This window comes from Eschrichtius robustus, chromosome 1, assembly GCF_028021215.1.
Source record: "Eschrichtius robustus isolate mEscRob2 chromosome 1, mEscRob2.pri, whole genome shotgun sequence".
Taxonomy (NCBI): Eukaryota; Metazoa; Chordata; class Mammalia; order Artiodactyla; family Eschrichtiidae; genus Eschrichtius; species Eschrichtius robustus.
Window position 1 is genome coordinate 137,909,933 of NC_090824.1, and position 140,067 is coordinate 138,049,999.

At 42.6% G+C, this 140,067-nt stretch overlaps 4 protein-coding genes, 1 non-coding gene and 1 pseudogene across 8 annotated transcripts; 3 read left to right on the forward strand and 3 right to left on the reverse strand.

Moving 5' to 3' along the window:
• The first annotated feature begins 18,042 nt into the window (after window positions 1–18,042).
• CHRNB4 (cholinergic receptor nicotinic beta 4 subunit) lies at window positions 18,043–35,635 on the forward strand. Its single transcript, XM_068537344.1, has 6 exons — window positions 18,043–18,126; window positions 22,418–22,566; window positions 30,083–30,127; window positions 30,231–30,340; window positions 31,106–32,093; window positions 35,495–35,635. Exons 1-6 carry the CDS (start codon window positions 18,072–18,074, stop codon window positions 35,633–35,635), a joined length of 1,488 nt encoding a protein of 495 aa, XP_068393445.1. The 5' UTR covers window positions 18,043–18,071.
• On the reverse strand, window positions 25,207–25,863 carry LOC137766412 (putative transmembrane protein ENSP00000320207; annotated as a pseudogene).
• Window positions 35,636–39,845: 4,210 nt separating the features above from the next.
• On the forward strand, window positions 39,846–57,676 carry CHRNA3 (cholinergic receptor nicotinic alpha 3 subunit). Its single transcript, XM_068556308.1, has 6 exons — window positions 39,846–39,991; window positions 41,668–41,807; window positions 41,921–41,965; window positions 43,147–43,256; window positions 49,863–50,874; window positions 57,548–57,676. Exons 1-6 carry the CDS (start codon window positions 39,904–39,906, stop codon window positions 57,674–57,676), a joined length of 1,524 nt encoding a protein of 507 aa, XP_068412409.1. The 5' UTR covers window positions 39,846–39,903.
• A 2,313-nt stretch (window positions 57,677–59,989) lies between these two features.
• CHRNA5 (cholinergic receptor nicotinic alpha 5 subunit) lies at window positions 59,990–113,938 on the reverse strand. 3 transcript variants are annotated; one of them, XM_068556328.1, is made up of 7 exons: window positions 113,632–113,938; window positions 73,400–73,551; window positions 68,626–68,670; window positions 67,170–67,279; window positions 64,659–65,490; window positions 62,072–62,101; window positions 59,990–61,636 (listed from the first exon to the last, which is right to left on the reverse strand). In XM_068556328.1, exons 1-7 carry the CDS (start codon window positions 113,756–113,758, stop codon window positions 61,571–61,573), a joined length of 1,362 nt encoding a protein of 453 aa, XP_068412429.1. In that variant the 5' UTR covers window positions 113,759–113,938; the 3' UTR covers window positions 59,990–61,570. The 3 variants fall into 3 exon arrangements, with proteins under 3 accessions (XP_068412429.1, XP_068412422.1, XP_068412436.1); XM_068556321.1 differs by lacking the exon at window positions 59,990–61,636 and having other exon boundaries at window positions 61,662–62,101; XM_068556335.1 differs by lacking the exons at window positions 59,990–61,636; window positions 73,400–73,551 and having other exon boundaries at window positions 61,662–62,101; window positions 113,632–113,880.
• On the forward strand, window positions 91,003–91,095 carry LOC137776927 (small nucleolar RNA SNORD116). The gene has a single exon (XR_011076358.1). It is a non-coding gene; the product is annotated as a small nucleolar RNA SNORD116 (small nucleolar RNA).
• Window positions 113,939–129,107: 15,169 nt separating the features above from the next.
• PSMA4 (proteasome 20S subunit alpha 4) lies at window positions 129,108–135,861 on the reverse strand. Of its 2 annotated transcripts, none has more exons than XM_068556347.1 (9): window positions 135,765–135,861; window positions 134,315–134,341; window positions 134,047–134,089; window positions 133,600–133,762; window positions 132,246–132,323; window positions 131,833–131,921; window positions 131,239–131,369; window positions 130,628–130,751; window positions 129,108–129,519 (listed from the first exon to the last, which is right to left on the reverse strand). In XM_068556347.1, the coding sequence occupies exons 2-9, from the start codon at window positions 134,315–134,317 to the stop codon at window positions 129,365–129,367; spliced, it is 786 nt and encodes a 261-aa protein (XP_068412448.1). In that variant the 5' UTR covers window positions 134,318–134,341; window positions 135,765–135,861; the 3' UTR covers window positions 129,108–129,364. The 2 variants fall into 2 exon arrangements, with proteins under 2 accessions (XP_068412448.1, XP_068412455.1); XM_068556354.1 differs by lacking the exon at window positions 135,765–135,861 and adding an exon at window positions 135,559–135,721.
• Between the last annotated feature and the right edge of the window lie 4,206 nt (window positions 135,862–140,067).

The window sequence follows — 140,067 nt, forward strand, 5'->3', positions numbered from 1 at the left end:
TGTTACTCATTTCTTAGTCATCGTCCTCCTGGGCCTACTCACCAAAGGCACTCTGTTTTATAAAAAAATTTTTTTAAATTAGGAAATATCTCAAACATACATAAATCTATAGGAAATCATATTATGTACAGCTGTGTACCCCTATCCAGCTTTCTCAGACTTAATAACACTTAGTCATATTTGTTTCAGATCTCCTTTTCTTGTTTTAAGAAATAAAAGCATTTTTGATACAAGTGAAACCCCCAGAACCTCTCCCCAAGCTTAATCCTCTTCCTGTCCTCAGAGGTAACCACTTTTCTGAACTTAGAGTTTATCACTCCTGTAATTTTTATACTTCTGCTACTTATGTGGGTATCTTTAAACATATTTTTAAATGTTAGTGAATATGTATATATCCATATATAATATATGTGATTTGTAAAGATGGTTCAAGATTTACTTTTTTGCTTAACGCTACTTTTTAAAAAAAATTTATTTATTTTATTTTTGACTGCATTGGGTCTTCGTTGCTGCACGCGGGCTTTCTCCAGTTGTGGCAAGCAGGGGTTACTCTTTGTTGCGGTGCGCGGGCTTCTCATTGCGGTGGCTTCTCTTGTTGTGGAACATGGGCTCTAGGCGTGCAGGCTTCAGTAGTTGTGGCTCGCGGGCTCAGTAGTTGTGGCACACGGGCTTAGTTGCTCCGCGGCACGTGGGATCTTCCCCACCCAGGGCTCGAACCTATGCCCCCTGCACTGGCAGGTAGATTCTTAACCACTGTGACACCAGAGAAGCCCTATCCCTACTTTTTAAAGATTTATTTAATGTTAATTAACATGACTCTAGGTCAGGGGTCAGCAAACTTCTTTTGTAAAAAGCCAGATAGTAAATATTTTAGCTTTGCAGGCCACATGTGGTCTCTGTTGCACGTTCTTTGTTCTGCTTGTGTTGCTGTTGTTTTGTTTCTTACAGCACTTTAATAATGTAAAAACCATTCTTCTTAGCTCCCCGGCTGTACACAAACAGGTCATGGGCCAGATTTGGTTCTAGGTCATATTCTATTGTATGACTATCCCACAGTTCATTTCTCCATGTTCCTATTACTGGACATTTCAGTGGTTTCCAAATTTTCACTGTTACACATAGGGCAACTATGAACATCATTGTGTAAATGTGTGAGTATGCAACAAGACGTGGAAGGGCTGGGCTTCAGGCATAAGCATCTTTGACTTCATGACACAGCACCAATTTCTATCTGTAATCAGTGTCAGTTTTCATTCCCAGCAGCAGCATATGAGCATTCCAGTTGTTCTGTATCCTTACTACCACTTGCTATTATAGGGCTTTCAAAATCATATGAAATAGTATCTCATTGTTATTTCTATTTGCATCCTCCCACTCCTATTGAGGATAAACATTTTTTCCTATTTTTTTTCCCACAGAACTAGAACAAATAATCCTAAAATTTATATGGAACCAGAAAAGACCCAGAATTGCTAAAGCAATTCTGAGGAAAAAGAACAAAGCTGAAGGCATAACAATCCCAGACTTCAGACAATACTACAAAGCTACAGTAATCAAAACAGCATGGTATTGGCACAAAAACAGACATATGGATGAATGGACCAGAATAGAGAGCCCAGGAATAAACCCACACACCTACAGTCAATCAATCTTCAACAAAGGAGGCAAGAATATACAATGGAGAAAAGACAGTCTCTTCAGCAAGTGGTGTTGGGAAAGCTGGACAGCTGCATGTAAATCAATGAAGTTAGAACACTCCCTCACACCATACACACAATAAACTCAAAATGGCTTAAAGACTTAAATACAAGACAAGACACCATAAAACTCCTAGAAGAGACCATAGGCAAAACATTCTGTGACATCAATGTTTTTTGAGTTCAGTCTCCCAAGGCAGTAGAAATAAAAGCAAAAATAAACAAATCAAATGTTTAAGCTTTTGCACAGCAAAGGAAACCGTACACAAAACGAAAGCACAGCCAACAGATTGGTAGAAAATATTTGTAAGCGATGCAACTGACAAGGGCTTAATTTCCAAAATATACAAACAGCTCATATAACTCGATACAAAAAATGAACAACCCAATCCAAAAATGAGCAAAGACCTAAATAGACATTTCTCCAAAGAAGACATACAGATGGCCAATAGGCACATGAAAAGATGCTCAACATCTCTAATTATTAGAGAAATGCAAATCAAAACTACAATGCAGTATCACCTCACACCAGTCAGAATGGCCATCATCAAAAAGTCTTCAAATAATAAATGCTGGAGAGGGTTTGGAAAAAAGGGAACCCTCCTACACTGTTGGTGGAAATGTAAACTGATGCAGCCACTATGGAGAACAGTATGGAGGTTCCTTCAAAAACTAAAATTAGAGTTACTATATGATCCTGCAATCCCACTCCTGGGCATATATCCAGAGAAAACTAATTCAAAAAGATACATGTACTCCAATGTTCATAGCTGCATTATTTACAATAGTCAAGACATGGAATAGATCATGAGATGAATAGATAAAGAAGATGTGGTATATATATATATACAGTGGAATGTTATTCAGCCATAGAAAAGAATGAAATAATGACACTTGCAGCAACACGGATGGACCTAGAGATTAACATACTAAGTGAAGTATGTCAGACAGAGAAGGACAAATATCATATGATATCACTTATATGTGAAATCTAAAAAATGAAGCAAATGAACTTACAAAACAGAAACAGGAGACCTTCAAGATGGCGGAAGAGTAAGACATGGATATCACCTTCCTCCCCACAAATACATCAGAAATACATCTGCATGTTGAACAACTCCTACAGAACACCTACTGAATGCTGGCAGAAGACCTCAGACCTCCCAAAAGGCAAGAAACTCCCACGTACCTGGGTAGGGCAAAAGAAAAAAGAAAAAACAGAGACAAAAGAATAGGGATGGGACCGGCACCTCTGGGAGGGAGCTGTGAAGGAGGAAAAGTCTCCACACACTACGAAGCCCCTTCACTGGGGGAGACGGGGGGTGGGCAGGGGGGAAGCTTCAGAGTCACGGAGGAGAGCGCAGCAACAGGGGTGCAGAGGGCAAAGCGGAGAGATTCCCACACAGAGGATTGGTGCTGACCAGCACTCACCAGCCCAAGAGGCTTGTCTGCTCACCCGCCAGGGTGGGCAGGGGCTGGGAGCTGAGGCTCGGGCTTCGGTCGGATCGCAGGGAGAGGACTGGGGTTGGCGGGGTGAACACAGCCTGAAGGGGGCTAGTGCGCCACAGCTAGCCAGGAGGGAGTCCGGGAAAAAGTCTGGAATTGCCTAAGAGGCAAGAGACCATTGTTTCGGGGTGTGCGAGTGGGCGAGGAGAGGGCATTCAGAGCACCGCCTAAACGAGCTCCAGAGATGGGCGGAAGCCGCGGCTATCAGCGCGGACACCATAATTGGGCATAAAACGCAAAGGCTGCTGCTGCTGCAGCCACCAAGAAACGTGTGAGCAAGCACAGGTCACTATCCACACCTCCCCTCCCAGGAGCCTGTGCAGCCCACCACTGCCAGGGTCCCGTGATCCAGGGACAACTTCCCTGGGAGAACACACGGCGTGCCTCAGGCTGTTGCAATGTCACACCAGCCTCTGCCGCCACAGGCACACCTCGCATTCCGTACCCCTCCCTCCCCCTCGCCTGAGTGAGCCAGAGCCCCCTAATGAGCAGCTGCTTTAACTCCGTCCTGTCTGAGCAAAGAACAGAGGTCCTCAGGTGACCTACACACAGAGGCGGGGCCAAATCCAAAGCTGAACCCCAGGAGCTGTGAGAACAAGAAGAGAAAGGGAAACTCTCCCTGCAGTCTCAGGAGAAGAGGATTAAATCTCTACAATCAACTTGATGTACCCTGCATCTGTGGAATACCTGAATAGACAACGAATCATCCCAAAATTGAGGCAGTGGACTTTGGGAGCAACGATATATATTTATTTTTTTCCTTTTTCTCTTTTTATGAGTGTGTATGTGTATGCTTCTGTGTGTGACATTTTCTGTATAGCTTTGCTTTTACCATTTGTCCTAGGGTTCTGTCTGTCTGGTTTTTTTTTTTTTTTAGTATAGTTTTTTGCGCTTGTTATCATTGGTGGAATTGTTTTTTGGTTTGTTGCTCTCTTCTTTCTTTTCTTTTTTTTTCTTTTTTAATTACTTTTTAATTGTTAATCATTGTTTTTATTTTTTATTTCAATAACTTTATTTTATTTTATTTCTTTTTTTTTCTCTTTCTTTCTTTCTTTTTTTCTCCCTTTTCTTCTGAGCCATGTGGCTGACAGGGTCTTGGTGCTCTGGCCGGGTGTCAGGCCTGTGCCTCTGAGGTGGGAGAGCCGAGTTCAGGACATTGGTCCACCAGAGACCTCCCAGTTCCATGTAATATCAAACGGCAAAACCTCTCCCAGAGATCTCCATCTCAACGCTAAGACCCAGCTCCACTCAACGACCAGCAAGTTACAGTGCTGGCCACCCTATGCCAAACAACCAGCAAGACAGGAACACAACCCCACCCATTAGCAGAGAGGCTGCCTAAAATCACAATAAGGGCACAGACACCCCAAAACATGCCACCAGACGCAGACCTGCCCACCAGAAAGACAAGATCCAGCCTCATCCACCAGAACACAGGCACTAGTCCCCTCCACCAGGAATCCTACACAACCCACTGAACCAAACTTAGCCCCTGGGGGCAGACACCAAAAACAACAGGAATTATGAACCTGCAGCCTGTGAAAAGGAGACCCCAAACACAGTAAATTAAGCAAAATGAGAAGACAGAGAAACACACAGCAGACGAAGGAGCAAGGTAAAAGCCCACCAGACCTAACAAATGAAGAGGAAATAGGCGGTCTACCTGAAAAAGAATTGAGAGTAATGATAGTAAAGATGATCCAAAATCTTGGAAAAAGAATGGACAAAATACAAGGAACGTTTAACAAGGACCTAAAAGAACTAAAGAGCAAACAAACAATGATGAACAACACAATAAATGAAATTAAAAATTCTCTAGAAGGAATCAATAGCAGAATAACTGAGGCAGAAGAACGGAAAAGTGACCTGGAAGATAAAATAGTGTAAATAAGTACCACAGAGCAGAATAAAGAAAAAAGAATGAAAATAATTGAGGACAGTCTCAGAGACCTCTGGGACAACATTAAACACACCAACATTCAAATTATAGGGGTCCCAGAAGAAGAAGAGAAAAAGAAAGGGACTGAGAAAATATTGAAAGAGATTATAGTTGAAAACTTCCCTAATATGGGAAAGGAAATAGTTAATCAAGTCCAGGAAGCAGAGAGAGTCCCATACAGGATAAATCCAAGGAGAAACATGCCAAGACACATATTAATCAAACTATCAAAAATTAAATAAAAAGAAAAAATATTAAAAGCAGCAAGGGAAAAGCAACAAATAACATATAAGGGAATCCCCATAAGGTTAACAGCTGATCTTTCAGCAGAAACTCAGCAAGCCAGAAGGGAGTGGCAGGACACATTTAAAGTGATGAAAGAGAAAAACCTACAACCAAGATTACTCTACCCAGCAAGGATCTCATTCAGATTTGATGGAGGAACTAAAACCTTTACAGACAAGAAAAAGCTAAGAGAATTCAGCGACACCAAACCAGCTTTACAACAAATGCTAAAGGAACTTCTCTAGGCAGGAAACACAAGAGAAGGAAAAGACCTACAATAACAAACCCAAAATTAAGAAAATGGTAATAGGAACATACATACAGATAATTACCTTAAATGTAAATGGATTAAATGCTCCAACCAAAAGATATAGACTGGCTGAATGGATACAAAAACAAACCCCAGGGCTTCCCTGGTGGCGCAGTGGTTGAGAATCTGCCTGCCAATGCAGGGGACACCGGTTCGAGCCCTGGTCTGAGAAGATCCCACATGCCGCGGAGCAACGGGGCCTGTGAGCCACAACTACTGAGCCTGAGCGTCTGGAGCCTGTGCTCCGCAACAAGAGAGGCCGCGATAGTGAGAGGCCCGTGCACCGTGATGAAGAGTGGCCCCCACTCGCCGCAACTGGAGAAAGCCCTCACACAGAAACAAAGACCCAATACAGCCAAAAATAAAAATAATAAATAAATAATAAATTAAAAAATTTAAAAAAAAAACCCATATATATGCTGTCTACAAGAGACCCACTTTAGACCTAAGGACACATACAAACCGAAAGTGAGGGGACGGACAAAGATATTCCATGCAAATGGAAATGAAAAGAAAGCTGGAGTAGCAATTCTCATATCAGACAAAATAGACTTTAAAATAAAGACTATTACAAGAGACAAAGAAGGACACTACATAATGATCAAGGGATCAATCCAAGAAGAAGATATAACAATTGTAAATATTTATGCACCCAACATAGGAGCACCACAATACATATGGCAAATACTAACAGCCATAAAAGGGGAAATCGACAGTAACACAATCATAGTAGGGGACTTTAACACCCCACTTTCACCAATGGACAGATTATCCAAAATGAAAATAAATAAGGAAACACAAGCTTTAAATGATACATTAAACAAGATGGACTTAATTGATATTTATAGGACATTCCATCCAAAAACAACAGAATACACTTTCTTCTCAAGTGCTCATGGAACATTCTCCAGGATAGATCATATCTTGGGTCACAAATCAAGCCTTGATAAATTTAAGAAAATTGAAATCATATCAAGTATCTTTTCCGACCACATCGCTATGAGACTAGATATCAATTACAGGAAAAAAATCTGTAAAAAATACAAACACATGGAGGCTAAACAATACACTACTAAATAACCAAGAGATCACTGTAGAAATCAAAGAGGAAATCAAAAACTACCTAGAAACAAATGACAATGAAGACACGATGACCCAAAACCTAGGGGATGCAGCAAAAGCAGTTCTAAGAAGGAAGTTTATAGCAATACAATCCTACCTCAAGAAACAAGAAACATCTCAAATAAACAACCTAACCTTATACCTAAAGCAATCAGAGAAAGAAGAACAAAAAAAACCCCAATGTTAGCAGAAGGAAAGAAATCATAAAGGTCAGATCAGAAATAAATGAAAAAGAAATGAAGGAAACAATACCAAAGATCAATAAACTAAAAGCTGGTTCTTTGAGAAGATAAACAAAATTGATAAACCATTATCCAGACTCATCAAGAAAAAAACGGGAGAAGACTCAAATCAATAGAATTAGAAATGAAAAAGGAGAAGTAACAACTGTCACTGCAGAAATACACAGGATCATGAGAGATTACTACAAGCAACTCTATGTCAATAAAATGGACAACCTGGAAGAAATGGACAAACTCTTAGAAAAGCACAACCTTCCGAGACTGAACCAGGAAGAAATACAAAATATAAACAGACCAATCACGAGCACTGAAATTGAGACTGTGATTAAAAATCTTCCAACAAACAAAAGCCCAGGACCAGATGGCTTCACAGGCAAATTCTGTTAAACATTTAGAGAATAGCTAACACCTCTCCTTCTCAAACTCTTCCAGAATATAGCAGAGGGAGGAACACTCCCAATCTCATTCTAGGAGGCCACCATCACCCTGATACCAAAACCAGACAAAGATGTCACAAAGAAAGAAAACTACAGGCCAATATCACTGATGAACATAGATGCAAAAATCCTCAACAAAATACTAGCAAACAGAATCCAACAGCACATTAAAAGGATCATACACCATGATCAAGTGGGGTTTATCCCAGGAATGCAAGGATTCTTCAATATATGCAAATCAGTCAATGTGATACACCATTATTAACAAATTGAAGAATAAAAACCATATGATAATCTCAACAGATGCAGAAAAAGCTTTCGACAACATCAACACCCATTTGTGATAAAAACTCTCCAGAAAGTAGGCATAGAGGGAACTTATCTCAACATAATAAAGGCCATATATGACAAACCCACAGCCAACATCGTTCTCAAGGGTGAAAAACTGAAACCATTTCCACTAAGATCAGGAACAAGACAAGGTTGCCCACTCTCACCACTATTATTCAACATAGTTTTGGAAGTTTTAGCCACAGCAATCAGAGAAGAAAAAGAAATAAAAGGAATCTAAATCAGAAAAGAAGAAGTAAAACTGTCACTGTTTGCAGATGACATGATACTATGCATAGAGAATCCTAAAGATGCTACCAGAAATCTACTAGAGCTAATCAATAAATTTGGTAAAGTAGCAGGATACAAAATTAATGCACAGAAATCTCTTGCATTCCTATACACTAATGATGAAAAATCTGAAAGAGAAATTAAGGACACACTCCCATTTACCACTGCAACAAAAAGAATAAAATACCTAGGAATAAACTTACCTAGGGAAACAAAAGACCTGTATGCAGAAAACTATAAGACACTGATGAAAGAAATTAAAGATGATACCAACAGATGGAGAGATATACCATGTTCTTGGATTGGAAGAATCAATATTGTGAAAATGTCTATACTACCCAAAGCAATCTACAGATTCATTGCAATCCCTATCAATCTACCGCTGGCATTTTTCATAGAACAAGAACAAAAAATTTCACAATTTGTATGGAAACACAAAAGACCTCGAATAGCCAAAGCAATCTTGAGAAAGAAAAATGGAGCTGGAGGAATCAGGCTCCCTGACTTCAGACTATACTACAAAGCTACAGTAATCAAGACAGTATGGTACTGGCACAAAAACAGAAATATAGATCAATGGAACAGGATAGAAAGCCCAGAGATAAACCCACGCACCTATGGCCACCTTATTTTTGATAAAGGAGGCAAGAATATACAGTGGAGAAAAGACAGCCTCTTCAATAAGTGGTGCTGGGAAAACTGGACAGCTACATGTAAAAGAATGAAATAGAACACTCCCTAACACCATACACAAAAATAAACTCAAAATGGATTACAGATCTAAAGTTAAGGCCAGACACTATAAAACTCTTAGAGGAAAACATAAGCAGAACACTCTAAGACATAAATCACAGGAAGATCCTTTTTGACCCACCTCCTAGAGAAATGGAAATAAAAACAAAAATAAACAAATGGACCTAATGAAACTTAAAAGCTTTTGCACAGCAAAGGAAACCATAAACACGATGAAAAGACAACCCTCAGAATGGGATAAAATATTTGAAAATGAAGCAATGGACAAAGGATTAATCTCCAAAATTTACAAGCAGCTCATGCAGCTCAATATCAAAAAAACACACAACCCAAACCATAAATGGGCAGAAGACCTAAATAGACATTTCTCCAGAGAAGACATATAGATGGCCAATAGGCACATGAAAAGATGCTCAACATCTCTAATTGTTAGAGAAATGCAAATCAAAACTACAATGAGGGGCTTCCCCGGTGGCGCAGTGGTTAAGAATCCACCTGCCAATGCAGGGGACACGGGTTTGAGCCCTGGTCCCGGAAGATCCCACATGCCGCGGAGCAGCTGGGCCCGTGAGCCACAAGTACTGAGCCTGTGCGTTTGGAGCCTGTGCTCCGCAACAAGAGAGGCCGCGATAGTGAGAGGCCCATGCACTGCGATGAAGAGTGGCCCCCACTTGCCACAACTAGAGAAAGCCCTCGCACAGAAATGAAGACCCAACACAGCCATAAATAAATAAATAAATAAAATTTAAAAGAGATAAGCAAAAACATTCTCTCTATAAATTAAAAAAAAAAAAAAACTACAATGAGGTATCACCTCACACCAGTCAGAATGGCCATCATCAAAAAGTCTACAAACAATAAATGCTGGAGAGGGTGTGGAGAAAAGGGAACCCTCTTGCACTGTTGGTGGGAATGTAAATTGATTCAGCCACTATGGAGAACAGTATGCAGGTTCCTTAAAAAACTAAAAAGTAGCACTACCATACGACCCAGCAATCCCGCTACTGGGCATATACCCTGAGAAAACCATAATTCAAAAAGAGTCATGTACCACAATGTTCACTGAAGCTCTGTTTACAATAGCCAGGACATGGAAGCAACCTAAGTGTCCATCAACGGATGAATGGATAAAGAAGATGTGGCACATATATACAATGGAATATTACTCAGCCATAAAAAGAAACGAAATTGAGTTATTTGTAGTGAGGTGGATGGACCTAGAGTCTGTCATACAGAGTGAAGTAAGTCAGAAAGAGAAAAACAAATACCGTATGCTAACACATATATATGGAATCTAAAAAAAAAAAAAAAAGGTTCTGAAAAACCTAGAGGCAGGACAGGAATAAAGACGCAGAGAATGGACTTGAGGACACAGGGAGGGGGAAGGGTAAGCTGGCACAAAGTGAGAGAGTGGCATGGACTTATATATACTACCAAATGTAAAATAGATAGCTAGTGGGAAGCAACTGCATAGCACAGGGAAATCAGCTCGGTGCTTTGTGACCACCTAGGGGGTGGGATAGGGAGGGTGGGAGGGAGATGCAAGAGGGAAGAGATATGGGGATATATGTATATGTATAGCTGATTCACTTTGTTATAAAGCAGAAACTAACACACCATTGTAGAGCAATTATACTCCAATAAAGATGTTTTAAAAAAACCCAAAAAACAGAAGCAGACTCACAGACATAGAATTCAAACTTATGGTTACCAAAGAGGAAAGGGTGGGGAGGGATAAATTAAGAGTTTGGGATTAACAGGTATACACTACTATGTATAAAATAGATAAACAACAAGGACACAGAGAACTATACTCAATATCTTGTAATAAACTATAATGGGAAAGAATCTAAAAATATATATATATATTTATATATGTAGAGCTGAATCACTTTTCTGTACACCAGAAAGTAACACAACATTGTACATCAACTATACTTCAATTAGAAAACAACAACAAAAATCCCCACATCTTTTCCTATGTCTGTGGGCCATTTAAGTTTCCTCTCCTGTGAATTATGTGTTTGTGACATTTGCCTATTTTTCTCTTTGGTTGGTTAACTTTTTAAAATATTAGTGTTTATAGGAATTCCTTAAATATTCTGGAATGTATCCTTTGTTGATTATATGAATTGCAAGGATCTTCTCTCACTCTGTGGTTTCTCTTGAAACCTAATTTGAGGTATGTTTGGTTGGAGAGAAGTTCAAATAGTTTAGTCAAGTCAGACCTAACAACATTTTTCTTTGGGAATTATGTTTTTAATATTTTGTTTAAGAAGTTACTTTTTATGTGTTATGCACTGAATGTTTGTGCCAACCCCCAAATTCTTGTGTTGAGATCCTAACCCCTAATGTGATGGTTAGGAGGTGGGGCCTTTGGGAGGTGATTAGGTCATGAGGGTTGAGCCCTCATGAATGGGATTAGTGTCTTTATAAGAAGATACATGAGAGAGCTTGCTTCCTCTCTTTTTCTGCTCCCTGCCATGTGAGGATACAAGGAGAAGGTGGCTGTCTGTGAACCAGGAAAAGGACCCTCACCAAGAACTCAACCATGTGGCAGATCTGATCTCAGATTTCCAGCCTCCAGAGCTGTGAGAAATAAATGTTTATTATTTAAGCCACCCAGTCTATAGTTTTCTGTTATAGCAGTCCAAACTGACTAAGACATTTACCCTAGTCATCATGATATCTTCCTATATTTCCTTCTGAAAGTTTTTAAAGTTTTTCATTTCACAACTAGATCATTAATCAACCTGGTATTTATTTTTCATATGATGGGAGCTAGGGATCTAACTGTATTTACTTTCCATGTGGATAATCCATTGTCCCAACACCATTTATAGAACATTCCATCCTTTTCCTCATTGATCTACACGGCAACATCTGTCTCATTTTGCATTTCCATGTGTCACGGGTCTCTTGATGGGTTCTTGTTCTCTTCCAGTGGTCTATTTGTTCACCCACTTGACAACACTTCACTGTCTTAATTTCTGTGGCACTATCATATGTCTAAATATCTTAATAAGTTCCATTACCACCACGCCATATACCATTCTTATTCTTTAAAAATGTATTCATTTGGGTTGCCCTAGAAGCAGAGCCTGAGACAAGGATTTGGGTGTAAGAATTTTCTTTAGAAAGCAGTCCCAGGAAGAACAGGTAAGACAGTGGGGAAGTGAGATAGGGAAAGGAAGAAAGTCAATGGAGGTGCATTAATAAGCAAGATGGAAGGTCACCTGAGTGCAGTCTCACTGGGCACTTCAGAGTTACTCCAACTGAGGGGCAAAGAAACTAGAGTATTTATCTACTCACTCTCATTCCTCATTGGCTATTTTTAAAATGTACCCAGGCTTTGTTTTAATCTGGTAAGGTAAGACATACAGACATAGAAATGACTGTCATAAAGGAAGAAGTTTTCCATACCCACAGATCTTTAGAAACAGGAGGCATGGCATGTCATGTAGGGCCACAGGGGGAAGCACCAAGTTCAGTCAGGAGGCAGAGGGAGTGAGAGGAAACGCACCATGAGTCTTTATTGTGATTTCTACTGGAGAGGCAAGGCAAGGTAAGCAGGTTTAGTATTGATTAGTTTGAATAATTTCAGTGGCTTCTAGGGCATATCAGCTATCTGTAGTTGTCTAGTACTTGGCCCTAGGATGATTAGGGCAGATGGATAGTGGCCTGGAGTATAAGAGCCTGATAAGGAGGTGGTTGAGGGCTATGGGCTTTGGACAGTTGGTTTGCATATGAAAGTTGCACTTCCAGGTGAGTCCTTTATTATCTCTAGAAATTGGCTAACCCCTGGGAGGGGGAGTCTCTCCAGGATCAGCAAAGCCTCTGATGTCAAAACATCAGAAAATAAAAAGGCATGATTGGGGCTTCCCTGGTGGCGCAGTGGTTGAGAGTCTGCCTGCTAATGCAGGGGACGTGGGTTCGAGTCCTGGTCTGGGAAGATCCCACATGCCACGGAGCAACTGGGCCCGTGAGCCACAACTACTGAGCCTGCGCGTCTGGAGCCTGTGCTCCGCAACAAGAGAGGCCACGATAGTGAGAGGCCCGCGCACCGTGATGAAGAGTGGCCCCCGCTTGCTGCAACTAGAGAAAGCCCTAGCACAGGAACAAAGACCCAACATAGCAATCAATCAATCAATCAATAAATCTTTGAAAAAAAAAAAAAGGCATGATTAATACACTAAGGCTGCTCTTGGAGGCATCAACTCCCTGGCATGTATGGGGTTGGTGATGCTGAGGGACAGGGGCAGGGCACCATTGGTTTCTGCTACACTATTCTTGGCCCCTTGATTTCTACATGGACTTTGCAATCCACGCATTAAGTTCCATGAAAAATTCTATTGGGATTTGTGTGGGAATCACATCAAATTTATAGATTAATTTGGTAATAAGTGATATAATTGCAATATAGGTCCTCCTGTTCATAAATATAAGTATTTCCATTTTATAATTTGAGTCCTTACATTCATAAATTTGTTATATATTTCCATTTAGTCAGTTCTTCCTTTAAGTCCTGGAGTAATTTTTATAATACTCTACATGAAAGGTCTTGTGTATCTTTTGCTTGATGCATTCTCAGATTTTTGTTGCTGTTGTAAATAGAATCTCTTTTTCTATTACATGTTATAATTTGGTATTACTCATGTATAAAATGCTAATAATTTTTTAGAAGTTGATCTTGAATTCAGCAACCTACTCTCTTACTAGTCTTAATTATTTATCTGTATATTCTCTTGGATTTTCTACATAGACAATCATATTGTCTTCACATACAGGTAGTCTTCCTTTCCAATTCTTAAATTTCTTTCTTTCTTTTATAGGTTGAATCATATAAATTGCTGCTGTTGGGCAACCTGTGACCTAAAATAATGGCAATTTCATATAACTTAAGCTAGCATATGAAGGCCCAGGACCTCCAGGGTAGTGCTGAATAGAAACCATGATAGAAGGCATCCTTATCTAATTCCTGACTTTGATGGAAATTGCTTTTAAAATTTTACCATTAAGTCTGATCATTGCTACATGTTTATTAGGTTAAGGAAGCTAGTTTGCTAACAGTTTGCATTGCATGAGTAATCTGTTAAGGTACATTAGTGATTTATCTAATGTTGACTCACTCTTGTATTCTTGGAATAAACCCTACTTTACCATGATGCATTATTTTTGTGTGTACACTGCTGTTTTCAACTTTGGTATTATTTTATTTAGAATTTTTGAATCTACATTCATGAAAACTAATAATAGCTAACATTTATTAGGTGCTATGTTTCAGGCACCATTAAGGCATTTTCCATGAATTATTTCATTTCATCCTAGAAGGCCTATTGTTTTGAAGGTTATTTCCTCCTCTGAAATATGAGAGAACTGAGGCACAGAGAAGTCAAGTCACCTCCCCAAGGTCACAGAGAATATTAGCAGTGACACCAGAATACAAATCCAGACTGCCTTGCTCCAGGGGCCACGTACTAACCACTAATCCATGCCATCTCCCTGTGACAAATACCCATAAATCATATTGGTCTATAATTCTCTTGTATGTCCTTGTCTGGTTTAGTACAACAATTATACTATCCTCAACAAATAAGTTTGGGTAGCTTTTCCTCTTTTTCTTTTCTTTCTAAAAATTATTTGTCATACTTCTATAAAAATGTATTTCATCTGGAGTGAATTCGCCGATTTCTTTATTTCGTTTGCTACCTTTCTTCGCCTTTGATTGCTTACGTTTTCAAATCTTGGTTTGTAGGCTCACTTTGCTTTTTTTAAAACAAATCTCAAATTTACAGAAAAGTTGCAAGTACCATACACAGAACTTTTCCCCCTTGCATCATTTTGAATACATTTACCACACAAGCTTCTGAACACTTTCATGTGCATTATCTACAAAGATATCTTTTATATAGCCAAAATATAGCCATCAATATCAAGAAGTTAACATTGACATAGTACTACCATCTGATCCCCAGACCTCATTCAAATTTTGCCAGTTGTCCCCTTAAAGTCCTATATAGCAAAAGGATCTGTTTCAGAATCAAGCGTATTTAGTTGTGGTATCACTTGAGTCTCCTATCTGAAACAGTTCTTCAGTCTCTCCTTGACTTTCACAACCTTGACACTTTTGATGATAACAGATCAGTTATTTTATAGAATGTCCCATAATCTGGGTTTGTCTGATGTATCCTCATGATTAGATTCAGTCATACATCTTTGGCAGGAATATCACAGAAGGAATTCTGTGTACTGCATCCTATCAGGTAATGTACAATTTTGATTTGCCCCATTATTCATGATACTAATTTTGATCACTTGGTTGAGGTAGTATATTGGTTTCCTAATGATGCTGTAAGAAATTACCACAAATGTAGTGGCTTGAAACAACATAAATTTTTTTCTCTTACAGGTCTGAAGGTGAGAAGTCCAAAATCAGTCTTATGGGGTTAAAATCAACATACTGGCATGACTGGTTCCTTCTGAAGGTTCCAAAGGTGAATCTCTTCCTTGCCTCTTCCAGTTCTGGAGGCTGCCTTGGCATTCCTTAGCTCATATATAGATCACTTCAATCTCTGCTTCCATCTTCACATACATTCTCTCACTCTGATCCCCTGTCTCCCTTTAGAAGGACCTCTGTGACTACATCGGTCCCACCAGGAAAATCTCCCCATCCCAAGACCTTTAATTTAATCTCATCGGCAAAGTTCCTTTCACCATATAAAGTGACACCACAGGTTCCAAGATTAGGATGTGGACATCTTTGGGGATCATTATTCAGCCTACCACAGGTGGTATCTGCAAAGCTTCTCCTCTGTCAACTCTTTTCCCCCTTATAATTAATAAGTATTTTGTGGAGAGGTACTTTGAAACTATGTAAGTTCCTCATTTCTCATCAAACTTTCATCATTTATTTACTTCAATATAGTCTTAAAGTTTCTAATTTTATTCAATGAGTATTCATCATCACCATTATTTATTTTAATGCTAAAATTGTCCCAGATCTGGTCAGTGGAATCCTTTCCCCATCATTCTCTGAGCACTTCACTTATGTTCCAGCACAAGTTAGGCTGTTTTGAATGGACATCATACCCTCTCCCTCTCTCTCTCCCTTCCTACCCTCCCACCTCTGCTTACCTAACTTAAGGTTTTGCAGATGCCTCCAAGTTTTATGGCATTTTCAAGCTCCCATACTGTGGTATATGAGGGATAATACACATCCTATGAAGTTAGGGCCTCAGACAACAGATCAGCAGCAGCGTCCCTACCCTAGCATCCTTTCAGAGACTGGTGTACATCCAAGCCCCCAGCTTCTAGCCAGGAGTCTTTTAGTCCCTTTTTATCCCTAAGGACCTGCCACTGCCTTTGACTTCCAGAGCCCAGCAGGCTCCAGGCTTCAGCCCCCCCATCACTTTGCATTTCTTTTTTGATTTTAGTTCATGGAGATCTTATTTTTTCAGCCTGGCTATGTCTTTTTTGGTTTGCTTTATATATTTCACCTATTTATTGCTGCAGTTTGGAGAAGAGAGGATGCACTCAAACCTTAATTCTCCAAGCCATCTTAAAGGGAAAGTCAGCTCCATTTCAACAGTGTTCTTTTTAAAAGAATATGTCAACATGTCAGATTATAGCAAAAAAGACATTGGGGGAAGCAATATGATAGCAAGACTGAGAGTCCTGGAGAGAAGGTGGCAAAGCGCCGTTTGTAGGCGATCACTCTCCCAGACCCTGCCCTTCCCACCCTCCCTCCAGTTGTTAGTTTTTTTTTTGTTTTTGTTTTTTGGTTGTGTTGGGTCTTCACTGCTGTGCCTGGCTTTTCTCTAGTTGCCGCAAGTAGGGGTTACTCTTCATTGCGGTGCGCGGGCTTCTTATTGTGGTGGCTTCTCTTGTTGTGGAGCACGGGCTCTAGGCCCGTGGGCATCAGTAGTTGCAGCACGCGGGCTCAGTAGTTGCAGTGTGTGGGCTCTAGGGTACGCAGGCTTCAGTAATTGTGGCTCATGGGCTCTACAGCGCAGGCTCAGCAGTTGTGGCACACGGGTTTGTTACTCCGCAGCATGTGGGATCTTCCAAGACCAGGGCTCGAACCCATGTCCCCTGCATTGGCAGGCGGATTCTTAACCACTGCGCCACCAGGGAAGTCCCAGCTGTTAGATTTGCCTGTTGGGACCCAGACAGGGGAGGGGGTGGGTGGGGAGCTGGAGTGAGAGGGAGAAGTGCCATGGGCTAGAGGAATATGCCAAAGGCGCTTTTGGATCCTGGATTGAGGCACCACTACTGGCCAGGTCCAAAAGTAGGGCTGCCCTGGCGCTGATGCCTATCCTGTGAGGTCCCCCAGCTCCCAAGGGAATGATACTGATTCCAACACTTACCCAGGACCACCTGGCTGGAGGAGGGGGTGCTTGCTCCCTTGAGTCACCAGAGCTGCCTGTGGTCAGCACAGGGTGTAAGGCTCAAGGGCGAGGACACAGCCAGCCCACTCCGGCTCCATCCTGTCCCTTCCCCAGTCACCCAATCTAGGTAAGGGGACCCTGAGCTATTTCACCCTCCCAAATTCCACACGCTTTTCCTAAGCGCCCTTTCCCCAATGTCTGCAGATAGCTGCGCCCCACTCCAGCTGGCTTACTCCCCACTCCCTGCAGTGCTCCTTTTTTTCAGCAAAGCCCATGAGCATAGACTTGAGATCTTTTTCTGAAAGACCTCCTGAGTCCTGAAGGCAGGCAAAGCCCAGGGACCTCCCGGCTGGAGTACAACCACTTTCCCCAACAGTAGAGGATCCAGAGCCAGCGTCTGCCTCAGTCTCCCCAACTGTACAAAGGGTGCATGCACTGTCCCGCCGGACTCCCTTCAAGGAAAGTTGGAGGCCGGACGAGGTCAGGAAGCGCAGAGGACAGCCCCTGGGAGACGACCCTAGGCGGTTGGCCGAAAAGAGCCGGTCCAGCCCGGATGGTGCCGGCCCCGCCCCATCCCCTTGTGGGCGTAGCTCACAGCTGCTGCCCCCCAGCGGGGTTTGGCTGGGCTCTCCGCGGGGTCTTAGTGCTCGCCGTCCACTTCAAACCTCCGAGGCCGTGGGCACCGGCTCTCATTCGCCTGCCCGCGGCCGCCGGTGCCCCGGTGGTCCGACCGCTGAACTCGCCTAGGTTGCCTCTCCAGCCCCCGCCCGTCATGAGAAGCGCGCTCCCCTTGCTCCTTTTCTCCCTGGTTGCCCTTTGCGGGCGAGGTGAGTTATCTTCGGGGAAGGAGGGAGGGACGCCTGGGTCGGCCAGAGCCCGGCTGGACTTGCCACAGGTGGGAGGGAAGGGAGGGTGTCCAGCACCCAGGGGAGTGGCCCGAGATTGTCCGGGACGAATGGGGGCGTGGGCGGGGCTAAGCCCACTCACGGCAGGAGGGGCGGGTCAGGATGAGTGTGTCTGCGACGTTTGGGGTGGGGACCGCCTGTCCTCTGCGCGGCCGCCAGGGCCACCCTCCATATGGAGCGCCTTTGGGCTGGGTAGCGGGGTTGAGTGGTACCCGCTCGACAGGCAGCTCTGCTCAATCCCAGCGCTACTGTAGATAGGGAAACTTAGCCTGGGGAGGGGGGGGCTACCCAACTCGCCAGCCCAAGTGTGTTTGGGGGTGGATCTCTTAGAAAACACACTTTTATGGCACCTCTGCCTCTGGTCACCCACTCCTAGGGGTTGGCCGGCCAGGACAACCAGCTTGGCTGAGTGCGGGGCTGGTGAAGTGCAGCCTGCCCCTCAGGAACCTGCAGACACCCGGAAGGGAAATCCAGTCAGCCCTTCCCAGGCAGAGTCCAGATACGGTGAGGATTGTCTGCTCCCGGCCTCAGTCTCCCCAGCTGAGTTCCAAGGACTCTTTCAGCTCCTACCCTCCAGCCCAAGCTTGTCCTCCAAGCCCTAGTCAGCCTAGAGGACCAGGGCTATATCTTCCTTGGACAGAGACACACCACCAGGGGTGTTGGAGGTAAGGGGTAGGGGGACATATGAAGTTCCTATAGGGAAGCGGAGATCTCACCAAAGATGGTGTCTGCACTCCATGTGTGCATCCTGGATCTGTCACCACTCGCTCAGTGACCCTCTCTGGGCCTCAGTTTCTCTATCTGTTCTATGGGGATGATATGCCTTGACTACATACTTAGGGACTCAGATGTGAGTCAGTTGCAGTGTTTCTTAAGTATGGTTCTGGGGCCACCTGCATCAGAAACACCCACTACACATCCCCGGGGCCCTATCCTAGGCTCACAGGACCAGAATCTCAGGAAATGGAGCCTGGGGATCTGCATTTATACAAGCATCCAAGTGATTCTTGCACATGATTGGAGAAGCTACTGATAATATATTGTGAGCTTTCTGTAAAACGTAAAAACCTCAACTTTTTGAAAAAAATCCATAGCTGCCTTTTAATAAATACAAATCTCTTGTTCCCTTCCTCAGTTAAGGACAAACATCCCCAACTGAAAATCACTCTGCCTTTCAGATGCCCACTTGCCAAGATTCCACTGACCCTTTACTTTCTGTGGTTTGTATTCCAAACCAATAGGTATTGCCTTTCCATCTTACCAATATAGATTTTTACCATTAGCTCTGCTTTTTCAGACTGTACACACACTCACACGTTTTAGAATTCCAGCCATGGCTTCCTCTCAGATTGTTAACCCCTTACTGGTGGGGAGCAGTTTTTCCAGAGAAGGCCAAGGAAGGCAAGGCCCTGGACAGAGGCAGGGCGGGCCCACTCCTTCTCAGAATCACTGGGTCATGACTGACCCCTAGTGGTGGCCTCTTTGTGTAACTGTGCCGGCCCCAGGGCTGGGAGGTGACCGCCAACTGTGCCCCAGAAGATTCCACCTATTCTGGGCCACCCCTGTCATCTGGGGGTGAGAGGCCTGTTCCTTGTCTTTTGAACCCGGCAGGCCTCATAGGCATAAAGCAGCAGATTGAAAAGCCTAAACAAATATAGTTTGGAAACCCCTCTGCCCCCCATGCACGTATACAAGTACAAACACAGGCACAGGCATGAGTACACACTTGGCTCTGGACACCAACATGGCTTCTGCAGGGACAGGCTCCTTACGGGGAAGTTAGCAAGGGCGCGAAAGAAGGCACAGGGGTTAGGGGAGGGCCTCTAACTGGCTCTGCCTCTGACTTGCTGGGACTCCTTGAGTAAGTTCCTCACCCTCTTTGGTCTCAGTTTCCCCAGATAAGAAATAGAGAGTGGGCTAAATGGTCTAAGGTTTTCGGAACCTCTTTCTCTGGATCCCACAGCTGGTCCTCAAGATGGGCGAGGGTCCCTCGGGGCCAGCTGAACGACTGAGAGGCAGGACAGGCCCAAAGGTGAGCAACCTGAGCATCCCAGGTGGGCTTGGAGCTGGAACACAAGCCCCCACAGCCTGCAGAGCAGTCCATGCCTCTCAGGTACCTAAGTACACCAGCCTCCTGGGGCTGCAGAGATGTGGGATCCAGCCTCCCCCAGCACTGCAGGGCTGGGGGCCAGGAGCCTCAGATTCTGACCCGAGCTGTCCCAGACATGCCTGATGGACTTGGGCAAGTCATACCCTACTGACATGATGGGTCAACTCAAATATATATAATAAAGAGGGTCTATGGGAGAGACCCAGCTATAACCTGGGGCTACAGACTGGCTTCCACGGTATTCAAGCAGCTGGCCTCTGGGAGGGGGTCCAGGGTATGAGAGGCAGGGCTCAGAATGTAGGCCAAGCATCCACAGGACCCCCTCTGGACAGCCTGGGGCAGGTTGGGGGAGGGACAGTGGGCAGCAGGTGCCCTGGGAGCATCTTTCACAGGCACTAAATACTGCATTTGCTCCAGATGGGCAATGAGTTGGAAAGTGCAGGGAGCAGGCAGGGCGGTGGCTGCCCCCCGTGGCCTCGTGTCCAGCCCAGCACCCACCCAGGAGTCCACCTCAGACTTGCTCTGTCAGGCAGTTCACACTCTGGGTCCTGTGGCCGCATCCAGAGGGTGGGATTTGGTAAGACAGAGTGAACTGGCCCCTCAGCGGAGGATGTAACCCCAGTCCTGGGCCTGGTGAGCCGGCAGACCCAACCCCACCTCCTCAGCCTCCCTTATTCCCTTATCCTTTTCCCACTTTCTTGCCTGCCCCGACACTGTTTACTCTGCACACCCGCATCTCTTCCCCTGTTCCTGGGGTCTCCTGCTCAGGTGTCCTTGACCTTCCTCTGAGGCTCCCTCTTTCCCAGGCCCCTCCCCAAACTGCCCTTACCTGAAGTCACCAGAGTGAACGAGATGGAGTTCCTGAATCTCACCTTCACTCCCAGACGTGTGAGGGAGATGGGACAAAGACCCAAACACCACATGGCAAGAGATCTGGGCTGTGAAAAGGGGCAGATCTGGGGCTGTGGGAGCTCAGTGGGGCTCCCGGCCAGGTCAGGCTCCCTGCAGGAGGCTGCGTTTGCTGGCTCGCAAGTATGGTTCTGAGCCCAGACCTCTCCTTTAAGCTCCAGACCAGGAGCCAACTGCCAGCTGGACCCCTCCATTTGGTGTCTCAAGGTGCACCCTGCACCCTGTAGGGCCGAGACTGAACCCAGGAAACTCCCCCTAGCCCAGGCCTTTTCTCTTTTAGTGAAAGCATCTCCCCAGCTCTGCACACAAACCCACGTTTGAAGAATATCTCTCCTCCACTACACGGGAAGCTCTCTGAGGGCAGGAGCCAGGGTTTTTGCTGGCTGTTACCCCCAGCGCATAACACAGTGCCTGGCACAAGAAAGACTCTCAGATATTTGATGGCTGGTCGCCTGGGGGCCGTCCTGGCAGAAGAAGGAGTGTGCTTGAAGATTTAGAAGTGAGACAATGAAGGCCACATGGGGAAAGGAAAGCAGTATATATGGCCAAAATATACAGTACCTCGGCGTAGAGGTGGAGAGGTAAGAAGAGATCAGGTTGAGGAAGAAATGCTGGTGCCAGGGGCTTTGGATGCCAAGCCGAAACGTTTGGATTTGAACTCTGCCTACAGCTCTGAGAGGTTACGGGCAGGGATGGGCTCTGGCTCAGTAGCTGTAGGAAGACCACTCTGGCACTGAATGGGACATGATGGCAAGGGCAGAGTGGGGGTGGGGAGACCAGCAAGGAGGCTACTGGAAGAGCCTGGGGCAGGGTGGTGAGCCAGGACCAGGAGGGATGGAGAGGGGAGGACAGACTGAGAGATTTGGAAAGTAGAATAGAACTGGGTGGCCACTTGGATGAACCAAAGGAGGGGTCAAAATATATGCCCAGGTTTTGGACTAGATGTCTAGAGCGTGGGGTGCCATTCATTGCTAGAGGGAACAGGAGGAGGAAGATGTAGGGCGTGGGAGGAGAGAGCTGAGCTCTGTCTTGGATAGACCTAATTTGAAGTCTCCAAGGAGAGGCAGGCCTGCCAGCACCTTAGCTGCTCCAGCTGGCCCTGAGGGCACCTGTGCTCTCTGGCCCTCGCAGCTCTCCCTTTCACTGCCATCACCTGGATGAGGACCCAGCAGATATGACTATGTGTTTTCCCAGGGGACTGCCGCGTGGCCAACGCGGAAGAGAAGCTCATAGATGACCTCCTGAACAAAACCCGCTACAACAACCTGATCCGCCCAGCCACCAGTTCCTCAGAGCTCATCTCCATCCAGCTGCAGCTCTCCCTGGCCCAGCTCATCAGTGTGGTAGGTACAGGGGGCAGCTGTGCCTTCCCCACAGCTGGACACAGTATGCTACATGCTCCTCATATGAATGCTCCCCTCAGAGCTGCTTCCAGGGGCGGGGTTCCAAACCTGTGCGTGGGGATGTGGAAAGGGCCACAGAGAAGATTAACAATGAGCCATGGTTCCCTCAGGCACTCCCAACTCAGAGATAGCAGAGGGGAGAAGGGGAGCTCCCTAGTGCCTCAGCCTTCCTCAGCACTCCCTACCAGGCCTCACATCCACACATCAAGCCCTGACAACCCTACTTTTGCACTCTGTAATCCATTCTTCATTTCCATACCTGCAGTGACCACCCTCATTTATCCAGACCCTCAGTTGGCTAGACCAATGCAGCAGCTGCCTCTGGTCTTGTCCCTACACCTGGGCCTCTGTACCCATTGGTTTCTGTACCCTAGTTCCTATCTCCCCGCAGTAGGTAGGGGGTATGTGAGGTCATCTGTTGAGCAGACTGGGGGAGATGATAGGGTAGAAGGAGGAGAAGCTTATGGCCATGTTGGAGGCCCACCTTGTCTATGGCAGGCCCATTGGCTGCCTACCCAGTGGACATTCCTGCCTCACAACTTCTTTGTTAATAAAACTATGACTTGATATTGAATACTCATGAACTTCATGGGCCCTTCTCCGGCCTCCTTGCCACGTATTGTTAAGTCGTAGCTAACCATGGTAATTCTATTCCTCCAGCCAATAATTAGTTAAGGCTTAGGCAAGAGCTGTAGCCCTGGCATTGGGATGTAGGGGCGGGGGTCTCTGGGAAAGTTTTCCTCACACTCAAAAAGGGACCCAAGAAAAGATTTGCCATTTCCTGCCATAGACATTGTCATGTGAAGGTTTTATATTTGGAACCATGGCGTCCATCTTATGATTGTGGGGGAAAAACAAGAGACTCACAGAGTCCTAACATCACTGTCAGCAACCTAGAATCCTGACATCATTGAATTATTGCATTAACCAACACTGAAATGATTGGCCTGCTCTCTTGTTATGTGATATAACAGATGTCCTTATTGTTTTAGCCACTTGTAGTTGGATGTTTTGTTGTGTTCCAGCTATGCTTGAAGCCAAAGCATTTAAACTGGTCCTGGGATATGGATTGGCAGGTGACTCCAAACTGGGAAACTAGAGTGTACAAAGTGGGCAGGACATCCCTAGCAAAGAGAAGAGCACGTGCAAAGGGACAGACAGCATTTTTGGAATGAAAGAATCATGACTTAGAGGTCGAGTCAGGGGTCTCAAAGTTTAGGCAAATTCCTTAATTTATGCATATGGAAAAAGATCAGATGAACAACCTAGGACCTTGTCCAGAAGTTCTGGCGATGCCAGAAGTAGATCCCAAATTGCCTGACTCCCAGCTCTGCACACTGACTGGCCACTCCTTTTCCCAAGACCTTGCCAGGGCACTGGAAATCCACCGTGCCTCTCCTCCTGAGCCTTGGGGAGCCAACCAATGCGGCTGAACCTCCTCTGGTCTGGTGGCTGCGTTCTTACTGCCACCCTCTCTCTCTAGCACACTCAGCCCTCACAAACCCAGCCCCTCCAACCTATAGCCCTCACGAAGGCTTTGGCCAGATTAATGGCTGGCTTCCTCCCCTGGGACGAAGCACAGCCCAAGAATGGGGGAGGGGTGAAAAGCCTGTGCTCTCTGTCCCTCTCCCCTCCGCAGGCCAACTGGAAGGAATAAGTGCTTCCGGCCAGGCTGCTCCCAGGCTGGTGTCTGAGTGTTACTGTCCAGCCAAAGGCTTTTTGCTTAATGGAGTGAGCCCAGCTGCGGCCTTGTAGCTGCTGCCTTGCAGCTGCTGCCCTGGTGAGGGGGAACAGGAAGGCAGCTCTAGCCACACTTCCAGGCTAAGGCTGCCCCTGCCAGATCTGCTCTGTGGTCCCTGTGGGATAACAGAAGTTACCAGAAGGAGGAGGGCACACAGCCTCCAGCCCCATGCCTATGAGTGTAGCACTGTGAGCTGTCATAATCCTGAAAGCTGTGTACAGAACAAATATGAGGTTTGGGGGGTTATTTTTCCTTTTGTACTTCAGGGTTTGGTTTTTAAGGAGGGAGGGTTATGGGCATAACCAGTTTAAAGATGGAAGTTTCTAGGGAGCAGGCAGGGAGTCTGTGCTGTGTAAGGCCAGCAAGCCTTCAGAAGCAGCTCTTCGGGAAGGCCAGGACTGCCTTTGGGAAGGCAGCTGCTGGGGGAGTAAAGGGGACTGAGGCACCGGACTAAAGAAGGAGAGAACTTTCTGGGTGGTAGAAATGTTCTATACCATGAAAGGAGGTAGGTTACCTGGATAATGCATTGTTAAAACTGATCAAACTGTACCCTTAAGATCTGTGCATTTCACTGTATATAAATTGTACCTCACCTTCACTGTATGTAAATTGTACCTCAACTTTAAAAAAATTATTTTTTAAGACAGCTGAAGGTTTTCAACTTTCTGTAATGACAGAGTATCTTGTTGCAGATTAACTTTTCCACAAGAACAATTAGAAAAGGTGGACAAAAATGCCTGTCCTCCCCCAAATCTGTTTGAAGGTCTTAGAGAGCTTAGCCAGGACTTGAAGGACCAGGATCCAGGAGGTGACTCTGATAGCTTCTGGTGCTTTTCCTGTCATTTGATGATTGGTAAACAGTATAAAGCCAAGGGAGCTGAGTACAGAGTGGTGGCTAAGAGTCTGGGAAGCCTAGCTGAATGCTTGGCACTCTTACAGGGCTAGGATGACACAAATTGGAATTGGAGCCCCACTAAGGAGACGGGGCCTCGGTGAGGACCTTGCAAGGAGCATCGCTGAGAGTCAAAATGAATGAAGAACAGACCAGGGGCTTCCCTGGTGGCGCAGTGGTTGAGAATCTGCCTGCCAATGCAGGGCACACGGGTTCGAGCCCTGGTCTGGGAAGATCCCACATGCCGCGGAGCAACTGGGCCCATGAGCCACAGCTACTGAGCCTGCGCGTCTGGAGCCTGTGCTCCGCAACAAGAGAGGCCGCGATAGTGAGAGGCCCGCGCACCGTGATGAAGAGTGGCCCCCGCTTGCCGCAACTAGAGAAAGCCCTCGCACAGAAACGAAGACCCAACACACCCAAAAATTAATTAATTAATTAATTAATTTAAAAAAAAAAAGAAAAAAGAAAAAAAAAAAAAAAGAACAGACCAGCCCTCATAAAAACTAAAACCTGCTTTGAACCAGCTCAGTCACAGACTAGATGAAGGTGATCTGTCCCTCCTCTAATTGCCTGCCATAAAGCCAAAGTCAGTCGTCCCTGGAGGCAGATAAAGTCAGATAAAAACTTACTAGGCAGGCAATAAGACAAGACTAAATAAGAAAAAACCAAGAGAGAAGAGAAACAGACACACAGATGATTCAAATATTGGCATCTTCAGACATAGACTTTTAAATAACTGCCATTAAGATGGTAAAATTTGTTATGTGTATTTTACCACTATTAAAAATAAACAAAATAAATAAACATTCTTAAAAAGAAAATGCGATGCATTAATATGTTCAAGAAACTTATAATGATGGAGAATTTAAAATTTATTAGATGGGTTTAATAGCAGATTGGTCGTAGCAGAAGAGAAAGTTAAGGAACAGGAAGAGAGGTCAATTGAAAATATCTAGACAAATTATAGAAAAAAGAAAGGAAAATACAGAAAAGAAGATAATATGATACAGGATAAAAATGTCAGGTCTAACGTGTATTTGGAGTTCCAGAAAGAATGGGAATAAAAATAAGAAGCAAAGGTTGAAGTGATACTGACTGAGAATTTTCCAAAACTGACTAAAGACATTAAGCTACACATGCAAGAGGCTCTATGAACCCTATGAGAGGTAAATACAAAGAAAATCATACCCAGGTACATCATACTCAAACTCCTGACAACCAAAGACAAAGAAAATCTTAAAAGCAGTCAGGGGAAACAAAAGTCAGAAGCAACAATAAAACTAACAGCTGAAAAGGGAAACCAGAAAATTGAATGACATTTTTTAAGTGCTGTAAGAAAAAACTGCAAACTTAGAAATATACCACCAGTAAAAATATAATTAAAAATGAAGGTGAGGGCTTCCCTGGTGGCACAGTGGTTAAGAATCTGCCTGCCAATGCAAGGGACATGGGTTCGAGCTCTGGCCCAGGAAGATCCCACATGCCGTGGAGCAGCTAAGCCTGTGGGCCACAACTACTGAGCCTGAGCTCTAGAGCCCGCAAGCCACAACTACTGAGCCCACGTGCCACAACTACTGAAGCCTGCGCGCCTAGAGCCTGTGCTCTGCAACAGAGAAGCCACGACAATGAGAAGCCCTCACACCACAACAAAGAGTAGCCCCCACTCACTGCAACTAGAGAAAGCCTGCGTACAGTGATGAAGACCCAACATGGCCACAAATAAATAAATAAATAAATTTATTAAAAAAAATAAGAAGGTGAAATAAAGATGTTTTCAGGAGAGAGAGAGAGAGAGAGAGAATTTAATACAAGAAGACCCAATATGGAAAATGATCCCAGATGGAAATATAGAAATGTAGGAAAGAATGAAGCACAACAGAAAGGGTAAATATATGGGTGAATTTGAATTGATATTGACAGCATAAAAAAAACTGAAAAAAATATCTTGCAAGGTTTTAATTATATGTAGAATTAGATACATGACAATAACCCAAAAGTAAGGAGGGGGTAGATGAAATTGAAATGTTCTAAAGTTCTTGCCTTGTTCTGGAAGTGATAAAAGAACTAATTTATATTAGATGCTAAAAAGTCAAGTATATGCATATTGCAGACTCCAGAGTAACTACCTAAAGAACAGTCACATTAATATCGGGAGAAATGGATAATAAAATCGTTAATCCAAAATGAGGCAAGAAAAGAGAGAAAGGGAATAAACAGAAAACAGATAGATGGTAGGTTTAAACCCAAATTTATCAGTAACTACACTGAATGTAAATGGCCTAAATACTCTAATTAAAACAAGACATTTGGGGTGGGGGGGAGACAATTGGCATGCATCCTCTCTCTCCTCTTCCCATCTACCCCTCAACAGTCTGGAATGTGGGTGTAATGACTGGAGCTGCAGCAGTCATTGTGGACCATGCAGATGAGAGCCACACTCTAGGTGTGGTAGAGAAGAAATCCGGAAGGAACCTGGGTCCCTAAGGACTTTGCAGAGCAAAGCCACCATATTACAGGTATACCTCAGAGGTACTGCAGGTTTGGTTTCAGACCACTGCAACACAGTGAATATCACCATAAAGCAAGTCACATGATTTTTTTGGTTTCCCAGTGCATATAAAAGTTATGTTTACACTATGCTGTAGTCTATTAAGTGTGTAATAGCATTATGTCTAAAAAACAACGTACATAACTTAATTTTAAAATACTTTATTGCTAAAAAATGCTAACCATCATCTGAGCCTTCAGTGAGTTGTAATATTTTGCAGTAGTAACATCAAAGATACTGATCACAGATCACTGTAACAAATACAGTAATAATGAAAAAGTTTAAAATATTGCAAAAATTACCAAAATGTGACACAGAGACACAAAGTAAGCAAGTGCTATTGGAAAAATGGTGCCAACAGACGCTCCACACAGAGTTGCCACGAAACTTTAATTTGGAAAAAATGCAGTATCTGTGAAGCACAATAAAACGAGGTATGCCTGTACGTCCAAACTGTTGCAAGAGAGAAATAAACTTATTTAAGGCAGTGTTACTCTGGCTCTCTGTTACTGGCAACTGAACCTTCTTCTACTGATATGCTTACCTAGTTGAGGATTCAGGAAAGGTTCCTAGAGGAAGTGACTACCAAGCTGATATCAAGATGCTGGAAGTTATCTTGGTAAAGAGGAGGCAGGGAAATTGGTACAGACTGAGAGCACAAGACACTTTCAGAGAACTAAAGAAGGCCAGGGTGGGGGCGGATGTCGGGGGAAGGGCACAGAATAAAGGTAATATGAAGCTGGGAAAGTTGGCAGGACCTTGCAGACCCTGTGAAGGAGTTGGATTTTTATTTTATATGTGAAGGAAGCCACAGAAGTGACCTAAGTAAAAATAGGATTAAGGGGGAAATGGCAGGAACTTTGGAAGTTTCTTCTGGCTGCAGAGGAAGAATAGATGTGTGTCTGTATGGGGTATGTGTGCAGAGTGGTCATAGACCAGTTGGGAGGGTCTTGCAGTGGTTCAGGTGAGAGATGGATTATGGTGGCCTGGATTATTGTGGTAGGATTCTTATATTCTTCAGAAAATATTTACTGCATATCTGATACATCCCAGATACCCTTAGATGCTAGTAGGAGGTGGCATATAATACACAAATAGAGGTGGCCAGTGGTGATAAGAGCTATAAAGAAAAATGAAGCAGGGGTGACGCAGTGGTTAAGAATCTGCCTGCCAATGCAGAGGACACGGGTTCGAGCCCTGGTCCGGGAAGATCCCACATGCCGCGGAGCGACTAAGCCCGTGTGCCACAACTACTGAGCCTGCGCTCTAGAGCCCGCGAGCCACAACTACTGCAGCCCGCATGCCTAGAGCCTGTGCTCTGCAACAAAGAGAAGCCACCACAATGAGAAGCCCGCACACTGCAACAAAGAGTAGCCCCTGCTCGCCACAACTAGAGAAAGCCTGTGCGCAGCAATGAAGACCCAACGCAGCCAAAAAATTAATTAATTAATTAATTTAAAAAAAGAAGAAAAATGAAGCAGGGAGAGAGGGGAACGGGGTGCTATTTTATATAGAAAGGTCAGGGAAGACCTGAAGAAAGTGAGGAAGTCAGCTGTGTGGATTTCCAGGAAGAGGGAATAATGTGCAAAGGCAGAAGCAAAGAGACACGTATAGCTGAAGTGGGATGAGCAAACAGGAAAGTGTTGAGATAAGAGGTACTAGAGCTAATAGGGATGGAGGTGGGGGAGGGGGGCAGATCATGGATGGCCTTGTAGGCCCTGGGCAGAACTTTGGCTTTCACTTTAGATGAGATGGGAGGGGAGTGGAGGGTTTCAGCAGAGAGACGTAGTCTGAGGAGCTGAGATTTTAAAAGGATTACCCATGTTGCTCTATAGAGAACAGACTAAAGGCAGGCCAAGGCAGAGCAGGAAGGCCAGTTGGGAGGCTACTGCAATAGTCTAGGCAACAGATGATGGCGGCAGAGGAGATGGGGAGAAGCAGACAAATTTGAGACTCGTGTAGGAGGTACAATCTACAGGACTTACTGATGGATCAGAGAGCAAGGGATCAGGGACAACTGCCAGGTTTCTGGCTTGTGGAATTGTATGGCTGGGGGGTGCCAGTCACTGAGACGGCAATGCCAGTGGAGGCCCAGGTCTGGGTGAAGATCATGAGGTTTGTCTCAGGCATGTTGGGTGTGAAATACGTCTGAGCCCTTCGAGGATGTTAAGTTGGTGGTTGGTCACGTGGCCCTGGAGCTCAGAGACTTTTGCTTGATAAAGTGGGGTCTATCACCTCCTGACAGGTGCACTGATAACCTCATTTCCCTCCCCAGAATGAGCGAGAACAGATCATGACCACCAACGTCTGGCTGAAACAGGTAAGTGCCCTGCAGGGTCCCCAGCCCAAGGAGGCGTTTTCTCCAGGGCTGCCCCTTGGCGGCGAGGGACCTACAAGTGACGGGGCCTTGCCTGTCTGCTCAGGAATGGACAGACTACCGCCTGGCCTGGAACAGCTCCCGCTATGAGGGTGTGAACATCCTGAGGATTCCCGCAAAGCGCATCTGGCTGCCTGACATCGTGCTTTACAACAAGTTAAGTGGCAGGGTTGGCCAAGGTGGTGAGGGCCAGGCCTCCAGTCCTGTGCTTCACCCAGACTTCCAAGCTGTCAGGCTGCAAGAGGAATTAGAGATGAGCAGAGCCAGCACCCTCAGTTACAGATGGGGAATTGGAGGCCAGAGATGGGGAGGGCCTTGTGACTCACTCAGGCACAGCTGGGACCAGGGCCACCATCCTGACCCCAAGTCCAGTGCTCTTTCTGTCCTCCATACTGTCCTCTTTCTGACCTTCGGTTGCTTTGTCAGTGTTGGGTGTTGGTAGCACTGACTTGATATGCATAAATATCTCAGGTAGGTGGAGGGGGATAAAGAGACTTCCCAGGTTGTAGTTGTACCAGCAGAAGCAAGAAATGATTAGGAGTAGGTGGTCTAAGGACAGAAATACCTGACTTTAAATCTTAGCTGTACTGCTTACTAGTTTTCTGACCTTGAAGAGGACAACTTCTCTGAGCCTTGTTTTTCCCATCTGTAAAATGGGGATGATAATAATATCTACTTCATTGGACTGTTGTGAGGCTTAAATGAGCTAATCTATGTAAAGCCTTCAAGCTGTTTCATGGCAGGGCTCTCACCGCCAGGCAGTTGCCAAGTAAAGCAGGCCTTTCCAGTGAGGGCATGGGGGTTTGGAAGAGTGATTAGTGAGAAATAATCCTGCAGGGCTCTTTGGCAAGTTCTAAGAACAGCCAGGCGTCATCTATGGATTTCATGATATTCTCCTCCATGCCCTGCCCCCACCCCCAGTGCTGACGGTACCTACGAGGTGTCTCTCTATACCAATGTGGTGGTCCGCTCCAATGGCAGCATCATGTGGCTGCCCCCTGCCATCTACAAGAGTGCCTGCAAGATCGAGGTGAAGCACTTCCCCTTTGACCAGCAGAATTGCACCCTCAAGTTCCGTTCTTGGACCTACGACCACACGGAGATCGACATGGTCCTCAAGTCACCCACGGCCAGCATGGATGACTTCACCCCCAGTGGTGAATGGGACATAGTTGCCCTCCCTGGGCGAAGGACGGTGAACCCGCAGGACCCCAGCTACGTGGACGTGACTTACGACTTCATCATCAAGCGCAAGCCGCTCTTCTACACCATCAACCTCATCATCCCCTGCGTGCTCATCACCTCCCTGGCCATCCTCGTCTTCTACCTGCCCTCCGACTGTGGCGAGAAGATGACGCTGTGCATCTCTGTGCTTCTGGCGCTCACCGTCTTCCTGCTGCTCATCTCCAAGATCGTGCCGCCCACCTCCCTTGACGTGCCGCTCATCGGCAAATACCTCATGTTCACCATGGTGCTGGTTACCTTCTCCATCGTCACCAGCGTCTGTGTGCTCAATGTGCACCACCGCTCACCCAGCACGCACACCATGGCGCCCTGGGTCAAGCGCTGCTTCCTACACAAGCTGCCCACTTTCCTTTTCATGAAGCGCCCTGACAGCAGCCCCTCCAGGGCCCCCCAGCCCAGCCAGGCTCACCTGACCAAGTCCAAGGCCACCACCACTGCCTTGGCCATGGGCCCCGCCAGCTCCTCCAACCTCTACGGGAACTCCATGTACTTTGTGAACCCTGCCTCTGCAGCTCCCAAGTCTCCAGCCGGCTCTGACTCAGCGGGTATCCCCAGGGATTTCCGGCTGAGGTCTTCTGGGAGGTTCAAGCAGGATGTGCAGGAGGCTTTAGAGGGTGTCAGCTTCATTGCCCAGCACATGAAGAGTGACGATCAGGACCAGAGTGTAAGTTGCTAGCCCAGCCCCCAACACCTGCCCAATGGAAGAGGCTGGGATAATATAGTCAGTTTCCCATTTCCTGAAGTTAATTCATGAGACAAGGGTTCTCAAACTCTTTGTTTGAATAAGGAATCCAAGACTGAAATGAGTTTTATTCTAGTTTCGTGCATCGAGGGATAGGAAGGAAGTACCAGGGATCCTTTTTTGTTTGTTGTGGGTTCCCCAAAAGCAGAGCCTGATATAAGGACCTGGGCAGAGGGAGTGTTTTTGAGACGTGATCCCAGGAAGCACAGTGAGGAAGTGGAGAAAGTGAGACAGGGAAAGGAGGAAAGCCAATGTCGGTATCAGTGAGCAGGATACTGCCACGGGCTCTGGGGGCTACTCCAGTCAGAGAGCCTCTGCGGAAGCCGGAAGCATGGAAGCAAGCCTCAGAATCATCCCCCAGGAGGGAGGAGGGTATTTGCCCATTAGCTCCCATCCCCAAGGCTCTAGTAACCTTGGGGGCATTAACTCCCCTGCACCTCCTGGTTTTGCCAGCTGGTTGTGGAGCAAGCAGTTTTGGTGCTGGAGAAAGCCCTGGGGCAGAGAAGAGAGGAGAAGCAGGCAGAAAGTGGAAGGCTGTCGTGGGCTGGAAAATGATTCTGCAGCCTTTAGGGACACAGGTGGGCCAGGGCACCAAGGGCATATGCTCCCATCCTTGTCAGGCTTGCCAAGAAGCCATACAAACATTTATAACTCTTAGGAGTATAGAACCATCCATTTAAATATTATTGCTACCAGGATAATAAATTATCAAGGACAATTACAGATTTCTAAAAAGAGGTTAAGTTTACTTTCACAGGACAAAGCCATGAGTTCTAGAGTTTAGGTGTCTTGACCGACTCCTCTGAACAAGTTAATGCTTCAAAGGACAATTTCATAACTAAACACAGAACGTGATGGTACGGTTAGAAATTTTCACACACATTTCCAGACTGGGTTGGAGAACAAGTTTCAGAGTCTTGGGAATGTTCGCATTTTAACACCTTATCAGATCAGATTCTTTGAACAGGTTTTTATGCCACAACACGCAGCTGCATGCAAAAAAGAGGGCATCGCCTTGTTCTTACCTTTCTGTGATTCCTTTTCACTAGCCACATTCTCAAGGGAAGGCACGGGGATTCCATTATTTAGTGCCAAGAGAAAAGAGCAGGGTGGAAAAGCTCCAAAATTACACTGTGAAAACAAGAAAGAATTGCTAACAAGCGGAATATAGGACACAAGTTCTTCCACACCCTTGTCCTCAGAGTGTGGTCCTTGGACCAGCAGCACTGGTCTCACCTGGGAGCTGTTTAGAAATGCTGCATCTCACGCCCCACCCCAGACCTGCTGGCTCAGCAGCTACATGTTCACCAGATCCCCAGGGGATTCCTAGGCTCAGTCCAGTTTGAGAAGCACAGCTCTATAGGATTATCAGATTTCACTTTCTAAAAAATTAATTTAATTATGCTTGCTTTAGTTCAGAACCATTCAGTAGTTCAGCATCATCTAATTCATTGACTCCCAAATATTAATATACAGACTGGGGCCCTCCTGGCTAATTAGGAACCACTTGGGCAACTTTTCAAAATACAGCTTTGGGGCTACCTGTTCTGACTGAGCTGGGATCTCTGTGGCAGGTGGTCCAGGAGCTGCATTTTTCACCAGATCCCCGCTGGTTCCTGTGCATATGCAGGTTGAGAAACTGGTCTCCGGCAGCCCTGGCTGAGCCACCCGCATCCTGAGCTCTCTCTTCTAAAGGTCTCACCACCCCCTAGACACTCACAGGCCTCCGCCTCTTTCTAACTCAATTAATTAAAAGCATTTTGTGGGAAGGAGCCAGGCAGGGCCCACAGTTATTATATTTGCCCGTGTTCATTGAGCTCCAACCACACATCAGGCACTCTAACAGGACGTGATATACGTTACTGCTAATTCTGCCAGGAACCTGTGAAGTGTCATTTACTCGAATCCCGATTCTACAATAGAAAAAGCTAGGCCCAGAGAGGCTCATTAACTTGCCCAAGGTCACACAGCTGGCACAGAGCAGAGCCAAGCTCCATACTCAGATCTTTCTGATGTCATTAACATTCCTTGCCCTTCGCAGTGCCTTGCCCTGAACTGACACATGGGGGCCTTATTTGTTGATCGACTTTCTCATGTCTAGCTGGAGAGAAGAGGCTTTCTTCCCTTCCAGAGCATGCCCGCCCCTGTGCCAGCCTGGGCTGTTTCTCATCTGCAGCACTTTCACCCTCCCTGGTGATTAACTGGTCACTATAAATAGCACAAAAATATAAAAAGAGGGGAAAAGGCACACACACACAGACACAGACACAGACACACACACACACACACAGTTGTTTGCAATTAGGGCTGTCACAAAGAAACCCAAGAGTGCCTTGTGGAAAGTGGGCGGTGCCTGCTGCATCTAGGAAACAGACAGCTGCTGTGTTTGGCTGGGGGTGTGGGGCTGGTTGAGCAGGGATTACCCTGGAGGGGAGATGCACACCACTGACCAGGGCTCTGACAAATTGGGTCACTGACATCAGCTTGCCCATTGCTGCCCGAATTTCCAGCTCCAGAGCCTCTGCTGAGCTCTGCTGATCCAGCCGCTCTCCACCAGGGCAAGTACGCATGCAGAAGGATCCAGACAGGCTGGGCTGTAAAAGCGGGTGAGGGGAAGGGAGACCAGAATGCTGGGTCTCTCTGGGGGCATCTCCCCCAGGCCAAGGAGGCAGGCACATCTGTGGTGGCACCTCAGGAGGCTAGCCATGTTTCTGCCAATCCTATACCCCACACCTGGGCCTGAGAAGATGGGGGGGCGGGGAAGGAGGTGGAGAGAAACCCAGATGATGTGGAAGGAGGCTGGGTCTTAATTACAGGAACTAGCAGACAACGCCGTTAATGGAACTGAGCAAATTAAACAGGATTTCCAGGTGTCCTGCAGGTCCCATTGCCCAACCCCCTCTCAGCTAGGTGCACCTCAAGTCTTCCTTTGGGTGAAGCCAGCTTAGGCAGGGGGCTTGGGGTGAAAATGAGAGCAGGGGCCTTGTGATCCTCAGGTCTCATTCCCCTTATTTATAATCCAGTTTGGTTTCGAATCACACATGTGGCGTTAATAACCCCTTCCATTCCTAACCTTCCCAAACAGCCTGGTTCCCAGTGGCTCCCTGATGCCATGCAGGGCGGGTAGGGGTGGATTGAGGACCCGAGAGGCACACAGGTACCCAGCTGAAAGACCAGCCTCAGACTCAGAACTTACCACTCCATGTTCTAAGTGGCCTACGGGGTCCCTGGCCAGATAGTGAGGCCCCAGCTCGGGGGAGGAGGGAAAGCAGGGAGGACCTCCGCGCTTGGCGCCTGTAACCGGCCCCTCTATCTGCCCACAGGTCATTGAGGACTGGAAGTACGTGGCCATGGTGGTGGACCGGCTGTTCCTGTGGGTGTTCGTGGTTGTGTGTGTGCTCGGCACCGTGGGGCTCTTCCTACCTCCCCTCTTCCAGACCCACACACCTTCTGAAGGGCCCTAGGCTGCCCCACGTGTCTGAGGCCCCCAGGATGTGGGGTGAGATGATGTGAGTGGCCAGACGGACAGTCTGCTGCTTCCTTCTGGGTCACGGCTGATGAGGCCCTAAATAAATGAGTCTGTCAGCCATCAGCCCCATCAAACAGCCATGGCCATGGGAGGAGCAAGGATGGGGGGGCCTGGACCGTCCTCTCTGAAGGCCTTGGAGGAACCCCAGGAAACCCGCTGCAGGAGGGTCTTTGGACACCTTAATTCCGGTCTGGCTTCCTTCCCTGCAGCAGGCACTGGGGATAAAGATGCGTGTAACGGTGGCACCCACAGTATGCCAGGCATCTGGTCTGCATGCCGGCTTCCCTCTCACTCCATCTCCCTCCACTCCTCCTTGTCCACTAGGTTCACTGGCCTTCTTTTAGTCCCTCACATGCTTCAAGATCTTCCCAGCTTAGAGCCTCTGCATTTGCTGTACATCCTACCCAAACCTTCTTCCCCAGATGTCTCGTAAGCTCTTCCCACGGCTGCATCATTCAGGGCTCTGCTCCAATCCATCATTTGTCCAATGTCACCTCCCCCAGGGGCCTTCCCCAGTCACTCATTCCAAAGCATTCTCCCCACAGCCACGTTACCCTGACACCTTCCTCCAGCAGCCCTCAGTACCCGAGGCTCTCACCCGCTAGAGTGTGAGCTCCGTGAGAGCAGGGACCTGGCCCTTCGTGTTCGCTGCAGTATCCTCAGGGCCTAGGACAGATCTCGGCCCATAGTAGGTGCTCAATAAATGTTTGCTGAATGAAGACATGACTCCTATTCCTCCTTCAATCTCAGATGCCCGCTCCCCTCAGCAGCTTTCCCTCGTTCTCCACCTGAAAGGAATGGCTCTCTCCTCCATGCTCCGCGGCCCTGGTCATGCTCTGCTGTCTTTTGCACGGTGCCTGGCACATCGTAAGCACTCAAAATATTTGTGCGATGGAGGAGGACTTTTCAAAAAATCTATTTTAAAAATTATTATACAATAAAACTGACTTTTTAGGTACTGTTCTATTAATTTTAACACATGTATAGATTCATGTAATCAGGATGTAGGAGTCACTCATCACCCAAAACAGCTCCCACCTGCTACTCCTTTATGGTCATGTGTCCCTCCACCCCTAACCCCCCACAACCACTGAGCTTTTCTCCATCACTATAGTTTAGTCTCTTCAAGAATAACCTCTAGGGACTTCCCTGGTGGTGCAGTGGTTAAGAATCCACCTGCCAATGCAGGGGACATGGGTTCAAGCCCTGGTCTGGGAAGATCCCACATGCCGCGGAGCAACTAAGCCCGTGAGCCACAACTACTGAGCCCGCTTGCCACAATTACTGAAGCCCACCCGCCTAGAGCCTGTTCTCCACAACAAGAGAAGCCACTGCAATGAGACACCCGTGCACCACAATGAAGAGTAGACCCCGCTCACCGCAACTAGAGAAAGCCCGCGTGCAGCAATGAAGACCCAACACAGCCAAATATAAATAAATAAATAAATAAATTTATAAAAAAAAAAAAAAAGAATAACCTCTAATGAGGACTTCCCTGGTGGTCCAGCAGTTAGCACTCCATGTTCACAATGCAGGGGGCCCAGGTTTGATCCCTGGTCAGGGAACTAGATCCCACGGGCCACAATTAAAGATCCCGCATGCACCAACGTTAGTATGGAACCACTGGAGAGTGGCTTCTTTCACTCAGCATAATGCCTTTGAGATTCATCCAAGTTGAAGATTGTAACAATAGTTTGTTCTTTTGCATCCATCATATGGCTGTTGAAGCACATTTAGGTTGTTACCAGTTTGGGGCAATTATCAATAGCGTTACTATAAACATTTCACATATAGGATTTTGTGTGAACAAAACTTTTCATTTTTCTAGTTAAATACTCAGGAATGTGATTGCTGGGTTATATGGGGAGAGTATGTTTAAACTTTTAAACTTAGTTTAAACTTCTAACTTTTAACATACAGTATGAAACTGTAGAACTGTTTTCTGGAGCAGCCATACTGTTTTGCATTCCCACCAGCAAAGTATGAGAGATCCAGTTGCTCTGTTTCCTCATCTGCACTTGGTATTGACGGTACTTTTTTATTTTAGCCATCCCAGTGGCTGTTAAGTGGTATATCACCCTGGTTTTAATTTGCTTTCCCTAATGGCTAGTGATACCAAAATCTTGGCTCTCTGTGCACCGATGCCAAAAAGAAATATGGAGACAGAGTTTTGGAGAAACAAGAAAAATGGCTTTAATCTTTGCCTGGCAAAGGGGGTAACATAGCAGGCTAGTGCCTCAAGAGCTGTGCCCCCTTCCCTGGGGAATAGGGAAAGGTTATATAGCCTGGGGCTCATGGTCTGGGGTAGGTGATAAAGCTCAAAGTAATGAAGGTCTTGCATTTCTTTCGTTCTGCAAATTCATGGCCAAAGCTGTCATCAGTTCGCTCAACAACCAGGTCTGGTGCCCCTGAAGTTATCCACCCGTGACCTTCTGTCCCAAATGAAGAGTGCTACAAGGGAGTGTAGGGGGAGAAGAAATGCCAGGTGCAAAGGGTAATTCATATGGAGTCAGAGAGTAATCAGCTTTGTGAAGGACAAGTCTAGCTACAAGTGTTTGTTAGAAGTAACAGCTAAAGAATAACCACGATTGCTTAACTCTTTCAGGCCTGTTTATGTTGTTTCCCCAGCCTGTTCATTGTTGCCTTATTTTCCTTGTTTATCAGAAAACAGAAGTCTCATTTCTATTTTTGCTGCAACACTAGCAGCAAATGGACATCTTTTTGTGAGCTTTTGGCCTTTTTGGTCAAGTGTCTGTTTAACTCTTCTGCTCATTTTTAAAACTGGGTTTTAGTTTTCTTACTGCTGAGATCTTAAAAATAACTAGGTATAATTTACATATCATAAAATTCATGCATTTTAAGTGTACAGTTCAATGAGTTTAGTAAGTTTATCACTATAACCCAGTTTTAGAACACTTGACATCACCCCAGTAAGATCCCTATTCTTCCTTGTGAGTTTTGAGGGTTCTTTATATGTTCTGGATACAAGTCCTTGGTTGGATATGTGATTTGCAATATTTTTCCAGATAAAGGGCTTCTTGTCAGGAGAATGAAAATTCTCTAAATGGGGGCCTGACAGTAAGCCCCAATTCTTACAAACATTTTCTGAATCCTGCAAAATGTCTCCTTTTGTTTGGTTTTAATGTGGTAGGTGACCCATTCTGGAAATAATAAAGGTGACTGACCTGTCCTGTGATAGAGGAACTCCAAGGAAGCCTGCAGGTACCCCACCCCACTCCTGGTGGGTGGTCCGAGAGACCAAGGGGCCCCAAGGTGGTCTGCTCCATCACAGAACCATCCTGGTGCACCCAGGGTGCAGATGGGCCGGTGGGCAGAGGAGGCTCTGCAGGGTCCAGGGGCCAGGAAGGGCAGTGCTTCCTCTGATGGCTCCATCTCCAAGACTTATTTTTAATTTTGTTATTTCTTTCTTTTGTTTTACTTTTTATCGAGACATTGTAACATATTCGACAGTAGACTAGGATAACAAACCTCCAGGTGTTTCTCATCTAGCCTCATCAATTACCAACTCAATGGCCGATATTGTTTCAACTGACTCCAACCCTCCCCCTCATGGTAACCCTAAGGACTCTTAAAAACACAAATACCATTATCACTCCTAAAATATTTAACAATTACTTAATAGTGTCAAAATCTTGAGTCCATCTTAAGGATGCGTTAGAACCTTTCAGGCAGGCCGGCGACCGTCCGTCTAGCCCGGTGGTCCCCAAGCCCGGGGAAAGGGGAGACTCGCACTCACCCGGGAAGCCAGGAACAGAGATTCGACCCCTATTCTTCCCCGTGGTTCGCCAGTACCTGCTCGGATTGGCCCGGCGCGGAGCCGTCCGTGGGCTGCACCGACCACAGAGGGAGGGATGAGACCGCCCAGCACAGCGCACTAGAGGGCCAGCACATCCCTGCTCTCGGACGCAAGCGCACCTCTCTCCCCAGCAGAGGCTCGGAAACCCCACGGCGGCGGGTGGGGCTGCGCCCGGGATTGTGGGTGGGGCTGGAGCAGCCGGCGCTCCGCGCGCTGCGCCCCGGTTCCGCTCCGAGTGGGCGGGCAGCGCCTGGAGCCCGGCCAGGCGAGTCTGTCTCCGCAACTGTCCCGACGGCTCCCGACCGTACGGCTCTGCTCGGCCTGCCCTCCGCCCCACGCCGCCCGCCCGGTCCGCGCGGAGCCTCTGGCCAGAGGGCAGACCAGCCATGGGCGCCCAGCCGCGCGGAGTCCGCGTCGCGAAGCTCTTGCCGCCCTGGGCGCCGTCGCCGTTGCTGCTGCTGCTGCTGCTGCCAGGTACGGGCGAGGGGGACTGGAGGGACGGGCGCCCCGCCCGAGCGGGGTCCGAAGGGGAGGCGGCCCGGAGCGCAGCGCGAGGTGGGGAGAAGGGCGCCGTGGCTGGGGACCCGAAACCCGCGTGGACTGGCTCCGGCCCGGCGGCGAGTTAGGTGGGGGGTGCGTGTGTCCCCCTCGACTGCCCCATCCTTGAGAGTCATTTGTGCGCCCCCGGGAGGCGCGGGGAGGGCCCGCACTGGGGCCCTTCCTTCCACAGCCCAGGGATACAGATTCGAGTCTCGGCCCTGCCCATCGTCCTGCTTGGCGCACCGGGTGATGAACTGACGCGCCCAGGCCGCGGGTTCCACTGTCTGCATCCCGCCCACCTCCTCGTTTTACGAATAGATGGGGAAGCTGAGGCCAGAGAGGGCTCAAGATTTGATCAAGGCCACCTGGGGCAGAGGGGAGTCGTTAAGGGGCGCCAGCCTCTCCTCCTTGTCCGCGCCTCTCCGCACTCCTGGTACCTCCCCGCCTTCGCCTTCTGCCCGGTCTCTAAGAGGAGCCTGTTAGGGAGAAGCCGGCCCTGACAGAAAGGCTTCTGAGTGTCCTGGGAGCAGTGGTAGATACCAAGGGACGAGGGATTTGCCAGGGCTGCAGGCGGTCCCTGCAGCTGGGCGGGTAAGTCTGTTGGGAGACCACGTTGTGACCGTGCACTCAGAGCGCTGTTCCTGCTCCGCCGGTGCTGAGGCCCCCACTACTCAGAGCGCTGAACACTCCCCACGGAGCTCCTGAATGTGGCCCCTTCTTTATTTTGGGGTGGGGGGTAAGGGGACAGTCAAAATCCCTGGAGAAGTTGGGTTGGACTTAAAGGATTCCCTTCATCCCCTCCCCCGATTTTCCCCAGATCTGTGAGAAGCAACAGACAGCTGACTCAAGATGCCTGGAGTGTGGCTTATAAACAAAGAGGGTCCCCAAGGGTTTCAGAGAGGGAAGGGTTTTTGATCAGGATGAGAAGACAACATCAGCAGGAACCGTGGGTCGCACTCTGAGATCATGGGAGCCACGTAGGCACCCGCTTCTAAGATGTTTGGTGGCCAAACCCCTACAGGGTCCTGGGTGGGAAGAAGGAAAGCCCCAGTCCTAGGTTGTAGTCTCCCTCCGGCCCTGCGGTACTCCTGCCCTGGGAATGGACTGGTCATCTCTCCATTGTGGCTGTACGCAGGCAGATTGCATTTGTATCACATTGCTGCCGTGCAGTAACAAAGATGGTGAGGATGGTTCTTGAGCTCTTACCACATGCCTGCATGGAGCTAAGCACGTAACTCATAACAACCCTAAGAGGTGGATACATTTATAATCTTTCACAGATGAAGGAAATGAGGTTTAGAGAGGTTAAGCCACTTGCCTAAGCTCACACAGCTAACAAGTAGTCTGTCAGGATTTGCACCAGATCTATCCAAATTCAGAGCCCAGGCTTGTAACCATTATGCTTCTCAACGAATGTGTGTGACCTGATGGAATCCCTTCTCTCTTGGGCCTCAGTTTCCTAGTCTTTAACTTCAAGGAGCAGGACTAGTCTGAAAGTCTGGAGTTCCAGAGAGTACCCTCAGCAGATGGAGAGGAAGCTGTAGGTGTATGGTGTCCCTGGTGAGGGGAAAAGTGACTTCCCCAGGATCTGACAGGGCTACTTCCCTCAGTGGCCAGAGCCTCCGAGGCCGAGCATCGTCTGTTTGAGCGGCTGTTCGAAGATTACAATGAGATCATCCGGCCAGTGGCCAACGTGTCTGACCCAGTCATCATCCAGTTTGAAGTGTCCATGTCTCAACTGGTGAAGGTGGTGAGTGCCAGAGCCACAAGCCGTGGCCGTGGGGTATGGAGCTTCTGGAATAGCCTTTCCCAGAACCAGCCTTGTTTTTGTAATTCACCATCTACTTTAATCTCTCCTTCTAGGATGAAGTAAACCAGATCATGGAGACCAACCTGTGGCTCAAGCAAGTAAGTGACCAGACCCTGGGCACGGCTGCCCCCTGGTGGTGACTGCTTTATTTGCTGTCTGTGAACCAAGGGCCAAAACCCCTACTTCACTCCTGTGGACCCAGATTGAGGTCCACTGTCTGGCTGGTCTGTCTCTACCTGGGCTTGGGGTCATATGCACTGCTCTACACCCCTGTGGAAGGACTGCAGGGCCCAGCCCCTCAAGTCACAGACGATAGACTGCGTCCTGTAAAGAGAGACCTCCATGCTCAGACAAAATGGGGCTGACCTGGGCCTGGAGCCCTGGCCCTGACTCTAGGGTGGCGCCTGAGGCACCTCTTCCCCTTCCTCTTGCTAAAAACTCATCCTTAAGTCAGAATCGTATGCCGTTGTTGTTGTTGGGAGGGTGGGAGCCGGGGTTCTGGATTTTCCTGTTCAGATTGGGACCAAAGAAATGGGCTTCCACATGTTCTCCCCAGGGAGGCTTTGTGCAGACATGGACAGATAACTCACTGGCCTAAGGGTGATCCTTCCACCAGCTCAGCCAACTGGCCACTTCCTAGGAGGAAGTGGCCTTCCTTCCTGGGAGCCTTGCAGCCTTCCTTCCTAGGAGTCTGGCAAGCCAGATGGGCACGGTGCCCACTCAGCGCCCTATGGCACACGTTCCCTCCAGCCACAGCCTCACCTCTCTCCCCTCAGGTGCTCAGGACTCACATCTCCCAGCCTCTGCACCCAAACACTTCCTGGGTCCTGGTGGGATCATGGCTCTTTCCCCAGACCCTTCAGAGGCCAACCCTGCCCAACCCAGAGGTGGAAGAGGGTTCTGTGTGTCATTAGTGCCGTTATTGGGGCTTAATGGCATGTCCAAGCCATTTCAGGAATGTAAACAGCAGGAGCTTAAGGCAGGGACCTGGCCCTGGCACTGGAAATGACTGGAGAAAGCCCTGGTGGTCCTGATTGATTGATGGGGGCTGGGCTTGCCCCACTCATGGGGGCAGCTAGGAGGCAGCCTGCACACCCAGCCCAGTGCTGTCCCCCCACTAGCACCCACATGAGGAATGGGCCAGTGTGGTCTGCATTGCAGAGGCGGCTCTGACGTGCAGCCGAGGTGGGGAGGTCACCAAGATGAGTGGTGTCAAAAGAAGTAAAACCATGCTTGTCCTTCCACTGCCTCCCTCTCCCTCCTTGCCTTCTCCCCCCAGATCTGGAATGACTACAAGCTGAAGTGGGACCCCTCCGACTACAGTGGAGCGGAGTTCATGCGTGTCCCTGCACAGAAGATCTGGAAGCCAGACATTGTGCTGTATAACAAGTAAGGTGCTGGGTGGCCCCCACCTCTCAGGGCTGTCAGCCTGGACCTGGGTCCTTGGCCTGCTGTGCTTTACAGCCTGGTCTTCCTGGGACCTTTTCCAAGAGAGCTCCATTCATTTGGTTCATTCCACAGGTATGTATTGATCTACTATATGCCAGGTCCTAGAGATACTGTGGCACAAGATAGATACCCTCCCCCTTGCCTCTAGGAGTTTATCAGACACACCAGGGAAGACAGGAATGAGTTACAGTATCCAAATATGCAATTACAGACTGGAGGAAGGGCAAGGAAGGAAATACATGGGGGTGGGCTTCTGTCACCAAGGCAGGACCTGATCTTCCCTGTAAGTCAGGCTGTAGCCGCACCCCATGGCTAGACCACAGGAAAGCTTCATTCTTTCACTCACCCGACGAATGCTCCCTGCCCCTGCCTCACGCTGCACATGTGCATCTGCCCACCAGCTGCAGGAAGCTGCGCCTTTTTCTCTCTTTCAAAGGTTCTTCCTCTGCCTATCTGAATCTGCCCATTGTGGCACCTCCAAAACCTGCCTCTCTTTCCTAAGCCCATACAATCCTGACACCTTCCACATTTAACCTCTGTTATTAGACATTAAACATAATTTTAATTGATATTTTACAGTATGTACTAGTTTGTTCTCCAGGTATTGACAGACTTCAGTTTTGTAACTGTGCTTTATCTCTGGAGTTCTAATGTCTTAAAAAACCACTGAGCATTTTTCAGCAAAACACTTCGTATAGAATTAGTCTAATCTGATTTTAAAGCATTCTGTGTTTAGGTTTGTATGCCGTATTAGTACAAATCAATATGTTTTACTGTTCGTATTGGGACTAGAGAAGCTACGTTTTTGGCTGAATCCCACTTTCTAGTCATGGGTTGAAAGAAAAGGGTTCTTTAACCACTCCAAAGATGGTCCGTGTTTTTATTTTTTTAATTTTTTTAACATCTTTATTGGAGTATAATTGCTTTACAATGGTGTGTTAGTTTCTGCTTTATAACAAAGTGAATCAGCTGTACATATACATATATCCCCATATCTCTTCCCTCTTGCGTCTGCCTCCCTCCCATCCTCCCTATGCCACCCCTCTAGGTGGTCACAAAGCACTGAGCTGATCTCCCTGTGCTATGCGGCTGCTTCCCACTAGCCATCGATTTTACATTTGGTAGTGTATATATGTCCATGCCACTCTCTCACTTTGTCCCAGCTTACCCTTCCCTCTCCCCATGTCCTCAAGTCCATTCTCTAGTAGGTCTGCGTCTTTATTCCCGTCCTGCCCCTAGGTTCTTCATAGCCATTTTTTTTTTTAGATTCCATATATATGTGTTAGCATACGGTATTTGTTTTTCTCTTTCTGACTTACTTCACTCTGTATGACAGACTCTAGGTCTATCCACCTCACTACAAATAACTCAGTTTCATTTCTTTTTATGGCTGAGTAATATTCTATTGTATATATGTGCCACATCTTCTTTATCCATTCATCTGTCGCTGGACACTTAGGTTGCTTCCATGTCCTGGCTATTGTAAATAGAGCTGCAATGAACATTGTGGTACATGACTCTTTTTGAATTATGGTTTAAGCTACAGTAATCAAGACAGTATGGTACTGGCACAAAAACAGAAATATAGATCCATGGAACAGGATAGAAAGCCCAGAGATAAACCCACGCACATATGGTCACCTTATCTTTGACAAAGGAGGCAAGAATATACAATGGAGAAAAGACAGCCTCTTCAACAAGTGGTGCTGGGAAAACCGGACAGCTACATGTAAAAGAATGAAATTAGAACACTCCCTAACACCATTCACAAAAATAAACTCAAAATGGATTAAAGACCTAAATGGAAGGCCAGACACTATAAAACTCTTAGAGGTCCGTGTTTTGTTTACTGTTTTCCCAAGAAAAGACAGCATTCATAAATATGTTTCTTTCATGCAACTTGTAAATTGGTCCTTAAAGAACTGGGACAGGAGATAAATTAACTGGTTTGCAGAATGTGAGCCATCCTAGAAATCTCCTGGCCCAAAGGTTCTTAAGGGGCTGAGCAGGGTGGTGAGAATTTTTGCTAAGCTAGAATTAAGAAAGTGGGCACAGGTCTTAATCTTATGATTTGAATTTCATAGCTGTTTTCTTGCTGGCAATCTTCGATGAACAGCTGGGGTACTTTAGGGATGTGTGCTTTTAACAATACTGAGAGACATAGTGAAAAGCTTCAAATCAGGTATGGAGAGGAGGAAATATCATAAGGAATTTCCTTGAAATCTGAAGCTGAAAATAAGATTTAGAGAATATCCTTCAATTCCTCTCTCCTAACCAAAACTTCAGTTTCTCTAAACCTCTGGTGAGAGTTTCTTTTCATTTCAACACACTAGAAACACTTTTTACCTTCTTATGCCAGTTTCTCCTGCCATGATTTTGTTCTTGGAAGTTCATTCTCTAGTAGAATCCTCAGAAAGTGTTCGTGGACACAATATACCCTAAGTTCTTACAAGTTCATAACTCATTGTAGCCTTTTTAGGTAATACTTTTAGGTCATCTTGCTGATATAAAATCCTTGGCTCATATTTTCCTTCCATGAAAATCTTAAAAATGCTGACTCATGTTCTGGTATGAAGTGTTGCTGTCAAAAACAATCGCCAATCTAATTTTCTTTTTTTCTTGTAAAATCTGGTGACTTTGGGGAGAGAAAAGGGACTCTATTAATAAGTGCGCCAGGACTACAGATGTAAACCAGGACTGTCCTGGACGAATTGGGATGCATAGTCAGCTTGTTTACAAGGGGGTTGTTCTTTTTCTTGGGTAACCCAAAGATATTTTATCCTTTATCTTTAAAATCTAGTTGTTTTACTCTGTACCATATACATAATATTTTTATTTTATTCCAGTAAATTTTTTGTGAATTAGAGTTTTTAAGATCTGTTCTATTGCTTTCTCTCTCCAGGAACTCCATTTTCACATATGTTTTAACTGCTTTACCTATATTCTCTCGATATTATTTTCTCTCAAATTCTTTTTCTTCGTCTCTGATTTAAAATAATTTTTTTTCTCCTTTCTGTTTTTTATTTTCATCACGATACTTTCCATGGTGTCTGCTTGTTGTTAACGTTTTAGTTTAGTCTTTATTTCTAAAATGATTTTTAAAATTTCTTTTTTCCCGTTCTTTCCTAAGTTCTGTCAGTTCTTTATTCATCCTCCTGTTGCTTACCCAGATTCTTAACTTTTCTATTTCTAATTTATGCTGCTCTTTCAAAGTTTCTAAAGATCGTTCTTTCTGTTAGCTTAATTTGTAATGTCGGATTATCAGTTTCATCTGCTCTGAGGTTATATTTTTGTGGTGTACACTTGTCTGCTTGTAATTGTTATTCAATTACTTTTCATAGTTTTCTTACAATGGGGTTCAGTCTAATCCTTTTCTGTTGCTCTTGTTTAAATAGATGGCCTTTGCTGTACTTTTAGGACAGGTTCCCAGAGGGGATGGGAGTGGGTAAGGGTGGGTCTCTTGTGTCACCTGCTTGGGAGTTCCCTCCTCAAGTGGTTCCCTTGAAGCATTTAAATACTCTGTAGCCACCTCCACAGTCTGAGAGCTGCCACTTCTAGACACCCGCTTCTCTAGTTTCTCAACCATCTTCTTTTTCTTACCCTCAGTTTCTCACACTGTTCAATTTGGAGCCTACCCTATGCAGCTTTTTTCTGGGTGGGTCTCTGACCTTCTGGAAGGCAGTTGGGGTGGGAGGTATTTCTGAGATCGAGCCCAGCCCAGCCTCCTCTGCAGACCTTGGTGGCTCCCCATCTTTTTGTCCTCTCCCACAAACTGGAACCTGTGGCGCCCTCTCTGTTTCACCATTCCCCTTGCTGAGGATGCAGTGCAGAGTGGGGTCCTCTTTTTTCAGGGGCAGATACCTCTTGGTGATTTCTGTCTGGGGCTCTCGGGACAGGAGAACTCCCCTTCCTCTTCCCTCAGCCACCTCCACAGCAGCTAACCCCACCCGAATCCCACGCAGGTCCCGCTGGTGGTGGTGGTTCGACCCCACTCTCTCACACCTGAGGTTCTTGGAGTTCCACGTAACCTAACTTTGTTGACCACGTGGGCAGTGGGATTTTTCTTTTGCTGTCTTGTTGCCCTGTTTTTCTGAGGAAGTTTGGATAGGTTAAAGAAACGGATGCCATCGTGATCTTTCTCATACCACTCACCACCCTCGCCCCACTTCAGCTCTTACTCTTTCCTTCTATTAAAGTGATACCTCAACTAATCATTTGCACCCACCCTGCCTTTTCTTTTTTTAATCAACTCACATGGTTCAGCAACACACTGGCTGAGTGAGACCTTTCCCCCCTCTGCTGACCCTTGCTGCCAGCCATCTCTTGGGCAGCCAGGGGGGTGAGAGCTTCATTTATTTTTTTGGTCATCCGTTCAGTCAGCTAGTACTTACCAAGCACGCTCTCTGTGGCTGGGGCTCTGCCAGACCCTGGTACCCAGTGAGGTCTTCATCTTCGGTCTCCTGGTAGCAGAGCTAGGCCGCTGACACTGTCAGCAAGCAGGCCTCCTGGTCTGGGCAGACACAGCTGCGGGGGTCTGTAGGCAGCCGCCACAGTGACCAGGAGCCCTGGAAAATAGCAGACATGTGCACCAGCAACCAAGGTAAGCTGATCTCCAGTGTTTGGCCTTCTGGACACACAGACTTAAGGACTCAAGTTCCGACTGGTCAAGGCTCTGCCACAAACTCTCTGTGACCCTGAGCAAGCGAGTCCTGCTCTCTGACCTTCAGTTTCCTCGTCAGTAAAATGAGGGGATCAAACTAAAGCAGGGATCATTAAGCTTTTCTGTGAAGGGCCAGGGAGTTAAGTATTTTAGGCTTTGTGGGCCTTAAGAGTCTCTGTCGCAGCTACTCAGTCCTGCCCTTGTAGCTTAAAAGTAGCTGCAGACAATAGACCACGAATGGGTATGGCTGTGTGCACCAATAAAAATTTATGTACAGAAATAGGGGGCAGGCCAGTGGGCCATACTTTGCCCTGGACTAGTCCCTGGGCTCTGAAGGTCCATTTTGTTGCTCCAGGATGCCCTAAGGAAAGTTGTTCTGGAGGCCTCTGCCTTCCCAGGGGTCCTCTCGGCCCTCTGCGTAGTGTAGGCCAGCCTCCCAGGACTCCTTGGTGCCCAACATGGTCAAGTCCACTTGGGGCTGTGCGGGTCCCCACCCCCTCCCCACTTCTCATACCCCTCCTTTCCTCCTGGAGCTGGGAATCATCTTGTGGGGAATTGAGGGCACAGTAGGATAAAGTGGGGCTAAGAACATATAAACACAGCAGGGCACCTTTGGGACAACCCAGCCGGCTGGAGTAAAGGCGGGTAGTGGATTTGACATCAAGTCTTCACGTGTAACGACTGTCCTGCTCGACAGACACACATGAGGGTGGGAGGGCCAGAGACCAGCAAGGAGACAGGCCCCGGACACACCCCCTCCTGTCTTCACACAGTGCTATCCAGTAACAACCAGACAGGATATCCCTAAATGTTCAGGTCTTTTTTTTTTTTTCCCCAGCTCTTCAGGCAAATGGGTATAGTGGTTGCTCCCTTTAGAAGGACATACATGCCTTCAAATGCAGAACTCTAAGAAATCAACAGGGCTGACCCACGGAAATGTCAAGAGCTTTCACTGGGCAAGGCCATTGTCATGAGGACCGGCTGGCTTCATGCTCAGATGCGAGACTGGACAGCGTGTTGAGCTGGTCGTCAGCAAATCTTCCACTGCACAAACCAGCTGATAAATGCCAACAAGCCAATTCTAGGAATAATGTATATCTCTGCATAGAAAGGGTGCACATAGCTAAACAGAAGGGAGAAGGAACATGGGGAGAAAATGGGGAAGGATAGGGACACAGAAGGCAAAGGAACCTGTCACGCTGGGTTTGAAAGACAAGGAATCAGAAAACATGATTATTCATTCTAAAACAGTGCAGGGAGGACTGGGGAGTTTGGTGAACGGTAGAACCAGGGTCCGGAGATAGGGCCTGGTAATAGACCCATCTAACAGGCTCAGTTTAATGGCAGTGGGCTCCTGCGGTGGTCTCTGCAGCCCCTTCCAGGTCCACGGTCCGGTTTGACATCCGTGTGTGTACACACTTTGGGCTCCCAATGCAGACAGAATGAGGAGGCATTACCAGGGCCAAACCATAAGGACAGCAAGTGGCAAATATCCCCAAAGGTCACCTAAACACCTGCCTCCTGCTGATCACTTTCATTAATTTCTTTTATTTCTTCAATTAAAGGAGAAAAAAAATCTCTGGCATTTGGGAGTGTCTCCATAAATATCAAGTTGGGAGTTGTATGGTGTGGAATGAACCCATGACACGCCCCAGGGCAGGGGGTGATGAGCGTGTCAGATTGTTGGGGGCTGGGGGGGTCCTGGGCCTCAGTATCCCCATTGGTAAATGGGATGGTGAACTGCGAGACCTTTTACAGCACTTTGAGCTCACATTCTGCAGTTTTACAAATCGTGACTTGCCGTTCACCCGCTGGCGGCATGAGAAGCTGGACTAGGTGACCACGTGGTGATGACCTGTGTACCGCACACCTCTTTGTCTCCGCAGTGCTGTCGGGGATTTCCAGGTGGACGACAAGACCAAAGCTTTGCTCAAGTACACGGGGGAAGTGACTTGGATCCCCCCGGCCATCTTTAAGAGCTCGTGCAAAATCGATGTGACCTACTTCCCATTCGATTACCAGAACTGCACCATGAAGTTTGGTTCCTGGTCCTACGACAAGGCAAAAATCGACCTGGTCCTGATCGGCTCCTCCATGAACCTCAAGGACTACTGGGAGAGTGGCGAGTGGGCCATCATCAAAGCCCCCGGCTACAAACATGACATCAAGTACAACTGCTGCGAGGAGATCTACCCGGACATCACGTACTCGCTGTACATCCGGCGCCTGCCCCTGTTCTACACCATCAACCTCATCATCCCCTGCCTGCTCATCTCCTTCCTGACTGTGCTCGTCTTCTACCTGCCCTCCGACTGCGGCGAGAAGGTGACCCTCTGCATCTCGGTCCTCCTCTCCTTGACTGTGTTTCTCCTGGTGATCACTGAGACCATCCCGTCCACCTCTCTGGTGATTCCCCTGATCGGCGAGTACCTCCTGTTCACCATGATTTTTGTAACCTTGTCCATCGTCATCACCGTCTTCGTGCTCAACGTGCACTACAGGACCCCCACCACGCACACGATGCCCATGTGGGTGAAGACCATATTCTTGAACTTTCTTCCCAGGGTCATGTTCATGACCAGGCCGGCAAGCAACGAGGGTAACACTCAGAGGCCAAGACCCTTCAATAGCGCTGAGCTCTCACACCTGAATTGCTTCAGCCACATAGAGTCCAAGAGCTGCAAAGAAGGCTACCCCTGCCAGGACGGGCTGTGTGACTACTGCCACCACCGCATGGTAAAAATCCCAAATTTCAGTGCCAATCTTACGAGAAGTTCCAGTTCTGAATCTGTCAATGCCATGCTCTCCCTCTCTGCTCTGTCACCGGAAATCAAAGAAGCTATCCAAAGTGTCAAGTATATTGCTGAAAATATGAAAGCACAAAATGAAGCCAAAGAGGTAAGGATAGGTCTGTTATTACATTGGTCATTCATTCATTCAACAAACATTTTATTGGTTCCTTGTGGGCAAGGCTTAGGGTGGGGTTAAGGAATTAGACTGGCATCAGTGGCTTGTGTTCAGACCAGCTCCTCATTTACCAGTTATTTATCCTTGGATACACCGCCTCACCTCTGTGAGCCTGTCTTTTCATCTGTAAAATGGGATGATAAAGGTTGTGAGTATGTGGTGCCCTGCATTTAGCTGCTGGGCTGCCAGCAGTTTGGGCCATTGGAACACCTGATGCTGAGTGAGTGGATTAGGAGGTAGGCTGGAAGAGGGCATGAGGCCAGATGATCTCCAATTAGTATTGATGTGCTGAGCTGACATTTTAAACTTTACTAATTGTGTCTCCCTACTCCCCTTTAAGAGTAATTTACATAAAGTACACACCTCTTAAGTCTACATCTCAGTGAATTTTTACATTATGTGTACACCCATGTAAACATGATCTAGGTAAAGATACAGAACATTTCCAGTGCCCCAGACAGTTCCCTTGTGCCCCTCCCCAGTCAGTAACCTCCTCCCTCCCTCCTCAGTAACCACTGATCCCGACCTCTTTTATGTTAATTAATTTTACCTATTCTTGAACTTCATATAAGTGGAATCGCATAGTATAAACTTTCATATCTGACTTCTTTCATTCAGCAAAGTGTACAAAGATGTCTGAGGTTTATCCTTTTGGTTTATTGTTGGTTCGTAAGATTCTACAGTATGACAACACCGCCTTCTGTTTATTCATTCTACAGTTGTTGGACATTTGGTTATTTCCAGTTTGGGGGCGATATGAATAAAGCTGCTATAAATTTATACATATCTTTTGGTGAATATATACACTCGTTTCTCCTGGCTACATTCCTAGGGGTGGAATTGCTGGATCATTGGAGAGGTGTGTTTTTCACTTTAGTGGACACTATCAGGTTTCCGAAGGGTTGAGCCGATTGACACGGCCCCTGGCAATGTTTGAGAGTCCCAGCTGCTGCCCATGCTCGCCGCCAAACGGGGGTGAAGTGGCCTTTCTTGTCCCTGTGGAGTAATGATTAGGGCTCTTTTTCATATGCTTATTGGCCATTTGGATATCTTCTTTTGTGAAATATCTATTCACACTCTTGCCCATCTTTTTTTAATTGGGTGAACTTCTATTTCCTTCAAAAATCTTATGCTAGAACTAGTGATAGGTATTAGTAATGGGGAAGCTTTACACTTATGTGTTTGGCTGCTCCCACTCTGTTTACCCCCAAGGTTACCAGAATCATGTTCAATAATTTTTTAAGAAGCTCTGCTTTAAAATTAACTGGTTCTGCTTTAAGTTGATTATTAGCAAAGAGCTAATTACCAGATAATTTCAGCTCCTGATGCACTGTATGTAGGTAATTAATGTTGGTAGGGAATGTCTGGAGCCTCTTTTATTCAGCTGTGAATGGCATATTAAAGTAGATGAGACAGGAGGGAGATAGCAACAGTGGCCCTGTGTCCTCACCCCACCCATCTGAGCAACTCTGAGCCCGTCTTGTGACTGTAACAATGCAAAACCTCCCACTGATGCCAGAAATTTAGCCAAAAAGTCAGGCCCTCCTTTAAATTCAGTTGAAGCAGTTGGTTGTTTTTTTTTCCAAGTCTTTATTGAATTTGTTACAACATTGCTTCTGTTTTATGTTTTGGTTTTTTGGCCCTATGGCACGTGGGATCTTAGCTCCGGGACCAGGGATCGAACCTGCACGCCCTGCATTGGAAGGTGAAGTCTTAACCACTGGACCACCAGGAAGTCCCTGAAGCAGTTGTTGGACATTAAGTACATGATTAGAGAATCTCATTTGTCTAACGCTAATCACTTTTGCAGATATTCTCTACCCTTTCTTTATCCACTTTTAAAATAATCGCTTCTTTTGAGTGATAATTTACTAAAGATTGAGATCTAAGTACCCATCGTGTTTGTCAGGCTATTAGAAACTACCTTTATTCCAAAAATTATTTACTAGGAACCATACAAGGTGTTAGAGTTTCACGAGGGTTTTAGTTAGTGTTAGAGTTTCCACAAGACGTGTGATGGAGGCAGACAGTAAAAAAAAAATGTTACTGAAAGGGAAGTCATAGCTGAAATGCCAGGAAGGTAAATTAGTGAAATAGCCTGAATGTGGCCAGCTAGAGGCACATGGTTCATCTCAAGGGGCAGCCACTGCTCACCTCTGGTCATCTGTTACCACAGGTGAATGTGGTCCCGTTGTTTTTCCAGAGAAAGCAGAAATCTGGACCACCGTCCAGTGGGTTGCAACCTGTTTATGAAAGGGTGGCAAGCGTTAGAATAAAGATGCCTACTCAGTGCTCTGAGGAGAGTCGGGCTGTCTGAAGGATGCCTTCTTTCTCTCTTACTGTGTGATGGACAGGCTGCTGTTTACATAGAGTTTTCTAGAGGTATTTTAATTTCCTAATTCCCTGGCTCCAACTTGGTTGGTTTTAACTGTCCTGGGCTCCTAGGAACTTGGAATGAACAGGCTTAGTTCTCCCAGAGCCATCTCCTGAGGGTGCTGAGAGCCTGTGAATGACTGTCCCTGGACACGCCAGGTCCCAAAGGGACAGGAGTGTCATCGTGTCACCTGCCTTGGCTGTTCTCTTTTCAAGTTGTTTGTGTTGGTCACCCCTACTTGCTTACACTTGTGAGGTGTTTAATACTCTAAATTCAGAGTTAGGGCTAGGAGTGGGTTACAAGTTAGAAAACTAGTTAGGGAGCTTGTGGTCTCATGTTAATACTCTCCGTTTTACGGTTTTGACGGCTGATCATTTGGTTCCACTGTGTGAGTTGTTATTGAGGTCTTGGAGGTGTGCATAGATCAGAGCCATGATCTTCTGAGCTAATAACCCTGATACAACTTGTTTTGTTTGGTTCAGATATAGATACAGAGATACATCTATATATCTATATGTATGTATATCTGTTAGTTCATTCATTCCAACTAGAGTCGGACTTCTGATCAATGATTTATTTACATGTGTTGTAATTACTGTTTTCTAGGGTTACATTTTGGCCATCTTATTTCATGTTTTCCATTTACTTTTTTTTTGCCTCAGTTCTTGCTGTTTACTAGAAAGTTTGAATATTTTTTGCTGGTTGAAAGTCATGTGTTTTATTTTTATTCTTCTCCTAGCTCTTCCTAACTGATTTAAACCCATGCTAAAGTTCTGTTTTCCATATCAATCGGTCTCTTACATTTTTAAGTATCTGTATTTTGCCCCCACCCCACTGTCCTTCCCCTCTGATCTTCCTCACTGCTTTGGTTACCTGGGTGTTACTAGAGCTTTAGTTCTGGTTTTTCATGAATGTATGTTTTGGTTTTTGACCTTCCTTTTTTTTTTTTTTTTTTAGTCTGTAATCACCCCTCACATCTATCTTATGGTGTCCTCCTGGATTTATTTCTTTGTGTTGGCATGCCTTCTCAAGAGTGTTTATGGATAAACCTTTTGGGGCCTGTAGGCTTAAAAATGTATTGTGGGGCTTCCCTGGTGGCGCAGTGGTTAAGAATCTGCCTGCCAATGCAGGGGACACGGGTTCGAGCCCTCGTCCGGGAAGATCCCACACACTGCGGAGCAACTAAGCCCTTGCGCCACAACTACTGAGCCTGTGCTGCAGAGCCCACGAGCCACAACTACTGAGCCCACGCGCCTAGAGCCCGTGCTCTGCAACAAGAGAAGCCACCGCAATGAGAAGCCCGTGCACCGCAATGAAGAGTAGACCCCGCTCACCTCAACTAGAGAAAGCCCGCGTGCAGCAAGGAAGATCCAACACAGCCAAAAATAAATAAAATTTTTTAAAAAACTGTATTGTGCCCTAACTTCTAAGTGCGAGTTTAGCTGGATACGAAATTCTAGGGTTGATGTTCTTTTCCTTAAATACTTAAATAACACTCCATGGCCTTTTTGCCTCAGTGTCGTTTCTGAAAAAGTTTTAAGTTAATCTGAATGTTGTTCCTTTGCAAGTAATCTATTCTATCTAGAAGCTATTAGAATTTTCTGTTTGTAGAGAAATCGAATGACACCAAACACAATGTGTTGGTGTGGGTCTCTCCTAGTCTGTTTGGCATTCCTGTGAGCCATTTAATTCCAAGGTTTTTCATCTCGCTTTAACTCTGGGGAAGTCAACGTTATTTCTGTAAAGATCTCCTGTTCACCCTTCTTTTCTCTTTCCCTGAACTGTTGTTGTACAGATGGGATACCTCTGCTCCCAGCTTCTCCATCTCCTAGCTTTTCTTTTACATCGCTGCCCCAGGTGAGGTCCTTACTCTCCTCCCTGTTTCTTTCCGGGGCTGTATTTACCCTTGCCATTCATCCCAGCTCTTGAGTTCTTTATTGCGACTTGCCTGTTGTTCACACTTGTATTTCCACTTGATTCTTCTGTAACACTGCTTGTTCCTAACTTCGTGTTTCCAGTGTTCTCTCCTATCCAGTGACTATCTGGATAGTCTCAAAAGACTATCTTGTTTAGTTTAAATCCTTAACCTACCTGTTCCATGAATTTTCTTTCAAATACCTAAGTTTGTGTATTGGGGGCCTGTAAACTCACCTTTTCTGGGGGTGTCAGCCATCCTTACCGAACTGTGTTTGAGGGGCCCAAACCCAGGCTTCCCAAGGCAGAGGACCCACATGGCCACAAACTGGGCTAGACCCCCCTTCAGGGGCGTTTCCTCCCCTCCAGGTGACCTTGTCCCTGAGGATCTCCTCCACATCCCTTTCACTCAACTGCAGTTGTTCATCTTTGATGTGGGGAGCGAGGAGGGAAGCCTCAGGCCCCACCAGTCAGTGGGCACCTTCTCTGCCCTGCTCTTCCCCTCAGCCAGGCCCTACTTTGCTGACAAGTGGCCCTGCCTGCATCTCTGGGCTGGGAGTGGCAGGCTGGAAAGGTTGGAAGAGAGAAGAGCACAGCTAAGCCTTTCCCAGTCCTTCCCTCCACCGAGACACTCCTCTTCCAACCCCACGCTCACACTCAGCAGGCCACACCTGCCCAGGTTTCTGACGGTCTTTAAGGCACAGTCTCCTCTTGTTTCTGGGACATCTCCAGGGTTGGGCTGGGAGACAGAGCCAGGGGCTTGGGCTAGTTCACCATTCTGCCTAACACTCATCTACCTGTTCACGCATCATTAGTGCCAAAGTTTCCAGAGAATGACCAGTATCATTGTGCCTTAAAGACTCAGAGTTAGTTAGACATAAAATTAAGTTTCACCCAGCTCTATTTGCAGCACTGTTTGTATTCATGTGTAAAACCCAAGTCCCCTCTTTCTTCACCAGGCTAAACCATGTGAAGTGCTCTCAGAGGGAGATTTATACTCGGTTAATGGTCATTTTTAAAATCAGCATTAATATCAGTAGGTATTATTCATTAAGGACCGTGTGCCAGGCACATATTTCATTTAATCCTCATAACAACTCTCTGAAGTAGGTACTGTTCTTATCCCCGATTTACCAATGAGGAAATTGAGGCTGAGAGAGGTCACATAATTTACCCAGATTCTCACGCCTAGAAAGGAGCAGAGCTGGGATTATAACAAGTCTTGGTTTTCCCACCCCACTGCCTCCTAGGCCCTAGGAGGTTTAGCCAGTAGGGGGTCGGCAGGAATCACAGGGTCTATTGTATATTGGAATCTTTTACACCCAAAGTCTTAGGAATTCAAATAAAGTAACCGGTGGCAAATAGGGCATTATAGCTCTAATCCACTGACTTCTCAGTGTCATGGGGGGGACACATTCACTCAAGCTCATAATGGTGAAATAAAATCCTTGTCTCCCAGCCCCATTTCAGTGCACTTAATTAAATTACTAAATCACATGCTGCCTCTTTATTATGTGATTATTTCTTCAAAATCAGTTGATTCATGGGTTCTCTTTTTCTCAATCCAATTATGGTTTCCTTTCTGAGTTGTCTAGGAGTATAATTAATGTGCGGTTCTCCTTCCTGTTTCAAGCCTAAATTGAAGCTGTCTTATATACAATTAGTCTTGCTCTTTCTTCCATCTTTTACTTTATGGTCAGAATTTATTTCTGATTTTGAACCTGTTCTGTAACTGTATAGAATTCCATGATACTTTGGCCTTCTAATTGAAGATATTTGGCTAGTTGGGCATTGTGGAGAGGGGGTGGTGGGAGAGGAAGAGTGATGATGGGCTTGCCCTGATGTGCTTATTTCATTTTGGAAACAGACGTTAGAAGGAAATTAGTATCTAAAACTGGATAAGAGCTAGTACTTGAATTATGTTGGATTGTATTAGCTATTCTAACAAAGGCCCAGAATCCTCCTGCAGAGGTGTAAATCAAGTAACTGGTTTTAACTAACTTTATAAATTGGAATTCAATTTGGGGGGAAAAAAAGGGTTACATAGATGTAAAGAAAGTCCTGACTTAAAACAGATTTAATATGACAGATATTTTATTCCTGTTTCTCTAGTGCATAAAGAGAAACTTGAGAATGGTAGATTTCCTCAGACTACATCAGTTAGAAAAAAAAGGTTTCTTGCATTTTGGCAAGCAGAATGGCTTCTTCTACTGAAACACATTTATTAAATATTCAATATTGAAAATGTGTTCACTTTGCCTTTTCCTTCCTGCTTTATTTTTTTCCTCTTTCATGATTTTTGTTTTTGTCTTTCAGATTCAAGACGACTGGAAGTATGTTGCCATGGTGATTGATCGTATATTTCTGTGGGTTTTCATTCTGGTGTGCATTTTAGGGACAGCAGGATTGTTTCTGCAGCCGTTGATGGCCAGGGATGATGCATAAGCACTAAACTGTGTGTTACTTACGAGGTTACTTATGTGTGTCGGGGGAGAGGGGGCTCACTGTTTTTTTAATTTTATTTTTTGTTGTGGTAAAATACACTTAGCATAAAATTTATCATCTTAACCATGTTTAAGTGCACAGTTCAGTGGTATTAAATATATTCACATTGTTGTGTAACCATCACCACCATCCATCCCTATAACTCTTCATCTTGTAAAAGTTAAACTATAGACCAGTTAAACAGTAACTCCCCATTCTCCCCTCCCACCAGCAACCATCATTACACTTTGTCTTTATGACTTCGACTACTCTAAGTACCTCATATAAGTGGAATCATACAGTATTTGTCTTTTTGTGACTGGCCTATTTCACTTCACAGAATGTCCCTAAGGTTCATCCACGTTGTAGCATGTTGCAGAACTTCCTTACTTTTTAAGGCTGAATAATAGTCAATTTTAAGTATATACATTTTGCTTATCCATTTATCTGTTGATGGACACTTGGGTTGCTCCCATGTTTTAGCTGTTGTGGATAATGCTGCTGTGAACATGGGTGTACTCTCTCCGATATCTTGCTTTCAGTTCCTTTGGGGATATACCCAGAAGTGGAATTGCTCGATCATATGGCAATTCTATTTTTAATTTTTTGAGGAACTGCCATACTGTTTTCCACCATGGCTATACCATTTTATATTCCCACCAACAATGCACAAGGGTTCCAGTTTCTCCACATCCTCATCATACTTGTTGTTTTGTTTTTTTGATAATAGCAAACCTATTGGTTGTGAGTCAGTATCTCATTGTAGTTTTGATTTCATTTCTCTAATGATTAGTGATTTTGAGCATTTTTTCACGTGCTTATTGGCCATTTGTATATCTTCTTTGGAGAAATGTCTATTCAAGATCTTTGTCCATTTTTGAATTGTGCTTTTTTTTTATTGTTAAGTTTTAGGAGGTCGCTATGTATTCTAGATATTAATCCTTTATCAGATGATATATGATTTGCAAATATTTTCTCCCATTCTGTGGGTTGCCTTTTTACTGTCGATAGTGTCTTTTGATGCACAAAATTTTTTAATTTTCATGAAGTCCAATCTGTCTGCTTTTTCTTTCATTACCTGTGCTTTTTGTGTCATATCCAAGAAATCATTGCCAAATCCAATGTCATAAAGCATTTGTCCTGTTTTCTTCTAAGAGTTTTATTGTTTTAGGTCTTACATTTAAGCTTTTTCTTAATAGAGCTTCATACCAATCATCACTTCCTATCATCAAGCTACTGGCTTTGCTTTTGACATTTCAAGGTTTACTTATTATCCAGTTGTCTTGGCTTTTGTTTAAAAAAAAAAAAAGATTCATGCAAGAAAAATGTCAAGAGAATTATGGCTAAATGAATATTTAACCAGCCTTTTGGGTAAGGTAATGTCAGAATATAATTCTTCTACAGTGATAAGTAGCATGCTGTGCTATGGACCATGTAAAAATGGACTAAATATGAAAACTGTTTTTTTTTTTAGTGGTCGAGATGTAACTGGATTAAAAAAAAAACCTTACTGTTCAGAAATGCGAAAAATCGTTTTGTTCAGTATCACAACAGATTACCCAATGGTTTTCCTATTTAGCTCACAATCTCCTTGCAGTTTATACTATTTCAGTAAGATCTCACTACTATCATTTCTTACCATGCACCTTTTTTTTTTTTTACTGTTTTTCAAGAGTCTAAGGACCATGCCCTCATTGTAGATGGCCTCAGTTATTTATCTTGCATAATTCTAAATTATTATACTATGAGAAATTATGCCTAGTCACACAGTCATTGTTAATGAACCTTTAGAATGGGGTTTCTCAACCCTAGCACTAGTAACATTGTGGGCCAGATAATTCCGTGTTGGGGGGATGGGGTCTGTCCTGTATGTTGTAGGATCTTTAGCAGCACCCTGGTCCCTACCCACTAGATGCCAGTAACATACCCCCATCCCTTGCCAGGTGTGATGACCAAAAATATCCCCTCAGGGGCAAAACTGCCCCTGGTTGAGAACCATTGCTTTAGACACATTATTAAGGAGAGAGTATCCCATACTCCACTTCTGAATCTGAATAACCACTGGCAAGAGATGATGATTCACAGAGACCATTTTAATCTTCTCATTAGTCATTATGATGTTTTTCCTATGCAAAAATAAAACTGACAAAATTGCAGCCCACTGTGACTCATGTTTCAATAAGCCAAAAGAAGATTTCTATAAAATGTATTTACATGTAAAATTTTATTTATTTATTTATTTATTTATTTATTTATTTATTTATTTATGGCTGTGTTGGGTCTTCGCTTCTGTGCGAGGGCTTTCTCTAGTTGCGGCAAGTGGGGGCCACTCTTCATCGCGGTGCGCAGGCCTCTCACTATCGTGGCCTCTCCCGTTGCGGAGCACAGGCTCCAGACGCGCAGGCTCAGCAATTGTGGCTCACAGGCTTAGTCGCTCCGCGGCATGTGGGATCTTCCCAGACCAGGGCTCGAACCCGTGTCCCCTGCATTGGCAGGCAGATTCTCAACCACTGCGCCACCAGGGAAGCCCTACATGTAAAATTTTAAAGTAATAGTAGTGGAGATATAATAAGAGGGATCGGGGATATATACATGCTATGACAGCCAACTGGCAATTTAAACTCATCGAACGAGGAGACTTTCACTCACTAAATAGCATTAAACACCTGCCTAAAATAAAAGGCAAATTAGACAGAATACCTTCTGCCTTCCAAAGAGTGTTGAATTGAACTTAGACCTGTTACTTACTATAAATAAATAAGGCATCTGTTCTCTCAAGAGCTAAGAGTTCGAAATCGAATACAAGATTTCTGTCAGTATTTTCTTCCTGGTCATAGCTGAGTCAGGGACATTAGAGATGAAATTTTTTTCTGCTTTTTTTTTATTTTTTTGAATTTTATTTATTTTTTTATACAGCAGGTTCTTATTAGTCATCAATTTTATACACATCAGTGTATACATGTCAATCCCAATCTCCCAATTCATCACACCACCACCCCCACCTGCCACTGCTTTCCCCACTTGGTGTCCATACGTTTGTTCTCTACATCTGTGTCTCAATTTCTGCCCTGCAAACCGGCTCATCTGTACCATTTTTCTAGGTTCCACATATATGCGTTAATATGCGATATTTGTTTTTCTCTTTCTGACTTACTTCACTCTGTATGACAGTAGAGATGAAATTTTAACTTGTCTACCTGTGATACATGATACTGTATTGAATAAGTAAGTAGTAATAGGCTAAGACCAGATTACGTCTAAAGGCCCTTGCAACACTAATATTCTAGTACTGTAATTGTTGGAATGAAAGAGATAAAATTGAAACATCACAGGTATGTAACAATGTACTTATACATAATTACAATACCACCTTTAATCTTAGAAGATGGTTTTCTCACAGAACAATTTAGTAGTATCCACAGACGTGTTCTTAAAATGGGATTCACTTAGTTGTCATGGACACTTCTAAGATCAAAGATAAAAAGATGCTACCAGAATTTATATAGAAGGTGGTTCTATTAATTGTGGGAAAAAGTGGACAAAAGGATTGAAATGAATGTTAAGGATATGCTACTGCATGTCGACACGAGTTATCTATTGTATGATTTCACGATGGAAGGTAGGCTGTAAAAATAGTTAATAATTATTCAGTTTACGCATCTACAAAATAAAGTAAGCCTTAAAGGAGTTCCCAATTCCCATTTTTCATTTTTTAAAAATGTTGGTTATAGAAAAGCAGCATCACATTCAATCATTATCATACCAAGTAGTCAGCTTATTTAATACAGCAATATATTATACTTAAGATTAGCTCTTACCCAATGAATACAGGAGAGAATTTTTAAATGTGTACCTTTACCAAATGAAATCAGTCTTCAAATACAACAGGAATTTTCCAGCACAGTCAAAAGATGAACTTAACTGTTGATTACAAAGCAGAATTATTTGACAGGATATAAACATTAGATTTTTACTAGTACAGTTTAGATAATATTTTGTGCTGCTATTTTTAAAAGATCAAATGTTATTCAGCCAGTTATTACTTCAGTCATGCAGGTAGATGTTCTAATGGGCAATCTATTACGATAAACTGATGTTAGTGTCTGTTAATCTGTTGAAGCTTGCGTCAAATTTTAAACACAATTTACATTTTCATAATTTTATAGGCGCCATAAGAGATATGTGCCTTTTAACTAAATTCCTACTACAGCCCCTAGGGAAGTGTCACTTATTTGTGTTTCCAATATGAATTGGTACTATTATATTTGCCCATTTATAGATAACTGGAACAAAAAGCCCAAGAGATCCAACAATTGAAACCAGAAGAAAAGTCCACAGAAACATCCGATCAAGAACCTGGGCTATGAATTTCCAATCTTCAACAACCTGTATCAAAAACAAAACAAAACAAAACAAAAAAACCACGTTAAATAAGACACAAAATCTGTAAATTTACACGTCGACTTGTAATATAAGTGGGTTCTTTTGATAGAATTTTAATAAACTATAGTACTTAGATACTTTATAATAAACTTTAGAACATCTTTTTAATTCTTACTATATACAGTTATCTTTATTACTTGTTCGGCCCAGTAGTGTTTACTTACTTTAATTTTTAAGATAATCCAGCCTGAAGTTAATTTCATGACAAATTAAAAGTTGGTTCAAAAAAAAAAAAAAAGTTGGTTCAGAATAATATATATTCAACAGCTGTTAATCTTCCTCACCTCACCTGCTTTATTTTCCTAGGATTTCCTAGGGACAATTTTAACCCAAGCTCATGAGTTCAGAGCTTCTGGTGAGCTCATTCCCTCCCTGTGTTCGCAGCCCAAGCAGGGAGCTGGCTCAGCAGGTGTGAGTGACCTCAAGGAAAGGGCAGGCTGAGACCAGGCCCCGAGCACCATAGGCTCCCTTCCACCAGGCCATTTCCTTGACCACGAGTTTCCCTAGCCCCTGTTCTCTATGAAGCACCGGGTCTTCTACAGGAACTGTGCCCCACGTTTCAGGATAATGCAGAATTTAGAGGATTATAAACACCCTACTGCTTCTCTACTTATGTAAGTTTTTCCCCTGAAAATAAACCCCATTTACTGGCCCTCTTGGAAGGACCCCGGATCCTTTCGCACAACACTTCGCAGACATTCATTAAATCCCATCTCAATCCATATCATTATCTAATATCTGTATTTTTAAAAATTTATTTATTTATTTTTGGCTGTGTTGTGTCTTCGTTGCTGTGCACGGGCTTTCTCTAATTGCGGCGAGCGGGGGCTACTCTTTGTTGTGGTGCACGGGCTTCTCATTGTGGTGGCTTCTCTTGTTGTGGAGCATGGGCTCTAGGCACCCGGGCTTCGGTAGTTGCAGCATGCGGTCTCAGTAGTTGTGGCTCGTGGGCTCTAGAGCACAGGCTCAGTAGTTGTGGCGCACGGGATTAACTGCTCTGCGGCATGTGGGATCTTCCCGGACCAGGGCTCGAACCTGTGTCCCCTGCATTGGCAGGCGGATTCTTAACCACTGCGCCACCAGGGAAGCCCCTAATATCTGTATTTTTTAAGACTCCATTGATAACTTCACCTTATAAACTAATTATACTTATACCAAATAGAAACTTTATGATCCACAAGCATTAAAAGTTTCTTAGATTAAAACAACATTGTAAATCAACTATACTTCAATAAAAATTTTTAAAAAGTTTATTAGAAACATATGTCAAATGTCCCTTTGGGGGGAGGGCTGTTATTTTATCGGATTCATTCCACCTGCTTACCACGCCTGCTAGAAATTTTTCCATTTAAAAAAGCTTTAGAGATTAGAATTCATATACATTTTTCATTCTAGGTACTATTTTATTATTTTTTTATTATATTAGTTTCAGGTGTACAACATAGTGATTCTAAATTTTTATAGATTATACTCCATTTAAGTTATTATAAAATATTGGCTATATTCCCTGTGCTGTACAATATATCTTGATAGCTTTTTTATATATAGTAGTTTGTACCTCTTAGTCACCTGCCCCTACCTTTCCCCCATCTTTCCTTTCACCACTGGTAACCACTAGTTTGTTCTCTATATCTGTGAGAGAATTCATATAATTTTAATGTGACTATTCAAAGTAAATTCAATTATGAAAATAGTACTATAGTCATAGCTTTAAAAATATTATACAATAGAAATAAAGAATAGTGACAAGACTGAAATATTACATGTTTTGAAAGAAAACTCCAGTTCAATATGATCACATTAATAAGATGTATTCAGAGTTCAATTCTTGCATTTTAAATATTAACCTTAAATAAGGAGCCAGTGAGTTATTTTTCTATAATAAAGTTTTGAGCAAATTTCTGTTTTTAAGCAAATTAAGCATATTATTAAGTACTACACTAAGCTTCACTTGTACACGTTGATGTATAATATATAACACCTGAGAATACCTTAATGCTTTTGACTTCGCTAACATTCTTATAAGTGAACAACAAGAAGATTTATTCTAGAAAAATATCTTGGCTGTATTTATAAAGGCTCCATTAGACTCATTCTTTAAAAAATGAAATCACTTTTGATAAACTATAATGCAGTTGTGCCTGCAGATTACTATAGAATTCAGAAACAAAGTTACTGAAGATCAAATTAAAACAGTTAATCATGTCAGAGCCAAAAACCAAACGGCAGGATTACTATGCCTTAGAATAACAGAACAGTCAGCATAACACAAAGTGTTTTCAAAAGTCATCCAAGATGCTGATGGGGGAAAAGGAGACGTGAGATTTGTGTACATGCCACATCTTGCAGATGTTTTAACTGAAACGTTAGTAAAGATCTTTTACAGAAGAGTGTGTCAACATCTCTGGCCCTCAGTCTATGCTTAGTCTTAAGGGTCATGCTGTTTGCCCGACTTAGAATCAAAACAGATCTGCATTTGTGAATATATGCGGTCACAGACCTCACGGACATCATTCTCCTTCATGACGTGTCTTGTGATGTAGCGAATGGAATCAAGTGCAGCTTCCAGTGTGTTTCTAGAAGATTTTGGTCCGTGGCTGCTCTCAGTTTCCTCCTTCTGACTGAAGCACCTATCTACATGACTTCGCATGCAAAGCAGTGTCGGAAGCTTCTGAAGAAATATCTTGCGGACCCACGGAGCCATAGCGTTATGTGTTGAGGAAGAACGGTGATGGATGTTGATAGCAAAGACAGTGACCATGATGGATAGTGTCACAAAAATCATGGTAAACACCAGGTACTCTCCAATCAGAGGTATGACTTTGGAAGATGAGGGTATGATCTCTTCAATAACAAGAAGGAAGACAGTCAGAGACACAAGTACTGAAGTGCAGAGACAAATCTTTTCACCTTCATTTGAAGGAAGATAGAAGACAAGTATGGTTAAAAACGAGAGCCCAATACAGGGTATAATAAGGAACAAGGTATAAAAGAGAGGCAGACGCTTAATTACAAATGAGTAAGTGATGTAAGGATACCAGCAACAGCTGTCGGTTCTGTTTCCTTTGCTTCCTGTTGCGCTCACAATTTCCCATTCTCCATTATCAAAAAAATCTCTCTTGTCAACATCTTGGTCCTCCAAAATTATATCAACCTGTGATCCATCGTAAGTCCAAGAACCAAATTTCATGGAACAGTTTTGGAGATCAAATGGGAAAAATGTGACATCAATGGTACAGGAACTTTTGTAGTTTGCCGGTGGAGTCCAGGTAACAGTGCCGTCATACCTGACGACAGTTTTCGTACTGGCCCCTTCAAAACGTCCATCTGCACTGAAATACACACATGCACAGTAACAATGCAGAGATTAAACAACCCGGGCCTGCGTTTTACAAGCCTAATATGAAAGAAAACCTATACCATAGCATGAAATACTTTTAAAATTATTACACTTGAGATGTACCTGCTCCACGTAGGGGACTCTAGTTTAAGGACACTGCCCTTAAATATCTAACTCTATTGAAACGAAACCCCTATTTCCATATCTACTCCAGGACTGACAGATCTATATTCACAGAATCCTGAGATTCAAGTGGTTGAAATGATTTCACTTTGATTACACACAAAATGTAATTAGGCTATTTATAACAATGGATGTGCACAGAGCCAGAACCTGAATCCACATTGCTAGATGCCCCCCTCTCCCCTCAGTGCTCTTCTCCCTCCATGACAGATACTGGACGCTTCCTACACTGACAGGGAAGGAACAATAGCCCCAAGCTGGGCACAGCCCTGGAAAACAGCCGTCCCTCTCCAACTCTGCCATCATGTGAACTCACGCACTGGAGAAGTCTAGCAGGAAACATCACCACCAACGTGAGCTATCTTCGAAATACTGTTCTCTCTCTTAAAATTCATGTGACTTTTGCACACTCCTATGTAATATATCCATGTTAAATATAAAAATGTTTGCAATGACTTAGAGTAGAATGATGCTCCAGGAAGCTGCATCATGCTTTGTTCACTCCTTCCATGTTGAGAAGCATGGAGCTAAAGGTTTGAAAAGTGAAAGATATTTTTTGCTTAGCATTTGCTCTGTCCTCATGTCAATGCCTTCTTGCAAACAAGACAAAGTGCATTAGGATAAGCACAAATTCCCAGAAACGTCCTGGAGTGGTTGGTCCTAGAAAAAAATGAAACTGGCATCCAGAAGTATCCTCTCCCCTAAGTTAAAAACCATCCTCAAAACACACTTAGGTAGAATACCTATAAATATGAGTTAATAATTAATCCAACATTCCTCGTGGGAAAATTATTATACAGTATTTAAAGCAAAATTAGAAGGATGCACATTTAAACATAAAGTATGACCTTAACTATTTTTAACCATTACCAAAAAATCTGGAAGGCAGTCTGCCAAATATGTAGTCTAGAAAATAAGAGTGTAAATGGGAAAAAAAAAAAAAAAAAAAAAAAGAGTGTAAATGGGGATGTCAGGCTACTCCCCACGCACCACGTGTGAGCTGTGTGATCCTGGACAAGTATAACTATCTTTGGCCTCCATTTTCTAATCTGTCAAATAGATGTGATCGTACCTAGTTCATAAGGTTATCTTGAGAACTGAATGAATAAAGATAAGGCACTGAGCACAATGCCAGGCACAGAGTAAGTCCACCATATGTGTAAGTTTATAACAGTGGTTGCCACCAAGTGATGGGATAACGGGATTGATTATATTCCCCCCAACTTCCTTATACCTTTTTGGACTTCCCAAACGTTTTACAAATTTTTGAAATCCAAGAACACTTTTATGATCAGAAAACAATGTACCAAAAAAGGGAGAGGATCCACAGAACCTATTTGTAGGTTCACGAAATGAGAGAACACAAGACTAAGTCCTGTGACTTCATAGCTAAACAATTTTCAAAAGGAAGAAAAAATTACTAGTGCCTAATAGTAATACAATTGTTTTCTTTTGAAAACAGAAAATAGTATTCTGGATATAACTTACTTATCAAACAAAACAATGTCTGGAGTCCAGAGAGAGTCTGAAGGGACTCGTATAACTTTTATTCCACTGTAGTCATCAGGGTTCCATCTCAATTTTACATCTATCCATTCCTTTAAAACAAAGAAACCTGACTCAATTTCAATACAATTAACAGTCAAAAACAGTGAAAACTATACTCTTTGCCAAATCCAGACATTTTAGACACGAAGTCACCTCTACTCCCAATAAAGAAAACTCACCTCCACGTCCTTCTTATGGGCACTGGAGGATATAGCCCTGTCCCCTCATGTGGTGGCTCTAGCCATGTTCCTCAGGAGACACAGGCGAGGACCAGAGCTGGGTACGTTCATGGATCTGCTTAACACCTCTTCTCCCACCAGCTGACCATGCCCAGGAGTGGCAGCCATGGGCACCTAAGATCCAGGTTCAAGGGACACATTCTCTTTCCTAGCTGTCTTGTCAATGACTGGCTGGACTGGTCCATGCAAAGAGCACTTGGATTTATTACACATTCCACATAGTTAAACACCTTGTCCCACCTCCACACAGTAACGATTCTGTGATCACGTCAAGACTTGCACCCCAAGGAAAGCACACATGTCTTTCAGGAATTTGGGGTTAGGAAACTGGCAGTAGGTATTAAAAATCAGGAATAATAAAGAACAAACAAAGGGAAGCACTCAACAGCAGTTGGGGACATCTGGCCCAGAAAGAAAAGAAGTCCTTTATATAAGAGGGACTATGAACATAAAAATAAATCATTACATTCTTGCCTGTTCCCATCTCACTTAGAATAAAAGCCAAAATCCTACAGTGGCCTAGAAGCCACTACTCATAACCTATGCTAGGAACACCCATCGGCCTCCTGTTGCTTCACTGACCTCATCTCCTACACCTGTCCCATGGCCACTCACCTCCAGCCAGCTGGCTTCTTTGCTGCTCCCTGAACACGCCAGGCACCCTCCAGCCTCAGGACCTTTGCACGTTTGTGTCCCTCTGCCTGGAACAGTCCTCCCCTAGATACTCACATAGCTTGCTTCTCCCCCTCTTTCAAGTCTTTGTGCAAATATTACCTTCTCAGTGGTACTTCCCCTGCCCATCCTATTTAAAAGTACAGTCCCCAACACTCCCTATCCACTTTCCCAGTGTATTTTTCTCCAAGCTTATCAGCTTGAAAGGTACTATACAACTTCCTATTTATTCCCCCCATTGGAATGAAGTTCCTTGAGGGCCTAGACTTTTGTCTGTTTTGTTCACTGCTGTTTCCCCAGTGCCCAGAACAGCGCCTGGCATAGAGCGGGCACTCAAATAATATTAACTGAATGAATACAAGACTCCATCTACCTCATCCTTCTGCCTCCTGCCAATCCACCAAGACCAAATACTCATGCTACAAACCCTGTAATAACAGTGGCACCAGTCAACAGTTGGGTGGCCCTTTGAATTTTATACATACCTGCTTCAACCAGACATTGGTTGTCATTAACTGATTTTTCTCATCCTATGAAATAAAAATTTAAATAAGGCTGATTATTTCAATTACAGAAACAATAATTCTTTAAATAAGAATTTTCTCAGTTTTATATAAACACTCCTCTCTACATAGCACCTACGTTCTGTTCATCAATCCGGTTCTCTAGAAAAGCAGGATCTTTTTTCCAGCCTAATTTCACATTATTCCTTCCAACATACTCTGTATTTCAGATAAGCTGCCCGAAAGGACACCATTGGCATTTTTAGATTTAATATTAATAGTCTCAGCTACTACATTTCCTCAAGTCTAAGATGCAATCTAAGAATCACAACATTATTTTATGTACTTAGCAATAAGAAAGAAAAAGGCTGATAATGAATTGTAAGTTGTCATTAATTATAAGACGTCTTGACTTCAGAAGTGCTAAAATGTGCATCTTACAATCGGTGAGATACAATGTGTGCATTCTTGAGGGACTATAATTTGTTATTTGCTTCTGCTGAGGCACATATTTGAATCTCTCCATGGAGCTGTTACGTAGAAAAAAATATGGAGGTCAGAGCCTTGAATGGCAACTTCATAAAGCTTTTACATCCTACTTTTCTAGAGAACCAGGGGTCCTTGCTACTTACACCTTCCTGCTGTCTTACCTTCACTTACGCCAGTCCTTCACTGAATTTTCAAGGCCTAATTAAAGTGATAACTCTTTCATTAAGTTTTACTGAAATATCATGAAGCCAACTGAACCAGTAAAAGATCATCGTGATCATCAACCACAAACAGACCTTGTATAGGATACAATGCTCAGAGCACACAGACACAAAGAAGCACGAGGCAATCCCTACACTTGGGTAGAGAGGATGGGATATAAATAGTTTAGGTGACTGGAGTGTTTCCATTCCCTATCCCATCCGAACAACAGGTGAATGACCTAGGGGAAAGGAGGGGCCAGAAGGAAGCACATCCCTAGGTACAAAGACAGCTGTTAGGTCCCTACATGGAAAGAATGGGTCCTAGGAAATACAGCATGGTCATCCCTCTTACACTGTGTCTTCCAAAGAGCAATTTTCCTTGATTAAAACACTAGAGCTGGAAAGGACCTAGAGATTTTATCTACTGTAATCCCTTCATTTTGCAAATATGAAAACTGGCCCAGTGAGGCAACTTGCTTAAAATCACACCACCAATTAGTGGTAAAACCGATTCTAGAACTCAAAACTCCTAAATTTAAATGCTACGCCACCAGCTCTACTGTCCACCCCAAAGTCACACACCATCCAGAATAACTGCTGAGCCCTGTATTAGAATATGCCTTTCAGACAAAAGTTCTAACCAGAGGCATTAAAAATTAGGAAAGTTCTGGTAAACATATTACCTCTGATGCTGCATGACAGTAGGTCGTCTTTGAGAATCTAATGAAAATTATAGACCTTTTCACCAGAAAAATGTGAACACACATAGATTTTGCTCTGTGAGCTAGGACCTAGTCCATACTTAGTATCTTTAATAGTAACATAGATAAAAGAAAAACCCATAAGTTCACAACTGGCCCCAAAGATGTGGGTTAGCCATTGCCTTAGGGGATACAGCCTCTTTTAACCACAAGTATCTCTTCAGCATCTATCACGTGTTCAACACAGTGGAGAATGCAACAAAAACCAAACTGAGGGACTTCCCTGGTGGCGCAGTGGTTAAGAATCCACCTACCAATGCAGGGGACACAGGTTCGAGCCCTGGTCCGGGAAGATCCCACATGCCGCAGAGCAACTAAGCCTGTGCGCCACAACTACTGAGCCTGCATTCTAGAGCCCGTGAGCCACAACTACTGAAGCCTGCGCTCCGCAACAAGAGAAGCCACTACATTGAGAAGCCCGCGCACCACAATGAAGAGTGGCCCCCGCTCGCTGCAACTAGAAAAAGCCTGCGTGCAGCAACAAAGACCCAACGCAGCCAAAAATAAATAAATAAATAAATAGATTAATTAAAAAAAAAAAAACCCAAACTGAGTGAAGACAAATGTAGGATGACACTCAGGAGGAAACCACAGATAAAGAAATGTTAACTACTCATAAGCATATCAGAAAAGTTTCAGGGGTAATAGGGTTTTTTTTAACCTGACCATAAAAATAAAATCAAAACAAACAAGCCAACACTGATATTTTAAAAAGACAGAGCGAGAACACGTAGGAAATAAGATAGGAATCTGAGGAAACTTCAAGGAAGAGCCACTAAACATGATCACAAGGTTGCGGGGCAAAGACCTTAGCGATTAAAAGGAACATAAACCCACTGAGAAGCAATTCAGTGAAGCTTCTATCAATGTCCAGGGCCCTTGACCCTCATCTTCCTTGACTCCAGTCCTCCTCCCCTCTCATTGTCACTGACCGTATATTTTCTGGGCCCTTGTCTCAAGAAGCAACCCTTCCTCAACGTCTCTGCTTGGCTAACCCTTGCTTCTACCACTTTCTATGAATGTTCTTCAAGGATCAGGCTCCTGCTCTCTCTGCTTTATAACTGCATCAATTCAAAGTTTTCAACAATCACCCCCAGGCCAGCAATTCCAAACTGACATCCTCAGCCTCACCTCTCACCTTGGAGCCAGTCTTGACCTTCCAAGGGCCTCAGTGAACATTTTCTTTTGAATGTACCATAATGACCTCATACCAAAAGCAAACCCATCGTCTTCTCTGCCCTGCCCCCATAACAACCAATTTTCTCTTTCAAATTGGTTACCCTTCTAACCTCCTAGGCTTCAAAATAAGATGCCTCCCTCCATATTCAGTGGTCAAGTCCTGTTCCTTCTTATATTTGGTCTAACTTGCCTCTCAAGCTTCTAATCTTTCACTCTTTGAAGCCACGTATTTAACTATCTTATTGATCCTCTTAAAGTACTGCTTTTACCATGTCTGTTACCCATCAGATCTCTCATTCACTCAGCATTTACTATGTGCCAGACACCATGCTAGGCTCTGGGACAGACACAAGGACTAAAGCTCACTCTGCTTTGAGGCGGCCCTGCCAGCACATGAGTGCCAGTCAGTGTAACTGGAACAGAAGAGAGACCGTCTTAGGAAGTTTGGATTTCAGAGTCTGACAGATGAATTTGGCCTTGAAGGATAAATGGCTTGTGCTGAGAAGGAAAGTTCTCCAAACAGAAGCAATGGCAGGAGCAAAGGCACAGTGGCACACAGGCATCACTCCTCACCTCCTCTACCATCCAGTCAGACCATCGATCTAAACAGCCGAACAAAAAGGCTCAGTATCGCTTATGTACCTGTGATTATACTGTTCCTTGTTATTAAAGTTCTTTCCTCTCTGCATGCCAGATCCTACACTTAGCACAAGGCCAGCTCAAGTGCCACTTCTTCTACCCAGGCTTCTTTGATAATCTCAGTCATCAAGATCTGAAATCCCAGATCTCTGTGACATCACGATTTAGTACTGCAGCATTCTACACTTACTCCATTTACATGCTAACAGTCCCAGCTAGAAAGAAGTTGAAAGCAAGCCCTACTAACTTACTTCCTACTTCCCTATGTTTAATTTATACTTAAAATCTTCCTGTACTGCCTAGCAAAGGATCAAGCACAGAGTCCATATTCATTGATCTTGCTGGAAGCAATTAGGTTACATTTATCAGTCAACAGACTTCAAAAATGTATATCCTTTGATTCATCACCTTTCTTAAGGAAAGCAGAAATTCAAACATTTATGTACAAATATTCATCATTGTCCTTTATAATAGGAAAAATTGGGAACAAGCTTCTGCCAACGAAAGGAGAATGTTTAAATAAATTATAAATGAAATATAGCCATTAAAAATTACATTTGAAGATTATGTAATAACATAAGAAAATGTTCATCATGTAACAACAGGGGAAAAAGCAGTAATCAAAATTATATCTAAAATAATATTTCAATTTTGTAACATATTCACAAAGAAAAAACTGGCAAGAAACACAACAAAATGTTACCAATGGTCATTTCTGGTTGGTAGAATTACAGTCAAGTTTTATTTTATTTTCTTATTTGTATTTTTTTGAACTTTCTAAACTCTTTCCAAAAATCATGCATTGCTTCTCTAATCAGAAAATAAAGGCACACCTATAAATGTTATCTATATCCATACATACATACATTCACACACACATACTTGACTATTCTGGGAACACAACAGGGAAACAATTATTGATTGACATGATCAGAAAAAGAAGAAACTAGTTTAAAAATTAGCGTGAACCTTTTAGTTTAAAATAGAAATAATCTCTTGACAATAAGAACAAGTTACGATGGGGAATTTACTACCTGGTAAATGCCACATGGAAAAACCTAAGAAATGTTTTAAGTGTGATACTGAGGCAATGATCTGTTGAGATCCCTTTTCGGTCCTAAAAATCTACAACTCTAACTCTTGGGTTTTTTCTTTTAAAATTTTTGACCTTTTGGTCATATTTTTTAACACATTTAAGAAGCAACTTCCATATAGAAGGTTTAATATCTTTGAATTTATTAAAAAACAGACCTATTTTAATTACCAAATGAGATAAAATGATTTCTAAACTATATAAGATTATATAAACATACAGTATTCCTATGTCTGTGGTGTAATACTTGTTTTTCCCTGGTGAGTTCCTGGAGGAAAAGCACTATGTTCATTCACCTTTGTAATCTTTGCAGCCGAGCACGGTGCCTGGGCACACAATATGCTCTCCATAGACCTGTGTGAAATTGAATATGGAATGATATGCACACCTACCACATCCACTAATTGAGATATTGCAAGGCCAAACTTTATTTTTATTTTGTCATTCAGGTGTTCCACTGGACGAACCCATCTCTCGTAGTCTTGAAATAAATCCTTAAACAAACTATCTTCATGTTTGGCAACAAAGGATGGTTCAGCTAATCCTGTATAAGAAATTTTTAAAAGTTAGTGGATTGGCTTCTCTCCCACCAAATACCTCTACTTTAAAAAAGTTTGGCATTACTAATGAACCAAAGTATTATTTAGGCTATTGTCAAAGGCGATTTTAAAATGAAGGAGATTTTAAAATGTTTGTGATCAATAAGGGACACTCTGGTTCAGATATACTTCTTAGTTAAATCAGATTATTCACATGGAAATACGCTGAATTCCGTAAGAAGCACTCAGTACTTAATACATAGTAATTTAAAATCTAAGTAACAAAAGCTTTTAAATTACCAGGGCTAGGGGGGTTGCTTGTCATAAAATTCCAAACCTAGAAAACAGATATATTAAAGTTTATTGATCAACTATAAATATAAAATAAACATGCTTTAATTTACATGCTTTTAATATACAAATATATAAATATTGAACAAATTATTCAGGTTTGTCATACCTTTGTTTGCTATACATTTGTATACAATTACCTTAGGGCCTAAGACTAAAAAAGAAAAAGATAAAATTTAAAAAGTTTTAGATGCCATAAGCCAAAGACTGGTTAGATTTATGGATCACAGTTATGTTTACACTTCTAATAAGCTTAAGTAAGCCTCTTTAAAGAAATGAGTTTTCAGTGTTTTATGGACACTGGAGTCTCTATTAAGGAAATGTGGAATGTGTGAAATTCAAGGATGACATTTACTCAAGACTCATGATTTTACAAAGACAAAACATTTATTTAAAACAAAATGTCACTGGCTTATTTATCATAAAGTATATACATAGGGATTTAGAGTAGCTAGTGTTGGCCTTTCTCTAACCTAAAAGGAATGATTTAACAGAAAATTAGCACTTTCACAAAATCTTCTCTTTTTGTCGTGATAGACCATGTTTTCTATTTGGAGCTATTAAAAAGTATCTGGTTACTGTAGCTAGAGGAAACCCATTCCCTGATTTTCTTTCACTGCTTATTTCTTCATTAATAGAGCAGCTTATTTCTCAGAGTTTATGTCTTGCTTCCCTGGGCAATTTAAGATATTTGATTTAATCTATAAATATCATAGAGTTTGTGCCATGCCTCTGTAAAAGCCTCCTTATGCTGAAATGTGCAGCACTGGAGATATTTCAATTCAATTAGAATATTATACACTAGAGAAGCATTCTTTTTAATGTTCAAAAGCTGTTAATTTCAGAGGTTCAAGTTAAAATAGCATTATTGAACCATTTCTCCTATTCTGATCCTATTTTAAAATGGAAACAACAAAAGTTTAAGGTTGTTTAAAAGACAGAGATAACAAAATGTTTTTTTAACAGAATCTAAGGCAACTTTGCCTTAGGAAAAAAAATACTAACTTGAATTGCCACCTCAAATTTTGTTTGAAAGAAAGTAGATAGGGTATAAATAAATAAAATGATAAATTTATCCTAACATTCTACTTAATGAGAACGCTTAAGATACTGCCTTGTGAATACCTTCTTAGTACATCCAATATTAGAAATACCATTTTCTTAGCACAACTTTACAGAAAAGCCAGGTGCAAAGGTCAGTGGCATTTTAGGACAAAACCTTAATGGTGCACTCAAATTCTACTTAGAGGTCATGTTTCTTTAGCTGGTTCTAAATGTTTTAAGTTTATACTGCTCATAAACCTCAAAATATTAAAAGGGAGATGATCCAATACATTCCCTCACTTCACAAATGAGGATATATGACCAGAAAGGCCAGTGCTACAGAGCTCATCAGTGGCAGAGCTCTGAAGGCCTCCCCTCTACCTTTTGCTCTTTCCACCCTAAAATCTTCCACCTTGTGACAATTTTCTAAAAGAGCTTAATATCACATGCCGAGACCTCAAGCCTACACCAGTGTTTGTTCATTCATTCATTCCACAAATATTTAACAGAATGTGCCTTGTATCAGGCACCATGCCAAATGCTAGAAATACACTGGTAATCAAAGACAGCATCCACATTTACAGCCCAGTAGTAAGGACTGGCTCCGAAAATGTGATACTGTATATAAACTAAATTCTATAGAAACTGAATCAAACTAAAAAATTATTTTTTAAAAGTTGTTGTGAGGACTTCTCTGGTGGTGCAGTGGTTAAGAATCCGCCTGACAATTCAGGGGACACAGGTTCGGGCCCTGGTCCAAGAAGATCCCACATGCCATGGAGCAACTAAGCCTGTGTGCCACAACTACTGAGTCTGCACTCTAGAGTCCACTCTAGAGCCCACAACTACTGAGCTCGCGTGCCACAACTACTGAAGTGCACACACCTGGAGCCCGTGCTCTGCGACAAGAGAAGCCACTACAATAAGAAGCCCGCACACCACAAGGAAGAGTAGCCCTGCTCGCCGCAACTAGAGAAAGCCCGCACACAGCAGTGAAGACCCAATGCAGCCAAAAATAAATAAATTTATATATATAAAAAAAAAGTTGTGAATAGTTAACGTGTGCTCATCCTACTCAAAATAAATACTTTAAATCAATCACTTTCAACCTAGGTTCCTTGGAATCCAGGGGAATTTATACTATACTGTTCTCATTTATATCATACTGTTCTGCATTATTTTTCAATTATGTCACATAAGTCTTGGGTCACCAAAGAAACCAATGTCCTGGAACGTAGGAATCATTTCTTTAGTTTGGCATTCCTAAAGTATAATACTTAGTATTGATCACAGTAGTTACTTAAGAGTAGTTTTCCTTCCCTCACTACTTAAAGAGGGAAGCAGGGGAGACTGGTTCAAGATGGTGGAGTAGAAGGACGTGCTCTCACTCCCTCCTGCGAGAGCACCGGAATCACAACTAACTGCTGAACAATCATCAACAGGAAGACACTGGAACTCACCAAAAACGATACCCCACGTCCAAAGACAAAGGAGAAGCCACAACGAGACGGTAGGAGGGGTGCAATCACAATAAAATCAAATCCCATAACTGCTGGGTGGGTGACTCACAAAACAGAGAACACTTACACCACAGAAGTCCACCCATTGGAGTGAAGGTTCTGAGCCCCATGTCAGGCTTCCCAACCTGGAGGTCCAGCAATGGGAGGAGGAATTCCTAGAGAATGAGACTTTGAAGGCTAGCAGGATTTGACTGCAGGACTTCAACAGGACAGGGGGAAACAGAGACTCCACTCTTGGAGGGCACACACAAAGGAGTGTGCACATCAGGACCCAGGGGAAGGAGCAGTGACCCCATAGGACACTGAACCACACCTACCTGCTGGTGTCAGAGGGTCTCCCGCGGGGGGGAGGGGTGGGGCGGTGGCTGTGGCTCACCGTGAAGACAAGGACACTGGCAGCAGAAGTTCTGGGAAATACTCCTTGGCATGAGCCCTCCCAGAGTCTGCCATTAGCCCCACCAAAGAAGAGTGACTGGTGGAAATCATATCATAGCTCCAGTGTTGGGTCGCCTCAGGCCAAACAACCAACAGGGAGGGGACCCAGCCCCACCCATCAGCAGACAAGCAGATTAAAGTTTTACTGAGCTCTGCCCACCACCAGTCCCTCCCATCAGAAAATTTGCACAAGCCTCTTAGATAGCTTCATCCACCAGAGGGCAGACAGCAAAAGCAAAACCAACTACAATCCTGCAGACTGTGGAAAAAAAACCACATTCACAGAAAAATAGACAAGATGAAAACGCAGACGGCCATGTACCAGATTAAGGAACAAGACAAAACCCCAGAAAAACAACTAAATGAAGTGGAGCTAGGCAACCTTCCAGAAAAAGAATTCAGAATAATGATAGTGAAGATGATCCAGGACCTTGGAAATAGAATGGAGGCAAAGATCGAGAAGATGCAAGAAATGTTTAACAAAGACCTAGAAGAATTAAAGAACAAACAAACAGAGATGAACAATACAATAACTGAAATGAAAAATACACTAGAAGGAATCAATAGCAGAATAACTGAGGCAGAAGAACAGATAAGTGAACTGGAAGACAGAATGGTGGAATTCACTGCTGTGGAAAAGAATAAAGAAAAAAGAATGAAAAGAAATGAGGACAGCCTAAGAGACCTCTGGGACAACATTAAATGCAACAGCATTCGCATTATAGTGATCCCAGAAGGAGAAGAGAGAGAGAAAGGACCCGAGAAAATATTTGAAGAGATTAAAGTCGAAAATTTCCCTAACATGGGGAAGGAAATAGCCACCCAAGTCCAGGAAGTGCAGAGAGTCCCATACAGGATAAACCCAAGGAGAAACACGCCGAGACACATAGTAATCAAATTGGCAAAAGTTACAGACAAAGAAAAATTACTGAAAGCAGCAAGGGAAAAACGACAAATAACACACAAGGGAACTCCCATAAGGTTAACAGCTGATTTCTCAGCAGAAACTCTACAAGCCAGAAGGAAGTGGCATGGTATACTTAAAGAGATGAAAGGGAAGAAACTACAACCAAGATTACTCTACCAGGCAAGGATCTCATTCAGATTCGATGCACAAATCAAAAGCTTTACAGACAAGCAAAAGCTAAGAGAATTCAGCACCACCAAAAGCTAAGAGAATTCAGCACCACCAAAGCTCTACAACAAATGCTAAAGGAACTTCTCTAAGTGGGAAACAAAAGAGAAGAAAAGGACCTACAAAAACAAACCCAGAACAATTAAGAAAATGGTAATAGGAACACACATATCGATAATTACCTTAAAAGTGAATGGATTAAATGCTCCAACCAAAAGACACAGGCTTGCTGAATGGATACAAAAACAACACCCATATATATTTTCTCTACAAGAGACCCACTTCAGACCTAGGGACACATACAGACTGAAAATGGAGGGATGGAAAAAGATATTCCATGCAAATGGAAATCAAAAGAAAGCTGGAGTAGCAATACTCATATCAGATAAAATAGACTTTAAAATAAAGAGTGTTACAAGAGACAAGGAAGGACACTACATAATGATCAAGGGATCACTCCAAGAAGAAGATATAACAATTATAAATATATATGCACCCACCATAGGAGCACCTCAATACATAAGGCAACTGCTAACAGCTATAAAAGAGGAAATCAACAGTAACACACTAATAGTGGGGGACTTTAACACCTCACTTACACCAATGGACAGATCATCCAAACAGAAAATTAATAAGGAAACAAGCTTTAAATGACACAATAGACCAGATAGATTTAATTGATATTTATAGGACATTCCATCCAAAAACAGCAGATTACACTTTCTTCTCAAGTGCGCACAGAACATTTTCCAGGATAGATCACATCTTGGGTCACAAATCAAGCCTCAGTAAATTTAAGAAAATTGAAATCATATGAAGCAACTTTTCTGACCACAATGCTATGAGATTAGAAATCAATTACAGGGAAAAAAACGTAAAAAACACAAACACATGGAGGCTAAACAATACGTTACTAAATAACCAAGAGATCACTGAAGAAATCAAAGAGGAAATCAAAAAATACCTAGAGACAAATGACAATGAAAACACGACGATCCAAAACCTATGGGATGCAGCAAAAGCAGTTCTAAGAGGGAAGTTTATAGCAGTACAATCCTACCTCAAGAAACAACAAACATCTCAAATAAACCATCTAACCTTACACGTAAAGGAACTAGAGAAAGAAGAACAAACAAAACCCAAAGTTAGTAGAAGGAAAGAAACCATAAAGATCAGAGCAGAAATAAATGAAATAGAAACAAAGAAAACAATAGCAAAGATCAATAAATCTAAAAGCTGGTTCTTTGAGAAGATAAACAAAATTGATAAACCATTAGCCAGACTCATCAAGAAAAAGAAGGAGAGGACTCAAATCAATAAACTTAGAAATGAAAAAGGAGAAGTTACAACAGACACCACAGAAATACAAAGCATCCTAAGAGACTACTACAAGAAACTCTATGCCAATAAAATGGACAACCTGGAAGAAATGGACAAATTCTTAGAAAGGTATAACCTTCCAAGACTGAACCAGGAAGAAACAGAAAATATGAACAGACCAATCACAACTAATGAAATTGAAACTGTGATTAAGAATCTTCCAACAGGGCTTCCCTGGTGGCGCAGTGGTTGAGAATCTGCCTGCCAATGCAGGGGACACGGGTTCGAGCCCTGGTCTGGGAAGATCCCACATGCCATGGAGCAACTGAGCCCGTGAGCCACAATTACTGAGCCTGCGCATCTGGAGCCTGTGCTCCGCAACAAGAGAGGCCTCGATGGTGAGAGGCCCGTGCACCGCGATGAAGAGTGGTCCCCACTTGCCGCAACTAGAGAAAGCCCTCGCACGGAAACGAAGACTCAACACAGTCATAAATAAATAAATAAATAAATAAAAGAACGTGAATTTCTTTAAAAAAAAAAAACTTCCAACAAACAAAAGTCCAGGACCAGATGGCTTCACAGGCGAATTCTATCAAATATTTAGAGAACAGCTAACACCCATCCTTCTCAAACTCTTCCAAAAAATTGCAGAGGAAGGAACACTCCCAAACTCATTCTATGAGGCCACCATCACCCTGATACCAAAACCAGAAAGAGATACTACAAAAAAAGAAAATTACAGACCAATATCACTGATGAATATAGATGCAAAAATCCTCAACAAAATACTAGCAAACAGAATTCAACAACATATTAAAAGGTTCATATACCATGATCAAGTGGGATTTATCCCAGGGATGTAAGGATTCTTCAGTATATGCAAATCAATCAATGTGATACACCATATTAACAAATTGAAGAATAAAAACCATACGATCATCTCAAGAGATGCATGAAAAGCTTTTGACAAAATTCAACACCCATTTATGATAAAAACTCTCCAGAAAGTGGGCATAGAGGGAACCTACCTCAACATAATAAAGGCCATATACGGCAAACCCGCAGCAAACATCATTCTCAATGGTGAAAAACTGAAAGCATTTCCTCTAAGATCAGGAACGAGACAAGGATGTCCACTCTCACCACTATTATTCAACATAGTTTTGGAAGTCCTAGTCATGGCAATCAGAGAAGAATAAGAAATAAAAGGAATCCAAATTGGAAAAGAAGAAGTAAAACTGTCACTGTTAGCAGATGACATGATACTATACATAGAGAATCCTAAAGATGCCACCAGAAAACTACTAGAGCTAATCAATGAATTTGGTAAAGTTGCAAGATACAAAATTAATGCACAGAAATCCTCTTGCATTCCTATACACTAATGATGAGAAATCTGAAAGAGAAATTAAGGAAACACTCCCATTTACCACTGCAACAAAAAGAATAAAATACCTAGGAATAAACCTACCTAGGGAGACAAAAGACCTGTATGCAGAAAACTATAAGACACTGATGAAATAAATTAAAGATGATACAAACAGATAGACAGATATAACATGTTCTTGGATTGGAAGAATCAATAATGTGAAAATGACTATACTACCCAAAGCAATCTACAGAGTTAATGCAATCCCTATCAAACTACCAGTGGCATTTTTCACAGAACTAGAACAAAAAATTTCACAATTTTTATGGAAACACAAAAGATCCCGAATAGCCAAAGCAATCTTGAGAAAGAAAAACGGAGCTGGAGGAATCAGGCTCCTGGACTTCAGACTATACTACAAAGCTACAGTAATCAAGACAATATGGTACTGGCACAAAAACAGAAATATAGATCAATAGAACAGGATAGAAAGCCCAGAGATAAACCCACACACCCATGGTCAACTAATCTATGACAAAGGAGGCAAGGATATACAATGGAGAAAAGACAGTCTCTTCAATAAGTGGTGCTGGGAAAACTGGACAGCTACATATAAAAGAATGAAATTAGAACACTCCCTAACACCATACACAAAAATAAACTCAAAATGGATTAGAGACCTAAATGTAAGACCGGACACTATAAAACTCTTAGAGGAAAACATAGGAAGAACACTCTTTGACATAAATCACAGCAAGATCTTTTTTGATCCACCTCCTAGAGTAATGGAAATAAAAACAAAAATAAACAAGTGGGATCTAATGAAACTTAAAAGCTTTTGCACAGCAAAGGGAACTACAAACAAGATGAAAGACAACCCTCAGAATGGGAGAAAATATTTGCAAACGAATCAACGGACAAACAATTAATCTCCAAAATATATAAACAGCTCATGCAGCTCCATATTAAAAAAACAAACAACCCAATCCAAAAATGGGCAGAAGACCTAAATAGACATTTCTCCAAAGAAGACATACAGATGGCCAAGAAGCACATGAAAAGCTGCTCAACATCACTAATTATTAGAGAAATGCAAATCAAAACTACAATGAGGTATCATCTCACACCAGTTAGAATGGGCATCATCAGAAAATCTACAAACAACAAATGCTGGAGAGGGTGTGGAGAAAAGGGAACCCTCTTTCACTGTTGGTGGGAATGTAAATTCATACAGCCACTATGGAGAACAGTATGGAAGTTCCTTAAAAAACTAAAAATAGAATTACCATATGACCCAGCAATCCCACTACTGGGCATATACCCAGAGAAAACCATAATTCAAAAAGACACATGCACCCCAATGTTCATTGCAGCACTATTTACAATAGCCAGGACATGGAAGTAACCTAAATGCCCATAGACAGATGAACGGTTAAAGAAGAGGTGGTACATATATACAATGCAATATTACTCAGCTATAAAAAGGAACGACATTGAGTCATTTGTTGAGACGTGGATGGATCTAGAGACTGTCATACAGAGTGAAGTAAGTCAGAAAGAGAAAAACAAATATTGTATATTAACACATGTATGTGGAATCTAGAAAAATGGTACAGATGAACCAGTTTGCAGGGCAGAAATTGAGACACAGATGTAGCAAACAAACGTATGGACACCAAGGGGGGAAAGTGGTGGGGGTGGGTGGTGGTGTGATGAATTGGGAGATTGGGATTGACATATATACACTAATATGTATAAAATGGATAACTAATAAGAACCTGCTGTATAAATAAATAAATAAAACTAAATTTAAAAAAAAAAGAGGGAACCAGGAGAAAGTTTTTGCAAATCATACATCTGACAAGGGACTTGTATAATAAAAGCCCCAACAACCTAATCAACCCAATTTAAAAATAGGTAAGTTATCTAAAAGAAGAAAGTCCAACAAGTACATGAAAAGATGTTCAAAACCTTTAGCCATCAGGAAGATGCAAATCAAAACCATGATATACCACATCATACCCACTAAGATGGCTATAATAAATAACAGATAATAACGAGTGTTGGTAAAAATATGGAGAAATTGGGACCCTCATACACTGCTAGTGGGGATGTAAAATGGTACTGTTGCTTTGGAAAACAGTCTGGCAGTTCCTAAAAAGTTAAAGGGTGACCATAGACCTAGCAATTCCACTCCTAGGTATATACTCACGAGAAATGAAAACCGACGTCCATACAAAAACTTGTATATGAATGTTCATAGCAGCATTATTCATAATAGCCAAAAAGTAGAAACAATGCAAATGCCCAGCAAATGATAAATGGATAAAACATAGTATATCTAATGGAATATTATTTGGACATAAAAATGAATGAATTACTGATTCATGCTAGAACCTAGATGAACCTTGAAAACATTATGCTAATAAAAGAAGCCAGTCACGAAAGACCACATATTATATGATTCCATTTACATGAAATATCCAGAATAGGCAAATCTATAGAAACAGAAAGCAGATTTTTGATTGCCTAGAGAGAGGGTGCTTTGGGGGGGATATGAAAATGTTCTAAAATCAACTGTGGTGATGGCTGCATCTGAATATAGTAAAATCCACTGAATTATACACTTTAAATAGATGAATTATATGGTATGTGAATTGTATCTCAATAAAGCTGTTATTAAAAGAGAACCTCTTTATGACTAATGACTGAGAAATAGATGTACAACTATAATAGTAAATCAGAATTGAGAAAATATAACAAACAGTATAGGTATAACCTTCAGAAAACCTATTTGAACAATTACCCCATATGTTTTCTTAATAAACATAAAACTTAATGTGCAATGCCACTGCATTTATTTTCCTTATTTCTTTTTTTTTAATTTTTTTATTTATTCATGGTTGTGTTGGGTCTTCGTTTCTGTGCGAGGGCTTTCTCTAGTTGCGGCAAGCGGGGGCCACTCTTCATCGCAGTGCGCGGGCCTTTCACTATTGCGGCCTCTCGTTGCAGAGCACAGGCTCCAGACGCGCAGGCTCAGTAGTTGTGGCTCACGGGCCTAGTTGCTCCATGGCATGTGGGATCTTCCCAAACCAGGGCTTGAACCCGTGTTCCCTGCATTGGCAGGCAGATTCTCAACCACTGTGCCACCAGGGAAGCCCCTCCTTATTTCTTTTTGATGTTTTATAACTTTCCCAGGAATAGCCTATTTTTTAAAAAATAAGACTTCGTTCCTCCCAACAAACAGAAGTCCAGGACAAAACGAGCACTTCACTGGTGAATTCTACCAAACATTTAAAGAAGAATTAATACCAGTCCTTCTCAAACGCTTCCAAAAAATAGGAAGGAACACTTCCAAACTCATTTTACAAGGCAAACACTACCCTGATACCAAAATCAGACAAGGATGCCACAAGAAAAGAAAATAACAGACTAATATCCCTGATGAACATAGATGCAAAAATCCTCAACAAGATATTAGCAAACCAAATTTAACAATACATTTAAACAATCATACACTATGGTCAAGCGGGATTTATTCAAGGGATGCAAGGATGATTCAATAACCAGAAGTCAATCAGTGTGATACACATTAACAAAATGAAGGATAAAAATCATATGGTTGACACAGATGGAGAGAACAAACGTATGGACACCAAGAGGGGAAAGCAGGGTGTTGGGGGGTGCTGGTGGGATGAACTGGGAGATTGGGATTGACATATATACACTAATATGTATAAAATAGATAACTAATGAGAACCTGCTGAATAAAAAAGTCAAATTAAATTAAATTCACAAAAATCATATGGTCGGGCTTCCCTGGTGGCGCAGTGGTTGAGAGTCTGCTTGCCAATGCAGGGGACACGGGTTTGAGCCCTGGTCTGGGAAGATCCCACATGCTGTGGAGCAACAAAGCCCGTGAGCCACAACTACTGAGCCTGCGCATCTGAAGCCTGTGCTCTGCAACAAGAGAGGCCGCGACAGTGAGAGGCCTGCGCACCGCGATGAAGAGTGGCCCCCGCTCGCCGCAACTAGAGAAAGCCCGCGCACAGAAACGGACATCCAACACAGCCAAAAATAAATAAATAAATAAATTAATTAATTTTTAAAAAAGAATCAGATTTATATTAAAAAAAATCATATGGTCATCTCAATAGATGCAGAAAAGCATTTGACAAAATTCGGCATCCATTTGTGATTAAAAACTCTCAACAAAGCAGATATAGAGGGTACATACCTCAACATAATAAAGGCCATATACAACAAGTCCATAGCTAACATCATACTCAATGTTGAAAAGCTGAAAGCTTTTCTTCTAAGATCAGGAACAAGACAAGGATGCCCATTCTCACCACTTTTATTCAACATAGTATTGGAAATCCTAGCAAGAGCAATTAAGCAAGAAAAAGAGATAAAAGGCATCCAAATAGCAGAGGAAGAAGTAAAACTGTCACTATTTGCAGATGACATGATATTATACAGAGAGAAAACCCTAAAGACTCCATCAAATAACTTTTAGAATAAAGGAATTCAGTTTAAAGTTGCAGGATACAAAATGAATATACAAAAATCTGTTGCTTTTGTATACACTAATAACAAACTATCAGAAAGAGAAGTTAAGAAAACAATCCCATTTACAGTTGCATCAAAAAGAAAAAGATACCTAGGAATAAATTTAACCAAGGAGGTGACAAACCTGTAGAATGAAAGCTGTAAGACATTGATGAAAGAAATTGAAGAAGACACAAATAAAGGGAGAGATATACTATGCTCATGGATTAGAAGAATTAGTATTGTTAAAATGTCCACACTGCCCAAAGCAATGTACAGATTCAATAAAATCTCTATCAAAATTCCAATGGCATTTTTCACAGAAATAGAATACACAATCCTAAAATTTGTATGGAAACACCAAAGACTCCAAATAGCCAAAACAATCTTGAGAAAGAACAAAGCTGATGGGATCACGTTCCCTGGTTTCAAACTACATTACAAAGCTACAACAATCAAAACAGTATGGTATTGTCATACAAACAGACACATAGATCAATGGAACAGAATAGAGATCCCACAAATAAACCTACACATATATGGTCAACTGATTTATGATAAAGGAGCCAAGAATATACAATGGGTTATAAAATGAATAAGTCACAGGGATGTAATATGCTGCACAGGGAACATAGTCAATACGTTTATATGGTGTGTAATCTATAAAAATATTGAATCAGTACATTGTACACCTGAAACTAATATAATATTGTAAGTCAACTATACTTCAATTTTAAAAATGTATATAGATAGATAGATATACACAATGGGGAAAGGACAGCCTCTTCAATAAATGGTCCTGGGGAAACTGGACAGACACATGCAAAAGAAAGAAACTGGACCACTGTCTTACACCATACACAAAAATTAACGCAAAATGGATTAAAGACTTGAACATAAGACCTGAAATCATAAAACTAGAGGAAAACATAGTCAGTAAGCTCCTTGACATTGGTCTTGGTGATGATTCTTTGGATTTGGCACCAAGAGCAAAGCCAACAAAAGCGAAAATAAACAAGTGGAACTACATCAAACTAAAAAGCTTCTACAAAGCAAAGAAAACTACCAACAAAATGAAAAGGCAGCCTACAGAATGGGAGAAGTTATTTGCAAATCATACACCTGAGAAGGGGTTAATATCCAAAATATATAAAGAACACATACAATTCAATGGCAAAAAAAAACCCCAAACAATCCAATTAAAAAATGGGCAGAGGATCTGAATAGACACTTTTACAAAGAAGACATACAGCTGGCCAACAAGTACATGAAAATGTACTGAGAAGCACTGGTGAGGATGTAGAGAAAAGGGAACCCTTGTGCACTATTGGTGGGAATGTAAATCAGTGCAGCCACTATGGAAGACAGTATGGAGGTTCCTCAAAAAATCAAAAATATAACTATCATATGATCCAGCAATTCTACTTCAGGGGCTTTACCCAAGGAAAACAAAAACACTAACTCAAAAAGATATACGTAACCCATGTTCACTGCAGCATTACTTACAATAGCCAAGATATGGAAACAACCTCAGTGTCCACCAATGGATGAATAAAGAAAATGTGATATATACACACACACACACACACACACACACACACACACAATGGAATGTTATTCAACCATCAAAAAGAAGGAAATCCTGCCATTTGCGACAACATGGATGGACCTTGAGGGCATTATGCTAGGTGAAATAAGTCAGACAGAGAAAGACAAATACTATATGATCTCACTTATATGTGGAATCTTTAAAAAAAAAGGAAAAACAAAAAAAACCCAGTTCATAGATACAGAGGAACAGGGAGTGGGGGGTGGGAGAAATGGGTGAAGGGGCTCAAAACGTAAAAAATTCCCATTATAAAATAAGTCATGGGGACGTAATGTACAGCATGGTGACTGTAGTTAATAAAACCATGTTACATATTTGAAAGTTGCTAAGAGAGTGAATCTTGAAAGTTCTCATCACACAAAAAAAATTTGTAACTGTGTATGGTGACGGATGTTAACCAGACTTACTATGGTGATCATAAATAATTTAAAAAAATAATACCTTTTAGAGCAGTTTGAGGTTCATAGCAAATCTGAGGGGAAGGTACAGAGATTTTTATATGCACTGCCCCCTCCACATGCATAGCCTCCCCCATTATCAACATCCCCACCAGAGCAGAACATTCCTTGCAACTGATGAACCCACACTGATACATCATTATCACCAAAATCTATAGTTTACATTACAATTGCCTCTTGATGTTATATATTCTATGGGTTTGGACAAATGTATGATGGCATGAACCCATCATTACGGCATCCTACAGTATTTTCACTGCCCTAAAAATTCTCTGTGCTCTGCTTATTCATCTCTCCCCCTTCAACCCCCGGCAATCACTGAATTTTTTACTGTCTCCATGGTTTTGCCTTTAATCTATTTTGATAACTATTTTAATAATAGATTATGGTACTTGAATGGTCTGAATGTTTGTTTCTTCCCAAAATTCATGTTGAAATCCTAACCTCCAAAGGTTATGGTATTGGTAGGTAGGGCCTTTGGGAGGTGCTTAAGTCATGAGGGTGGAATCCTCATGAACAGGGCTAGGGCCTTATAAAAAGGCTCCAGAGAGCTCCCTAGCACATTCTGCCATAAAAGGACACAACAAGAAGTCTGAGACCTGGAAGAGGGCCCTCATCCAACCACACTGATCTCAGACTTCCAGCCCCCAGGAGTGTGAGAAATAAATTCCTGTTGCGTATAAGCTACTCAGTGTGTGGCATTTTGCTATAGCAGCCCAAATGGACTAAGCCAGCATTTGAGTAATACAAATATCAACTGCACATTTTTTTTCTTTGTAAACCTCAACAGCACACTTTTAAAGTGTCAACAGCACATTTTTAAAGTGTCAACAGCAAATGTGCAAACATCCTTTATAAGTGAAGAGACTAAAGTTCTGAGAGGTTGTCATTTGCCCAGGATCATACAGCAAAAGGCTGGGAAGCTGACTTGTCACAAGGCTTTGAAGCCAGGTTTGTCACCCAAGTCCATGGTTTTTCCACATCAAGTGATTCCACCTTTATAGGTTAAGTGCCAGTTAATCACAGAACTCTAATTGCAACCCAGATCAATCCTCTTTCCTCTTACTCAGTAGGCTTCTTGAGGTTATGGAAAATGAGAATAGGGGACTCTTCATGCATTTAAATGTTAAGCACTAACATATATAACGATACAGAGAAACATCTTTATTTTTCTTAGTCATATATGTGATCCCTCCCCTGGGAGAGGCCTTCCTGATACCAATGGTCCTAGGATAGAAGAAGAATCCTGCTGCTCTCAAACAATGGTGATAGAAATGTAAAGTGTTACTGCCTTTTGGAAAAGTAATCTTGTAATATTTTAATCTTGCAAAATTTATCAAAAAATAAAAGTATATATTCCCTTGACTCAGCAACCCCACACCTAACTCCCACAGCAATAAAAGCACTAGTACATAAGGACATATGCACAAGAATGTTTACCACAGTAAACACTGTAGCAAAAATCTGGAAACAAAACAAACAATGAGAGTATAACATATCCATTACATGACATATTATGAAGTCATTAAAAGGCTTACAGGACAAAGGTGCCAGGACCACTCAATGTGGGAAAGGACAGTTTCTTCAACAAATAGTGTTGGGAAAACTGGTTAGCCACATGCAAAAGAATTAAGTTGGATGCTTACCTAACACCATATACAAAAATCAGCTAAAAATGGATTAAAGACCTAAATTTAAGACCCAAAACCATAAAACTCCAAGAAGAAAACATAGGGGAAAAGCTTCATGATACTGGATTTGGCAATGATTTCTTGGAAATGACACCAAAAGCACAAGCAATACAAACAAAAATAGACAAATGAGACTATATCTAACTTAAAAACTTCTGTGCATCAAAGGATGTAATCAATTTTCTAAACAAGTATATACAAAATCTTTATAAATTAACATATTTCTCCAAAAGTGTACAAGCAGTCTCAATTCATTGGGACAAAATAAATACTTTTGTTCTCCACAGGTCACTGAGTGAAGTCTTTGTATAGTTCAGGGAAGCTATGGATAGAAACTGAGCTAGGTTTGAAAAACAATACTGTGCCATGTAAAAACAACAACTCACGGCTGCCGTGGACAGCCACTTGCTCCCTTTCAGGGTTCCAGGTCCCCTCGCGTGGCAGAGGTCTTCCATTTGAAGTCTGTCTGTGGTCCTCGGGGACAGCGCCTTGGATCTCTGTGAGGTCCTCAGTAGTGTTGCTGTGTCGGAGGAGAGGTGCCAGGATGCATGGGGTGGGGTCGCCGTCATCCAAGCGGACATGCTTGCTGTCTGTCTTCCCTGGTGCTCAGTGTCCACGTGTTTGCATGGCGTCTGTGGCTTTCAGTTGGGTCGAGTCGCCCTGCGGGCAGGAGGAGGGCACGTGGGACAAGGCTGTTGAGCATTTGAGCGTTTCCTCGGGGGTCAGGGCCGCAAATCTTGCCGCTGGGGAGCTGGCCGGAATGTGACCGGAAAGGTGGCCTAGTTTCCGCCATGGGGTTTGACCCTGGGTCATGGTTGCTGAAGACCACTGCTTCCATGGTCGGCGTCCATGTGGGTCCCCGCGGGTCCCCGGAAGGTGATCTGGCCTAGTTGGCCTGAAGTGGCACCTGGGCTGAATTCCTTTGGCCCCTTGAGAGGAAGACGGGCTGCATCTTGCCTGTAGCCAGCTGCAGGGTGGAGTCAGCCTGCCCATGGGAGGTTCCCTTGTTCCCGGAAACGCTGGGAGTGGCCCCAAGGGCACATCAGATGTGCTAGTAGCTGGCAGGGTCTCCAGGTTCACATAGATGTTACACCCACGGCCGGGAGGCCGGTTCCTCAAGTCTATGTGCTTTGGTCAGAAGGTGGGGCTGCTGGAGAGTGGGAGCCTGTGGCCTATTTCAACAGCCCATCGGGGTCAAAGTTCGCATGCGGCCTCTTGAAGGCGGCTAGGGTCTTTCTCCATTCAGTGGGAGGGTGCGAGGCCAGGGCTCTGCGTATAAGGTGTGGCTTTTACTGTTCGAAGCTCTGCAGAGGAGCAAAGGGACACGCAGAGACCCAGACGCAGATACAGAGGCACACACAGAAACCCGCAAGCACGTCCTTGCATGCAATGGAAGACACACGCACGCACGCACACACACATACACACCCTCACACGCGGGCCCACCTACGTGCCTACCTTCCTGCAGTTGTGCTGTCAGACATGCATTCAGTTCTCCTAAGTGAAAGAGGTACTTGGGAAGCAGGTGCAGGGCTCACGCCCAGGTAAATGTTTGCATGAATCGCGTTCTCGAGGACCCGGGTCCAATTCTGAAGCCTGCATGATTTCTGTCCACTTCTCAGGTGTACTTGCTGGGCAAGGCTGGCCATCGGCGAAGACAAGAAGACCTTCACGTGGTCTGAGGACTGGAGGTGGTAGGGAGACCTGGAAGAAGTGAGGTGGGCCCAGGGTGCCAAGTGTGGCTGTGGATACCACAGGACGGTAGACCTTCAGCCATCCCAAGATGTGCCATTGGATATTAGGGTTTCCTCGGATGGGCCCAGTGGCTGCAAGCACAGATTGACTGTTCCTCTTGCTGAGTGGCCTGGGGGCTGTGGATTCCCCAGGCTGTTGGAGTACTCTGGAGTCACTGGCTCCTCCGCAGAACCACGCGGCCTGCCCTGTCAGGTTCTGCAGCGTCCCAGCATGTGCTCGGATAGATGATGACTCCCTTGTATGCATCCCTTGGAAAATCTGAACAAAATGAGTGAGAACACTCTACCGTCTCCTCATCGAAACTGAGGTCCAAAAAATAAAAATAAAAAAAATAATAAAAACAACAATTCACAGTTGAACTGAAACACTGTGAATGCGTTAATACCTGCCATAAAACAACAATTTATCTAATACAATATTAACCTGCTTGTCATGTAACACAATGTTCTTTGCAGCACTATTTACAACAGCCAGGACATGGAAGCAACCTAAGTGTCCATCGACAGATGAATGGATAAAGATGTGGCACATATATACAATGGAATATTACTCAGCCATAAAAAGAAACGAAACTGAGTTATTTGTAGTGATGGGGATGGACCTAGAGTCTGTCATACACAGTGAAGTAAGTCAGAAATAGAAAAACAAATATCATATGCTAACACATATATATGGAATCTAAGAAAATGGTTCTGAAGAACCTAGGGGTAGGACAGGAATAAAGACACAGACACAGAGAATGGACTTGAGGACAGGGGGAGGGGGAAGGGTAAGCTGGGACGAAGTGAGAGAGTGGCATGGACATATATACACTACCAAATGTAAAATAGACAGCTAGTGGGAAGCAGCCCAGTAGCACAGGGAGATCAGCTCGGTGCTTTGTGACCACCTAGAGGAGTGGGATAGGGAGGGTGGGAGGGAGAGCCAAGAGGGAGGGGATATGGGGATGTATGTATACGTATAGCTGATTCACTCTGTTATACAACAGAAACAAACACAACAATGTAAAGCAATCATACTCCAATAAAGATGTTAAAAAAAAATTAACCTACTTGCTAAATAGGCTTTGATTTATAAGATGCATATATTTCCAAAACTGTTCAACATCTCTACTTATAAATTAATTCACAGGATTCATATAGTTGCTTTTTAGTTTCAAAAGGGTGTTAGCAAAAATAATACGAGGAGACCTTCAAGACGGCAGAGGGGTAAGACGTGGAGATCACGTTCCTCCCCACAAATACATCAGAAATACATCTACATGTGGAACAACTCCTACAGAACACCTACTGAATGCTGGCAGAAGACCTCAGACTTCCCCAAAAGCAAGAAACTCCCCACATACCTGGGTAGGGCAAAAGAAAAAAGAAAAAACAGAGACAAAAGAATAGGGACAGGACCTGCACATCTGGGAGGGAGCTGTGAAGGAGGAAAGGTTTCCACACACTAGGAAGCCCCTTCACGGGCGGAGACGGCAGGTGGGCGGGGGAGGAAGCTTTGGAGCCACGGAGGAGAGTGCGGCAACAGGGGTGCAGAGGGCAATGTGGAGAGATTCCCGCACAGAGGATCAGTGCCGACCAGCACTCACCAGCCTGAGAGGCTTGTCTGCTCACCCGCCGGAGCAGGTGGGGGCTGGGAGCTGAGGTTCCGGCTTCGGAGTTCAGATCCCAGGGAGAGGACTGGGGTTGGCTGCGTGAACACAGCCTGAAGGGGGCTAGTGCGCCACAGCTAGCCAGGCAGGAGTCCAGGAAAAAGTCTGGAACTGCCTAAGAGGCAAGAGACCATTGTTTCGGGGTGCGCGAGGAGAAGGGATTCAGAGCACCGCCTAAACAAGCTCCAGAGACAGGCGCAAGCCGCGTCTATCAGCGCAGACACCAGAGACGGGCATGAAGCGCTAAGTCTGCTGCTGCAGCCACCAAGAATCCTGTGTGCAAGCACAGAGCACTATCCACACCTCACATCCCGGGAGCCTGTGCAGCCCGCCACTGCCAGGGTCCCATGATCCAGGGACAACTTCCCTGGGAGAACACACAGCGCGCCTCAGGCTGTTGCAACGTTATGCCGGCCTCTGCCGCCGCAGGCTCGCCCCGCATTCTGTACCCCTCTCTTCCCCTGGCCTGAGCGAGCCAGAGCCCCCTAATCAGCTGCTACTTTAACCCCGTCCTGTCTGAGTGAAGAATAGATGACCTCAGGTGACCTAAACGCAGAGGCAGGGCGAAATCCAAAGATGAACCCCAGGACCTGTGAGAACAAAGAAGAGAATGGGAAATTTCTCCCAGCAGCCTCAGGAGCAGTGGATTAAATCTCCACAATCAACTTGATGTACCCTGCATCTGTGGAATACCTGAATAGACAACGAATCATCCCAAAATTGAGGTGGTGGATGTTGGGAGTAACTGTAGACTTGGGGTTTGCTTTCTGCATCTAATTTGTTTCTGGTTTTATGTTTACCATAGTTTAATATTTAGAGTTTATTATCATTGGTAGATTTATTGATTTGGTTGCTCGCTTCCTTTTTTTAATATATATATTTTTTTCCTTTTTCTTTTTGTGAGTGTGTATGTGTATGCTTCTTTGTGTGATTTTGTCTGTATAGCTTTGCTTTTATCATTTGTCCTAGGGTTCTGTCTGTCTGTTTTTTGGGGTTTTTTTGTCTTTTTTTAGTATATTTTTTAGCACTTGTTATCGTTGGTGGATTTCTTTTTTGGTTTGGTTGCTCTCTTATTTTTTTGCTATTTTTTAATTTTTTTAATATTTAAAAAAATTTTTATTTTAATAACTTTATTTTTTCTTTCTTTCTTTTTTTCTCCCTTTTCTTCTGAGCCATCTGGCTGACAGAATCTTGGTGCTCCGGCGGGGTGTCAGGCCTGTGCCTCTGAGGTGGGAGAGCTGAGTTCAGGACATTGGTTGACCAGAGACCTCCTGGCTCCATGTAATATCAAACAGCAAATGCTCTCCCAGAGATCTCCATCTCAAGGCTAAGACCCAGCTCCACTCAACGACCAGCAAGCTACAGTGCTGGACACCCCAAGCCAAACAACTAGCAAGACAGGAACACAACCCCAACCATTAGCAGAGAGGCTGCCTAAAATCATAATAAGGTCACAGACACCCCAAAACACACCAAGGGACGTGGTCCTGCCCACGAGAAAGACAAGATCCAGCCTCATCCACCAGAACACAGGCACTAGTCCCCTCCACCAGGAAGCCTACACAACCCACTGAACCAACCTTAGCCACTGTGGGCAGACACCAAAAACAATGGGAACTATGAACCTGCAGCCTGCAGAAAGGAGACTCCAAACACAGTAAGTTAAGCAAAATGAGAAGACAGAGAAACACACAGCAGATGGAGGAGCAAGGTAAAAACCCACCAGACCAAACAAATGAAGAGGAAATAGGCAGTCTACCTGAAAAAGAATTCAGAGTAATGATAGTAAAGATGATCCAAAATCTTGGAAACAGAATAGAGAAAATACAAGAAACGTTTAACAAGGACGTAGAAGAACTAAAGAGCAAACAAACAACGATGAACAACACAATAAATGAAATTTAAAATTCTCTAGAAGGAATCAATAGCAGAATAACTGAGACAGAGGAATGGATAAGGGACCTGGAAGATAAAATCGTGGAAATAACTACCACAGAGCAGAATAAAGAAAAAAGAATGAAAAGAATTGAGGACAGTCTCAGAGACCTCTGGGACAACATTAAACACACCAACATTTAAATTATAGGGGTCCCAGAAGAAGAAGAGAAAAAGAAAGGGACTGAGAAAATATTTGAAGAGATTATAGTTGAAAACTTCCCTACTATGGGAAGGGAAAGAGTCAGTCAAGTCCAGGAATCCCAGAGAGTCCCATACAGGATAAATCCAAGGACAAACATGCCAAGACACATATTAATCAAACTATCAAAAATTAAATACAAAGAAAAAATATTAAAAGCAGCAAGGGAAAAACAACAAATAACATACAAGGGAATCCCCATAAGTTTAACAGCTGATCTTTCAGCAGAAACTCTGCAAGCCAGAAGGGAGCAGCAGGACATATTTAAAGTGATGAAAGGGAAAAACCTATAACCAAGATTACTCTACGCAGCAAGGATCTCATTCAGATTCAATGGAGAAATTAAAACCTTTACAGACAAGCAAAAGCTAAGAGAATTCAGCACCACCAAACCAGCTTTACAACAAATGCCAAAGGAACTTCTCTAGGCAGGAAACACAAGAGAAGGAGAAGACCTACAATGACAAACCCAAAACAGTTAAGAAAATGGTAATAGGAGCATACATATCGATAACTACCCTAAATGTAAATGGATTAAATGCTCCCACCAAAAGACACAGGCTTGCTGAATGGATACAAAAACAACACCCATATATATGTTCTCTACAAGAGACCCACTTCAGACCTAGGGACACATATAGACTGAAAGTGAGGGGACGGAAAAAGATATTCCATGCAGATGGAAATCAAAAGAAAGCTGGAGTAGCAATTCTCATATCAGACAAAGTAGACTTTAAAATAAAGACTATTATAAGAGACAAAGAAGGACACTACATAGTGATCACGGGATCAATCCAAGAAGAAGATATAACAATTGTAAATATTTATGCACCCAACACAGGAGCACCTCAATACATAAGGCAGATGCTAACAGCCACAAAAAGGGAAATCAACAGTAGCACAGTCATAGTTGGGGACTTTAACACCCCACTTTCACCAATGGACAGATCATCCAAAATGAAAATAAATAAGGAAACACAAGCTTTTAAAATGATACATTAAAGAAGATGGACTTAATTGATATTTATAGGACATTCTGTCCAAGAACAACAGAATACACTTGCTTCTTAAGTGCTCACAGAACATTCTCCAGGATAGATCATATCTTGGGTCACAAATCAAGCCTTGGTAAATTTAAGAAAATTGAAATTGTATCAAGTATCTTTTCCGACCACAATGCTATGAGACTAGATATCAATTACAGGAAAAAAATCTGTAAAAAATACAAACACATGGAGGCTAAACAATACACTACTAAATAACAAAGAGATCACTGGGGAAATCAAAGAGGAAATCAATAAATACTAGAAACAAATGACAATTAAAACACAATGACCCTGGGGTGGGATAGGGAGGGTGGGAGGGAGGGAGACGCAAGAGGGAAGAGATATGGGAACATATGTATATGTATAACTGATTCACTTTGTTATAAAGCAGAAACTAACACACCATTGTAAAGCAATTATACTCCAGTAAAGATGTTAAAAAAACAAACAAACAAAAACACAATGACCCAAAACCTAGGGAATGCAGCAAAAGCAGTTCTAAGAGGGAAGTTTATAGCAATACAATCCTACCTCAAGAAACAAGAAACATCTCAAATAAACAACCTAACCTTACACCTAAAGCAATTAGAGAAAGAAGAGCAAAAAAACCTCAAAGTTAGCAGAAGGAAAGAAATCATAAATATCAGATCAGAAATAAATGAAAAAGAAATGAAGGAAACAATAGCAAAGATCAATAAAACTAAAAGCTGGTTCTTTGAGAAGATAAACAAAATTGATAAACCATTAGCCAGCCTTATCAAGAAAAAAGGGGAGAAGACTCAAATCAATAGATTTAGAAATGAAAAAGGATAAGTAACAACTGACACCGCAGAAATACAAAGGATCATGAGAGATTACTACAAGCAACTATATGCCAATAAAATGGACAACCAGGAAGAAATGGACAAATTCTTAGAAAAGCACCACCTTCCAAGACTGAACCAGGAAAAAATACAAAATATAAACAGACCAATCACAAGCACTGAAATTGAGACTGGGATTAAAAATCTTCCAACAAACAAAAGCCCAGGACCAGATGGCTTCACAGGCGAATTCTATCAAACATTTAGAGAAGAGCTAACACCTCTCCTTCTCAAACTCTTCCAAAATATAGCAGAGGGAGGAACACTCCCAATCTCGTACTACGAGGCCACCAAAACCAGATACCAAAACCAGACAAAGATGTCACAAAGAAAGAAAACTATAGGCCAATATCACTGATGAACACGGATGCAAAAATCCTCAACAAAATACTAGCAGACAGAATCCAACAGCACAGTAAAAGGATCATACACCATGATCAAGTGGGGTTTATCCCAGGAATGCAAGGATTCTTCAATATACGCAAATCAATCAATGTGATACACCATATTAACAAATTGAAGGAGAAAAACCATATGATCATCTCAATAGATGCAGAAGCATCTTTTGGCAAAATTCAACACCTGTTTATGATAAAAACCTTCCAGAAAGTTGGCATAGAGGGAACTTACCTCAACATAATAAAGGCCATACATGACAAACCCACAGCCAACATCGTTCTCAAGGGTGAAAAACTGAAACCATTTCCACTAAGATCAGGAACAAGACAAGGTTGCCACTCTCACCACTATTATTCAACATAGTTTTGGAACTTTTAGCCACAGCAATCAGAGAAGAAAGAGAAATAAAAGGAATCCAAATAGGAAAAGAAGAAGTAAAGCTGTCACTGTTTGCAGATGACATGATACTATACATAGAGAATCCTAAAGATGCTACCAGAAAACTACTAGAGCTAATCAATGAATTTGGTAAAGTAGCAGGATAAAAATTAATGCACAGAAATCTCTTGCATTCCTACACAGTAATAAAGAAAAATCTGGAAGAGAAATTAAGGAAACACTCCCATTTACCACTGCAACAAAAAGAATAAAATACCTAGGAATAAACCTACCTAGGGAGACAAAAGACCTGTATGCAGAAAACTATAAGACACTGATGAAAGAAATTAAAAATGATACAAACAGATGGAGAGATATACCATGTTCTTGGATTGGAAGAATCAATAATGTGAAAATGACTATACTACCCAAAGCAATCTACAGAGTCAATGCAATCCCTATCAAACTACCAGTGGCATTTTTCACAGAACTAGAACAAAAAATTTCACAATTTGTATGGAAACACAAAAGATCCCGAATAGCCAAAGCAATCTTGAGAAAGAAAAATGGAGCTGGGGGAATCAGGCTCCTGGACTTCAGACTATACTACAAAGCTACAGTAATCAAGACAATATGGTACTGGCACAAAAACAGAAATATAGATCAATGGAACAGGATAGAAAGCCCAGAGATAAACCCACGCACATATGGTAACCTTATTATTGATAAAGGAGGCAAGAATATACAGTGGAGAAAAGACAGACTCTTCAATAAGTGGTGCTAGGAAAACTGGACAGCTACATGTAAAAGAATGAAATAAGAACACTCCCTAACACCACACACAAAAATAAACTTAAAATGGATTAAAGACCTAAATGTAAGGCCAGACAGTATAAAACTCTTAGAGGAAAAAATAGGCAGAACACTCTATGACATAAATCACAGCAAGATCCTTTTTGACCTACCTCCTAGAGAGACAGAAATAAAACAAAAATAAACAAATGCGACCTAATGAAACTTCAAAGCTTTTGCACAGCAAGGGAAACATAAACAAGACAGAAAGACAACCCTCAGAATGGGAGAAAATATTTGTAAACGAAGCAACTGACAAAGGATTTATCTCCAAAATTTACAAGCAGCTCATGCAGCTCAATATCAATAAAACAAACAACTCAATCCAAAAATGGACAGAAGACCTAAATAGACATTTCTCCAAAGAAGATATACAGATTGCCAACAAACACATGAAAGGATGCTCAACATCACTAATCATGAGAGAAATGCAAATCAAAACTACAATGAGGTATCACCTCACACCAGTCAGAACGGCCATCATCAAAAAATCTACAAACAATAAATGCTGGAGAGCGTGTGGAGAAAAGGGAACCCTCTTGCACTGTTGGTGGGAAGTAAATTGATACAGCCACTATGGAGAACAGTATGGAGGTTCCTTAAAAAACTAAAAATAGAACTACCATATGACCCAGCAATCCCACTACTGGGCATATACCATGAGAAAACCATAATTCAAAAAGAGTCATATACCACAGTGTTCATTGCAGCTCTATTTACAGTAGCCAGGACATGGAAGCAACCTAACTGTCCATCGACATATGAATGGATAAAGACGATGTGGCACATATATACAATGGAATATTACTCAGCCATAAAAAGAAACAAAACTGGGTTATTTGTAGTGAGGTGGGTGGACCTAGAGTCTGTCATACAGAGTGAAGTAAGTCAGAAAGAGAAAAACAAATAATGTATGCTAACACATATATATGGAATCTAAAAAAAAAAAAAAAAAAAAGAAAATGGTTCTGAAGAACCTAGGGGCAGGACAGGAATAAAGATATAGATGTAGAGAATGCACTTGAGGACACAGGGAAGGGGAAGGGTAAGCTGGGACGAAGTGAGAGAGTGGCATGTGCATATATACACTACCAAATGTAAAACAGATAGCTAGTGGGAAGCAGCCACATAGCACAGGGAGATCAGCTCAGTGCTTTGTGACCACCTAGAGGGGTGGGATAGGGAGGGCGGGAGGGAGACGCAAGAGGGAGGAGATATGGGGATATATGTATATGTATAGCTGATTCACTTTGTTATAAAGCAGAAACTAACACACCATTGTAAAGCAATTATACTCCAATAAAGATGTTAAAAATAATAATAATACGAAACAGTCTCTTTGCAATCAACCTTTGGAAAGGGACAAAATATTTGAAAATCATATATCTGATAAGGAGATAATATCCAGAATATGTAAAGAACTCCTACAACTCAGCAAGAACAAAACCGCCAAATAACCCAATTAAACAATTGGCCAAGGACTTGAATACACATTTCTCCAAAGATGACATTAAAATGACTAACAAGCATATGAAAAGATGTTCAACATCACTAATCATTAAAGAAACGTAAATCAAAAATCACAAAATGGGGACTTCCCTGGTGGTGCAGTGGTTAAGAATCTGCCTGCCAATGCAGGGGACACGGGTTTGATCCCTGGTCCGGGAAGATCCAACATGCCGTGGAGCAACAAAGCCCATGTGCCACAACTACTGAAGCCTGCGGGCTCTAGGGTCCGTGTGCTGTAACTACTGAGCCCGCATGCTGCAACTACTGAAGCCCACGTGCCTAAAGCCCACGCTCTGCAACAAGAGAAGCCACCGCAATGAGAAGCCTGCGCACTGCAACGAAGAGTGGCCCCTGCTCGCTGCAACTAGAGAAAGCCCGTGTGCAGCAATGAAGACCCAACACAGCCAAAAAAAAAAGATAGCTACACCATCTTTAAAAGAAAAATCACAAGATATCACCTCAAACCCAGTAAGATGGCTACTATTAAAGAAACAGAAAATAGCAAGTGCTGGCAAGGATGTAGAGAAGTTAGAACCCTTGTACAGCATTGGTAGGAATGTAAAATGGTACAGCCGCTGTGGAAAACAATATGGCAGTTCCTCAAAAAATTAAAAATAGAATTACATATGATCCACAAATTCCAATTCTGAGTATATTTCCCAAAGAACTGAAATCAGGATTTTAAAGAGATATATTAGCATACCCATGTACATAGCAGCTTTATTTACAAGAGGTATAAGCAACACAAATGTCCATCTATAGATGAATGGATAAGCAGAATGTGATATATACACAGAATGGAATATTATTGAGCCTTAAAAAGGAAGGAAATTCTGATACAGGCTATAACAGGGGTGAACCTTGAGGACATTATGCCGAGTGAAATAGTTTAGTCACAAAAAGACAAATACTGCATGATTCCACTTACATTAGGTATATAAAGTAGTCAAACTCACAGAAACAGAAAGTAGAATGTGGTTTCCCAGGCCTGGGTGAAGAAGGAAATGGAAAGTTGTTCAATGGGCATAGAGCTTCAGCTCTGCAAGATGAAAAAGTTCTGGCGATCTGTTGCACTACAATGTGAATATACTTAATACTACTGAACTTAAAAATGGTTAAGATGGTAAATTTTATGCTATGTATTTTTTAAACCACCATTAAAGTTTTTAATTATTAAAAAAAAAACTACAATTGAAACTATCACCCAGAGAGATGGCATCTGAAATTTCAACAACAAAACAAGGAGTTTGTAATAAGTTGCATCAAATAAAAACTTGAACTGAACAAAACACAGCAAAAGGCTTCAGGATTTTCATGAGGTATTGTTAAAGGGAAAAAAGGGATAGAAAAGAGACTATAATGTAATCCTACTCTTGTAAAATAATCAATTATTAAAATCTGTCTAAATCTATCTACCTATATAATTATATACGCCTGAGGAAAATTATGGCATTTTGCATACTAAATCAACAAGGGTAATTAACAAGGGTTATATGGGGGGATATTGATGTGGGTTAGGGAAGGAGGGAGATGGGAAAGGGAGAGTACAAAAAAGGAAAGGGGGAAAATACCAAACTCAATGAAAAAAATAATTCTCAAGTAGCCACACTCCTCAGACAGGCTACAAGTTTCTTAAACTTTCCCACATCTCAGTGTGTGTTCAGTACACAGGAAGACTGCTCACATTAGGTAAAGTTTTGAAATTACTTAGTTATTGGAATAAAAGTGAAAAAATATTTTTACATAAGAACTGGACCTTAGTAGTAAGGTGGATGGTGCTATCATCTTTCACCATCTAGCTTTATGATTGGTGCTTGAGCCACAGGTCAGGCCCGTTGGTTAACTGATTTCTTATTTTTCATTTCTACTAGTTAAGAAAATCCTATCTCAGGAATGGCAGCAAGCATTGGTAGATCCGGAAATTCAACTTAAGCAGGGACCTGGGGACTTCCCTGGTGGTCCAGTGGTTAAGACTTTACGCTCCCAATGCAGGGGGCCCAGGTTCAACCCCTGGTCAGGGAACTAGACCCCACACGCCACAACTAAAAGACCCTGCATGCTGCAATGAAGGTCTTGCACACGGCAACGAAGAGCCTGCGTGCCGCAACTAAGACAAGGCACAGCCAAATAAATAAATAAATATTAAAAAAACAAAAAACAGGGAACTGAAAAAAGATCTTGAGTGCTGCATCATATGGGCTTTATACGGGCTTCTATCCAAGTGGCCTTCAAGCCCAGTCCCTTCACCCTGAGTCCTACTGACTCTTTCTCTTGTCCATCTCTTCTGTCTTTTCCTCCTCCACAAGCCCAGGGAATTATTTCCTCCTATCAAGGAAAAGCTGTGCTCTAACATTATGTAGCCTATGCTAAGTTGCCTTCTATGGTCCACGTTTTTGAAACTGAAAAAGGCAAAAATGAACTCCTAGACCCACTGTCTGCTGGCACATCACATTCCTTCTCTGAAGTATGAGCACAGAATTAGCTAGCTTGAGCAGGTAGGGGGAAGAGTCAAGAGGTAAAAGGAAAAACCAGGAACAACATAAAGAGGGCATTAATATTTCAAAAATATTATCTTGTCACATTGACATCCTCAAAACTAAATTTGATGGATCAGTTCTAACTATTCAAGGTATGACTGTACCAAGGAGCTATGCTACTTGAGAACATCTGAAATCAGAAAAAATGGCATTACTAATGTCATGAAAAAAATGTTTCTCTCAAATCCCACAAGTTTAAGAACTCATGTGTGCACTTTTCCCCTTGAGAACCAGGACAGTGCAATACAGAAAAGCAGAGGCTTACACAGAGTGCCCATTTCTTCATGCACCAGGCTGAAAGACACGCCTGGTGCCTGTGATCTGCTCTTATGCACAACTGTTTAATATCTCCTTCAACACTGAACCGAGAGCAGGAAGCATGCTATCCCCACCAGCTGCTCTCTGTGAATGAAAGTGCAGGACCCGGCCACGCCGTGCAACACCGCTGACTTGCAGAGCTACACCCTTCCCTGCTGCCCCAGAGTTGGTGCTGTCAGAGCTGTTCTCAACACACTTTTCCAGTCTACATCAGAGATAACAAAAGGATCCAAAAGAAATTTAAAATCTCTTCTTCTGTAACCTGAGTCCCCAGGGATAAAAATAAAATGCCACCCGGCACACCTCCCTCATACGTACCAGGCATAAACCAGAGGGTGATTCGTGCTCTGCATTTAGTGGTTTTGTCTAACCAAAAAGCAAAATACCAGAAAGCACACAAGTGATAGTAATAGCTCTTCCACTTGGCATGCTATTAATACCATGCGACATCTAGCACTGTCACTTATTAATTAATTTATTTACTTATAATAAATTTATTTATTTATTTATTTTTTGCTGCGCTGGGTCTTTGTTACTGTGCGCGGGCTTTCTCTAGTTGTGGTGAGCGGGGGTTACTATTTGTCGCGGTGCGCGGACTTCTCATTGCGGTGGCTTCTCTTGTTGCAGAGCACGGGCTCTAGGTACCTGGGCTTCAGTGGTTGTGGCTTGCAGCCTCTAGAGCCCAGGCTCAGTACTTGTGGCACACGGGCCTAGCTGCTTTGCAGCATGTGGGATCTTCCCAGACCAGGGCTCGAACCCGTGTCCCCTGCACTGGCAGGTGGATTTCCAACCACTGTGCCACCAGGGAAGTCCCTAGTACTGTCATTTAATAAAGGGACTTTAGGAATAGTCACTCTGCTTTCTCTTCTAGCAGAATAACTTGTGCCTGGATTCACAAGCTGCTTACCACTAGCAGGCCTTAAAGCCCTTTTGGGCGCATGGAACTCATTCTACTCCGAATGTCGTCTCTGGGATCTTGGTCTCTTCTCTTCAGCAACAAAATTCATCAATTTTGTACTGCAAAGTTATTTTATATTTATTCAAGAAAATAACTGGTTCACCAGAGGGGCTGCTATCCTTTGAAAATGTCACAAATGCTTTCCGGGCTGCCATTATTTGACAAAGTTTCACAATAAAATAACCCCTGGGTACTGGGGAGTGGATTACTGATAGGGTGAAATCTGATTGCCAGCTAATCATTGTTTTGCTTTCCTTTGGGGGGAGTACATGTGAAATCACCATATCTGCAGATACATTTGTCCCAACACGTATAGATTTATACTCTGTACACACACTACATTATAGCAGAATTCTGAATCGTACATTACTATTCATTATCACTATTTTCGAGCCACTGATCCATTTAAAAAATGGAATATAATGCAATAGCTAATGTCAATAACTACCGTTAAATTACATGAAGCCTGGTAAAACTCCACAACGTTAACATGTTAGCAAGGACAATTCGTTACATATACATTCTTTAAAAATGCAAACATTAAGAACACAATGGCACACACATCTTTAAAAAAGCACAATTAATCTTACATTTCAAGTATGTAAAATGTATGCAAAAAATATTATTCCAGTGCTGACCACCTGACAGACCTCAGGGATGCTTTGCGTTTTCAGGACACACTTTCAGAAACACCAGTCAAACATAGTCTTTCAGAAACTACTGGCTTAAGCACACCTAATCCTTACTTTGGCAGGGAATTTTTTTAGGGTACCCAACAATTACTTTTAGTAATTTTTCAGGAGGCTTATAAAATTGCACTCAACAATGTAGATTCTAGAAATTCTACTCTAGTTCTCCATTTATTTACAACAGAGAATCCCAAAAGGTCATTTCGAAGGGTACAACAACTAAAATAAGCTTAAGGAAAAAGAGAGATTGCTTTCATGGAATCTGTATCTCCTATACAGACCTCTCCTCTCGGTCCACACCTGAATACCCATTTCCCCAAAAAATTTCAAGTCATTTAGTGAAACCACACATAGTTTCAAAAAAATGTAATCTCGCTCATTAATTTTAGTATGGTGAAGAGGAAGGGACATAGAACCACAAAGCTGAAAGCTTTAATTTGAATACTCAGCACCACTAGTTACCTGTTAACCTCCATGTCACAGTTCTCTAATCTATATGAAATCAACATGCGCAAAACCAAATTCATGACCTTCCCCAAAGTGGTCCCCTGATGGTATTCCCCATCACAGTGAGTGGTCCCAGCATCTGCCTAGTTCCACAACTTAAAAACCTAGGAGTCATCTTTCATACCACCTGCATTGCCAATCCACAAGGAAACTATTGATTTTACCTCCTAAATATTTCTCAAATCCATCCATTTCTTAACAGCCTCATGGCCACCGTCCTAGCACATGCTATCTGCATCTCTCATCAGGACGAGGACAAGCCTACTACCCTAAGGGGTGTCCACACAGTTTCTTAGCCCCCTCCAATTGGTTCTCTGCACTGATACACAAGTGAGCTTTTCAAAACACAAATCTGATATTACGCCCTGGCTTAAAATCCTTCTGTAGCATTCCATTAAGATAGACCAAAATCCTTAAGGCCAAACGTTGCCCGATCTGTCCCCTGTAGCCTCTCCCCCTTGCTCTCTCCAGCTACACGGCCAGTTCAGCTTCTCAAACACACCACACTATTCCCTCCTGTAAGGAGTGCTCTTCTTCCCTTCTGAGATGTCCTCCCTCCCCTTCACCTAGCTAACTCCTACTCATCCTTCAGATCTCAACTTCTTCAGGACTCTGTCCTGCCCCCGAAGTCTCCATTAGGTTCCTCTGCAGAGAACCATGTTCCTTACCTGGGGTGTAATTATACAATCTTGGATGTATTTGATTAAAGTCAGTCTTCCCCACTGTGGTGGAAACTAATGGCAGCAGGTACTGTGTTTTATTCACCATCATAACCCTATCACCTAACAACATACTGGCACATAGTAGATGCTCCATTTGTTGAATGAATATATGAATGGGTAACAGAGTCAGTACCATCTGATGATTCCCATTTATCTCTAATAATTCAGAATTTCATCATTGGTTGTGAAAGCAACTGTTACAAGAGATACACAATTTTGCTGTTAAGGATTACGAGTCACTAGACAGCTTCTTGAAGTTAGAGAGACCTTGTCTTACCCAGATTTGAATATGAAGAGAGGTAATATAACATACTGGCTAAGAACTCAGGATTTTAAGTCCACAGGTTGGGTTCTATCTAGCCTCTAATACTTACTGTCTGACCTGAAGGCAAGTTACCTAACTTCTCGGCATATTGGTTTTTTCATCGGTAAACTGGTCTAAAACAATACCTACCTAATAAGGTTATTGTGAGGATTAAATAAAATTGTTCCTATAAATGCCACCACAGGGTCATTCTTATTAGTCCATAAATGATTGCTAAAGTAATGATAACTGATAGACCTCAAAAGGCAAACACACAAAAATACTACCACAAAAGCAATCACTGCCTGCAGAGCTACTGATTTCTACCTAAAACTTCCACGATAGCCCAAGAAAGATCATCTCCCTACAGATTACTCTAGACAACAGGACCTTGCAAAAAAAAGAGAAGGAAGAACATGTCTGTGGCATCGGGCACTCTCAACACAGTGCAATGACAGTTCAGTGAAAAGCTCTCCTCAAGTCTATATCCTTTATAGCTAATAATAATAATTAGAATACCAACCTACTAATAGCGCATAAATCACATATCTCAGAAAAACAAAGAGAACCAAGCTGTGAAGCACATTGAAAATAGGACAAGAACAACAACAAAAATAATTAATGGGCAATTCTTCCGAAGTAGCTAAAAATACAAGCGAAAAACTAAATTGAATACGTAAAAGGTGCAAATATATATACTGTCATTAACTCTCTGAGAAATTTAAATTTGGGTTTTACAAATCCATTTGTAACTCCAAGTATCATTACTCTGGTATTGTCTCAAGTTTGAGGAATTAAAAGAATGACTTACTGAATAAATTTCACTTTTAAGTCACTTACTGAAACCACATATATTTTCAAAGAAATGTAACCTCGATCCTTACTTTTAGTATGGTGATTAAGAAAGGGCACAGAACCGCAAAGCTGAAAACCATGATTTGAACACTCGGCACCACTAAATAGGTGTTAAATTCCATATATCCCCATTTTCTTTTCTTTTTCTTTAATATTTACTTATTTACTTATTTGGTTGCACTGGGTCTTAGTTGTGGCCAGTGGGCTCCTTAGTTGTGGCATGCAAACTCTTAGTTGTGGCATGCATGTGGGATCTAGTTCCCCAACCAGGGATCGAACCTGGGCCCCTTGTATTTGGAGCGCAAAGTTTTAACCACTGCGCCACCAGGGAAGTCCCCCTCATTTTCTAATTTACAGAAATAAGGGTATCTGTTGGCAAAATGTTGAAAACTGTCAAACATGTAAGGCAAGAACTCTTGAGTTTGTTATACTTGAGGATTTTTGTGTATGTTTGAGTTTTTCCACTATAAAACGTTAATAAAAAGGATAACTTCTGCTTTGCTGCCTCACTGTTATGCGGAAAAAATGAAAAAGTACACTATCTCACTATGTCAGGTAGTGTCTACGGTAGTTTAAAACTCTTTTTAAAGTTTTTTCCACTAAATTCGGAGGTAGCTAAATAGATAAGGATTTTAAAAACCAATTCTAGGAAGATAAGACACAATAGTGTCCTCTGTTGGCATTCTTCCATGAAGAATCATGATTTTCTTAGCAAAAAGTATTGAAAAAAGTCAGCCAAGGTGTTCTGCAGCTAAATATGAATAATAGTAGTCCTTTGCCAATCTTTAGATAAAGATAAATTAACAGACAACACCTGCTATAATTTTAAGTTTCTTCCATAAATTCTTCTTAAATCTTTAGCATCTGCTACAACCTGAGTATATTAGAGCCTAACATGTAATACCTAGTTTAGCTCATTCATTCATTCAACAATTGTTGAGTGCCTGCTTCCCATGCCAGCCTCTGTTAGGTGCTAGAGGTAAAGCAGAAAACTCTGGTGCCTGCCTTCCTGGGGACAAGTTTGCATATTTATTTACTTTCATCATATCATAATTATAAACTGTATGACTATGCAGAGAACACCCCACAATGCGAAGGGCACCCCCTGCATATGTGAACATGGCTGCAGCCCTGAAGTCTAACAAAGAATTTCTCAACTCGACACTATTGAGTTTGGGCTAGATAGTTCTTTGTTACAGGGGGCTGCCCCATGCACTACAAGATGTTTGGCAGCATCCCTGGCTTCCGTCCACTGCATATACCACCTCTTCAATGTGACAACCCAAAACATGGCCAAACATTGCCAAATACCACCTGGTGGGGGGGGAGGGAGGGATGCAAAAAACTGCCCCTGGTTGAGAGTCACTGGTCTAACAGTAGCTAGTAAGCAGCAGATGTAGAACTAGGACCCAGATTTGTTTCTGTTCTCAGAATAATACTTTAGGGACTTCCCTGGCCGTCCAGTGGTTAAGACTTCGCCTTCCAATGCAGGGAGTGCGGGTTCAATCCCTGGTCGGGGAGCTAAGATCCCACTTGCCTCGTGGCCAAAAAGCCAAAACATAAAAAACAGAAGCAGTGTTGTAACAAATTCAGTAAAGACTTTTAAAATGGTCCACATTTTAAAAAATCTTTAAAAAAATAATACTTTAATTACAAAAGTAATGTATGATCATTATCAAGATTCCAACCAAAAGCACATTCATTAAGAGTAGGAAATCTCCCTCTCCTCCTCCTTATCTCCCTTCCTCCAAGGCTAACCACTGTTAAGTCTGTTGTGTACACATCTTAAAATACACACACACACACAGGAAGAAAAAATGTTTTCTTTTTAACTTCTGCGACTTGCTTTTGTCATTCAATTCTCTAGGTCAATGTACATCCATCCATCTCACTCTTTCTTCATAAGCCGCAAAGCGGTCTGGGTTATGGGTGTATCATAATTTATGTAAGCTTTCATCACTGGTAGGCATTTATACAGTCTTTAGTTTTTGGTTATTTCTAACCATGCTACAACGGAAAAATGCTGTAGTTAACATCCTTGTACAAGGACTTCTATGACACGGACTCTCAGGAGTAGAACTGCTGAGTCAAGGTATACATGTTTTAAATTTTGCTGGTTACTGCCAATAGCCTTCCCTTTCTCCTTTACAGGTCACCATAGGAAGAAATAAGATAATGTACCTAAAAGGTTTGTAACAGTGATATATATTATATACACTCAATTCATAATTAAGGCAGTCCTGGAGTAATCTTTCCCTACAAGTCTGCTTGTATGTTTTTTAAGTTAACAAAAAGTGTCTTGTATACCTTTTTTAAAGATCCTCTCTGCAGCAGTGCTAGGAGGGCTATTTTAAGCAATAGCAAGATAAAAAAGTGAATATAACCAACCATTTTGTAAATTAGAAGAAATGCATACTATATCCAACATTTTCAATGTTGCAAATAGGTATGCTTACAAGTCATTATTGTAAGTGTTACAGATGAAATGCAGAGGGTTTTTATTTTCACTCTAGGATTTTCATTATATTTTCTATTGATTTTTATCACAGAATTATCGGATAAAGTGTCTCTGTAACTGATATGCTTTAGTAAACCTAATTTAACATCTTGCCCTCTCAGAACACTTGCAGTAAGAAAATGACCTTAGGCAGTGTTAAATTTAGGTCCAGTCAATAGTTTTCAAGAAGAGACAACTTGCACACTTTAAAAGTTTAAGCATCATCAGATTGAATAAATGCAGAGTTCACTATCGTAATTTGACACCTCTCAACAGGCAATAAATATGTATTATGAGCTAGTATATTTACAGTGTCATGAACTAAAACACCCGATGGAACATGAAGTTGCCTCAGTTCACTATAGCCTGTGTGACCTTGATTAAGACCCTTGCAGGGCTTCCCTGGTGGCACAGTGGTTAAGAATCCGCCTGCCAATGCAGGGGACACGGGTTCGACCCCTGGTCCAGGAAGATCCCACATGCCGCGGAGCAACGAAGCCCGTGCGCCACAACTACTGAAGCCTGTGCGCCACAACTACTGAAGCCCGTGCGCCTAGAGCCCGTGCTCCACAACAAGAGAAACCACCACACTGAGAAGCCCGCGCACCGCAACGAAGAGTAGCCCCCGCTGGCAGCAACTACAGAAGCCCACGCACAGCAACGAAGACCTAACACAGCCAAAAATAAATACGATGAAATAAATAAACTTTAAAAAAAAAAAAAAGACTCTTGCAAATTTCCTCCTTAGGATTGTCCAAATATGAATGAATAGTGGGGACTGGAAGGAAACATGGAAATGGGAAGACAGCTCTGTTTGTTAGGGTGGTGGGATAGTGCTTAGTTTCTATTGGCCTTATCCTGTTTGGGCTATAGTTCATTGTGAATTCTCTGTTTCCATAGTTACTATCACTGGATCCTCTTAAAAATCCATCCAATTCATATGAATGGGAAACTGTCTACAACCTTGCTACTCAAAGTGTGGTACTCTGACCAGCAGCATCCATATCACTCGGGGCCTTGTGAGAAATGCAGAACCTCAGGTCCCACCTCTGAACCAGTGCCTGCATTATAACAACATCCCCAGAGGATTCCTGTGCACATTAAAGTTTGAGGAGCCCTGGTCTACAAGACTTAGAGCAGTGATTCTCAAGGGTGGGGGAAGAGGGAGACAATTTTGTCCCCAAAGGCCCATTTGACAATATCTGGAGGTATTTTTTGGTGGCTGCTACTGGCATCTCGTGGATAGAGGCCAAGCTTCCTGCCAAACAACCTACAAGGCAAAGGACAATCTCCCATAACAAAGAAATACCCAGCCCCAAATGTCAGAGGTTGAGAAGCACTGACTGAGAGGAAAAGCAGTTTTGCCCAACTCCATATATACACTGTTGATCGTAAAATAAAAAGAAATATAATATCAAAAGTTCATATTGTCCTTTTTTGTCAGAATTCAAATATTCATATTTAATTCCTATTTTTATTGGTAAAAGGCTATATTTTATAATTCTTCTTTAGAAGAAAAGAACATGAGGTCACTGAATTAAACACAGGAGAAATAATATCATCCTTCCCCAAAATGGAAACAGAACATTTAAATTAAAATTTTAGTCACAGAGCAGACTAGTTTTATATTGTCATTATAAAACGATACCTATGCTGTTCTGGAGAGCAGTTTTCTAAAGAAACAAATTGTAAACTTTTTTCCAAAACTATTCCAGTATTTACCAACTCTCATTGTCAAGACATGCTTATTTAATATTAAACTTAAAATTACATCTGAAAGAATTTAATTGCAATTCTTAGGGGAGAAAAATAATGCTATTAGAAGAAAAATGTTTTGTACTTAAATTACTGTACTAAAAACTCATATCCTAATTATAAAAATTACTTACTAGATCTAATTTGTAGATTATAGGTTAAAAAAACCCTATTCTGAGAAATGACTGAAAACCTTTTTGAAGTTCCATCCATAGGCTACATTTACAAACTTGTCTGAAACGTATCAGGAGATACACAAATAAAACCCTATCTTCCAGGTGCTTAGTCTAGCTCATAGAGCATACTTAGTATTTGCAAGGAAACAAAAATAATTTTTAATTTCAAATTAAACTGCATGAAAAGTTTATATAAGGCATCCAGATACTCTTTTGGATATAATCATAACAAAAGTAGAGAGGACAGTCGCTATACGTGTATTTCTATTAGCTTCTTAAGACGTTAATGAAAATGACTAAAGGTGAGAAGAAAAAGAATCTTTCATAGATCTCATTTTCTATGAAATAATTATTTTATTTTCCTTTGAATGAAACAGAACTCAGCCACTACATATACTAATAATAAAGTTTCAACCATTGAAAATGTCACACAACTACACAGCTAAGAAATATAACTGACTAATGACCATCTAATTTCCATAAATCACTCTCCTAATCATGGTCAGGTCAGTTTAAAAGGCTCGTATTATCTTAATATACTAGGTTAATTATCTATACTTTAATACAGACAAAATTGCCTCCTGAGTATCTTTCACAGCTCTGTAACCTTCCACCAGCCAAATAAGTATGGCTGCTGGCAGACTAGACATTTTCTTTTCCTAGAGATTGGCTCACAGAAAACCATAAGGAAGAGTTATTAAGATCCTGAGATGAATATGAAAGCAATAAAATGTAAATATAAAATTAATTATAGTTGGAAGGACCTGAAATCCATCTACTACCACCTTCTAATTTTAAAAATGGAAAAATAAAGGTTCAGCAAGGTCAAGCAATATGCCCAAGGAAACACAGCAAATTAATGGCAGGTCTCCCAGTTCCAGACAGTACTTCAGCAGTTTTACACAAAAGCATATTAACAATTAGGAGCAAGTGTGCAATTCCATCATTCTTTCAACATCACTTTGTTCTTCAAATGATCACTTACTAAGAGCATCAGAATCTTGGAATTTTAGAGTCTGAGAGGGAAGCCTTTCATGATCCCGCCTCTTACAGATGAGGAAACTGATATCCAGAGAGATCTTACTGTTCCATCATTCATCCACAAACATTTACTGGACTGCTGCAATAAGCTAGGTTTTAGAGATACAAAGATACACAGGATAAGATCACAGTTCTTAAGGAGCTCATGTGGGACCAAGAGAAAAAAATATATAAATGTAATCCAACAAGATGGTTATTATAAGAGGTATTCACTAAGAAGAGTGGGGGCAGGAAGGAATTAATCAGCTCTGATTGTTTGGATATGACACTGTACACCAAGCATGAACAGATAGCTATTTACACCATTTAATCTTGGCTACAATGTTTTATATTAAAACAGATGAAAAAAGTTCCACTTTCACCAAAAGGAGTAGAGACTACTGTTTTCTAGAGTGTCAGGCAGAGTGCCTGGCATTTCACACGTATTATTTAATCCTGAAAATGACTCAGAGGTAAGCAGTATTATCCCCATTTTTCAAAGAAGGAGGACCGCTGAGACAAGCTTGTCCAAGTCAAGATACACCAGAGTCATAATTTGAACCCAGGTTTGCCTGGCTCCAAAATCACATTCCTTTCTTTCTGTTAAACTATGAATCTCTCTGCACAGGATTTATTTGTTTAAATCATCCTCCACTTTCTTTCTCTACAGTCTTCGTTAAGCAATACACCCTGCAATAAATAATTCTAGCCTTCAAGATTATCACTTCCTAGAATCAGGAATCAGAGTTTAAAAACCTTAAGGAAGGAAAGACAAGAAAAGGTTCTGCTTATACCCAAATAATGTTTCCTCACTCATAAAAATTGAAATACTGGTGTAGTGAACTTCAGCTTTTACCTCTTGCTTAAAGGAGTCTTACTTTTTCTATGTTTAGATCACACCATAGGTGCTCCGTAAGTAGTAGTATTTTTCTTCAAGGTGTTGAGAGGGCAGACTCAAACTTTCTGAAGCTTTGAATTTAAAAAAGTACTAAGCATTTTCTTTTGTTGTTTCTATTCCTGTCCAAAACATTTTGAAATAGAGAAGGCTGGGAAAAAGCTCTATTCCAAGATGCTAAGGAGGAATTTAGGATGCATATGGTTAGCCCGCTGCCCAGCCTTCTACAGCTAACATGTTTCATCTTCGGGCAAAAGGAAAGATTTCAAATGCTAAGGGGCGAGTTGGGGAGGAGGACGGGGCCAAGGGGTTGAAGATCAAATCCCAATCCCTAGTATTAAGTCCAAGGAGCCTTCATAGTTGCCTGTGAATAAAGTAACTACGTGGGAAGCCCAGCTGAAACCAAGAAAGGAAAGCCCTTCTGGATAACGACGGCATCTTTTATTGAAAAAGTTGTATCGAAGTACACACTAAGTCACCCAGCAGTCTCCAGTGATGCGGGTCATGGAACAAAATTCAAAGAGGCCTTTTCTCTACATTTAAATGAACACATCTGAGCATTTAAACTGAAACCTCACGCCAAGCCCCCAGGAGAAAAATATAACCGCCCTCCGTAACAAGATTTTCGGTGCGGGCCGCAGCCTCGCGGCTCTCCGGGCACCGGCGTGGAGCTGCCGCGGCATCCCCGCGGTCCCCGCCCGGCGCACCCCGGCGGCCCTGAGCCCCGCCGCCCGCTCCGAGGGCGAACCCACGGACCGCCCTCCGCCGCCCAGGCTCACCTCCGGGCATGCCGCCTCCCGCGCCCTCCGGACCCCAGCGCCCGGCGACCAGCTGAAAAACGAGGAGGAAGTGGAGCGGGCGGGGCCCGAGGCAGAGGACCGTGCACTCCGACCCCCGCGCAGCCATCGCCCGGGACCCGCGCGGCAACACAGCGAGCCGCCTCGCGACGGCCGCGTGAGGAACGCGGACTCGAGGGACCGAGCGGGGAGTGTGGGTTGGAGCCAAGGGCTAGCAGCGGCTGCGGAGGACTGACCGGCTCCTCAGCTGGGGCCGGGTCAGCCTCCACTACCCGCCGGATTTGCGCTGGCTCTGGGCGCGAGAAAAGGCTCGGGAAGCCTAACCCCGCCCAAACCCCGCCCCCGCTCACCTCTTGTTCCGCCCAGCCCCGCCTACTCATAGCCCCGCCTCCGTTCCGCCCCGTCATTCCCCAGGCCCGGGTTTGGGCCCCACACTATCAATGCTAGCTCCGCCTTTTTCACACCTGGCCCCTCCTCACCACTCTGGCCCCGCCTCCAGGCCCGACACCTGGCGGGTGAGGTGTTGGAGCTCAGAGTCCCAGGAAGGGCAAGGCCAGAGGATGGCATCACAGGCGGGTTCTTAGTCTAACCACAGAGTGACCTTGGGCAAGCCGCTGCATACCTATGATAACTACCATTAATTAATGTCTGCTCCGTGCCCAGCACCAAGAGGGGAACCAGACAGACAGACTGCTCTCAGCAGACAGAAAACCAGTAAACATAAATAAAGTTATTGAGTTGTGATGAGAGATGCAAAGGAAACAGGCAGGAGGCTGAAACATAGTGGAAGGGGACTTACTCCTAGGCTCCCCGCTGAAGCTCTCTCCACTCAAACCTGCTGCCCACTAAATTCTTCCTTGCGAGGTAAATACCAGTCGTAGCTTGCCTGCCTCAAAAGGCTGTTATGAGAGCCAAGTGATCCCCAACAGGAGACCAGCGAGGCGACACTGGGCAAGTCATCCTCCCTCTCTGGGCCCGTTTCTTCATCCTTAAAAGGAGGAGGATAAGCTAGAGGACTTTGAAGGTCCAGCTCTGACACTCATTCAAGCCATCCACAGAAATGATTTGCAGGTGTCTCAAATGTGGACAACGCCCTCCATGCTGCCATCAGTTAACGTTAGTAAATATTAGTGACTCCATCCGCCACAGACACTAGCAACTCCGATGGTGATTGATAATGAATTCCATCTCAAATCTCACTAGATCATACATTTCATCCCTTCTATTCATAATTGATTAGAAAGCTTCATTTGGCTGAAGAGATTCAGGCAAATCATCTTTGAACTTCAGTGGCAGTGCGTTTCTCTGATTCTTTACAGAAAGCTTTACGGATTTGACACCTCTAAGACTCCTTGTGAGCAGAAATATCACTCCAAGCTCCAGACTCTGAATCTGTTTAAAAACTAAACCTGGTTGCAAAGAATCCAAAGGGTGAAAATTAGTTAAGACTTTTTTTCCCCAACTAAGTACCACCAGGAAAATGGAAACAATATCCATTGAAACTAGTCTGCTTAAGCTGGACTTAGGGAAAGAAAGGGGCCACAGAAAATGATAACCAGGTTGTCACTAATTACACTTCTACATAGGAAGGAAAGACAGTACTTATTGTCCCTTATTTCTGTTTTGCTCTGAAGAATTTATGGGGCATGTAGACACTTATGCAATTCACCCTAACAGTATTTGGAGAAAGTAAAGTGTTATTCTGCTTCTACAGCTAGGGGATTTGAAACTGACTGGTTGAATAACTGTTGAAGGTCACAGCACCTGTCAGTGGAAAAAATAGAATTAAATGGCTGTCAGCTGAGCCATGGCAAGCATAATTGGAACTCCTAGGTCTCCCCAGAGTATTAAATCAATAACCATGAGAACGGACTTCCCTGGTGGTGCAGTGGTTAGGAATCCGCCTGCCAATGCAGGGGACATGGGTTCGAGCCGTGGTCCAGGAAGATCCCACATGCCATGGAGCAACTAAGCCCGTGTGCCACAACAACTGAGCCCGCATGCCTAGAGCCCATGCTCCGCAACAGGAGAAGCCACTGCAATAAGAAGCCCACCCACTGCAACGAAGAGTAGTAGCCCCTGCTCACCGCAACTAGAGAAAGCCCACGCACTGCAACCAGAGAAAGCCCGCACACAGCAACGAAGACCCAATGTAGCCAAAAGTAAACAAATAAACAAATAATTTTTAAAAAATGATTAAAGGGGTAAAATTATTTAAAAAAATAACCACGAGAACAACAGTTATTTACATAATCTGTGAAAAAAATAATACTTGTTGTTACTGTTCTTAAGTGAAAGGCAAAGTGTGTAATTTGTTGGGCACTTTAAAATCCAAGCAAATAATTATAGAATATAATGTATGCATCTTGGATGGTTTTTTCTAGAATGATACACCAATTACTCTCGGTTGCTGGATATGGTGGCAGCACCTGACTCTGATAACAGGCGTTTTCACACTGCTAGGAAACGCTGGCTGATCAAATGACAATGGAAACTGGTGCTGTTGCTGTGGCCACCACCTACAAAGGTTCCCTAAAGTAGCATCTGTCTACCAACTTTCTGAGATTTGACCAAAAGGACTGTCATACAGTCTACAGTGCACCCATATCCCAGACACCACATTTCCTCTGAAGATTATGGAATTTTTGTTAAACTTTCCTGCCTTCACCCATCCTACTCCTCCCTTTCCCTGAATATCCAAACCCACCCTTTCTTCAAGACCCATTTCAAATGCCGCTTGCCCCTTGAAGCCTAGCCTGGTTCCCCCACCAGACACAGCCTCTCCCTTCTCTGAACTTCCAGAACACTTTTATTTCTCTCACAGCACTTACCACGTTCCATCTTTTGGTCCATTTCTCTATACATATTATGTCCTCTACTAGATAATGAGGTCCTAGGCTTAGAGTCTATGTCTTATTCATCTTTATAATACCCATTAGCCAGTCAGTGCCTTGCCATAGAAAGTGGAATATAACAATTATCATATTAACCTTGCTAGGTAGTGGGAGAATATAATGATCTAAGCACTTTTTAATATACTAGCACATTTAAACTCCAGCAGTATTAGAAGTGTGGTACTTTTATTACCCTTGTTTTGTTTTGACCTCTCCTTCTCACTGCTCTTGGCAGGTTCCTCTTCTTTCACCCAGACTCCGCATGTTGGGAATTCCACAGGCTGAAATCTGGGACCTATCTCTTTCTCTGTACGCTCTGCCCCTGCCTCCACCCTGCTCCCCCCACTTCTGTGATCTTATCCATTTCCCTGGCTTTAAATACCTTCCACATACTGGCAATGACCAGATTCACACTCAGGTGCTAATCTCAACTCTGTGTCTCTGTGTATGTGACATCATCGTCACTTGGACATGTCAGTTAATTATGTCCCCAAACATTTTGTCCTCTTAGTCTCCCCATCTCAATCCATGGTACCACCATCCAACTAATTATTCAGGCGGAAAACCTGCAGGTCATCATTGGTTCTACCCTCTGCTTCACCATCCAACTAATTATTCAAGCGAAAAACCTGGAGGTCATCATTGGTTCTACCCTCTGCTTCACCCACCAAGTCTAATTCAACCTTAAGTGCTGTTTACCTTGAATCTATCTGGAATCCATATCTTAATCCTCCTCTCCTACTACTATAGTCAAGTCCATGCTTATCTCTAGCTTAGACTCCACGTGCACTCTCCAGCACATTCTGAGGGAAGCCTGAGTGATCGTCTTAAAACAGAAACAAAATCCCAAGTCCTTGCCACCCGTTAGAGTGGCCCCTGCTGCCTGCATTGACATTCCGCACCCCCCCCCCCAAAAACACACACACCCCGTGTTCCTGGGTCACTGGCCCCTTTCAGTCTCTGGAACCAGCCAGCACGGTCCTGCCTCGACATGAACTGCTCCCTCTGCCTGCCCTATTCTCTCCCCAGCCCTCCTCCTCCCCCGCTTTGCCTAATTCCTACTCCTCCTTCAGGACTGAGCTTATTTGTCACCTCTTGAGAGACAAACCAACCTAAGCTGGGTCTTCCACTCCCTCTGCCTATTACTCTGTATGACTGTGCCCTGTCCCCTCCCCTCACCACATTTGTCACAATTTTTAATGACATAATTTTAGTGTGCCTGATTTTCCCTATAGAAAATTAGCTCCAGATGGGCAACAGCTGTGTGTGTTATCCACCGGTGGGTGCCCAGTATATGGAGCACACAGTTGATGCTCAAAATGTTTGTTGGATGAATAAATGAATGTTAAGTAGTTTGCCCAAGATCTCTGAGCTAGCGAGGTAGAAAATGGTGAGCAGGGATTCAAACCCAGGTGGCCTGACTTCAAACTAAACTGAATCTCTCTCTGTAGACCCCATCCCTAATCTTTAAACCAGAGCCTTAAAAGCTGCCTTGCAGGACATAAAGCTGGTAAAGCAAGCACTCAGCTGCAGGGCCCAAGTGTTCAATAGCTGGCAGCTATTATTATTTGTGTGGCAGTTATTCTCTGATGTGCTTTTGCACTTACAAAACCCTTAAGCAAAGGGGAGTTGGTGCTTTGGAGTTAAAAAAGAGCACATAAGAAGGGAATTAGGGGGCCAAATATATAAGAGGAATCAAAAATAAACATTGTCGTTTGCAAGTGGTGTGACCTAATGAGTTGTCTTTTATATCAATGTTGTTGTTGACTTTTCTTTTTTATAACGGGGCCAACTGAGCTAAATTCAGAGCTAGGCAGATTCTCTGAATCTTCCATTCAGCATTTCCATTATGGCTTGGTGATAAATTCTGCTGTGAGCCTTGGAGAGCCAAACTAAAAAGGTAATTAAAGATAAAAATGGATGCTGTCAATTTTACTGTTGAAGTTAAATGCATTTTCACGGATTAAAGGGAAAAAAGCAAGTATTGATAGGATATTAAAATCCAATTCTTCAAAAGAAATGATATAAAAATAAAAGGCCCCTTTCAGGGGCTATTTCAATGGCTGTGATCAAAATGTAAAAGAGCAGACATATTTTAATGCAGAGAGCTTTAAAAGAAAATTAATTGGCCACATTTTTATTAGATTGTAATAGCTAAATAGCACATAAAATCAAATATCACAAAAAGTATAAACCATGTATAAAACTGAGCTGTCTCAATAGAATTTAATAATAGCATATATGCCTATATATATATACACCACAATGTCACAGACCCAATTACCAAGAGAAAAACACAAGAGAACAAAGAAATGGCAGCTCATTACAAAACAAAATAAATTATAATGTGTCCTGAACAAATACCAGCTCTTGTTATAAATGAAGATACTGTTTTCCACCTTAAGAAAGTACATTGTAATATCCCATGCCCTCTAAATGTTGAAAACTTTTATATCTGGAAGTGATGAATCATATCATGGAAGAATTTTTTTAAAGACAAATATGAACAATACTCTATTGTGTACTTGTAACTTGCAAAAGGATAGATCTTAAATCTTCTCCACACACACACACAGAATGGTAACTATGTAGAGGTGATGGATATGTTAATTAGCTTGATCGTGGTGATCATTTCACAATGTATATGTATATTAAACATCAAATTTGTATACATCAATGACAGCTCCGTAAAGCTGCTAAAATATAATTTCTACAGTAAGAAAACCACAAACATGGATTTCTGTAGATAAATTCCTCCAGCAGATTTGCAATTACTATGCAAAAGCTCAATATTTGTGTATTAGATCAACACAATTTATTAGAAATATGTAAATATTGATTGCATTAAATGAAATGTTCTTCATAGGTGACATACTATTATAAGTTTTAAAAAGAAACTTATGCCCTTACTTAATGACCACAAAACACAATTGCAAATGTTTGACTCTGTGCAAAAGGTAGAATTTAAATATTCTTATCAAATATACAGCCTATATCTCACTCTCTTTCTATTCTAGAAATGAGAGGCATTTATAGACCCTGCCACATACACCAAAAATAAATCCAAAGGACAAATTATACTGCAGGTATAGACCACAAATGCTCCAGAAATTTGTAGCTATGCACCAGGAGAATTGTCCTCTTAGAATTTAATTCATTGATTGCCAATTTAATTGTCCCTAGACTATTCCCACCTCAATCAAGGGATATTAAGAAATTATGATCCTCAAAAGCACTCAAAAAATTCAAAATTAAATATATTTCTCTTCCATTTGTAATTTGTAAGCTGCCATGTAATGCGTTTAGGGATGTGAGGATAAATTAAAACCAAAATGGAGCTGTTTCTCTACTATGTTTGGGACTTTGCTCTAATTATCTGCTCCTCTAATTTATTTAGCAAGGTTCACTTTCTCATCTAGCTAGTGATTACTAATTGATGTCAAGTTTTCTATATGCATAAGAAGCAAGACCAGATGAGCAACCTTTTAGCAATACAAAAAACTCCCTCTGAAAGTTAATGTATGGCACTGATTGTTCCAGAGAATCGATTTTCTTTAACCTAATTCTAAGCCACCTGATCCAAGTCTCTCAAATTGGAAATCATTTGGTAATTTCCAGTTCCACAGCTGTCTCACACGAGACACAATCTCTCCTTGCTCTTGTATAACACGCCTGATTAATCTTATTTATTTTCTGCTTTCCTCCCCTAGACAGTAAGTTCCGTGAAAGCAGAGACATTACCTATCTTGTTCACTGTATCATCCTGAGAACTTGACAAATAGCTGATTCTCAAATAATTGTTGAATGAATAGCTAGGAGGTGACAGAGCAAGGATTCACTCTGGTGTTTATCTGACATCAAAGACCAAAGACTGCACTCCCCAATATGTCAAGAACTTTCTGTATTTCCCAATCTACTATCTCGCAGAGTGTTGGAGAGATCAAATGGGCATCAAAAGCACAAGCGGGCTTCCCTGGTGGCGCGGTGGTTGAGAATCTGCCTGCCAATGCAGGGGACACGGGTTCGAGCCCTGGTCTGGGAAGATCCCACATGCCACGGAGCAACTAGGCCCGTGAGCCACAATTACTGAGCCTGCGCGTCTGGAGCCTGTGTTCCGCAACAAGAGAGGCCGCGATAGTGAGAGGCCCGCACACCGCGATGAAGAGTGGCCCCCGCTCGCCCCAACTAGAGAAAGCCCTCGGACAGAAACGAAGACCCAACACAGCCAAAAATAAATAAATAAATAAATAAAATTTAAAAAAAACACAAAAAACTGCTTTGTTTAAAAAAAAAAAAAAAGCACAACAAGCAATTTCAACTCTGCTTCACCAGTGACTGAGAAGATCTGATGTAACCAAGGATCAAATATATCCTTTTCCTTACAGGTGACTTCAAGTATTCTTTAGTTTTCAACAAGTTGAAAACACTCTAGAAGTTAAGGGGAAAAGGGCTGGAGAGGGACAAGTGTGGGAGGCTCCCACAGAAGCCCAGGCCAGGGATGACAGCAATGGCTTGCACTGCAGTGGTGGCACTGGAGCTGTGTGACTTGGCACAAGTGACTCACCTCTTCTGAGCTTTGGTTTTCTCAGCTACATAAATAGAAAGTTTGCCTCTAAATCACTGAGCACATTGTAGGCCCTCAGTGCTACAATTATACTAAATGTTTTACAAGGTTATGGTGAGAATTAGCACTGATAAATATACAGTAACTGACACATTTGTGTACTCAACAAATGATAGCTTCTATTCTGTTGTATTGAGAAACAGGGTGTTCTAAGGCTGCAAAATGCTTTAGAAGAGCAATGAAAAGGAAAAAACGTATTTTAAATTCTCCTTTAAGACTATTTTAAAATAGCTTTTCTACCTACTGTATACCTCAGGGAACTCTACTCAATGCTCTGTGGTGACCAAACTGAGAAGGAAATCCAAAAAAGAGGGGATATATGTATACATATAGCTGATTCACTTTGCTTTACAGTATAAACTAACACAACATTGTAAAGCAACTATACTCCAATAAAAATTAATTTAAAAATAAATAAATAAACCTCACATTAAACCTAAAATAAATAAATAAATAAAATAGCTTTTCTGTAATTTGCCAGAGTCTACCAGTACACTTATTCTGCAGCTAAACTGGGCCAGTGAAATAAGTTAACAGTGGCTAACTCTGGGCAAGATAGTAAGGGCAATTATTATTTAATTTGTTGTGTATTTTCCAAAGTGAGCATGTACTGCTTTTGTGATCGGGAAAAGCAAGTTATTAGATTGTTTAGGACTCAGAAGACAATTTGCCCCGGATTCTCTCGTTCTGTATTCTCTCAAAGTAATTCGGTCTGACTTTTTCAGAGACTCTTATTATATAAGGCTGTTGGGTACAGAATCAAAGACGTGGCCTTTCCTAGTGTTAGGCATAAAGGAACTTAGAGAAGACATTCTTCCTGCCAGGATGAAAGGAGGCCAAAATCCTCTCCAACTGTGAGACCCACTTCAAGGATAACAAATGAATTCATATATGTACATTTACTCAAGGGGTCAATCCAGTTCCCATTTTTATTGGGCTCTTACAGGAGAAAATAGGGGAAAGTACTCCTTTTAAAATCTGAATTGTTAATATGAATGTATAGTATAAAGATGGATTAAAAATTAACCAAGATATGACCCATCAATTCCACTACTAGGTATATAGAGAAAGAGAAATTAAAACACATGTCCACACAGAAACATATACATGAGTATTAAAAGCAGCAATACTCATAATAACCAAAAAACAGAAACAACCCTAATGTCCCCAAACTGATGAATAGATAAAATGTGGTATAATCACACAATGGAATATTATTCAGTAATAAAAGGAGATGAATTCATGCTATTATTTCTCTCATTTAGTAAACAAAGAAATGAAATACCAATACACACTACAACGTGGATGAACCTTGAAAACATTACACTAGGTGAAAGAGGCCAGTCACAGAGGACCACATAGTATATGATTCCATTTATATGAAATTCCCAGAATAGGCAACTCTGTATAGACAGAAAGTAGATTAGTGGTTGTGTAGGGCTGAGGAGGGACCTGGGGGTGATGGCAAATTGGTACAAGATTTCTTTCCCAGATGATGAAAATGTTCTAAGATTGTGGTGATAGTTGTACGACTCTGTGACTATACTAAAAGTCATTGACGTGTACCCTTTAAATGAGTGAATTGTATGGTCTATGAATTATATCTCAATAAAGCTGTTACCAAAAAATAAATAAGTAAATAAACCAAGAAAGGCAAATAACTATCTTATTTCATGTCATTCTGAATTCATTCATTTTCTTTTTCCCCCATTAATCAGTTCATTAGAAATATTTTAAATTCAACTATTTTGTGAAGATATGAGTTCTGGAAAGGAAAGGTAACATCGGAAGAATTATCAGAAGCTATTTAAGCAGCTATAAGATGGTCTTTCTCTCTTTTTTTTCTCCAGTTGAGTCATACCTTCAAACTTTTTCTTTGAAAGTTTAGGGAAGACTCATTTTTTTTTAATACTGGAAAAAAAATCAGGCTTTCTTCCTCCCCCCAAATATCTTGGACAAATCACTTCTGTTTAAAATTTATTCTTGTATTTATTGGTTTTGCAAAAGAAGGCATGGTCTTACACAGTATTTGTAATTAAAAGCAAATCATTTGTTTAAAAAAAGGGCAGTTTGCAAAAAAATGGTTTTGGTCTTTTATAATTCTCATTAAAACAATATCTAGCCAAAAAAAAAAAAAAATGGACAATTCCCAATTAGCCTGAACAATGGAATTAAAGTTGCATGATTCACTTAAATAGTGTCTTTTAAAAATAGATACCAATTGTATATTTAAAAGTGCGCATGATAGGGGCTTCCCTGGTGGCACAGTGGTTAAGAATCTGCCGGCCAATGCAGGGGACACGGGTTCGAGCCCTGGTCTGGGAAGCTCCCACATGCCATGGAGCAACTATGCCCATGCACCACAACTACCGAGCCTGCGCTCTAGAGCCTGTGTGCCACAACTACTGAGCCCACATGCCACAACTACTGAAGCCCAAGTGCCTAGAGCCCATGCTCCACAACAAGAAAAGTCACCACAATGAGAAGACTGCACACCGCAACGAAGAGTAGCCCCCGCTCACCACAACTAGAGAAAGCCCGCGTGCAGCAACGAAGACCCAATGTGGCCAAAAATAAAATAAAATAAAATAAATTAAATTCAAACAATAAATAAATAAAATTGTGCATGATAGAAGCGATAAAACCACAAATTTACTAGAAGTATGTTATAGACTTTGGCATGGGGAATATCTTTATATGCATGATACTAGCAACAAGAACTATAAATGATAGTTTTGCCTGCATAAACACAAAAAGCCTTCAGTATACCTGCATCAAAAATGAATTTTTTAGAAGTTAAATGCTCTGATAGAAAACTGAGCAAAGGAGATGGACAGTGCACACAAGAATACAAATGAACACTATCTGGAAGAAAAAGAAAAATAAAGCATTTGACATGGTTTTACTCACTGTGTAATGTGCAATATTGTTTGCAGAATTCTTCCCTCCCAGGGATATTGGTTTTAAGCCAAAACAGCAATAAGAAAAAAGACATTAGGAAATTTTAAGAGTAGTTCATCATATTCACTTAATGTCTTTTTAAATTAGATTGTAACTACTTATCTGAGTTAGAGACCCTAGTCATCCTCTACTCCCTCTCTCTCATCCCTCACTGTGTAGGAGCCTCCCTCCTCTCTGTTCTTAGACCCTCATCCTTCCTTGCCTGACTATTTCGGTAGCCTCCTATCTGGTTTCCCTGCCTTATGTCTCTTCCTACTTAATCCATCTTCTGGACTCCAAGAGTTAGAGTGTTAATTGTTTCTCTCATTTACTTAAGAATCTCAGCAGCCTCTGCATTGTATCAAGCACAAACTCCAAGATCTGTGAAGCTGTCTTCTCTCCTTAGCATACGTGTCCAACCTCATCTCTTGTTCCTCTTCTTCCCCTAACGAGGTATGCTCTAGCTCTGCTCAGCGACAGATTTTCCATAAAAATGTGAAGCTTTCCCACTGCCAGGCCTTTACACAAGCAGTTCCTTCTGCCTTTACTCCCTAACCTCAGTGTACAGCCACCTGGAGTCTAGCACATCCTCCACATTGTTAAGTAGTTGATGACAGCCCTGCCTTTCCTGCAAGACTACACATTAAGAACTGAGGATGAGGGGAGGGGTAAATTGGGTATTTGAGATTAACATATACACACTGCTATATATAAAATTGATAAACGTCAAGGACCTAGTGTATAGCACAGGGAATTATATTCAATGCCTTGTAATAACCTATAATGGAAAAGAATCTGAAATAGAATATATGTATATATGTAACTGAATCACTTTGCTGTACACCTGAATCATTATAAATCAACCGTACTTCAATTTAAAAAAAAAAAAGAATTGAGGACATGTCTTACTCATCCATGAATCCACATCACCTAAAATTACCAGGAACATGGTAAATATAAAGAAATAAAGAAATGAATCCACTTTCTGATTTTTTTCCAGAATGTAGAATATTTTTTCACTGCTAAAACAAATACTTTCATGGAACTTTCAAAGTGCTGGACTGTAGAAATTCCATAGTCTTATCTTCTGATTAAGAAAAACACCAGCAATAAAATTATATGCAGGAACATGATTTTTTCCCACGATTTATTTTTAAAAACGTGATTTGTAACTCACCAAAATGAAATCAACTCAAGATTTTGATTTTAAAGTTTGACTCAATATTTGAAACTTTTAGCCTTTTGGTTTCCTATTTTTTTCTGTTAAGGTGCTCTTGTACCCGTAGTGCCCCTGTGAGAACCCACAAGTTTTGCCCAGGTGAGAGGATGAAATGCCTGCTGTAGGTGGAGGAGTGCCCCTGTTCAGATGAGGATTGCTAAGCTTACATTTGGGATGCGTCATCAGGAACCAGAGGGGTCTGCAATCTAGGGCTAAAAATACACCACAGAACAGAGGAAAAAGAAGCTGGGTGAGAATCTAGGCTAGCAGTCAGCCCGAGAGCAGGAAAAAACCCAGTTATAGAAAAGCCCCTGCTGCAACCCCACTTTCTACTTTTCCCTCACAGTATGAAATTATTTCAACAAAAGGGTGAATATGTCAAAATTTGCCCATCTTTTGGTTGAAGTTCTGAAGACTTGCTTCTAATGTGGTGGTAAAATATGCTAAGCTGTCTTACCCACTACAGTCTTTGAAGTTGTCACAACTTTAAGCACGTGTTGAAAGGGTGATCAGAATATGGAAAATCCACCAGTTCTACTGACCTGGATGGAAAAGAGGTGTATTTTAGGATTTCACTCCACCATATCAAGAGCCACTATTCATTCCTTCATCAATATTTATTTGTTGCCTAATAGGTACCAGTTTCTGTTCTAGGTACTGGAACATAGCTGTTGAATGAAACAAAGTCCTTGCTCTGGAAGCTTATATTCCAGTGGGGTAGATGGACAGTAAACAGGCCAGATGGTGTTGAGTGCTATGGAGGAAACTCAGCAGGGAGAAGGAGAACGTGAGTGTGTGGGGAATAGACTGCTCTTCTGTAGGAAGTAGCCAAATAAGGTGACATTGAAAGAGAGACCTGCACGAGATGAGTGGGCCATACTGATGTTCCCAGGGGAAGAGTATTCCCAAGTCAGAGGGAATGGCAAGTGCAAAGACCCTGGGATGGAAGAGGGCTTGGTATTTCAAGGAACAAGGGGGCTCATCTGATGAACACAGAGTGAGGAAGGGAGCACAAGGTGGAAGGGAAGGTAGCAGAGGGGCCAGAGTATGGGGCACCTTGTAAACCAGCGTAAAGAATCTGGCTTTTACTGAGCAAGAAGGGAAGCCATTGGAGAGTTTCGACCAAACCAGTAGCACAATCTTACATTTCGAAAGGCTGCTGTGTTGAGAATTGGCTGAAGGGAAGGAAGCAGATGGAGGCTGTAGCAATAGTCCAAGTGAGAGAGAATGGCGGCATGAATCAGTGTACCTGCAGTGGTAAATGGTTGGATTCCAGATACATTCTGGAGATAAAGCCAACAGGATTTATCAGTTCACTTCTCCATCTACCTCTACTTCCGTGCATAGCGAGACTGAAAGGTCATTTTACGACATACAGTCAACCCTCATTATGTACAGATTCTGCATTTGCAAGTTTGCCTTTAACCCCAAAACCAATACTCACAGTGCTCTCCTGGTCACTGTGGACACGCACAGAGCCATGGACATATTTGTTGCCTGATGTCCATTTTCCCAGCTGAAGTCAAACAAGGGGCCACTCTGCCTTCTTGCTTCAGCTCATACTGTAAACAAGTGTTCTTTTGGTCATTTTTGTGCTATGCTTTTTGAATTTTTGTGTTTTTTGTTGGTGATCTCACTTTTTAAAATGTCCCTTCAGTATAGTGCTCGCTAGTGTTCCTAAACACAAGGTGGCTGTGATGTGCCTTACATAGAAAATATATGCGTTAGATAAGCTTCATTTAGGTATGAGTTAAAGTGCTGTTGGCCATGAGTTCAATATTAATTAAGTACCAACGTACATTAAATGTCTCTAAACAGAAACACACATAAAACAAGGTTATGTATTGATCTGTTGATGAAAATGTTGTAACCAGAGGCTAAAGGAACCTAACCTGTTATTTCACTAGGAGCAATGGCTCAGAATTTGCTAATTCAGCGTTCATGCTGACTTTACAGAACATGGCTACCACGAACAAGAATCAACTGTATAAAGAGAAATTTAGAAGATTCAAAAAGCACTATGTCAAAGGGGCTTGGAAATAGCTTGAACACCACCACGTGCAGAAAACTCCAAGACACTGCTATTCCTTAAGAGCACTTAATGAGGGATTAGGCTGGGACCCCGTATCTGATTGACAACACTGCTACGGCTCAATGCACTGGTTCTCATCCCTGGCTGTCCATTAGATCACCCGGGGAGATTTGGAGCAATGGTAATGCCAGGGTCCACTGCAGAGATCGCTTTAATTGGTATGGGGTATAGCCTGGGTACAAAGAAATTTAAAAGCTTTTCAGATGATTCCAATATGCAGCAAAGCACTTCTCAAACTTCAGCATGAATTAGAAACACATGCAGAGCTTGGTAAAACAGACTGCTGGGCTCTATGCCAAGATATTTATTCAGGAGGCCTGGGATGGGACGCTAGAATTTGCATTTCTAGCAAACACCCAGGTGACGCTCCACAGACCACACTTTTAAGTAGCACTGCCCTACAGCACTTCCACCAGAGGGTTCTATTCTAAGTGACAGCATCCTAAGCAAATCTCAGCGATGGAGCTCCCTTTGGCCAAACTGAACTATTCTCATCTTTTGGTTCCTTTTCCCCTGTGGCCTTAGTTTCTCTTGCATAACCTTCCACATAGCTTGGGCTGCCGACTGGGAGGAGCTGGTCCTAATGCAAGATCCTCAGTATTCTTTCCTCACATCCACACATCAAGTCTGGCTTGACTCAGCCCACATGTTCATTCTCAAACCCATCCCTGGAGACAGACATGGTAATCTGGCCAGACTGAGTGATGTGCTCACCTTTGTGAAAGGAGTGGGATTATCTGATTGACAGACCTACCAGGACCACCTGGAGTAGAGGGGCAGAAAACCAGAGTGGAAAACCCGTAGCTTACAGGAATGATGAGCTCAAGGCAGTGGTCACCTCTCGGGGGTAGAGGGAAACAGAGAAGAATGAGACCTGAAAGGGACACACAGGGGGCTTCAAAAGTACTGATTAATTTGTTTCTGAAGCTGGGTAGTGGATACACAGGGCTTTCATTTTAATTCTACCTTTCACGTTTTACTATGTTTGCACATATGTATGTGCATACACACACACACAACTTTTAAGTCCAGTATGAACATCCATCAATATCAAAGGCTGGCAAACGACTCTTATTTCACTAGATAGACTTCTGATAGGGTAGTATCAGATGAGACCTAGGAGAAGGACAGCTCTCCGTTTTGCTCAAATTGGGCTACAGGTTCTCCAAGATGGTAGGGGAACAACGAATAGAAAATCTTCACTGCACAGTTCCCATCTTTCTCTTTTTATGATGTTTACATTTCTGTCCATTTTAACATCTTATTTAAAAGTAACTGGGACTTCCCTGGTGGTGCAGTGGTTAAGAATCCGCCTGCCAATGCAGGGGACACAGGTTCGATCCCTGGTCCAGGAAGATCCCACATGCCACAGAGCAACTAAGTCCGTGTGCCACCACTACTGAGCCTGTGCTCTAGAGCCGCGAGCCACAACTACTGAGCCCATGGGTCACAACTACTGAAGCTTGTGCCTAGAAGCCACTGCAATGAGAAGCCCATGCACCGCAATGAAAAGTAGCCCCGGCTCGGCGGCAACGAGAGAAAGCCCACGCGCAGCAATGAAGACGCAACGCAGCCAAAAAAAAAGTAACTGCAAGAGTAGCCACAGTATACATAAAGCGTGAAAAGACCACAGCCCTATTAATCCTGGTATCTTTAACAGTTATTGCTAGAGAATTTTTTCCTTCACCATTTCCATTCTTTCCAAGTTTTATTCAAAAAAAAAAAAAAAAGAGGGGGAGGGTGATTAAGATGTCCATAAAGAGTAATCATCATTACAATATTCACCTGGACAGCAATAACAAGGACCCAATTCAGTTGGTACCATCCTATTTTCCCACTAGACAAGTTAAAAAAAAAAGGCAAAGCTTTCTCAGTGTGGAAGAATAGGACAGCTTTTACACTGAAATGGTGCCCCAAATGAGTTATAAAATCCCTGATTTTGTCTTCTATTTATCCTTTTCTTTCTGTTCTTTTTCTTTCTTCTCACGCTCAGCTTTTGCTTCTTCTTCCTCATGTTTTTTGATCAACTGTTCCACTTCCTTTTGTTTGAGAACTCTGATGACTGTCTTTCCATTCTCTCTTGTTAGTGTGGCAATTTCCACTAGAAGCAAACACACACACTTGTAATACAGGCAGCCATACTCAGCCAACACACTTAATAAGCAACCACAGTTTAATCTCTTCATACCATTTGAGCCTTAGTACACCATTTTTCCAAGTTTTCTGCTTAATATAATTCATGGATACTTTCATGGAAACAAAATACCTTCAATATTGTAATGTTTTTATGAATATTTTTACTTTAATATCATCTTTATCTTCACCCATACTAACTTTCTGAGCTGCTGTTCTGTTACTTTTTTGGAAAAAGTACAACCAGCCAATTGCTCTAGCTGGCCTGACCAGAAGGAACCAGTTTCCTTGTTAGAACTTCTGAAGGCTCAGCCAAAATCTTTAACCAGTACTTACACTTATTTTTCATGAACTTTTCAAAACAAAGGCATGAAAAGCAGCTCCCATGACTATGGATGAGAAAAGCAGACTAATGCCAAAAGGAGGAGAAATTTTGAGAAGGGAAAATTGAGTAGTGCCTCCTTGAAATTAGGTAGAAGTAGACAAGAGGACAATCTGCAAGTAAATGGCATTTTTTAAAGCAACACCAGGAGCTAAGTTATCCTAAACTAAATCAATACGTTAATTTACTACAATTTTTGAAAAACATTATTTACAAATATTGTTTTATATGGTCATATAACTTTAGCTAAATAAAGCATTTACAATTGCAAACATGGGCTTAACATAAGAGATCAGTAGATTCAGAAGAACAGAGGGTACAACTCATGCAAATGTTATACCTCTGATAAAGTACACCAAACATATATAACCACATAATTACTTTCATATTCTTTATTATATGTACACATGAGCATAGATATCATTGTCAAGAAGTCGATAAGATAAAATAGCATGGATCAGATTTAACTATGAGTATTGAGAACATTCAGGCTCAAGTCCTTAAGCTTGTTATGTAGTGTGGGATGGTGGCTCCAGAACTTGTCAGTGTTGACCTTGGTCAAGTCTTAGGAAATAGCTGTAAGGTCACCTAACTTATAGGGCTGCTGTTTCAGTGCACTATGATAACATGTTAAAGGCCTACTCAATCAATTCCCTCACTAAGCAAACAAATTAGAGGAGTGGACATAAATTACCTTTTTCAGCAGAGAGTTTACTAACATCCATGGTCTTATTTAGGACTTTGATAGCTAAAGCAAGAGCTGACTTCAAAGTCATTTCTCCTTCTTTGTAATCTTGTTTTAACATCGACACAGCTGCCTATAAAACATAAGGAAGAATCAACATAGAGAATTTCCTTTAAATTTCTGCGTTTTTTAGGAACATGAATAATGCCTGAATTATTATTGGCATTATAACCAACATAAACAATTTTGATGGCAGGGAGGGTTGACATGGGATAGGGGTGCGAAGGAGGGACGTTGATGATCTATGAATGAATCCCAGGTATCCATGATTGAATTCAGGGGGTCTGTGAACTAGTATGTGGGAGACTGGGGAACTAGATCTTATTTTCACAACTTCTAACTGAAAATTAGCACTTCCTTTCATTATTACTGTAGGCAATAAACCCTAGTAGTATTAGTAGTACCTGTGACTTCATCACCAATAGAAATCACAGATATTTTCATATCACATTAATGCTGTTGCAGCTACCTTAAAATGTTGTTTACACTCATCACTACTTTAAAACTATGGCAGTTACTAGACCCTTCGCTACATTCTATAGCAACACAAAAATACTCACAGCGCTATTATTTCCAATGCATGTAGCTTTCCATCCTCCATAATTTCCACTAGGGTCACTCTGATAGAGCTGAAAGCCATAGTGCTTATCCCAGCCAATGTAAAGCAATGAAACACCAAAGGGACGTTTTCCTTTAACAGAGAAAAAAAGAGCCAAACATACCAACAATCTAAATTTAGTATCACTATGGTTACTTGAGCTCAGTGGCTAACCCCTTTTCTGTGAAGTTAAGCATTCATAAACTGTTCCGTGTTCTGGCCACCATAGATAAGCTCCATCAAAAATTCCACTTTTGTTTCTAGGATTTGGATGCAGCCAGGAGAGGGAATAAAGACAAAGAGGACCAGTGCTAAATTTCATCATTATGTAAAAAGCAATTTGTTTCCTCATTTGAAAAGGTTATTTTGGCCTTTCAGTAGTCTATTAATAAAATGTTTGATAGTCCACATAGTGGAAGCCAGTTAGTTCATGAAGTGAGAATGTATGAAAAGTGTCTACTTATTTCATTTTGAATTTCATTTTACCATCTCAAAAAGGTTATTACTCATAAAACGTTTTATCTTTTGGGAATAAAATTTCCAAAAGTTTCAGTACCTCCAAACTGTGTATAAGCTTGTTTGATATCACACAGTGCTGTGACCAACTGCTCACAAGGAATTGGCTCCTGATATTGCAATAAATACCTAGGATAAAGAAACTGGCATATGAATAGTTTTCTCTAAAACACTCTATATACACACTCTAAGCAAAATACCCTCTGAAAAGAAATCTCTGCCATGGGGTCAACATAATAGTCACTTATAAACAATCTAAAGGGGGAGAGTAGAGGGCATGGCAACATCTTAATAATCATACAGTAACTAATATTTTACAAGTTTGGTTAAAGAAAAAAACACTGTAATTTGCAATTAATAGGTTTTTAATGACTTTAATCTTTACAAAAATGAGTTCTTAGAAACATCGAAACTAATTTTACATATCATCAATTATACTATTTATGACCATACCTTTGAGCAATGAGCCTCAGTTCATTAGTCAGAACATTAGCATCAGAAGTTATGCCTGCCACACTGCAGGCCATATCCCTTGAGGAAAAGAAAGACATTTATCTGTAAGCAGGGAAGATGTTTACCAGGGGTATTTTACAAGTTTTAGAAAGTACTAAGCTCTATTAGAAATTCACCATGCTTCCTCTCAGCTGCTACACCCTTCAGACAAAACCTATGTGTGTTTTATCTTTGTAGGAAACTTTCAACTTAATGTCATTCAACACATAAGATAAATAAATGCACACTTAAGTTCTTCACAACAGATGTATTTACCATCACCATCCTGTGAACAGGGCAAGAGAATAAACACTAGGAAGCTAGGGTAAATCCCAAGAGGATTCAACCACAAGGAAGAAAAAGGTTTTGCCAGACAGGAAGACAGACTACCCCACGCTCTTGGGTAGTAAGTACTCTCACCTCCTAAGGCCTAACTTGATGGGGGTGAGGGTGATGGGACCCGAAGGGCAGGATATTTTATGAGCCTGCCTAGGAAGCTCAGGGCTAGGCTTACAGGGAGTATGCATTTCCTTTCTCTACCCCCCTGTTCCCTGAAAGCTGCCCCGGCTCTCCTACAGCCTCGACACCCTCTGGCACTGTGCCTAATCAAGCCTGCAAGCTGCTGAGGGGCCCAACAGTGACTCTGTGGAGGAATGACACTTTCTTGGGTGAGTGTATCAAAAAGGCCCTATAACCAGAATTCACCTGGCTCACCACTGAAGGGAAAGTCTCCAATGAGCAAATCCAGCTCTCTGCTAGCTGCAAAGCCCTGAACACCCAACTGTAACAGAAACTCACTAAGTGTACAGGGTTTGTCTAAACTTTTCCCAGACCTTCAGGAGGCCTGTTCTTTGGTAAGATTCAGTATAATTCAAAATAATTCCTGAGTAACCATTATTATAAACAATACCTTGAGGGCCTCCCATATGCCAAACACTGTGCTAATTTATCTCATTCATTTTATTTTATTTCATTAAACTGCCACAACCACTCTAGTAGGCTCTGAAGCCCAGAGAAGTTGAACAATGGGTGTGAAGTCACAGCTTGCATTGGTGGAGCCCAGATTTAACCCAAAGCTGTGTGACTACCAAGCTTCTACTCTTATCACTATACAACGCTGTTTCTCCACTAAGTACTTGACCCTGCACTTAAAAAGAATAACATATGATCCTGGGCCTCAAGGAAGTTTCAAGCAAATAAGTTAAAAGGAAAAAATTTCAGAAGTAAAAACAGAACAAACTGTTCAATTCTATCATGTCACATGCAATAGCCCTCCCAAAATATGATGAGATGTTTTCCCTAAGATTTCACTTACTCATTCAGTTTATAAATTTTTTCAGAAAAAAAGACTTCATCAAGAAGCTTGTGGATGTTACGTCTCTCTGCTGCAAGCAGAACACCATCATTTGCTAAAATTCCCAAACAGGTGCCTGCGTGTCCTATAGCTTCCATGGCATATTCAACTTGGTACAAGCGACCTACAAGACACAAGCAGTGAGAAACCGAGACTCTCTTCCTTGTTCGTGCACCACTGGTTCAAGAGAATCAGCAACAACACTGGAGGGCTACAAACAAGAGTCCCACTTTTACTCATAGTCCTATGATGTACATAATCAACCTGGTGATCATCACTTCAAACTACAGAAAGGATGAACAACTTAGTATTAAAAAAAAGTTTGTAGATTCCCCATCCACCCCTAAAATTCAAACACTTAAAAAAAATTTTTTTTATTTGAGACAGATCAAACAATTTATATTTTACCTTCTGGAGAAAATATAGTGGTCCTGGAGTCATATCTTCGAGACTGCAAAGGAAAAACATACAAGTGATTCCTACCCACTTTTAGTAAGCCAACTCCTGTAAACCCACAAGTCATTTTACAGAGCACATCCTGGTATACAAAATTCAGAGAGTGGGAGGAAACTGGTAAGACATCATTCCATTTCAGTTTTCTCATGCAAGTCTGTAAGCTGAGTACAAGCAATACAATTTATCAGGCAACAGCTTACTGGCATGTGTATTAACTCACCATGTTTTCTGAACTTTATGATAATTCCTGTAAAAAGAAAATAGGATAATTATTAAAAGGAAACTTACAATTTAAAAAGCATTTCTTGACTTGAAAAAAAAATGTTTTCTTCACTCTCTTCATTCAGCCAACATTTACGGTGCACCAGGCACTATGCTAAATGTTGGAATGCCAGCATGGGTAAGAGCAATCCCTTTCCTAAAGAGCGTACAGTTTGGTGGCCAGCTGAGGGAGGAAGACACAGAAGGACAATTATAAAGCAATGCGGAAACAGAGGCACTAAGGGTAGAGTGGGAAGAGGGTTGGAGAAAATCAAGAAAGTATTTTTTGCGAAACACATACAGAAAATGAGCCCAAATTAGAGATGGGAGAGGCAGAAATAAGGCTGAGAACATCTAGGTCTAAGAGGAAGAACAGGGGAAGAAAGAAGGGAAAGGCATTCCAGGCAGAGGAGAAAGCTTGAGCAAAAGGCACTGAGGCAGGATAGCTTAATGGGCGAGAGAAATTGCTGAAGTTAAAAAAAATATGAAAAAACGAAAGAACTAAGCAAGTATCCAGACCATGTAGAGCTTTGAATGCCAAGCTAAGAGGCTTAGGCTTTCTCCAGAGAATGATACGGGGTCCTGAACTATGAAGCGGAGGAGCGGGATGGTAATCTTTGGCATCATTACTATTACTGCAAAAGACAACACTGGGGCTCAGCGTGATTTGGTGGAAAAGCCAAACTTCGGCCTCCAGAGCCAATTTTCCCAAATTCTAGAATATCGGTAATTAAAAATGGAAAGATAAGTAAGGATCAGGTCCCGAAGGCCCGCGTGCCCAGGTAAAAACTATGAATTCTATCTCTTAAGCAATGGGGCTCCAAAGAATGATGCTGGGCCAAAGAGCCACAGGAGCTGACCGGCATTTTAGAAAGATCGCTCTGGCTGGTGAAGACTGGTGCAGGGTAACCAGTTATGAGGCTGCTGCAACACGCAGGTGAAAGGTAAGGCTAGCCCGGAGCAGAGAGCCAGGAGAGCACAGAGAGGAGACGGCCGGGGCTTCTGATTCGCGAGAGAACACAACTTTCTCATCTCCACGCCAGACGCAGGACAACGGCCCGAGGCGAGTTCACCTGCACCTCCTTTCCCGCAGGTTTACTTTCACTACGGACTCTTACAGTGACGGAAGCAGCCCTACAACTCTGTCCTGGCCACCGGCCCCACGCCCGCCCCGCCGCTCGAGCGTCCCCAGCCCCGTGGTGCCTGCTCAGTGCAGAGAAGCCCGACGGCGGCCGTCCGGAGTCAGTCCCGCGGCCGGTCCATCACCAAGGAGCCGGTGCAGAGTCATCATGTCCACGGTTCCTCGGCGGCCGCTGCAGGCCGGGACCAGCTCTGCCGCGACGCTCAGGATCCCCGCCCGCGGAGAGAGCGGCCAAGCTTCCGCGAGTGCGCAAGGGGCAAAGGCTCACCGAGGGGAGACGCTGAAGAGCCTACAAGGAGCTCTTTCTCCGCGAGAGAAAATCCACCACCACTGCCTGAGTATCCCCTGCTAATATGGCCCCCGCGCGTGCGCAGAGCCACCGGGGGGGGGGGGCGGGGCAGCCGAGGACGCGGAACTCCTTCTGGGGGGCGGAGCGAGCGCCGGTTGTCCTCGTGGGAGCTGGGGAATTGAGGTTCGGAGGCACTGGCAGGGATCCTCAGCCCGATGAGGGGGCACTAGAACACGGGGAGCGGGGCAGGAAGACCCTGGCCAAGGAGGAAGTGGAATTATAGCTAATGTCCCTTTTCCACTGTTTGCGCTTTATTTTCACTTTCGCTTTCTATTCAGCACTAAGCCATAGGCCCAGGAGAGCACTGGTGTGGGACCGCCTGTTAATTGCTTGCCTTTCCTGCCCTGTTCTCAAAACGGACCCAAGCACGTAAGACGTTACCCTTCACTCTGCCTCTTATCATCTCCTTTCTTGAATCTGTCTTCCACTTTTATTGCTGATACATGCCTTTTGGGGCATGTAAAGCATATTATGATGGGGTTTACACCTTTGGGAGAACTTTCACCTTAGTCTCCTCCTCTGTCTTTAACCTCGTTAGAAAGGATTCCCCTGACCAACTTAGTTAAAGCAATACCCTACCATCACCGTACACACACCGTTATCTTCTATACAGAAATTGTCATGTTTATTTATGTGTTCATTATCCATCTCTCCTTTCCACTCTTTTTTTCATCTGGCTTCAGTCTCTACGCAAACTATCTACTATTCATGTTTTAAGTTTCTTCGAGCTAGACGCTTGACTAGGTCTGAATTGATGTGTAGTCATTTGCTCATAGTCTCCTCCAAGAAGAGGTCCACAGGGTAGGGACTTCGTCCTCTTCATGTTGGGCAAAAAATTATTATTGAGGGATCTGAGCTTTGAAAAGGAGGTAACCTGGGAATGAGTTGTGGTTTGAGGTCTCTCATTTCTGCTTCCCAGGCACACAGGGAGGTGAGCCAAGGCAAAATGGCAAGGGCCACACCCAGACAGGTGGTGTTCTGAAAGCATCCTTAGGTGGCAGTGTAACTTATGGAATCTCTCTGAGGATCCCTGCCACCTTAGTTCATTCTGACGAATTGAGCATTAAGAGTTTTAAATGAGAGGTAGAATTTATTAGGTCAAAAGAAGAGGGATCAGTTGAGATAAAAGAGCGGAAGTAAAAATGAGTTTGACAAGTTTGGGTGACAGAGTAGCTCAGTCTGGCTAGAGTGAAGACGTCAATGAAGGGAGGAAAGGAGGAAAGGCATTTTAGGCCAAACTGTAGAATGCCTTCAATGCCAGAATTTTTTCTCTGTAGGTAGTGGGAAAAGAGGATTAAAGTGATGTTTTAGGATGATGAAGCCTCATGATCTTCCATCCCACATGTTCCTCCTACAATGTGGCATGGATGCTTCCCATTGAGAGGTTTTGTGTCCCCTTCCCCTGAATCTGGGTGGGCCTGTGACTGCAACGGAAGTAACATCATATGACTTCCAAACGCAGGTCATAAAAAATAAATTTGTCTTGTTCTCTTGGGAAGGTGTTTCTTGGAACCCTGGCACCATGCCATGAGCGAGCAGAGACCAAATGGAGAGATATTCCACCAACAGCCCGGATGAGGTTCCAGCATGACTGGCCAGATTTGTGAGTGAGGATTCCTCTAGATGATTTTAGTCCCGCATCATTGAATCTCCCCCAGCACTGAGGTCTTCCCAGCTGAGGCCCCAGGCATTGTGGAGCGGAGACAAGCTGTCCCAGGGCCTGTCTGAATTCGTGACCTGAAGAATCCATAAGATATAAAAAATTGAGCTTTTAATCTACTATGTTTTTGGTTAAATTGTCACACAGCAACGTATTGTAATGAGAGTTTTTATCTGGCCCTGATATGAAGGCTGTAAGGTGGAGAGATTAAGGATAATAACGCCAGAAATTAAAGTTCTGTTGCAGTCTAGAGGGGATAAAAACCCGGACAGAAAAAGATACTTGCAAGAGTAGAGTCTTTGCTGGAGGTATGGTATTGATTCCCAAATCTAGAACTGGTTTTCCTCCTCATTGGTGGAAAGAACCAAAGACCAGCACTTGTAGACGTGCGTTCATTCCAACAGTTCATCAGACGGTTCTCTATTAAGGCTGTGCTAGGGGCCTGGCACCAAGCTAGGTTCTGAAGATAATGAAATAAATATTATTCAATTTATGCCACCAAAGAGTTTATAAACTACATTGACCTGATTGATTGGAGATAAGCTAGGGCAAACACCAAATAGTAAAATATCAACGCAAGGCAGCCTGTGTTCAAATATCTAAAGAGTTGGTCAGCAATATTTGCATTAAGATAATTCAGTGGAAGAGAATCCATGTTAGCAGAAGGAGCAAGCAAGCAGGAAATCTGTAGAGTTTCATGGTATAAGAAAATGAACACTGGTCTGGGAGTGAAATGCAAGTTTTAGTTCATTTTTCTAGTCCCCAGTTTCCTGAATGGTCAAGCCAGATAAAAATCACAACCCCTTAAATTTGAGAAGCATAAGTGATTTCCTGTGAATGATCTCATTTGATCCTCCTAACACAGGTGTGTATGTGAGCCCATAGGGAGGAGAGGAGGGGAGGGGAGAAAGGAGGAGAGGAGGAAGTGGTATGGGTCCCTGGCTCTCTTGGAGCAAATTGCTTCAACTTTTTAAGCATCTGTTTCCTCATCTGAAAATGGGGATTAATCACAACAGTACTATTTACACTCCCACCAACAGTGCAGGAGGGATCCCTTTTCACCACACCCTTTCCAGCATTTATTGTTTCTAGATTTTTTGATAATGGTCATTCTCACCGGTGTGAGGTGATAACCTCATTGTAGTTTTGATTTGCATTTCTCTGATAATTAGTGACGTTGAGCATCTTTTCACGTGCCTCTTGGCCATCTGTATGTCTTCCTTGGTGAAATGTCTATTTAGGCCTTCCGCCCATTTTTTAATTGGATTTTTTGTTTTTTTGATATTGAGCTCCGTGAGCTGTTTGTGTATTTTGGAGATTAATCCTTTGTCTGTTGTTTCATTCACAAATATTTTCTCCCATTCTGAGGGTTGTCTTTTTGGCTTGTTTATGGTTTCCTTTGCTGTGCAAAAGCTTTTAAGTTTACTTAAGTCCCATATATACACTACCGAATGTAAAATAGTTAGCTAGTGGGAAGCAGCAGCATAGCACAGGGAGGTCAGCTCGGTGCTTTGCGATGACCTAGAAGGGTGGGATAGGGAGGATGGGAGGGAGGCTCAAGAGGGAGGGGATATGGGGACATATGATTCACTTTGGTGTACAACAGAAACTAACACAGTATTGTGAAGCAATTATACTCCAATAAAGATCTATTAAAAAATCATAACAGTACTTTTCTCACGGGTTTTTTTGTGGAGATTAAATGAGATAATGCATGTAAAGTCCTGTGATATAATATGAAATATATGTTTGGTCTTTGTCCCCGGTTCTGGCACAAAGCTTCTAAAACTCTTGTAATTTCCTGAGCAGTAGGGGAGAGCGGAGCGTCTTTTTTATTCATAATAAGACCCTTTCAGCTACACATGAATTTATGCTAATGAAGTGAGTCTTGGAGGATGGGTGCTGATTATTAGAGGAACCAACCAAGTGACTAGAGGGCTGGAACTTCAGCCTCACCCCCCACCTTCTGGGGAGGGGAGATGATTTGATCAACCAGGGGGTCAATGATCTGATTAACTGAAGCCAGCATAAAAGCCCTAACCAAAGAGGTTCAAGAGCTTCTGGCTTGGTGAGCAGATCTACATGCCAGGAGCATGGTGCACCCCCAACTCCACAGAGACAGAAGCTTCTGTGCTCAGGACCCTTCTGGATCTCACCTTATGTATTTCTTCCTCTGTCTGTTCATTTATTATCATACCCTTAAAATAAACTAATAAACATAAGTAAGCATATCCCCGAGTTCTTTGGGCTGTACTTGCAAATTATAGAACCTGAGGAGGGGGTCATGGGAAGCCCCAACTTACAGCCAGTTGGTCAGAAGTACAACCGAGGACTTGAGGCTGGCATCTGAAGTGGAGGCAGTTTTGTGGGACTGAGCCCTTAACCTGGGGGTCTGCTCTAGCTCCAAACAGTTAGTGTCAGGATTGTTTAATGCGAAGGAAAACTCCGCATGTTTAGCGTCAGAAGTGTTGTGAGAGTAGAGAGAGTTTTCTTTTAAATACTTAGTGCTCAATAAATATTTGTTTTTATTATATATTGTTAAACAGTAAGGCAGGAAGGACA

Excerpts from the sequence above, each read along its gene's own strand:
- CHRNA5 (XM_068556321.1), bottom strand. The coding sequence starts at position 113,758 with ATGGCTGCGCGGGGGTCGGAGTGCACGGTCCTCTGCCTCGGGCCCCGC. Across the intron at positions 68,671-73,399 it reads TATCTCAATTAGTGGATGTG|GATGAGAAAAATCAGTTAAT; the intron begins GTAGGTGTGCAT and ends TTTATTTCATAG. Across the intron at positions 65,491-67,169 it reads GACATTGTTTTGTTTGATAA|TGCAGATGGACGTTTTGAAG; the intron begins GTAAGTTATATC and ends TGTGTATTTCAG.
- CHRNB4 (XM_068537344.1), top strand. The coding sequence starts at position 18,072 with ATGAGAAGCGCGCTCCCCTTGCTCCTTTTCTCCCTGGTTGCCCTTTGC. Across the intron at positions 18,127-22,417 it reads GGTTGCCCTTTGCGGGCGAG|GGGACTGCCGCGTGGCCAAC; the intron begins GTGAGTTATCTT and ends GTGTTTTCCCAG. Across the intron at positions 30,128-30,230 it reads CCAACGTCTGGCTGAAACAG|GAATGGACAGACTACCGCCT; the intron begins GTAAGTGCCCTG and ends CTGTCTGCTCAG.
- CHRNA3 (XM_068556308.1), top strand. The coding sequence starts at position 39,904 with ATGGGCGCCCAGCCGCGCGGAGTCCGCGTCGCGAAGCTCTTGCCGCCC. Across the intron at positions 41,808-41,920 it reads TGTCTCAACTGGTGAAGGTG|GATGAAGTAAACCAGATCAT; the intron begins GTGAGTGCCAGA and ends CTCTCCTTCTAG. Across the intron at positions 41,966-43,146 it reads CCAACCTGTGGCTCAAGCAA|ATCTGGAATGACTACAAGCT; the intron begins GTAAGTGACCAG and ends TTCTCCCCCCAG.
- PSMA4 (XM_068556347.1), bottom strand. Across the intron at positions 133,763-134,046 it reads CACTATATTTTCTCCAGAAG|GTCGCTTGTACCAAGTTGAA; the intron begins GTAAAATATAAA and ends TGTGTCTTGTAG. Across the intron at positions 131,370-131,832 it reads AGCTTATACACAGTTTGGAG|GAAAACGTCCCTTTGGTGTT; the intron begins GTACTGAAACTT and ends TCTCTGTTAAAG.